This window comes from Vespula pensylvanica, chromosome 13, assembly GCF_014466175.1.
Source record: "Vespula pensylvanica isolate Volc-1 chromosome 13, ASM1446617v1, whole genome shotgun sequence".
Lineage (NCBI taxonomy): Eukaryota > Metazoa > Arthropoda > Insecta > Hymenoptera > Vespidae > Vespula > Vespula pensylvanica.
The window spans coordinates 4,114,149-4,250,032 of record NC_057697.1 but is presented as its reverse complement, the minus strand read 5'-3'; the positions used below and the strand labels follow the sequence as shown (position 1 = coordinate 4,250,032).

The 135,884-nt window shown below is 28.9% G+C and overlaps 2 protein-coding genes across 4 annotated transcripts in view; one reads left to right on the top strand and one right to left on the bottom strand.

Moving 5' to 3' along the window:
- The first annotated feature begins 23,764 nt into the window (after positions 1-23,764).
- On the top strand, positions 23,765-98,149 carry LOC122633776 (unconventional myosin-Va). 2 transcript variants are annotated; one of them, XM_043822114.1, is made up of 19 exons: positions 61,002-61,518; positions 61,664-61,871; positions 83,065-83,532; positions 86,256-86,545; positions 91,010-91,181; positions 91,302-91,474; positions 91,540-91,699; positions 91,789-91,905; positions 92,002-92,237; positions 92,356-92,545; positions 92,619-92,896; positions 93,149-93,338; positions 93,449-93,620; positions 93,709-93,920; positions 94,278-94,540; positions 94,620-94,895; positions 95,182-95,281; positions 96,140-96,394; positions 97,659-98,148. In XM_043822114.1, exons 2-18 carry the CDS (start codon positions 61,781-61,783, stop codon positions 96,295-96,297), a joined length of 3,546 nt encoding a protein of 1,181 aa, XP_043678049.1. In that variant the 5' UTR covers positions 61,002-61,518; positions 61,664-61,780; the 3' UTR covers positions 96,298-96,394; positions 97,659-98,148. The 2 variants fall into 2 exon arrangements, with proteins under 2 accessions (XP_043678048.1, XP_043678049.1); XM_043822113.1 differs by lacking the exons at positions 61,002-61,518; positions 61,664-61,871 and adding an exon at positions 23,765-24,318 and having other exon boundaries at positions 97,659-98,149.
- A 14,596-nt stretch (positions 98,150-112,745) lies between these two features.
- Positions 112,746-135,884, bottom strand: part of LOC122633907 (beta-1-syntrophin) — a 543,550-nt gene continuing 520,411 nt past the window's right edge. For both annotated transcript variants that reach the window (XM_043822372.1, XM_043822373.1), the window contains exons 6-8: positions 120,058-120,275; positions 114,096-114,313; positions 112,746-113,315 (exon numbers count right to left, since the gene is read on the bottom strand). In XM_043822372.1, coding sequence (XP_043678307.1) covers positions 113,223-113,315; positions 114,096-114,313; positions 120,058-120,275 — 529 coding nt within the window. In that variant the 3' untranslated portion in view covers positions 112,746-113,222. The remainder of the gene's footprint in view (positions 113,316-114,095; positions 114,314-120,057; positions 120,276-135,884) is intronic.

Sequence of the window (135,884 nt, the reverse complement as noted above, 5' to 3'; positions counted from 1 at the left end):
GAGAAAGAGAGAGAGAGAGAGAGAGAGAGAGAGATCGCCCTAAACGATAAGTCGAACTCGCCGATCGGAATGCAAATAGCGGCCTGCCGAAAATGGACAAATCACTGTAAGCACACCCCCGTTGGATGATAATTACTAGTCGATCGTTGGGAGTAGTACGGTGGGGTGCAATTCTGTTGTCTCGTAATCGTCGTCCCTTCGAATGCAAATGCTGTTAAGGATCTACATAAGATGAGAGATTAACCAAGGTAAAAAATAACATGCGTGTGTGTGCATCTATGTATATGGGTTTATGTATGCGTGCGTGTACATGTGTGTGCGTGGGTATACTGAGTATGGTAAAAAGGGGAAAAGAGGGTTGGAACACGGCAACTCTTATTGCCACGAGGAGCTTCGTTACTTTTAAGGTTAGCATACACCATAAGGTTTATACACCACAAGGCCGTTCGATTATTCGCCATTTAATTTACAACAAGATATTACATACGCGGCTAGTAACCAATCGGGCATTGCGTAGTTTTTTTTTTAAATTTCTTAGCTTTTTCTTTCCTTTTTTCTTCGCAAATCAGGGAAAGATCTTAATGCTAAAATTGTTAAGAACGAAGATTATAAAATTTGTCGACGGATCAAATTAGAAATGATTAAGAATTATTATTCATGTAGATATAAATAGACGTTCTTTCTTCCTCTCTTTCTCTCTATCTTTCTCTTTCTTTCACCGTCTATTTCTATGGAGATCCTTTTACTTTCTATCCTTTTCTACCGTTCTACTCTGTACTCTTTCTCTGTCTCTTTTCATTGAGAGGTCCTCCACATGCTCAAGAAAGGCAGCTCCCTGGTCTGGCAAGGAAACTCTGCGTACTGTCTATTCGTTCCAAGCTAACACGGTGCCTTAAAACGACGATGTCACGATAACGATACGTATGGCTCGCTAACCTAACGTCTAACGTGGGTAGACTTCTGCTAACACACCAAGGACTACATATATGCGCATCCTGGTGCAACGATAGCCTCGGTCGACCAACCCAACAATCTACCTTTCTCTTTCTCTTTCTCTCTCTCTTTCTTCTTCTTCTTCTTCTTCTACTCCTTGGTGCCTACTTACAAGCCCCATATTTACACGCGTACGCGATCGTACGTACTCCTGAGGCTCTCTTTACCGACTAATCTCTCATCTTAGATCGCATTCCGCCCTTCTCCTTCTCCCTCTTCTTCTTCTTCTTCTTCTTCTTCTACTTCTTCTTCTTCTTCTTCTTCTTCTACTTCTCTTTCTCTTTCTTCTCCTCCTCCACCTCCTCCTTCTTCTTCTTCTTCTTGATGTTCTTCTTGATGTTCTTCTTGATGTTCTTCTTATTCTTATTTCAAGTTGGTGTAAAAGAAGCGGGACGTGCGTGAAATTGCACCTCAACGATAAAGGAATCGGTGATAATGCAGTAAGACTCGGTGAAACGTTGCTTTTCAGATTGCAAAAAAGTGACAAGTGTTCAGTTGGAATTTCACGTAGGCTTTAAGTTAACTTAAGGTTGTCTGTTAATGTAAGCTGATTTAAGATTTTGAATTGGACACTTATTTCTTTTTATCGAAAATTTTCAGTTTTAATCAAAAAGTGAATTAAACAAAAGTGATTTATTATATACTGAGAGAATTATTATTATTGATAATTAATTAATCGACCGATAAGTGTCTTGTTACATTAAATCTGATAATTTGATAATGTCCAAGTATATATCTCGTTTCGACAATGTTACATTTTTATTTCAAACAAACATTCGAATTTAATATAATTAATCATTGCATTTTGATCGTTAAAAAAGTGACAAGTGTTTATCTGAAATTTTATATAAGCTATAAATTAACTTAGGATCGTATTATAGGATTTTAATTTAAGATTAGATATTTCATTCTCAAACATTTTCAATTCTAATTAATGAAAATAATTTATCGTAATTTTATTAATCACGATAACTAAACCTTGCTAAAGTAAATAGCTTATTTGTAATATTTATCAACCATCCCCAAATGTATATTTCGTTAATAATAAACATCTTTCTCTATTTTTATATCACAATCTATTTATAATACAAAATAAAAAAATATTTTTCGACTTAGTGAACATAACTCAACATAATTAATGATAGATGTAAATCAAAGTGGTAAGAAAGAAAAAAAGAGATAATCAGTCCCAATAAAGAGAGAGAGAGAGAGAGAGAGAGAGAGAGAGAGAGAGAGAGAGAGAGAGAGAGAGAGAGAGAGAGAGAGAGAGAGAGAGAGAGAGAGAGAGAGAGAAATGAAGAAGAATGTTTAAAGAGAGATAGATAGAGTTGAAGGGAGTATGGGAATCAAGTAACCCTTAATTCTTGTCGCCTTAACTTATCTCGCAACAGATCGTGATCACTCGAGTGTGCCTACCTGACACTATGAAACATCGGGATTTAATTAGTCTAAAGTCACGTCACACGATAGCCACGTAGTTACATTACCGGTTTCCCTTTCTCTTTCTCTCTTTCTCTCTCTCTCTCTCTCTCTCTCTCTCTCTCTCTCTCTGTTCTATATTACTTGCTGATCGATTCGATTCATTAAATCATTATATTAACTAATATTCACTTAAAGATTTTCATGATTGATAAAGATCAAATGACTCTAATGTATTTCATTAATATCGAATTTTATTAAATATTTATTCGTTGTATTAATGAAATTGTGTTGTAATTGTTTGTTTGTTTTATTCGTTATTTTATCATTATTTGCAGAATAATAAGACATACAATTGAAATTTTGGGACAGTGTTTCGTTTCTTTTTTTTTTCTTTTGAATTATAAATGATCTTTTATTAATGATAGATAAAAAAATGTTGAATAATTTTCAATCTTTGATATTCAAATTTAATTCGATTTTATCATTAATTGTATATCAGCAAAGACGATTAGACGAAGAAATGTAGTTTGAAAAATGTGTTTGATAGAATGATAACACTAATCGTGTTAAATAAACGTTAGGATAGTAAACATAACGCAATATTATTGAATGAATGTGTAAACTATGCAAACTGATTTCGAAAGATGAACTTCGTCGATTCTGAATGGCATATCCAGTTGCAGGAATAGCAAATAGGGAAAGCTGGTGTAGATTTCGTACATTGATAGATGTAATACATATGTACATATCTAAACATACATGTACGTATATGTATATTTATATATGTATATTTATATATATGCACATATGTACATATACATATAGATGTGTACGATCTTAGTACGTACGAAGTTGTGTCACACGAGACTCTGTCGACGTCGACACGCGTCTCGCTTAATGGCTATGCGATTTACGTTAGATCATGTTGTCCATCAACTTTACGTTACCTTCAATGGACTCACTCAATGGTGTCAATGCGAGCTGGAAATATGTCTTTCGTCGAGATTATGTCGTTTTATCGCCTGTTTCTACTAAGGAAAACACGAGTGGAGATTTATTTATGAACAGTCGGTCACTAAGCTGATAGATACGTTAGAATGTTAGATCGAATATAAACAAATCAAGTATCTAACACATCGATTTTATCGTTATCATTACTCGCAAAGTAATGTATCTAAAGATTAATCGTATCTAAAAATATTTCATTATTTCATTGGATCAATTATTAATAATTAATATTTTATAATAAGGTATGTAATAGGATAATGTTGACTTAATGTAATATTAAGTATAATAATTTTCTAAATAATAAAATGTAATATAAATTATATAAAGTAAGTATATGTACGTATAAATAAACAATAAACGGGAATATTGGATGTAAACATTTATTACAAATATAAAATTATTACAAATTTATTATAAATTAAAATTATTACAATATAAAAATTATTACAAATTTTTATTACAAATATAAAATTAATAAATTAATAAACAATTATACAATTATAATTTATTCGTATGATTAATAATTATGTTACTCTGTTAACAAATAATTAATAATTATTATTTAATATTAGTTTAATATAAAAAAATATTTATATTTTATAATAATTAATTATTCGTAAAACTGAAATTTTTTATTTCGTATAAAAATTAATCTATGATCGTATTAAAAAGATATAATAAATTTCACATAACAATTTCTTTTATTATCGTAAAATTATATAGTACTATATACGACGTTCATTAAATTGAAGATCGTGTATAAGAACGTGTATTATCTGAGAAATTGATATTTGTATTACGTCACGACCTTGAGTTATGAAGGTAGTGTCGCGAATGAACCATTTATTGTTATTATCCTAGACTCAAAATTGGTTACGTGACCTTTTTCAAGGTAGTCAGTCGTTCGAGAACCGTCGATAAGGATACACACTCTTTTTCCTTCAACGATTATGAATTTCAGGTATATTAGATTTTATAAATTTATATATTAGAATAATATTATAATTTTTCTTCTTAGATAATACAATTTAGTACGATGTAATCCGATTTGATTTAATCATTATAATTGATTTTATTCAATATTATTAATTTTATTTATTCGTTTTATTTATCTATTTTATATATTCGTTTCATTTATCTCATTCGATGTTATTCATTTTATTTATTCATTTCATTTATTATGTTCAATGTTATTAATATTTGTTCGTTTCGTTCATTTATTTAATACAATGATTTCATTTATTTCATAAAATATTAATCATCATTTTAAAAATCCTATAGAAAACTATTTTCCTCTTTAGAATCTTCTAATTAAAATAGAATTATCGTTTACTATTTAATTATATTTTCTTCGTCCCAACTATATCCATTCCTTTTTCACTAATTATTTTCTCCCTCTCAACTATATTCATTAATTTTTCACCAATTATTATTCATTGCTCGTTACACGATTATTTATTTAAAACTAACGTAATTATACGTAAGTACGTGTTATATTACACGCAAGTTCACAAGTATCTTTTATCGCCGACTCGTTTATGTAAAATTCTTGTAGACGAGTAGTGGTCTTGGTCGGTTGGTATGTATTTGAAAAAAAAAAATTTTCCTATCGAGGAAGGAATCGCAATGGGAAGGAAAATAAGCACTCGCGGTAAGACGTACAAAGGTTGAGATGGAAATGGGCGTAGGTAGAGAGAAAGAGACGGACAGACATATAGACATACAGATAGATAGATACAGAGAGAAAGATAGAGAGAGGGGGAGAAAAAGAGAAAGAGAGAGAGAGAGAGAGAGAGAGAAAGAGAAAATATCGTTTGTCCCTATGCACAAAGCTGGCCATAGTCAGGTGCGAATACGTTTAAATTTGAAATTCAGTTACTCCGCGGTTGCGACGCGCCGGGAGGTCCTGCGTCGTAAATCCAGCGGTAACTTATTATTTTCGCGTAGCTTCGTATGCAGTTGTAACTTCCGCGATCGTTTCTCTGGACTTCGCGACTTCGTTACGTTCAACGAGCAGACATACTCTCTTTCTCTCTCTGTCTCTCTATTTTTTTCTTTCTTTCTCTTTCTCACTCTTTCTCTCTTTCTCTTACTATATCTATATACAGTCCCAACGAAAAGTGTCCACCAGGATTATTATGAAATCTAGTGATTCATAACCTTCGATTTCTTTTTTATTTTTCTATTTCTTTTTTCTTTTTTTTTTTTTGTTATGGAAATCCTTAAAATCCGGAATATATATAACACCGAACTAGCTTCAATAGGAAAACGTCAATAGTGCATGGTCGAAGAATGCCGTCAGATTACAACTGATCTATTGGAAAATGTTCAACGTAATATTGAGGAATAGATTTTGTTTTTGAATGGAGATAGACGGTATATATTTTGAATATTAAATAGAAGAAAAATTGTTCTCAATTTGAAACTTCTAAATAGATTTTCTCGACTAAAAGATTCTAGATTAAGAAAGAAAAAATAGGGCTATTAATGTGTACAGAAAATTAAAAGATCTTATGATATGTCACTTAAATTTGCTCCCATTTAAAATGATGTCACTTAAATTTGTTCCCATTTAAGATTTTTGAGGGAATAATTGAAAAGAGGGTCAGTAAATGTATGATAAGGATCTATTCTTCTTAAAATGAGTAAATTTATGATGAGGATCTATTCTTGTGGAAAATAAAATTAACCTGTTTCAGCATTTTTCGAAAAAATTCATTAGATTTTATTAGATTTAGTAGATACTTTTTATTGAGATAGTGTATATGTATATATAGATCATCGATCATATTTATTTACCTGAGTTTATTAAAGCTATCAAAAAATAATCGTTTTGATTAATTGTTGAAATTAATGTTTTTATTAATATGTTAATAATTATTTATAAATAATTTTTATTAATAATTTATTTTTAATATATTAAATAAATTTATTTATTAAATATATATATATATTGTATATTATAAATTGTATATTGTATATTATTTGGCTATATGTTCATATAACGCAATTATGGTAATTAAGTATAAAAGTTTGCCAATTTCACTTGTAACATTATGTTAAATAATTTATATAATTAAGGATAAACATAACAGAAACATAATTTAACGTGAAATACGATTTTAAGTGGTCGATACTTGTGGATAAATCTTACTTAAGAACGTAATTTTAAATAAAATGTAGTTTTAAATGTTTGAATACATAAGTATCAATTGTACGTAATGATCCTAATCTAATTTCGAACATACAACGCATAGGTATCACGTACGTAGATAAAATTACATATACGAAGATACAATAAGGAGAAATTTTACAGTCTGTGTATATTCGTTTCGATTTTCTTCGAAATTTGTCTTTCTCTTCTTCTTTTTTTCGTTCTTGTTTTTGTTTTCCTTTTTCTTTATTATTAGTTTTTATTTTATTTTTTTATTTTTTGTTTTTTTTTTTTTTTAAAGACAAGACTGCCGAGCGAGCGTGTTTTCAGGCGTTCGGTGGAGAACAGAGTTCGAAAGGGAGGGACCTCGGCATTTGTCTGACCCTCTAATTATATGGTATACATCGTGTACATCGAGCGAAGGGAGGTCGTCGAGGTCAGGGTTCTGAGAGAACTGGTGGAGAGGGCACACAAAACGCGCCACGGTGCATCGAGATATATCGAAAAATTGGCCGTAGCCGGATATCGACGCGGCGGGTAGCCGACTACAAAATTTACCGGCCGACAAATAATAATTATTCTCGTTTCGTGCTGGCTGATCCGATGTTCGATGCGCCAAGACTGGTACATTCGATGCAAGAATTTTAACATTATCCGTTAGATTTATACAATTTTTCACTCGTCGATTAAATTTCTGAAGAATCAGTAAAACAATATATATATATATATATATATATATATATATATATATATATATATACTCTGTAGGATCAATATCTGAAGAATCAATAAGACTATATATTTATTTTTTTATTTATTTAATTATAAATATATATTGTCTTGTTGATTCTTCAAAAATTAATCAAAGTATATATATATATATATATGAATAAATAAAAATTCGAAGGATAGGCTATTGTTAGATTTACAGATTGGATTTACTCATCAATTGAATATGTTCATCAACAGAATGCCAACGTTTAAAAATTTAATTTAGAAAAAACGTGATTTTTCATGAATCAGAGAAGTAAATATTAATTTATATGATAACATAATTTTACTTAAACAATAATTGATACAAATGTAATAAAAATAATGTATAGCATAATCGTAGGATTCGTAATAAGTGTGAAACGTTAATAAAACATCTAATATGACAAATGAATTAATTATCTAAATATTTTTCTTTATATTCGAAATTTCATTCTTAAGAATTGATAACATTTTCGAGTAACTATAAGCCCAGTAGAAAATGGTAACACTTGTTGCGAAGTTGCGAATTACAAATTGTTCTCTCGCCAAGAGACAAAAGTCAAAAACTTTCGGTTATATTACTGTTCCGAGAATTCACTTTGGAGTTCTTTCTCATAGCTTATCTCGTTAGCTCATCTCGTTTGCTCATCTCATGTAAAATAATTAATGCTGGGGTTTACCTTGTGCTATATCCGTGAAAAGTCGAGGACGTTTTAAGTTCATTATGAAGTTTTCTGGTATAGCTAATGAGGAGAGTTGGTATTTCAAGAAGTTACATTAATTAATATTACATCATAATTATATTAGGATGGTTATAAGTAATAAACAGTTTAATTAACGATCACTATAAAAATTACCTTTGAATTATATTATTATATATTAAGTGATATCGTAACACTCAGTATGACGATACAACTACAAAGAAACTAATAAGATATACGTATGTGTATCTCTCTCTCGCTCTCTGTATATATGTATGTGTTTGTTGTATATAAAGATGTAATTTTAATTAGATGTTAGGGCTTGAGGATGTGTTAACTTTATGGACGCAAATACTTACGGAACTATTCGAAAATTTCGGATAATAATTTCACTCCACCATTTCTAAAGGTAACGACAAGCTAATCGAAAATTTGTAGTCACGTAGACGGCGACGTCAACGATAGTTTGAAGAATTGACTCTCTCTCTCTCTCTCTCTCTCTTTCTCTTTCTCTTTCTCTTATTCTCTCTCTCTCTCTCTCTCTCTCTCTCTCTCTAAGAAAATCTATCTCTCTTACTATATTCGTATTCTAGAACGATTCGAGAGATTTTTAAGCTACTTAGAAATTTGAATCGATCGTGCCTAGTTTTGGAAATTACTCTGCCTCTGTCGCAAAGGTTCATTTATTAAAGGACTCAATTACTTAATCTTATTAAGATCCAAGATGGCCTCGTTTTGATCTTACCAGAGATGGGAAATATGTCGATCGGAAGATATTTTTTTTTTTTATTTACAAAAATGTCTTGAAATATTATTAAATTCTGACTAAAAATTTCCATTGTTTTGTATACCTTTGAGTAATAATATTTTTCAAATAAATTGTTACATTTTTTAACGTTTACTTTCTAACCGCACAGTTTTTTTTTTTATTTTTATTTTTTTCTTAATTTAAGCAAAATTTACTTTATAGCATGTTAATAAATAACTAGGGTTTTGTTTTCTGAAACATATAGTATTGTCTTATTTTCTGAAACATACAGTAAAATTAATTTCTGATTAGATATTTCCTTGATCTCGTATGCCTTTAATTAATGTCATTTTTAAAATTTTAAATTTACGTTTCTCAACATACACTTCGTAATTATCAAATATTTTTATAATCTAATCTTAAGAAAAATTAAACTCTTAAAGAACTTTAGCAAGCAATTAAGGATTTCTTATTGAAAAAGAAAAAAAATGTACGATAAAAATTATCGATATCCTATTAGTTATTTCCTTTATCTTGTATGTCTTTAATTAATCTCATCTTCCAAATAGATTTCTACATTTCTTTACATTTACTTCGTGATTACAAAATTCTTTTTTAATCTAATCGTAAGAAAAATTAAACTCGTAAAACCTTAGCAAGCGATTAAGGATTTCTTGATTTTCGAAAAAAAAGAAAAAAGAAAAGAAAAAACCGAAAGAAATGATCAACCTCCGATTAGATATTTCCTTCGTCTCGTATCCCTTTAATTAATGTCATTTTCCAAATATACTCTAAAATGTCTCAGAATTAACTTCCTAACTAGTAACATAAGTTCTCTTTGAAATCTAAATAGAACTCAACTTGTAGCACTTTGGTAAGCTACTTTGAACGTGCTTATACACGTACCCTATTAATTAGAAATAGTCGAAGTGTATCCTTAAACGTGGAAGGTCGTTAAGATAAGGATAAAACTATGTGAAAGCTTTCATTGGACACGGTAAGTTTAACATTTCGATTTAGCGAAAATAGAAAGAAAATGAATTCTGATCTATAGGATAGAATTATTCTACCATGTAAGCATTACGAATTCTTTATTATAAAATAGAGATGACGTATGTTGTAAAATGGTGATAGAGGGCGAATTAAAAATAAAGAGGGTGCATTCTAAAGATCAGCAATAGCAGGACATTGATTAATGATCGATAGTTTCGTAGGATTTAGGAGAAACATTCTTAAAAACTTTTTGGACTTGTTCTCTCTCTTTTTTTTTTTCTCTTTGTCGAGATTTCATGGAATGTTAAGTAATAGCGATCCTTAAGATCACCATCAACAACACCGTAACGCATAGCCGCCACTTTGCTCGACGAATCGAAGCACGTGTTTTATTTTTTTCTTTTATCTCTTTTTTTTTAACTCGATTATACGCATTGCATGAATTCAGGACCTGTAATCGAGAGTTCTCTCTTTCCCTATTTTTATTTTTCGTCAATCGTTATTCTTAACTTAATTCTTGAGTTGAATTTAATATGACCGGTGTAAAGGTATATCAAAATTATGGTAGGAAACCAAAGAGTAGGGAAATTCCCGTAGGAGAAAATCGTTTTTTAGAACAAATTTTAAATTTTGCTTTTTTGAGGATCGTTTCAATTTTTGCACTCTCATTCGTTTTAATGTCGTTCATAATGAAATTATGTATAATTATTTATTCATTTTTTTTTTTAAGAGAGTAAAACAGTAATATAAGATTCGATTTGACTGATTGTTTTTTTTATCTGTTTTTGTTTCTCTTTTTCTTTCTTCAATGAAATTTACCATGAAATTCGTTAACGCTTAATCGTTCGATCAATCATGATTTTTGCTCGTAACATTTGTTTATTTATTGATTTAATTAATATTCTATTATTAATAAAAATCATCATAGTGATTCTATTGTAATTTATATCGACTTTTATTTTGTTTTTATCATTTTTTTTTTATTCATAATTTGTCAAATGTTTTTCTAGAGAAACGATGCATCTGATGACTCTTTCCATTTTAATTTGACGAACTCTTTGGAAAAAGAAAAAGAAAAAAGGAAAAATAAAGAATAGACAAATTTATTAATACTTAAAAAAAATTCGTCCTCTCTGAGAGGAGTATAAATTATCTTTTGGAATCCATCAGGCGTTTCGACAGGTCTTCATAAAATTAAAATCAGCTAGTACGCTGGAGGTTGTCCTCGGAGTAACAAAGTCGTTAAACTTTCTCGGGTTCGTCGTAGAAATAAACACGTCGGAGCGTATGATCGGTCGACCTATATCGACTTGGAGTTTGCCAGCTGACGTATAACAGCGGATGCTATAATAAGGTCTTAGCTTTGCTCGATTACGTGGACAAGGTCGTCCCGCTTCATGCGGAACTTGATTTTCTTTACCTCCATCTCGGTTCATCGTAACTTTTTCTTTTTTTTTTTAATGCACTTATGCGTTGTTTTCTATCCCTTTTTTTTAATAAAAAAGTGTAAACAAATGTTTTCTCTCTAAAATTTTATTAGAAATGCATGTAAATTGATCGATAAGTAATACTGGAATCATTAGAATTTTGTATCTAAATAAATAATATTATAACATACCATGCGATTGAGTATATATTATTATATTGTTTAAAATAAATAGTACAGAAATTTTTAGTATCGTATATACATATATATAAATAAATAATACTATATTACATAGTATAGTGTACTATAATATCTCATATTAGTTTATATCTATTAATAAAATATTAATTATTCTATTGGGTTAATCAAAAAGTAATGTCGGTATTTTTAATACTTTACATCTAGATAAACAACATTATACTGTAGTATACTATAGGATAATATTGTATATATTATGTTGTATCTACTAATAAGGTAATAATTTAATAAGGTAGTATAAATGTAAACATTTATTTATGTATTTTTAATTTTAATTTAATTAGTAATATATAATTAATAAATCAAAATTATTAATAATGTGGTTGTAAGAGGTATAATATAATGTCAGAAAAAATTAGACATTAAAATGCAAATTAATTGTCAATTTATTTAAATTTTTCCATTATAATAATTTTGAAATATATCAAATGTAATATATACACACACACATATATATACCAATACATATATTAGTAAGTTGTAATATATACTAAATCGTAATATATTTTTAGGTATATTTAAAATTAGTATTAAATGAAATATTTGAAAATAATAAAATCAATAAGAATTCAATCTTTAGTATCGAAGATAAATTAGTAGAGTCAAGATTTAAAGTTGAAAAAAATTGTAATACGATTATCGATGAAGCGTAGCATGATTAATTACGAGTTTACGAGTTATCGATGTCTCTCCTCTTTCAAGCGAATCCTGCCGAACGAGTTGTAATGGCCGATGAAAAGTTTCGAGGATCAATTGATCCTCGTCGAAGCTCGTTAATTCGCAAAGTTCAAACTTCAAAGTTCAAGATCTTATCTCACCGATCAACTTCCTCTTTATGTGGAAAATAAAAAAGGGCTTCAATATTATCATTTATTACAGATCATTTACATAAGCATATAATATAATATTTAAAAGCATTTTTTTAATAGTATTTTTTTATAATTATTATTTTTTAAATATTTATATTAATTGTTCATGGAAAAAAAGATTTGACGATATAATTGTAAAAGGTTTGAAGTGTCGCGTTTGTTTATTCTTTATGAATATTTAATTTTTTTATTTTATTAGATATTAATAATGTAATTCGTAACTTGTATTATTAATATTAAAAAAAAAATAATTTTTCCTTTGTTTTATATAATACTTCATTAATTATAATATATTTTTGTATCATTAATTTTATTTTTAATGATAAAATATTTATAAATATAATAATAAACGATAAAATGCTATTTGCTTATACAATAAAGAAAAACTTTTCTTGTATTACATTGATAAAAATTATAGATAATTTTTAACCCTTTTTCAAATTATAACACAGCAAATTTAATTACATAATTAATAAACAGAAAAATAGAAATCTAAAAGCGCACAAAAATTTAAACAAAATAATATTCAATATATTCGACAAATTAATCAACATTTAACTCACCAAGATGATCCAAACAAAGCGTTACGACTTATTCTTATTATTTAAAATCGTATCATCGAGCGTATTTTCGTTTAATAAAATAATTATTATATTAATCTTTGCAATATCATAATTATCAAAAGAAGGACTTAATATTAATTATATAAAACTAAATATTTTATAACACGTATAGATAGATATATAATTTCACATTAACAACAAAAAGTTCATACCCCATTTAAATTACGATCATAATATGACTAATGATAACATATAAATAAGAATATAATACTCTATGAAATAAAGAATATAAATATTCATCAAATAAATGGATATACATAAAAAAAAAAATGTATGGATAATGCATAACTATCTAAGAAATAAATATCTTTTGATACGTTGCCGACTAGTAATAAGAAATAATTGCTCGATATATACTATATTCACGGTACACTATAGTTCAGTTCGAACTGAGATATCTTTGAAACGATACTTACTGGATTATACCTAATGGCATAACGAATCTCCTCCGCGATTTTATATTTCTAATCCTATTAACCATAGAGCGAACCTTTAAAATCGGTTACGGTTATGAAGAGATCGGCCGACATAACGTATGTATCACCCTGTCTCCTCTTTCGGAGGATCGGATTCGTAATATTCCTCTTCGCGCCATAAGAATATTCTTCCCTCTGGTAACATGATATTTCCTCGACAAAGACGAAGATCGTTTTTTTTAAATAAAATCAAATAAAATAAAAAAATAAAAAGGAAGAAACAAAAACAAAAAGAAAACAGGGTTAACACGGGTATATATACGGATAGAAAGGAGAATTACTTTGGACGATCTTATAAAATCGTCTTTGAAGAGATGAGGAGACAGGAGACACAGGGAGAGAAGGAAAAGGAAAGGGAGAGGGGAAGAGGAAGGGGAAGGGAAAAGGCAAAGGAAAGAGAAACACGTGATCGTTAATCCTTTTTCAAGAGTGTGTAAGTACGTCTAATAAATTGGATAAACCTGAGGATATTATGTTATAGCGCGTGTAACAGTCCGTTGGAATGGATTAGTTTCGAAGAGAGAAAATAAGGGGAGTATGGAGATTGGGATAAGGGAGAGAGAGATGGAAAGAGGGCTGGCCTTGACGTAATAAAAGAATATAACGAAGATGTTGACGACGAAGAAGGGGAAATACGACCAGCGAGATACAACGATGAACGAAAATAAAACGAAACGAAAAGAAGAAACGAAAAAAAAGGAAAGAGAAAATGCAAAAAAAAAAAAGAAAAGAAAAAAATGCAAAGATCGAGGCTCGATCGTTGAAGAATCGTATGAAGGTTGAACGAAACCACCCCCAATTTAGTTGTCCGGGGGTGGGGGGTGGATCTTAAGAGCGATAGTGAAGAAGGTGAAGAAGGGAATGGTGGATAAGGGGGAGAGAGGGGGAGAATGAAAGATGATAGACGAGTCGATACGTTCCCACGCGTTCTCGCGTATGAGAACTGAGAAGCCTAAAAGCCGTTGGGTCCATTCTTCTCTCTTACTTTATCTATATATCTCTTTCTTTCTCTATCTCTCTCTCTCTCTCTCTCTCTCTCTCTCCTTCTTTCTCACCCTTTTCATAGTGGGCGGTTATAAGGCCTCAGGGGCTCAAGCGAGTCCCTAATCACAGCCTCGACTAACGCTCTCCTACGCAGTCGAAGAGAGAAAAAGCGAAAGCGAGAGAAAGGGAGAGGAAAAGAGAGAGAGAGAGTGAGAGAGAGAAAGAGAGAGAGAGAGAGAGAGAGAGAGAGAGAAGGTGAGAGGGAAAGAACACATGCGATCTTCTTAAACGCGTTCGCACTCGGTCGTGCGTTCGCGCGCACTCGCTAAAAGCCGAGTAATGCGAACGTTCTTAAATACATGCCGTTAAATCTCTTCGTTCTTTTATCTTCTTCCTTCTCGAGATATTTTACTTCGCTCTCACGCCTATCTCTCTCTCTTTCTCTATCCCTCTCTCTCTCTCTCTCTTTTTCTTTCTCTCTTTCTCTTTCTTTCACTCTCGCTCTTTCTATCTCTCTCTCTTTCTTATTTTCTCCCTCTCTTTCTATAATAACATGCGCACGCACACGAGCCGTGCAAACTCGTTTTATACAAAATTAACTCGTATACTGTAGAATACCATCCTTAAGGCATTATATTATATGTAGATTTTATATGTATATGTATAATTTAATATATATATATATATATATATATATATATATATATAAATGTATCTATGTGTATATATATATATGTGTGTATGTATATATGTACGTATGTATGTTTATACTCGTTAATAAATTTTACATTATTTTAATATACTTACATAAAAGATAGAAATACTTTTTAATTAAGTAAAATAATTTCTAATTTTTATATATATATATATGTATATATATATACAAATATATATATATATATATATACATATATATTTAAAATATAAAAGTTTTTATATAAATAAAAAATATAAAAAACAAAAAATACAACCTTCGTATAGGTATCTGAATATACTTGTATACACATTTCACATATATATGAAAATTTTACGATTACAATAAACGGCTACAAATAAGTACAAGCCGACGTAATTATCAGACAGAAAAGAAAACCAGATTCGCGTTCCCTTTTATTTCTCCTTTCTTTTTTTTTTAATTATCTATTTCGTTATACAAAATTTTTTTTTAATTCTGCAAAATTATTTCCTTTTCTTTTTCTTTTTTCATATTTCAATTAAATTTTCGTTGATATAAATAATAATAAAAAATATGAATATGATATACATATACACATACATACATACATACACACGCATACACATTCTCTTGGCATTTACTCCGATATTAAGTCACAGTTCACGTAGAGGACGAATTTAACGCGCATTAGCGCGCGATAAATTTCAAGTCGGCTGGCTGGCCGACGAGCAAGGGCAGGGCGGCACCGTGACGTGCCGTTTCTCTTTTGCACTCACAACCTCGTTATGTTCCTCCTTACGTAATCGCCAAGCCATCGCTAGTGGTAATCGATACGGAAGACATCTATCATCCGGTCTTTCCCGCGACTCCATTGGAACATACATCTCAACGTGAGTGAGAGTCTCATTTTGTGTAAATACTCGATATAAGAAGAGGAATATCGAAGGACAAAAAAAAAGAGAAAAAGAACGAGAAAGAAAGACAGAGAGAGAAAGAGAGAGAGAGAGAGAGAGAGAGAGAGAGAGAGAGAGAGAGAGAGAGAGAGAGAGTAATAACACAAAAATAGAAAAAAAAGAAAGTAAAAGAAAAAGACAATCTTGGAAAATATATCTCATACAATTTTATTGCTCTACGTACGTACGATCGTTTTAACGAAAGCGTTGAGATTATGTTAAAACGAATGAATTTATCATAATCGTTCTTTCATTCGAAAATTAGTCGATTCTCTTTCAACGAGAAAAAGACAGAAAAAGGAGAGAGAGAGAAACACAAAAAATAGAAAGAAAAGAAAAGAAAAGAAAAAGACAATCGTGGAAAATATATTTTATACAATTTTATCGTACTACATACGTATGATCATTTTAACAAACCCGTTGAGATTATGTTAAAACGAATGAATTTATCATAATCGTTCTTGCATTCGAAACTTTAGCCGATTTTCCTCCAACAAGAGAGAGAGAGAGAGAGAGAGAGAGAGAGAGAGAGAGAGAGAGAGAGAAAGATAAATGGATTTATTATAACATGGTTAGTTTTAGATAAAAGATAATAATAAAATGTAAGGATTGAGTGTTAATTATTATAAATGTAAGGATTAATGTTAATTACTGTAGTTACGTATCATTTATATAAAAGACGATTTTAGATACGAAAAAAAAAGAAAAAAAAAATTCGATGATTATAGTGATTAGAAACTTATTGATATTGAATTGGTCAGTAATTAATGTCGGTATTTTCAGTATTTTATGTTTATATAAATGATACTAATATTAGAGGAATAGTATAGTATTGGATTGAACAGTAAATAATTACGAAATTTGTAGTATTTTATATTCGAATAAAACAAACATATTTACATACATATATATATATATATATATTTACAAGTATATATTTTTTATGTAAATAAAAATAAATAAATATTTTTATTTATTACATACATGTTTACATATATATGTTTTTTTTTTAAATAAGGAATATTGGTATTACAATAATATAATATTGTTCCGGAATTAGTACTATTTTGTATCCAAATACAGATATATAGATATATAAATCAACAATAATTAAATAAATAACACTAGTATAATAAGAATAATATAAAATTGATACAATAAGTAATATGGAATTTCTAATATACTGTGTATAATGTACTGTGTATTTAAATAAACATTATAAGTAACAATATTACGCTAGCTTAAAACAATATTATATTGTTTAATTATCCATAGTCGTCGAAGTAACGTCGAAACTTATGTGTGTTTATGCAATATTTTTTATAATGCTATGCTAATCTTGCATTGACTAATAAGAAACATAGAAAAAAAATATTTAATATTTTGTATAACGTTATGTTGAACTCGGCAATTGGTCAGGATAAGCAAAACATCAAAATTCTTCAAAAAGTTTCTTATTTTTTTATTTTTTATAAACATCTTTCTAAATAAACCAGTATCTATAACAAGAATAGTGTAACATTAATAAAATTTGTAGTATATTATGTATATTAAACAAATAATACAAGTTACGATGCTATACTAATCTTCGATTGACCGATAATTAATGCATTGGAATTAACATTATTTTAATATAAAAAGGAAAAAGGAAAGAAAAGAAACATTTGAAACAAACGATCTATAACAAGAATAATATAATACGATCTTTGAACTCGATGCATAAAATCTTTTTCAAAATGCAAAAAAGAATTAAAACATACGCTAAATGAAACGTTAAAAACATTTTGCATGCATTATGAGCAATCGAAGAATTAAGAACAAAATAAGAAAGGAAATTGATCAAGAGTACAACGACGATTAGAAATTATTCATTAATTAATTTAGAACTATGAATTCGATCGGATTATTTTTTCTTGTAGATTCATTTTCAAGTTCATATCATGAATCGATAGTATAATAAAATGCTATCCGAAAATAAATACGATTAATATACGATTGATTCTTTCGATCGAAAGGAATCGTATAAATTCATGTCGATTGAAAACAGTTAATGCGTTAAAATTCATCCTCGCGTTAGCATACCACTCACGGAATCGTGCGAATCGATAAAAGTGAGGCGTTCGCGCGCGCAATAGAGTGGCATAATCGAGAGATGAATAGATCAGGAGGATGAAGGTGTACGATTTACCATACACATACATTGTACGGATATATACATATACATACACATACATATACTCGCACATATGCATACATACGCTCACATAGCTCGATATTCCTCGATTATTCCCTTCTCTCGATGGTAACTCGCATTCGAAATCGTCCTATCGTCGATCAGTGGGACCAATTTCGAACGGTACCTCGGTCCTTTGATTGCTTATCCATCATATGACGCGTAGATCGTTATGGCTTATTTATGCACATGAACTTCTTCCATTCTGTTCATCTCTTGTAAGTAAGTACTTCCCAGGAAGAACTTATTGTATGTTGCATAAGTCACTTAATCCATACATTTTCAATACAATCTATAGGTATTATGTTTATATCTGAATGATCAAATACGTGAATTCAATTATCTACTATATCTCTATATCTATTTTAATTATTACATTTTTTCTTTTGGAATTATGTATTTTATACATACACATTTTTTTATATCGAAGTTGCAATAACGTTCGATTAGATATGAAGAATGATTATTGTGGAAAATAATTGGCATATTAATTCAAATTGGATATGTTGTATTAATTCTATTTTATTAAGGCACTATTGATAATATGTCATTTGATTTATACATTTTCAATTATATATTATTACTATATAAATGGTGAAATATAAATGAGATTTTTAGTTTAATTGTAATGTTTAAATTATCAATTTTACAAAATATCGTTTTATATATATATATATATATATCTTCTAAAGTTGCAATAATTAGATATTAATGATAATTATTGTACAAAATAATTAGTGTATCAATCTAAATTGATAAAAATATAAATTAAATTTTATTAAGTGTTAATTATATTTTTATTAAAGTGCTATTAATAATAAGTTATTTAATGTATACGTTTTCAATTTTAAATTATTATTATATGGATAGTAATATATAAATTCGTATGTTATTTTAATAATTATAATTTTTAAATAATAAATTAAATGAAAAATCATTAGTGACGATTATTGTGCAAAATAGCTAATATTATAATTACAATTGAACATGTTGTATAAATTTTGTTAAATGAATTTATTCAAATCGTCATAGTAATAATTTCTATTGTTAAGAACTAAGTTGTTCAAATTAATAGTAATTTTTCTCTTTCTGTCAATAAAAAAAAAAAAGAAATATTTTCATGTCCAATAAGTAGATAATGTCGAAATTTTTATTGTTATTTTGACATATTATTGTGTTGTATTGAATTTTTTCTAATATTTATTATAGCATATTTTGAATTTTTATTATGTCTAAACATAAACAACACTAGTATTGTTTTATTAAAAATTCGAACATAGCTTATCGATCAACTCAATAACACTATAATATTGTTATATTGCTATTATTTATTTAATACATTACTATACCATTGTTATTTATATTCAGTATATTACTATTGCAATATACTAATATTAATATTAATATTGTATATATTATTTATTTGTTCGTATATAACGTATACCAATGTTCTTTTATTTTGATATAAAATGTTGAAAAATTTCGAAATTACTTATTCGTTGATCAAATATTTCTATAATCCACGATACACTTAAAGATCTAACGTAACATTTAAAGACCGCTCGTCAATGTGGTAAGAGAGAAAAACGTTGATTCCGATGCGATCGATAGATCATTCTCGGTGTTCTCGATCGGCTACTGCCCCCGAGCGAGTCGGAGTGAGGAGAGAAAGAAATAGACTGTTGTCGCACGTTGAGAATAATAATTTTCACGGGAATGTATTTCCCAAGACAAGATCTACTTTATCGATAATGGTATCGATTCAGTTCCTTCGATCTCTCTCTCTCTCTCTCTCTCTCTCTCTCTCTCTCTCTCTCTCTCTCTCTTACTCTCTATCTATCTATCTATTTCAACAACCCGGAAATTCAAGTAGAATCGATCTATCGATCGATCGATCGATCGATCAGTTGACGTGGACGGGCGTCGTTCTTTCCACGCCTGTGTAAATTGAAAAATCTCGTGCGATCGAGCGAATCAACTTTCTTGATCGTGATTCTTTGGTATCAAGGAAGAAAGATAAAGAGAGAGAGAGAAAGAGAGAGAGAGAGAGAGAGAGAGAGAGAGAAGAAAGGAAGAGATAGAGATAGAGACAGACAAAGAGAAAGAGAGAGAGAGAGAGAAATACTGGTGTCCGAGGAAGCCTGCTAGAGCATGAAAGTGCGACTTGTACGACCATCATGCGACCTTAAATTACTTTCCTCGTGATTCTGCTTAACAACGTGGAAGTCAGTTTGCCTACTTCGTTTGAGGGTAAATGAAGATTCAGAGAAAAAGAGTGAGATAAATACCGTGATAAAACAATAGGAAGAAAGAGAGAAAAAATATAGAAATAATATTCCAAAGAGAGAAATACAGAGAAAGATTGAGAAAAAATGGAGAGAGAAAGAAAGAAAGAGAGAAGGGTTAATTAAAAAAGTGAATAAATTATAGACAATTTATTTATTAATTTATATATTTATTTATTGAATAATGGTAATATTATATTTTTGATAAATATATTCATAATAATTGCAGGTATTTAATATACATTGTAGATTAGATATATAAAACGTTTTATAGTTTTAACAATGTATTAGATTAGTTAATAATTAATGGCGTAAATTTTAATATTTTATATAGAAATGAAGCAACAACATGTAAATAAAAAAAGAATATTACAATAATAGGAATATTATAATATCTTACATATAAATATAATATAATAGTAAAAATATTTTATATAAAAGTATGATGGTAATATTTTACATAAGAAATATTGATATTATTACAATAGTATAGTATCGGATTCATTATTAATTAATGATAGACATTTATATTATTTTATATCCAAATAAAACAATAACGTCTATATAAACGATAATATTATAGTAAAAATAGACGTAATAGTATAGTACTAGATTGGCTATTAACTAATATTTTATATTCAAATAAAATAAGAATGTCTAAATAAACAAGAGTAGCATAGTAGAAAAAAAGCATATTACAATATAATACAAGTATAGTACTGGATTGTATTATACTATACTAGTACTGGATTAGTAATTCATATTTATAACATTTTATATCCAAATAAAACAAGAACATCTAAATAAACTATAGTAGTATACTAGAAAAGATAAAAACATACTACAATATTATAGTCTTGGATCGATTATTAATCAATATAAGATATTTGTAATATTTTATATTCAAATAAAACAACACTATTGTAACAATACTAGTATAAAAAAATAAACATTTAACTGAATTCTACAATACTAATAAACTAGTCTTTATAATACTATTTATAATACAAGTTTTTTTTTTTTTTTAATATTATCTATAATACCAATAATGTTGTGAACAACATTGGTATCATATTTAATGAAATTTAATGCAAACAAACTCTAATAAGATTGTAAGACTGTTGTTGCAACAATTACGAACGATTATTTTTTAACGAAAAAAAGAATGAATAACAAAGACATATCCTCCGTGACTAATGTGATGACGGTTAACGTCAGAAATATGATAATTAGATAAACGTGATAAACAGGAGTAGGGTGCGATGAAAGGGTCCGTCTAATAATTTTCCCAAGATAATCTCCCATCCCACGGACGATGGTGGTGTGATGGTGGTGGTAGTGGTGGTGGTGGTGGTGGTGGTGTTGGTGTTGGTTATGGTAGGGTGAGCGTAATTTCGCGATTTGTCAGTCGATAAATCGTTTCCGCCGATCTACCGTTTCGTATTCCCATTGTCAAGTGAAAATGTAGAGTAGTAACGATGGTATTGCTAGTAATGGTGATTGTGGCGGCTGGTTATTGTGTCATTGTTGGAACCCGCACTCGAAAATGGAAATGGTCATGTCGTTAAATAGTCCTACAAAATCCCATAATCCTCGATAATCCCGAACGCTATAAACCGTACAAAACTGACCGGCATTTTAACTTTCTACCTAACGAAAACGAGAGCATTTGGTGATTAGTTGATGTATTTGTATGAGTTTTTTCCTTTCTTTTTTTTCTTTCTTTCTTTCTTTTTTACGAGAAGAGAAATGGTCGTGTAATCGATTTAAACATTTTCCAATTAACAAGTTAAAAAAGAAAAAATAGTAGCGAATTGTTCATTCGAATTTATATCAGTTAATATTCATATACATATACTATGAGTATAGGAAGTAAGCCAGGAATAAAATTTAAATAAAATGTGATAAGAGAACGTTACATTACGTAATCCAAATTTAATCGTAGAAAATATAGATAGTACCAGGTTGATGATCTTTAATTGAGAATAATAAATAAAGCAATATTTACTTTAATATCGATCGTTGTTGTCAATTCGCATCCACTATCAATCGTCTTCACGATCCTTTTAAAACGTTTATTCAAATATATCAGAATTTCGATTTGCAGAAATTGAAGAGAAATTCAAGGGAATACATTACGTAAATGGTTTGAAAATTGAGTAGTATTGATAATACTAAATCAACAATATCGATTGTTGTTGTTAAATCGTGTCGACTCTCGATCTTGTTTTCATTTTTGTTTTAAAACACAAATTCAAATATACCCAAATTTTGATTTACAGAAATTGGAGGAAATACATTTCAACAAGGTGAAAAATGATCGGACGTAGACGATATTCAGAAATTCAGAAAGGAAGATGAAAATCGGTTGGACTTTGGAAATATACCTCGTGGTTGGAATTTAAGAAGAAACGGGATAATAAAGCAAAAGAGAGCAAGAAAAAAGAAGAAGAGGAAGAAGAAGAAGAAGAAGAAGAAGAAGAAAGAAAAGAGGAAAAGAGAAAAAAAGGCAAAAAAAATAGTAAAAAGGAAAAGAAAAAGGTCTCTGGTTATCGAATCCTGTTAGCAAGAAAGAGCGTCTCTCTTTTCTTGGATCTATCGAAGAAGATGCGGATCGAGAGGATCGGTATTAGAGTCCGAGGAAACTAGATCGATTTACGATTCCGCGGTGCAGAAAAAGAAAGAAATAAGGAAAGAAAGAAAGAAAATAGTAGGAGTTTGGAATTCTTGGCACGTAGCCGCGTAGGACGCTTTTGAAATTCAAGGAGAAGCTTTCCGCTATCGTTTCAGCAGAGGAAACCGAAGAGGAGAGTCTCTATCTTCGAATTTGCTGGATGGAAAGGAAGAAGAAGAAGGAAAGACGAAGGAGAAGAAAGAGAAAGAAGATGATGGAGAACTCGAAGACTTGGTTCAATTAACGGTTCACCTAGAGAAAAAGTAGAAAAAGAAAAAAAAAGAAAGAAAAGAAGAAAAAACGAAAAAAGAATAAGAAAAGAACAAAAGAGTTGAACAAAAGAAACCAAAGAAAAAAAAAGGAAAAAAAAATTAGCAGACCAAAGTCATCGTAATAAGCGTTGATCAAATCTGAAATAGATCTGAATGATTAGATATCAGGCATAGCGAACAATTTTTTATTTCTTTTTATTTCGTTCTTTTTCTTCTTCTTTTTTCTTTTTTTTTTTGATTTTTTTTTGTTTTTGTTTTCTTATATTCATTAGTCATTCTCGTAAATTCGTTGTCTCGTCTCGTGAAATTTCGTATGGTCGTCCGACATCTTTGTTCGCGCCATTGATCGAATTTCGTTTTCATTCAAAATGGCGGACTTATCTTCCGCGATAGCAAAGTATTAGAAGAAAGCGAATGGGTATACGAGCGCGTTCCGATAATCTCGTCGAGAAGGAACGAAAAGGTGAAAGGGACGTAAACGTGCTCGCCAATTCTGCGAGAATTACTAATATGTGCTTTGGAGGCTTGCCGCGAGCCGGAAGTCGCGATTGGCCCGCCAATTTTGAACCTGGTATGGGCATGCTCTTACCAGATGAAACTTACGAGGAACGTTCCTCGTTTAACTCAATCAGCAATAATACTACCGAAGATCTTTTTGACAATATCGATGAATTCGAAGCGGCCAAGGCATTAGCCGTTTTGCAAAAGTGCGATGACTTTTTGAAGAGGCACGGTATCAGACCAGAATTCTTCTGCAGACATCGGGAGAGGTTGGCACTACAGAGTTGGCTACTTCAAAAATCGAAATTGTCTTCCGGTGAGTTAGATTTGTTTTCCTTTTATTTTTTCTTTTCTTTTTTTTTTTTTTTTAATTCTTTCTATTTTATATTTTCTTTCCTTTCTTAGCGATATTGATTAATTAATGATCTCTAATCGTTCGAATTATTTTTTCTCTATTATTTTTCTACGAATTATCTTGTACGATTTGATAAATTTTTATTTTTCTACTCTTGCTGTTTTCAATGGTACTGATCGTTGTTATCGATTATTTTCAAATCGTTCAAAATATATTTTGATTCGTTTAAATAATTTTTTGAAAATAAATTATGTCGTATAATTTTGATATCGAAATAAAGATAAAATTCGCTTTTCTTTTTCTTTTTTCTTTCTTTCATTTTTAGTTGATATAAATCGGAACACTTCTTTGAAATGATTAATTTTTATCAAAGAAATAATTTCTTTTATGTTAAATAATATTTTATGTAAAATTTCATTTACGTAGAAATTTGTGAATTTCTTTTTAAACAAAATTTTATTAGATAATATTAATTTTCTTTCGTTTTTATCAAATAATTTTTTACGAAAAAATATAATTCTTCTCGGAAAATTGATCGATTTCGATCTATTATCAATTTGTGACAAATCGATGATCGCGATGATAATATTTTTTTCTCAACTATATAACTATACTCAACATTATTTAGGAAGTATTGTGTGAATACCGGCACGTATCTCTATAATTGATTTAAATGCCAGAGCATTAAGCGAGAATATTCTCGTGCTCGGATAAACTATAAATGTAAAGCTTCATTTTGTCCGGCGCGTGCACGTTAATTGCAATGCCGTTTACCTTTGTCGCGACGATTACCTCCATTTACGTGCTCCGATGTTTATTTCCAGGGCAAACATTTTGCGTCAGGTTTGCAATTTTGTTTACTCTCTATGTTTTTCCTTTCGAATTTGTTAAAATCAAGGACGTCACGTTTCAGACGCTAATATCACCTTTTTGTACATGTTTTTTCTTTCTTTTTTTACTTTCTTCATAAAAAAACATTATCGTTTACTTATCATTGAATAGTTTCTTTTTTTTTCTTTTTCTAATGAGTTTTCCGTCAACTTCTATTTAACAATTTTTGTTTCCTTCTTTATTTCTTTTTTCATCTTTTTTGTTGGTTTAAATCTGAGAAACTGTAAAGATAATTACTTTAAGTATTTATTTGTGTTAATCTGTTTCTTTCTTTTTTTTTTATATATAAACAAAATTTTTCTTCTTTTCTTTTACATAAAAGTATATTTATTTTCAGTAAAACGTTCGGTGTTCTGTTCTTTTTTCTATTTTTACATTTATAGAATTATTAAGTAGACAGTTAAATACTCTAAGTATTACAATTTATTTTTATTATCAGTGTAAATCAAAGATCGTTATTGATCGAATTTAACACATAATTCCTAAGATTTCATATTTTAGTTAAAAAATTCTATTATTCATGATATATAACGTTCAACATTTTGAATTGATTAAATTTATATTTTTTTCCTAGTACTTTTAATTTTTATTTTTTATCAAATATATAAAATCGTGTGCAACATCCAACTAATACTGATATTGCTTTCTCACTCTTTTAAATTTAAATAGAAGCTCTTAATGAATTTTTTTGGAATTTTTGTAAAATCAGCCGAAAATATTAGCCAAGTACTATGGTTTATTACTCTCCTCGTATAGAAGGTCGATTCAATTATATTTAACACGTGATCTATGATTGTCTCTGTTTCTCTCTTTCCCTTTTTCCCTCTCTCTCTCTCTCTCTTTTTCTATTTCTACGCGTAACGAGTTATGGAACTCGAAACATCGAAATATTACATCGTGTATTTCGACGCAGCAGTTTAAGAGCAAGTGCACGCTACAACTATATCATCATCAAGAGTAGGCGAGTTAACGTAGCGAGGAACTAGTTGCTCGTATCAGCAAGAGACCAGAGCAACACCAGAGCATCCATGGTAATATTGTCTAACACGCAGGACGCGTGCACGCGAACTTTTGCAAATGTTATTGGTATATATATATATATACACATCATATAGGGTGACTCACTTTAAACGATATGGCCAAATATATTCGATCCCATTGGTTTCGTAAACAAATGTTTCAAATAAAACCATCTAAGTTTTGAGGGGAAAAATGTAACACGTATTGCAGATATTTCATGGAGGACGTTTTTGTTGTCAAGATATGGAAATCGTGACGATTTCTTTTTTTTTTCATGGAAATCGATATTTTAAGTCGAACAAAAGTTATAGAGAATATCAATACGAATACCCGGAAGGTACCTTTTCATCGATATTTCATCGAGTTACAATGTGTGTTATCGCAATGATGTTATTTATAACTGTTCATGACCACCGCTCTTCAAATAATTACTTCAAGTGTTCAAAAATATTATTTTTATATAATATAAAAATATTATTGCAACTAAGCAGTTTGTTAAACTATCTAGATATTATAACTCGATGAATTATGAATGAAAGGGTATGATGTAACTCGTTCGATTCGTATTAATATTTTTTACAACTTTTGTTAGGCTTAAAATATTGATTACGATTAAAAATAATGATTACGAGTTTTGTATCTTGATAATCAACGTCTTCTATGAAATATTTAAGATATATGTATTTTTATATTATTTAATTAAATATATAATACATTTATTCCTTGGAAAATCTAATAACTTTTATTCCAAACCTTTGTTTCGTTTTAAAGAAGAGATATTTGGATATATCGTTTGAAATGAGACATCCTATATATATATATATATATATATATATATATATATATATATATATATATGTTTACAATCGTACGTAGATCAGTAATATCGCGTGATCGTTTAAAGGATTTCTACGTTCGAACGAACTGGGAAATTATCGGGAAACTTGGTCGTTTTTCTTATCGAATTACCGACCCTTCCGGGAAAATGTTGTAGATATAAACCAGCATGTTCCGAAGATCGAAACTCATACTTGTTCTTTGAAACCCGTTTAGTCGGTTATTTCTCTGTTAATACACCAATGTTTTGAATATATTTTTTTCTTCTTCTTCTTTTTCTTCTTAATGTTTCTTTTATTTCATTTTTTTCTTTTATTCTTTCTCCTCTTTACTATATCCTACGTATTTCATAAAAATATGTTAATACGTTAATGTTTTATACGATTGTCAATAAGCATAGAGAAAATGTTTGCACCGATCTTATGCTGATAAAGTTAATGATTCGATGATAACTTTTATATGAAAGAATATTTTTATCTAATAATTAATTAAAAATAAATAATTAAATAAAATAAAGAATAATAAAAAAATAAAAAATAATTAAATAAAAGATCAAAAATAAATACATAAATAATTGAAAATTGAAAATTAACGATATTATGATATAACATCTTACATAAAATGAAAAATAAATAAATTAAATAAATTAGGTAATAAAGATTTATAGAAAGTGATTATATTATCTTATAAAAAAAAAGAAGAAAAAAATGAGAAAACATTGTCTCTGTCGTGATCTGAAATACATCAGAAAAATAACAAAGAAAGAAAAATATTTCCTTATCGTTAAAATTAACATTTTCATATATATATATATATATATATATATATATATATATATACATATACTGTTCTCTACATAAGGAATATATATATATGCAAAACAATCGCAACCCTTGAAAACCCTTGAAACAAACATTGAAGTTACATATTTTTCTTCTTTACTCGTGACATTTTCGATTTATATATATATATATATATATATATATATATATATATATATATATATATTTTAACTGATACTTATAATTCTTTTTCTCTTTACATATTTATATAATAATAATCATTTCTAATGAAAATCATGTGTAATAAAAAATTGCTATTTTACGAAATAATTGATATCTTAACGACTGACTAATAAATTTCTACTGTACTGTAATTTATATTCCATACGAGACAAATATATTATTTACAAATTATATTCTTTTATGAGTTGAAGATGAACAAATTTGTTCGATGGAATCAGCTATCAAAATATTATATAGTTCTGACGATTTGCTTTTTAAATCGTCGTACTGATAAAGAACAATATTCTTTAATACTTAATCGATTATCTTGTAAATAGGTAGCACTATATATATAGTAGCAATCTTTTATTTGAAAAATAATTTTCATTGCAAATAATCACTATTGTATAAATACGTAAAAAAAAAAAATATTATAAATATTCATGTAGACTTCTATAACTTGATCTACTAATAATACTAATAATATTTGATATATACCAATAATACTTGACTGGGTCATTAGTATTTAAAAAAAAAAAGAAATGTACATAGACTTCGTAGTTAATTGTGCAAATCTATTTTATTAAACGCATTTTTTTTTATTAATTATACGTATTATATATTTAATTAAATATATATATATATATACATTATTCTTTATCTAATAAAAATGAACGAAATATTTTGTATTATATTTACAAAGAATTATCGGATATAGGTTTTAAATTTTGGAAAAATCGTTGTAATTAGGAAATAATAATTTACGCATAATCGATTTAGTAGTAGTGAATTTCGAAGGTCCTTAATCATCGAGCAACAAGTACGATGGTATAGGTCGAGAGGGCATAACAAGAGCCGACGGGAGGCTAATCGCGTCTCTACCACACGTAGTTGTAGTCAGGCTCTATGAATCGCGAACTAAAGAGAGAGAAAAATAAGAGAGAGAGAGAGAGAGAGAGAGAGAGAGAGAGAGAGAGAGAGAGAGAGATTTAAAGCATAGGAGAAAAGTCATTGCATCCATACTGGGTATTATAGTATCGTTTCTATCCATCTTGCTGAGAAAAGGAAGATCGATTAGCCTTAATGATTATTTCAGAGAATGAACGTTCTAGATAATCGTCGAATTTTTATTTATTCTTTGTAATCTTTAATAGTTGATTCAAGAGATATCAACAATTTTTAATATATTCGTTTAAAGTCATTTTTTATTTATTTACTTTTCTATGTTTACATCTATTTTCGTTTACACTATAACATTAGGTTTTAAACAAAATTTATTCAAATAAAAATTCGTTTTTTAGAGATAAGATAAGATTTAATTTAATTTAAATTAAATATAAATTGTTTACTTCAATATAAATTATTATAAATTTAAATTAAATATTATCATTTAATTTAATTTAAATATAAATTAAATTTGTTTCCTTAAAAATAAGAAAAATAATTTTTACGTATTTGTAAGAAGATTGTATATTAATTGATATAATAATTAAATATAATTACATGGAATGAATATAATATGTTAAAAATATGATATATTAATGTAAAATTACTAAGCATAAATAATATATCGAACAAAAATAATAATAATCGTAATAATAATTTGGTATTTTCATCAAATTACAAGTACATAAAAAATATAAGAAAATATAATATCGTTGATAGTACACAAACACAAAATCGAAAATACCTATGACACGTTATAATATTTATTAACAAAAATTGTTGGTTGATATTTTTTTTTTTTATCAAAAGAAAAATTTCTTTCCTTATAATTAATTCATCATTAGTTCGGAATTTTTTCTTTCTTTTTATTTTTTTTTATTTTTAACTTTCACGAAGTTATCAAATGTATCAATAGTTGAAAGCTTTTATGGTATTGGAGTGTATCATCATAGTGACAAAAAAAAAGGAAAAAAAAAATTACAGATGAAAGTGGATATATAAGTACATTGACGCAGATTCAAAGGAGATTTGCTGTTCTGCTCGGAAACTTCTTTAAAGAGCTGGGGATTCGTTCTTTTACGTACTTCCGAAAGTCAGTATAAAGAAAAGTTTGGTTTACACTTAGGATTTCTTTCTTTGCTTCAAAAGGCTCGACTATCATTAGAAGCTCATTGAATATCTTCTTTCCTTCTTTATTTTTTTTTTTATTTTCTCAAACGCATAATAATATCTAATTTTTTACCTGAACTTTTCGTAATAATGCCAAGTATTTTCTTATTTATAGATTTAAAGATTTCGTGAAAGACAAAATAAATAATTCAGAAATTCTAATCGTTTAGCTCACGTTTGAGTTGCTTTTAAATTTGAAAAACATTAAATTTTTAATAAACTATAGTTTGAAGTAATTATATTTTATATAATTTGATCAATTAAATAATCAACCTTTTAATTAATTAATGAATTTGTTGTACAATGTTTCAGTAAATAAGCAAATTTTAAGCTAACTATCAATATGATAAATAAATAAATTTGGTATTACACTACGTACATATAGAGTATATTTCAGTAGTTTATTAATATTAAGAAATATTATACAATACTAATAAATAATATTAATATTATAGTAGCATTAAAAATGCTACAAATAATATTCGTTTTTGTTTATTAAAAATAAAAGATATTTCAAATATCAACATGTCCCAATTTAATTATAGATTGGGTCAAAAGTTCTTAGATAATTTATAAAATTCAATTATTCCTTTACGAGATTTTTTAGATCAATTTAATTTTCTTTTTTTTTTCTTTTAGATCGAAGAGAACTTTCTAGAAATGTAATATTTACAGCCTGAAAAAAGTCTCAAAAAAGATTAATCGATTTACAAAATCGCTTAAGAACTTCTGGCCCATCGGGGAAAACTTTTGACCCAATCAGTAGATTAAATTAATATTTTAAGGGGCTATTTAAAAAATTCACCATTTTTTATCCTACATATTGCTTGAATTAATTATCTTAGCATATAAATAAGATGCAGGAATAGACAAATAATCTAATTACGGAAAATGAATAAAGAAAAAAAAAAAAGAAAAGAAAAGAAAAAGATTTGATAGGTTAACGAAATAATTTCTGAAAGATTGATCTTACCGAACTTGATTTATCTCGAGCAGAATATTCAAACTAGAATTTTGGTATCTACTAGCTTACGGAAGCCTATTTTCCGTCTCTGTCTGTCTCGTAATAGTAAAGCGTACCATTCACACGAACCAGTAACGCGTGAGCGCGGCTATCTCGTGATCGTAATAAATCAACGAGAGACCTAATTAACCGAGGACCAGACCCATAATGGAAGCTTCATTATCGTTGAGTCACCGCTAATTACGCGGGTCCACGTCTGACACGATGCCAGCCTAAACGTAAGTTTACGCATTTACTATGAACGGTTTGTCAAGTAAAACGATAGATTTTTTTTTTTTAAATTTCAATATAAATCTCATGATATTTGAAAGTGTTTACTGTATCAAGTGGTTGAGTTATCAAATTATCAAGTTATCAAGTGGATAACTGTAGATCGATGATTTTCAAAATGTAAGAGATTTCGTATAAATTCTTATTCATGTAGTATATACTTACAGTATGTACATACATATATACATATACACATACAATATTTTTATAGTATTGTATAGATATATGTTATATATACTATATAGTATTGTATATGTACACACAATAAATATTGTATATGCATATTTCAATAAATAACACTATAATAATGTTATTTTCGGTGTAAAGTAGAAAGAACGAAAAGAGGAAATATTAATAAATAATATTAAATATTAAAAAATACTACATACAGTATTACATTTAACGAGTAGTTCGAGAAATGGTTCTCTCAAAGTTAAGAGTTCGTTTTTCTAATGCAATGTTGAAAGTAGCCATTTGAACAATATAAGTAATTATTTTCAATAAAAATATATTATAAATAGTATTTCTTTCGTTGGTATTAAGAAATACATACAGTATTAAATTAACGAGTAGTTCAATCAAGTAGATCGATGGTTCTTCAAAAGTTAAAAATTTCCTAAGGATTTTATGTTAATATAATGTAAAAGATATCTAAATGAATAATACTAGTAATAATAAATAAAAAGTATATAGATGATAATAGATAATAGATAATAAATAAGTATTGTACAATTCTAATAAACGACACTAGTTTTATTAATATTAAAAAATACTATACAACAGTAATAAATGTAACACTAGAATTTTACTAATATTACAAATATTGTAAAATATCACTGAAGAATATTAATATATATTTCATTAATACTGAAAGATACGGTATAATACTAATATTTTACTAATGCTAGAAAATTTACTAAATTATATTAATAATATTATTAGTAAGAAATACGAAACAACACTACGCTAAAGAGTATTTCACTACTATTATACAGATAAAATAGAAAATATTATACAGGTTGGTCTAGGAATATTAAAAGTTCCTAAATGATTTTAAAAATCGATTACTCTTTTTCGATTAGGCTTATAATTAAACTTTTAGATTTACAAAGGATAATATAATTAGGTTTTCAACTTTATAAGTTAGGCTTATAGTTTCACAATATGAACAAAATTAGCCTAAACAATTTTCAAAAAGATTATTCGATTTTTAAACTCGTCTAAGAACTTTTGTCTCTATACAACACAATTTTAACATTTTAATATATCTAAAAAAAAAAAAAACAATACTATAATTTTTTTACCCGCAAATAATCCAGTAGTATATTACTATTACTTTTTTTCTATTATTTCTTGGGATATTAAGCAGATTGAACGAATCTCTGAGAAATTTAATCTTTCTTTTCTATATTCAAAAATATTGTTTTGAATATATAGTGCTATATTTTTAATATAACTGGCCTCTGAACTTACACTTACGTGCAGGTGAATGTATATTTAACGTTTCGAGATATTATTTAAAACTGTTGGAGCTGATCCCTGTTAGAGATATTATCAGTGGTATTATATGCACTCTCTATTGTTTCTACATTCTTTGCACACGTCAGTGCAGTATACTTCTCTATTTTTTTCATAGTATTTGAGTCACATGTTATTGTCGTTATGGGTATTGAAATGTCAATAATGTCAATAATATGTTATTTCGTTTCGTTTGCATCCAGATGTACGATCCCGTCAATCATATTTCACTGTTCTGTCTGTGTATATGCGTTCAAATATAATTTGTAGTCTTCTGTTCCTATGATTATCGACTATGATTGTCGACTATTGCTTTGTTTAATATTTTAGTAGCAGTATTATATCTATTTGTGTGTATTCAATGCCTGTCATTAATTCATATCCTCCAATTATGTGGTCTATTGTTTCCCACCGTTATTTGCATTTTCTGCATTTGTCCGTTTGTACGTTTCAATTCTTTCGTCATCTATTTTTGGTGGTTTTTTATTGCTATTACTATCGGTCCTCTATTACGAATTCCTCTATTTTCAGAAATAGTTTGCTATTTTGCGACTATATGGCGTCTATTTTGTTTATGTATGTATGCATCTTTGTTTATTTTGGATTTTGTTTTATTTGAAAGACATCGATCTTAGGCATATCATAAAACAAGGATAGTGTTACCGGTAGTGTTAACTTTTTGATTTGTAGGAATTTGAATTCTCCCGCCTGGTAGTTCGGCATCCAGTCATTTCTCTATTTTATCGTACCGGTTGGCTAAGCTAGGTCAATGGGGTAAAGCCGTATCGGATTTCGGCGTTGGTGAAAATTGATTTTATTCCACGACGTAGTATCGACGCTAGACTATGCCGATCCACGTTTCCACTGCTCGTTCGCCATTTAACCACGATATCAATTTCCATAATAAATGTATCCATAAATTTCCATGATAAATAACAACGCTGTAACTACGTAGTTACGAAAAGAGAAAAAGAGAGGGGCAATGTATATGTATGTGTGTGTATTTTATGTGTATTTTGTGTGTGTTTTGTGCGTTTACGTGCGTTTATGTATGTGTTTTTCCCAAATTTTTTCATTTGATTTACACCATGGCCATTGCAATTTGGAAGAATACAGCTGTTACGTTCCACTTCATTTCATACCATATGTTACCAAAATTACTATTCTCTACTGTAGTATAATAATTATTATTGTATTATATATTTGTTGCTTATTTATATATTTAATTTTTTGGAATTGAAAATGTGAAGTTTTAACGGTAAGGAAATATTTCAAAATTCTTCTTAACAAAAACGTCGTTGATTAATTATTTCCTTAGTACGTTTATTCTTAATAGTTATTTGTTTTCGCATAACTGCTACTTAGCTTTTATAGTATTTCCTAGTAGTCTTTATAGCTATTATAGTAGTTACATATACTTCTTGTTACGAACGATATTAATATTGTTTGATTTTTCATAATATAATTATTTCAATTTTTACATATTTAATAATACTTAATTAACTATTTGATTAGTCAATAAAATTTTTACTTATATTTTAACAATATAATTATTAATTCAGTTCCATAAAATACTTCGGTTTATTTATTATAATTTATAGCTTATTCAATTTTAACGTATATTAATCAGTCTTGTAATCTATTTTACTTTGATAAAATTGAATTAACAATGTGATGGATAAAAAATATTGTTAATTCACGACAATAAATAAATTGTTAACCTAATTTCAGAAAATTTCGATCTTATTTAATTTTTAATTCATAAAAATAACAAAAAAGGTACTGAAAATTAAGATATCCTTTTTTTAATTCAAGATATCCTATTTTTATTCTAATCTCGATTTTCGATTCTTCTTTCATAAACTCATAAATTCGGATCATTAAATTCGTAAAAATGATATTTCCAATATTTGTGTAATTTACTCAATCGAATGATTGATTATTTTCTTCCGATTTTGAAATCCATAATACTTCAAATAATTTTAATAATTTTTTTCTAATTTTGATCGAACGATCGTTCTTGTTCTTAAAATTCGTAATAACAACTTTTCTAATTTTTGCGTAATTTCGATCGAACGATCGATCCTACTTTCTCGAACATAAAATCTCTAATAATGATTTTTCTAATTTCTTTCGTTTCATTTTCTAATTCGATCGAACGTTCGTCATTCTCTTTTCGTACATTGAATTCGAGAGAAAAGCGAGAATGAGAGAAAAAGAGAGAAAAAGAGAAGGTGAGAGAGGAAAAAAGATAGAGAGAAAAAGAAAAAGAGAGAGAGAGAAAGAAAGAGAAAGAAAGAGAAAGAAAGAGAGAGAGAAAGAGAAAGAAAGAGAAAGAAAGAGAGAGAGAGAGAAAGAGAAAGAAAGAGAAAGAAAGAGAGAGATACAAATAAAAGAGAGAGAGAGGGAGAGAAGGAGAAAAAAAGAGAGAGAAAGAAAGAGAGAAGGGCAAGAGACGGAGAAAAAGAGAAAGAGAGAGAGAGAGAGAGAGAGAGAGAGAGAAAAGAAAAAAGAGAAGAAATCTTGTACGACGATCGAAGGATGTCAGGTTGGGGGCGTAGCGAAGTTTTATCGGAATTTATTAGCGACGGGAAATCGACGAAGAGCTCGTAATGACCGAGGCATTACTAATGGGAAGGCGTGGAAGGGGATCTGTCGGAAGGGGTTGCAAAAAAGGGCGGAACTGGCTGCCAACGCAACAGAACGTCGATGCAGAAGCAAACAAAACGCTAAGAAAGAGAGAGAAAGAATGAATGATCGAGAGAGACAGAAAGAGAGAGAGAGAGAGAAAGAGGGGGAGAGGGAGTGAGAAAGACTGAGAGAGTGAGAGAATGAGAGAGGAAGAGCGAACAAGTAAAAGAGCGAGTGAGAGAGTGAGATAGGTGTGTGTGTGTGCTCCCATAAATCACGTCGCGTATACGCCATCTTTCTCACTCCTTCTCTCACATCCTTCTTTCATCTTTCTTATTCTTTCCTTTTTTCCTTTTGGTTTTTTTTCTTTTTCTTTTTTCTTTCATACTTCCTGTTTCTTTTATTATTAACAATGGAAAATCTTTTATCAGGCTGTATACCTTTGATATCTTTCTATCAAATTCATTTTTGTTCTTTTATTACGACTATCTCTTTTTATTGTGTCGTTATTGTTGTTGTTGTTGTCGTTGTCGTTATTATTGTTGTTGTCGTTATTATATATTTTTTTTATCTTTTAATTTCTTTTTTCGATTTGTTATCATCTTTTAACCTTATAACGAATGATTGGATAAATAACAATTAATTGAGAATCTTTCATAAATATTGAAAACGTTTTTTATTTGATTTTTCAAGAACTATTCGATAAAATTTATTATTTGTAATTTAATTTATTTATTTAATTTAGATTTATTATTTTTAATTGTTTTTTTTTTTACTTTTGTTTTTCGTTGCTCTCTTTTTGTCTTTTTTCGACGGTTAATCGAACGTTTAATAAACGTTGAAAATATGTACATATATTGATTTTATTTTTCCATTTTTCCTTCGATATTTTTAATTCTTTGATAAATAAATAAATAAACAAATAAATAAATAAATAAATAATAAAATGGAAATATTAATCAATCGAAATTTTCAATGAAGTATCGACGATCTTATTTCGTTTATTTCTTTTGTTTTTTTTCATATACATATGAAATACATATTTGAAATTAAAAAATTGTAAAACTTTTAAAATTTGTTTCGAACTATGAAGATCTAGTTTCTCTCTTTTTCTCTCAAATGTAAAAGCACGCCTAAGAGAAATATATAATAGTTCAGTTTTAATTTATCCTCTCTGTACCACGTATTTCAAAGGACCTTTTAAACAAATATTTCATATGTTATCAGAAGTCAAATTAATATCATATATCCCTACTGTCATATTACATTGTTATTAAAATTTTGTATGACTGTGTTCAGGAATAAATTTCGATGGATAATGAATTACAAAAAAGGGATAATAAATTAATAGAAAATTTATAAATCATTTAATATTATAATATTATTATTTTTATACGATAAATTGTAATATAATCATATATAACTATACAATATTAATATATAAACAATATTATATTATATATTCAGTACAGTTTATCTTTAAAAAAAAAAAGGGATGAAAAACAAACCAGTGTTTAGACTCCTTAGAAAATTTAATTTTCCTTCTTTCGAAATAGACAATTTAATGTTCACTTAAAAAAAAAAAAAAAAAAGAAAAAAAGACAGAAATGAAAAAGAAGAAAAGAAAGAAAAAATATTTCCATAATAAAATAACCCTGAACATAAATAAAAACTTAATGAACTTTCTTCAAAGTAAGATATCCTTTTATTAGGATCTTTTAATGACCACTAATATAATACATTCCATTAGTCGTTCACAAGGAATACATTTTTATTATCGATAAATAAAAAATACCGTGGAATTTTATAGCTCAAATTTTTACGACGTTTTATACTATCCCTTTTTCCATCCAAAATCTAGGTCAGAAATGATCAAAGCAGAGGTTTCAAGTCGTAAGCCAATATTTTATTAATGGTTAACCTCAACCAAACGATTTTACGACTTATTTAAAATCAACATACCGATGTTTCATATTTGAAAAGAATAAAAAATTATGTTAGGTCATAATTCTTGCTATTGCTGGTATTTTTACGGAATAGAAACGATAGTGGTATAGTGTGAGTACTCACTCCTATTGAGTTAAGTAGCGAGTTTAATCGACGTAGATAAAGGGAAGAAGTACTTTGAGAGGACTCCCTCGTACCGCGATCGAGATATTCGATCGTCGGTAAATTGACCCTTCTAGCCGAGAAACCTCTTCTATCTTTCTCTTTCTCTCTCTCTCTCTCTCTCTCTCTCTCTCTCTCTCTCTCTCTCTGTCCTTCTCTATCTCTCTCTCTCTCTTTCTCTCTCTCTTTCTGTCTCTGTCTCTCTCTGTCTCTCTCTCTTACACATACAAATACAGAAACAGACACGTACACGTATCTTCCCAAGCATGATTCTTCCGCGAAGTCCAATAGGGCCTCTAATCAATCGTACGATCGCGTGAGACGCGTACGAAGGAACTTTGGCACCGCATTAATTACTCACCTCTAACAATGGCGCAATAATTAACAATTACGCAGTCTGATAATTATATACCCGGTTTGCTGAATTATCGTCCACCTTATTCCCCTTTTCCTTCGTATTACCACTTTCCAATACATAGATACATATGTATGTAAATGTATTCTGTTCTAACGTTTCCAGAAATGTTTTTTATAATGGACTGATTGGAATGTGATAGAACCTTTTATCCAGTTTTTTTTCTCTTTCTTATTTTGACAACATCGTTGATTAACGATTAATTAAATCGATCTCATTCCTACTCACTGGTATTGAAGCTTTGTTTTAATGTTCTTTTTTTTTCTTTTCTTTCCTTTTTTTTTTTTTTAGAATTGATGGAAATTCAGCCTTTCTTTTTTTACCAATTTTGGAAATGCCGATCCGATGGTTAACAATAGCATAAATTGATTTCATTCCTCGATAGTGTCATTATGTTTCCAGAAATAGTTTATGAGAATTTGAAGTATTTTTGATTTATAATTTTAGCAACATCGATTTCATAGTTAACAAATTACATAAATCGACTCTACTCCTCGTTTATAAAAATATCGTTTGTTTTTTCTCCTTTTGTGTGAATTTGGGTAGAATTAGAAGAATTCTTTTTGTCTTTCGTCCGAATGTTGAAGAAAAATAACTAAATCTTTTCATTATAGATAAGTATTAATATAGATCTTTAAGCGGTGTGATTTAAATAAACTTTTACGAACTACTTTTATCTACATTAATACCATTTATTTGTCTTATTTATTAAATTTTTTCAACAAAATTATCTAACGCTTCATGATCATGCTTTTTCAATTTAATTAGTACTCTCAGGAGTATGTATATATATTCTTTTTCCTTTTTTTTTCGTTAATAATTTTTATGAGAAATATAAAAACGATATTATCTACTATAGATAATTACTAATTATTGGAAAAGAAGTACTATATATATATATATATATACACACACATATATATATATATATATATATACTCACTCCTATAGAAACACATACACACACATATATATATACACATATATTTGTTTTCTTTTATTACATTTATCTAATTTTTTATTAGATAAGTTAGCCTAAGGATGTAATCGTTATGTGAAGTAAATAGACGCGAAGAAACTCGCACTCAATCGAAAAAGAATTACGAAAGCTGTGAGCGTAGTTCGAAGGACTCGAAACCGGATCGGCACTTATAGGTACGATCACGACGTGCTCCGATTACAACGATCGCTAGTATCGAGCTATCTACGTTTCTTTTTTTGTATTTTTTTCCTTAGCTACCATAAAATAAAAACAAAATGAATTTACCATATCGACGTTATTGCCGATAAAGAAAATACGATATTATCATAAAAGTGGAAAAAGTTAAATTTATGAAATAGTCAAATGATTTGAATATAGTTCGATTTCGATTATTTTAAATAATATTGAGATTATTAATAAAATAATTATAAAAAACACGACAACGGTTAATGACATACGTGTATATGTGTGTTTGTATGTGTCAAGGTATTAAGGAATGTCACATTAATTTATATAATTATGTTCTTCGTTAGCTAATAAGTATTGTCGGAATTTGTAACATTTTATGTCATCGAATACTTTTATTATATTCGATTTTTCTTCTTTTTCATTTAAATAAATAAAATTCGACATAGCATAATATTACAATAAATAAATTACATTGATATATAGTAGATATTTTATGTCTAAATTAAAAAGACTTATAACACATATAAAATACTATATTACATTATATAGACAATACTAATACAGTAATTTATATTTAAATAAATAAAATTAATATTTAATATAATACTATGCTAAATAAATAATGCTAATATAGTATTTTGTAAATCTGAACAAAAACCATTAATGTAGTATAATATTATATTAAATAAATAGTACTTATTATATTTTAATACTATAATAAATAAACAGTATTAATACAATATAATACTGCACATTAAATAAACGAAAACGTATTCATTAATTCCTACTAAAAATTTCAATCTACTTATTAATCAATCTAATATTTACTAACACTTATTTTAAAACGTTTATTGCCAATTAAAAAAAAATTTTTATTATTTGCCAAGTAATAAAAATTTGCCAAGTATAAACATTACTTATCAAATAAATTACTTTAAAAAGTAACACATTTATATCCTCCCCTCCAAAGAAAAATCACCCCCAACACTCATAAAAATGAAATAGGAAAAGAAGACTTGTTAAAAGCAACGATCGGAATAATGTTCGTATCCGACGTACGATCCTTTAAAATTAATACGAAGTATCATAATTTTGTAACATCAAAAAGATCACTTTTTCTTTAGACATGGTTAATGAGGGTTCTATAGTAGAGCTTTCTGTAAATAAATTCACTGATAGACGGGGAGGTCACGATCGATCATTCGTGCTAATTAATTCATCCGTCAATTAGCGGATACGATGTGCATACTCGCTGGTTCGCTCTCTCTCTCTCTCTCTCCCTCTTTCTCTCTCTTTATCTCTCTTTATCTCTCTCTCTCTCTCTCTCTCTCTCTCTCTTTCTCTCTCTTTTTCTATCCCTATCTCCCTCTCCCTCTCTCTCTCTCTCTCTCTCTCTCTCTCTCTCTCTCTCCCTCTTTCTTTCTTTCTCTTTCTTTCTACAAGACGAGCAGTTTCTCACTTAAGAGATGAGAGACGGAAGAAGAGTAAACTCGCTCGAGAATAACAGAGACGAGGATATAGCGAGAAGATGTTACAAAAAAGGTGCCGCGAAGGGCGCAAGGCCGAAGGGCCAGCACTTCCCTGGGAATTTAATTAAAGTGCGAGATGAGGAGAGAAGAGGAGAGATGATGTAAGAAGAAGAAGAAGAAGGAGGAGGAGGAGAAGGAGGAGAAGGAGGAGAAGGAGGAGGAAGAGAAGAAGGAGAAGAAGAAGAAGAAGAAGGAGACTACAACAAGAAGCTTCCATCGAAGGCAGTCCTTTCGCTTCTCTCTAATGATTTTCTCGTACGATGGAGTACATGACGAGGAGGAGTCCAAGCTCTGTTCGTGTCTCGTTTGCAAAATGACGCTCGTTTTGCCATGGTTATATATATATATATATATGTATATGTATGTATATAAGATTATATATATAAGATTATATATATATATAATATGATCATATAATAATATAGTATATATAGTTTATATATTATGTATATATATATATATATATATATATATATATATATTTATTATAATACTAATAATATCAATATTTTGTGCTAGTTTTATATATGTATGTATTTACATATGTATGTATGTTATGTCGTTAGAAAAGATCTGGATAGTTCTATTTACATTTACGTAATTCTTGTAGATTGAAATGAAAGAAAACAAAAAGATATTAGATTTTTATACTGATATAACAATAAAATTTTCTTTTGTTATTCTTGAAATTAAACGTTTGTACTAAAAGAAATGATAACAAGAGAAAACTAGTTTTATCAGTATTGTGATGAGCTCCACAATGTTTCTTATTCTTTTATAATTATTGAATTGAACAAAATAATAATTGAACGAACGAAGGAAGATCGTTAATTAAAATATCGAGCTGATATTTACTTCCTTTATTTTTTTATTCATTTTATTTAAAATTTATATTAAAGTTTATTTACAATTCGTATTTTATTTAAAATTAATTTTTTTATTTATTTATCATTTAAGAATTATTATTACCAGCAGAAAGAATGAGTAAATCAATTTTATTTGAACAATGAGTTACATATTTTTTCTTTTTATAATTATTAAATTGCAAAAATAATAATTATGCAAACAAAAGATAACAATTAATCAAAATATTAAACTGATATTCATGTTCTTTCTTTTTTAATTAATTATTTAAAAATCATATTCTCTAACGAAAACAACGAGTGAATAAATTTTATTGGAACGATCAATATCAAATGTTTTTCTTTGGCAATTATTGACAAAATAATTATTAATAGTTTTTGAATATTATCTTTCGAAATTACTTTGAAGAATGTTAGTCTTTCGTACGAACACATCTCCTTTATATCATAGCAAATTTTACAAGCATACATAAACGAGATATGGAAATATGAAATTACAAATGATAAAACAGCTATACTAGACAAATTTATTACTCTTTACCAACACGTAGAAATCCCGATCGCGGAGAGGGATTATTTTTACATCCTATCGCATTTCGGAGTCGTTGCTTCTCTCCTTTCTATCCACCCCCACTAACTACCCTCTCCTCTCCTAAGCTTTACAAGAATTCGTGATTTTGTTCCTACGAGTATAATCGCAATAAATAGCAAAAATGTTGTTGTATGTTTGTATAATTTCTCATTGTGCATAAATGTTAGTAGTTCTTGTTAAAATTTTTATTACAAATATTCTGATAATCTCATTCTCTCTTTGTTTTTTTCTTTTTTCCCTTCTTTCGTTAGAGCATGATCTCTTTGTAGGTTTTTTTTTTTTTAATAGAATGATCTCTTCGTTCGTTTTTTATTTTTTTTTTCTTCTTTTACAGGACAAACGTGAATTCTCGCGTTAACCCGAAAAGAAACTAGACTAGAAGAATTTATCCTTTCATTCGAACTTAAAAAGATAATCCTCGGCATTGTCCGACGTTCGACTTAGCGTAACTTCTCATCTCTTTCATTTTTCTTTTTTTTGTTCCTTCTCTTTTTCTTCATCGTCTCCTTCTTCTTCTTCTTCTTCTTCTTCTTCTTCTTCTTCTTTCACTTTCTAAAGAGCAGAGAATTGTATAAGCGTAGCCATATTTCTTTTTCACACTTTATACGTGTAGCAATAAAATTCTTGTAGTTTTTATACATTGTATTTTTGAAACATTCTGTATTCAACATTTCTTATCTCTGTCTCTCTCTCCCTCTCTCTCTCTCTCTCTCTTTCTCTCTTTATGAGAATATCTTTTTCATACAATAAAATTCTATATTAATATTAACCATTGAAATTTAACTATATCCAAATAGAAATGAATTTTTATTAGGGTCATTAAAAGTTACAAAAAATTTAGATATCTTTTTATTAATTTTCGTGCGATTGTTCCTCTTTCGATTGTTATGGTTTTTATCGGAAAAATTGAAAGATTTTCGTGCGATTCCTTTTTTCGCGGATAAATTGCGTTCGTTAATAAGGTAGATATAGTTGTATGGAGAGAAAAATAACTAAAAAAAATGATAATAAAAAATATTAAAAAAAAAAAAAAAGGAAAGAGAGGAAAAAAACACATAGCCTTTGAAATTTTTCATTAAAAATCTCTACGAATTTTTACCGACGGACTCGCTGAAAGCTTTGTTAACTCGAAATACTACCGCTTTTGTTCTCGGCCGATGATCTCGATTCGACGCGTCATAACGTACGAACGAACGTTATAAAGACAACGTAACGAATAATAAATGTCCACGTTCGCGATAAACGAACGCGAATGTTTACGAATTTCCACGCATTTCCTACCTTTTATATTTTCCATTTTACGTTCGATTTATTCACTGTTAAATGTTTTTCAAATTTCTATCCCCACCCTCCAAAAAAAAAAAATGATAATCTGTAATATAGACGTTAAATATGTACAATATACTCAAAAATATGTGAATATTTCGAAGGATTTGTAATATAACATTACACGTGATATCGCTTTGATAAGTTACTACAGTTGTTTACGTACTTATACACATGTATATTCGTGTTTTTTTTTTTCTTCCTTTTTTCGTTTTAATTTAATCGTTAATAGGAATTTTAAAATCAATGTGAAGATTATAACGTAGGTGTAGTGAAAATATTCTTTTTTTCTTTTTTCTTTTTTTCAAATTTTGTATTGCGAAGTTATTTTATTAAATAAAGAAAAAATGTATTCATACATTATACATAGGTCTCATTGTTTTACGTATAAAACATCCTGTAAAATCGTTAAACCATTGAAGCAAATTACGATTATTTGAAAATTTTTTAACTGTGAAGTAAAATGAAAGGTTCGGGAAAAAAATATGTAGCATTTTTAGCAATCATTATAAAAGTTTAACACTTTTCAATACCTTTTCAATTTATTTCGAAAGTATTTATAGAATTCATATAGGAGTATATTACAATATTTACGATAATACGAAATGCGTATATCGACTTCGTTTCTAAATTTAGAAAAATTTTTACAATAAATCATCATTTACTTTTTATATTTTTGCCATATCAATTTTTGCATCTATATAAAAGGAAATAACTAAATAAAAAAAAATAAAAGAATAAAATAACAAAAATATCCACATTGCTTCATGCAATCTAATATCTTTGATATCATAATCTGATAATTTTAAATAAAAATTCTCAGATTTTCAAACGTCGACGAATAAGATCATTCACATTGCTGTAGATTTATTAAAAAAAAAAAAAAAAAATATACAAAAAAAAGAAACAAAACAGAAACTAAAATAAAAAAAGTAGTAAACATTCGTATTACTTCGTCCGACCTTAACGTCTAACTAAATGAAAATTTTTCGTTTACAAAAACGTCAAATAGTAGAGGAAATATCATTAGTATTCAAATATCCTTAATCACATTAATTATTCCGCATTAGAGAAATATTCTCGCGCGCATCCATTTAAAAATTCCAACGATATTCCATCCGATCTCTCATTCTTAGAGATCAACATCCATCTCAATTCTACAGTTTAAAATTCTTTTTCTTTATATTCGAACGGGGACGTTATCGAGTGAAGATAAAAAAAAAAAGAAAAGAAAAAAGAGAGATGAAAGAAAAGAAAGAACGAGGAAGGAAAAAAAAACCAAAATAATCTCGGCACGTAAGGATGCATATTATGACGGTAAAATGAAATGGTCTTTCGTTATACGTCAGGTTTGAATCGTCCTTGGGTTATACGTGTTCGATTTTAAGTATGTATCGTATTCGTAAGAGAGAGAGAGAGAGAGAGAGAGAGAGAGAGAGAGAGAGAGAGAGAGCCCAGCTTCTATCTCCGCTTATGCGAATCTCATTTTCTCCTATAGCCCAACCACGTAGCTTCTTCTCCTACGTTCGAGATAAGCCGGTATACAGACGGAGGATCTCTTAAGGATGCGCCCATGAACCTTTTTACCGAAGGTGTATATATCCATGTATATACGTTTAACTATAGAAAGACGCGAAGAGATAAGGACGGCTCGTTTCGCGGTTTATCCTAAAGGCACGTTCGACGAATCGAACGAGAAGTAATATTAATACCAATCCATAGATACTCCGCTTCTTTACACCATAGATATATTTTCCAATAATTTCTTTAATTCTATAGTATATATAAATACATTACGATTCTGAATACGCAGGAGAAATGATTTTGCGTTTATTACAAGAGAAAAATTTACTTTTTGTCTTTTTTCTTCTCTTCTTTTCTTTTTTTTTTTTTTTTGTTTCTTCTTTTATGACTGGGAACAGGCAGGGAGGGATTATTATATTAATAATATATAATAATATATATATATGTTATCTTGTTACGAGATACGTGTAACGTGGTTTTTTGGTCGACCGAAATTTTTCGAAAATTTTGTTCGGTAAGCTTTTTTCGGATTATCTTCTTTTCTTTTTTTTTTTGTATCGTTTCGATTAGAGAGTAAAATAAAATTGATTTAGAAGTCTGTATTATTAAAAATGTAAAAAAGAATTAAGTAGAAGATCGGAAATATCGTTTCTTTCGGATAAATTGAACGTTGATATGTAATTTATTTCAGAATTAATAATTGTTCTAGGAAAAATGTAATCTAACATGGTTAATGATTAATTTGAAATCGATGTAATATTATATGATAATCAATTAAATATAAGCCTGATAAACAAATAATTTAATGTATAACGTAGTTTCACGTGATCAGCAATTTAGCACATAAGCGTTAACGATAATGAATCGTTAGACGTAACGTAATTTAACATGACTGACAAAGTACAATATCACGAATTTATAATTGAAATTAGTCGTTTGATTAGTATCAAATTAATAAAAGCAACAATTTTTTATTAAATCAAAATATTTGTATATCGTGTATTTATTCGAATTGTCTATTTGCAAACAAATTGAAATTGGATAAAAGAATATTTCAAGCAGTGGTTATATGTTCATTTACGTAGAAAATATCGTTATTATAAGTAATTTAGATTTCTATTTAAAGAAATGAAGTTAAGCTTGAAATAACCTTGAAACCTTCCATTTAATAAAAAAATTATGAACGCTATAATATTTCCCTTCTAAAATTGGATAACACTTGTTCGAGAAATTTTTCTCATAAATCTTTCGAGATAATATAATAAATATAATAAATCCTTCCGAGATAAAAATTTGTAATGTTGTATTTTGAACACCCGATATATATTTATAAGTATGACTTATAAATAAAATATGTTTTATGATATATATATATATATATTTCTTTTTTATAAAGTATATTATAAATATATATAAATTTTAATTTGTTATATATGTATTTATGTATCGTGTATATTTATATATAACATTATACATAATACAGATTGGTCAAAAAGTTCGTAGACAAGTCAAAACTTTCTAAGTGATTATAAAAATCAATTACTCTTTTTCGAGACTTTTCGGACTTGCAGTTAGGCTTGTAAAGTTTTACAAATTTAACTACAAGTTTTACAAAGTTTCACAGAGTCTCGTAGTTTTATAAAACTGAAAAAAAAAAGAAAAATTAGCCTAAAAGGTTTCGGAAAGGAGTAATTGATTCTTAAAATCACTTAACATCTTTTAGTCCATCTGAGAATTTTTGATCCGCTCTATATTATATATCTCAACTTAAAAAATATTTATAATATACAAATATACACACACACACACACACATATATATAGATATATTTATATATATATATATATTTATATATATATAAAACGAAGATATTATAAAATATATAACGAAATTATTCGCAAAAATCAAAATGACTGTCGTAGCTGTAAAAAAATTGAGTTTCTAGATAGACACGGTTGGAAGTTCGGTGAAAACGATTCATCATTCTGCGTCACCCGTGTATCAAGGTACACGACCGAGCGGCCTGGTATAATTTGTTCGCTCGATTAGATATTGAAAAGCTGTAAACCCGCTCGGTCGGTTGGTTGGTTGGTTGGTTGATCGAAAGAAATAAGAAAGAGGATCTCATGGAATACTGTCAGGTTACTGATGGCAAGAGATCATCGAGCGTATAGAAAATCTATTAATATTATTTATATTACATCTACCGGGTGAAACACGTAATAATTTGATTAGCTTCGATTGTTTTAATATTTGATGTATTTATAAACAAAAGAAGAATTCTTTTTAATTTTAACAACAATGTTATTGTCAATTATTTAATCGTTGTTTTTTAAAAGAAGAAGTAGGTAATTGCAATCGTGATAATGTGATGGTGTATATTATTTAAATTTAATACAAATTTTTGTATTTAAGATTTATATTATAACTTTTGCAAAGTACACTGTATATAGTTATTATTAATTATCTAATATTAATTAATTATTAGAAGAAATGAATAATAATAATAATAATAATAATAATAATAATAATAATAATAATAATAATAATGTTTTAATGTTTTTATAATACTTAATGCAAAACAATATAATAACAATTAATGTTTGTACGAAATAACTATACTATAATAATTATTAATTATTTAATATTCATTAATAATTGGAAAAACATTTAATAAATAATAATAACGACGATGATTGTGACAATAATATCTAATGATAATTTTTATTTAATATTATTATTAATCATTATTATTACATAAATAATAAATTGATATATATATATACACACACAAATATATCGCAAGATATGTCATTTGATGGAATTTAAATATTATAAAAAAAGAACAGTAGAAAAATTTTGATGCGAGAAAAGATCGAGATCTTTTCCATTATATTCGACGTGTTTCTTCGTTCGTACATTTTTCAAGCATTTATGGTGTTTACTTGAGCGTGCACGATCGATAAACAGCTCACCATTCTGATATTCTCCGTTTGGAGTTAAGGTAGAAGGTTGAAGTTAGAATAAGAAGTAGATTGGAACGTCGATTAAAACTCAGATCTAAGGATAATCGATCTTGAAGAAGAAAAATAGAAAATATAGACAAGTAACTTGACTACTATGTAAGATTTATATACATAAATACATATATATTTATTAGTATAGTAAGAAACAAATTTGTATGCTGTGATTTGATATAATGTAATCGAGCAATAATCTGAAAAAAACGTTTGATTTTATCTGATCGACGATTAAGCAATATTTCAAAATCACGTCATTTTAAGTAATCAACGATCGATGAATATCTCGAAATCATGTCATTTTAAAATGGTCAAGAATTAAGCAATATTTCAAAATCATGTTAGATTGGGTGATTAGCAATCAAGCGATATTTTAAATTTACGTCATTTTTGATGACGATCAGAGATCAAGCAATACTTTATAATCATGTCACTTTAGATGAATTATGTTTCGATATCATCTTAAGATGTCATTTAAGATGTCCAGCGATTAAGCAATATTTCAAAATCATGTCAATTTGAGTGATCAGCAATGAAGGGTTATCTTAAAATTATGTCAGTTTTGGTGACTAGCTATCAGTGATTAAGAAATACTTTATAATCATGTCATCTTCGGTGAATTGTATTTCAATATTATGCCATTTTAAGATGTATAGCTATTAAGCAATATCTCAATATCATGTCAGTTCAGGTGACTAGCTATTAAGCAATATCTCAATATCATGTCATTTCAGTTGACCAGCGATTAAGCCATATCTCAAAATCACGTAATTCAACGTGACCATCTATTAATCGTAACCACATAAAGCACATAATTTTATTTAATCTTTACGAAATATATTATATCGAATTTTATATTACATAAAATTTAACTAATTCATTTCATTTTTGCAAAATAGTTTATTTTGCTATATAATTAATATTTCCAATTACATTTCTTTATTTGATTTATTGCATTATTTATTACAATAACATTATTTATTCGATTCAAATTTTTTTATATTCGATCATAGTTTAAATAATTAATTTTAGTACGAATAATTAATTTTTTCAGTATTGCATCACTCGTATATCACGTACTGATATTCTATTACAAATACTTTCAATTAATCGACATTCAGAATATAGATTAGTATCGATATTTTCCTGTTGTTTTTATCAGAATAAAAAATATTTCTTCGAGAAATAAAAATATCGATCTCCTTTTCTTTTCTTTCTAAAACGATTGTTATAAATGAACGAAAACGAAATAGGTTTTATACATTTTTTGTTTTTTAAACATTTTTTATTTTTATTTTTTACAAATTTTTTATATTGTAAAATATGAAAAAAAAAAAAAATAAGAAAGCTCGGATACAGAGGAACTGATCAGTCAGAAAATGTATCCTCGATCGTTCGATCGATCCTTTCGCCATTTTTTTTGTTTTCTTTTTTTTTCTTATTGTCAATCTCTCCCTCTTTCTTCTTCTTCTTCTTCTTCTTCTTCTTCTTATCTTCGTAACTTCTCTCTTTCTCTCTCTCTCTCTCTCTCTCTTTCTCTCTCTCTCTCTCTCTCTCTCTCTCTCTCTCTCTCTCTCTCTCTCTCCCTCTCCATTGAATTCACCCAGGTTTCGTGCGAATAAAAACCGAAAGTCGGAATAGCAGAACGTGAGCCTCGAATAACTTTGCAGTTATCCGTTTTAAAGCCGAGAGCTCGTGTCGAGAATTATTTGCCATTTCCTTCGAAGAATTGTACGATCTTAAAGCGAAAGCCGATTTAACTTTGTCTAGGGTGCAAATAAAACTTCTCTGTTCTCCAAAGAATTTTTTTTTATACAATCTTATTTATTTATTTACTTATTTATTTATTGATTCGTTTATTTATCTACAAGAATAATTTTATTATGAAACATATATAATATTAATAGTCAAAGTTGAAACGACGATAAGAAATAATTTAAAATATTCGATCCAGATCGAGAAGTTGTTTTTAATTATTATTTATTTAATTTATCGAATGAATTCTTGATTATAGAATTTAACATTTTAAATAATTCAGTCAAGCATTACAAATCAATGTCAAAATATAATATTTTTTAAATTATATAGATATATTGAAAGAACATTTTAATATAAAATCAAATTCGACACAATAGTAATCAAAATATTAAAGTCAGAATTTATTTAACGTGATCAGTAATTAATCATTAGTCGATGGAAACGTACTATTGTTTTATGTCCAAGAAATAAAAAAAAACACACACACAAATACAAACACGTACGTACGCACGGTGTTACGTGATCGGAAATTTTAAGCGTAAGCTTGAGAAAATTTTTGATTTTATGTGATCGTCAATTAATTATTTTTATTTCAGCCTACAAATATTATAATTTTACGTGACCGACATGTTAAAAAGATGAATCGTAAAACACGCGGATCAGTAATTAACTACAAGCATGTGTTACGTTCTATGACATAATTTAAGATAAGAATCCAGTTTTCGATCAGTTCGCAAGATCTTTAGGATTGACATTAAGGAAACATGAATTCGATGCTGAACGATAGAAAAAGAAGATAAAATAAAATAGATGTAGATTTGATAGATAAATAAATTAGGTATCAAAGGAAGAAGAAAACAGAGTATGAATAATAAACATTTCTGGTAGTTTATTTCTTCTACAAGTGACATAAAGATTAGAGATTGAATTTCCGCGTCTTCGATGATAAGCAAATGATATTCAATAATAATTATGAAAGAATAAAATATTTTTTCAAATTGATTCCAGATTTACCGATTTTAAGTAAACAAACTTATTAATTTATTACCGGTTTCAGTGAATGCGGCACACTGAATTATTAAATCATTACCGGTTTCGAAGAATGCGGAATATAGTGTTAGTAATCGTAGATTTGCTAACTAATTAACGATAGAATTTAATGGCAGGTATTTAATAACAGGATTTGTTATTAATGACAGACTGATTTTTTAACGATAATGATAATTTTTATAAAATAATGACTAATTAATCATTAGCTGTTAATAATTATCAGCTAACTGATTTTTTCGGATCGTGTAAGAAACTTTACGAATGTAAAATACTTTGTTCTTTCTATTGAATAAAAAAATATTAACATATACAATTCTGATTGGTTTATAATTTAATAACATTTATTTTAAAGTTTTAATTATTCGTTCAATTAATTTTATTTATTGAACTTTAAATAAAATTTAACAGGTGTAATTTCTTGTTACTAATTAGTGGTTTTTAAGTCATACGTTCTTGACCTTCAACGAGAAAGATATTAAGTGTAAAAACAAAATAAAAAAAAGAAATGAAAGAAAAAGGAACGAAAAAAAACTTAAAAAGCGGAACGTAAAGACCGATTGAAAACCGTAAATTTATCACTTAAAGCGTTATTTTAAGTGATCAACAATTAATCATTAGTCTCCCCCTTGTCGCCCCCTCCCTTCTCCCTGGCCAGGTGTATTTTCACGTGATTAATCATTAGACTTGCGAACAACGTAACTTTGCGTGATCCGTGAACACGCAATGTAATTTTAAATGATCAGCAATTAATCTTTAGCCAGCAAACAACATAATTTTACTTGAACTAAAAGCAAACAACGTAATTTTACGTGATCGGCAAGGAAACAACGTAATTTTATTTAACGATCGGCAAAGCGCATAAAACAACAACAAAAAAAAAAGAACAAAAATATAATCCAACGTTATTAGTAATTAAGCATATTCAATATTAATTATCATAATTCAATGATAATTATCGAATGAACAATCGTTCAACGAATGTGTATTATCGTTTAACGCGATATGATTGTTATATGATACGAATTTTATATTCAAGAAAATTCAGAAAATTTCGTAATGAATTATAACGCACGTTAGAGTGAGATCATTTTAAAATTGTTAAGATACAAACCAAATGTTGTATAAAGTATCACGAGAAGTATAAGAGAATGAACGTTGCCACTGAAAGAGCCGAAGAATTTCGTTCGGCGTTTCCTGTTTCTCGAAGTGCTTCGAAATCGGTGGGTCGGAAGGAAGGGCCTGTCGGAGAAGGGTCTTGGACCGAGTGGGCCCTTGAAGGATCAAGCCCATCCGTCACTCGTTGACATCAGGCCCAATGCGTTTTTGTCTTTCTACTCTTTCTCTTTCTACTTTTTCTTTTTCTTTCTCTTTTTCTCTCTCTTTCTGTATGTGTGTCTGTTTCTATCTCTTTCTCTCTCTCTCTCTCTCTCTCTCTCTCTCTCTCTCTCTCTCTGTCTCTGTCTGTCTTTCTGATCCAAACTTCTGATTCGCCGGCTTGCATCTCGCGATTGAAAATGTAGAAAGAAAGAAAGAGAAAGAGAAAGAGACAGAGAGAAAGAAATGTATATATATAAAAAAAAAATGGACAAAAAAGAAAAGAAAAGAATTTGTGAGTCCTGCTGAGTTACGAAATTTTCTCTTGGCCAATGCGATGCCGATTTACTGAAACCCTGCTGAATTAAGCAAGCTTTGTCCCTGAGGATCGTTATTTCCTTCTCTCGACAAACTCCACAAAACCGATCACGAAAGTGTATATATATATATATATATATATATATATATATATATATATATACTTATACTCCTTTACCGATCTTTCGTCTCTTCTTTTTTTTTATTTCTATTTTTTTTCATTTTTGAAGAGGGTTACCGAAAAGATAGCAGTGTTTTTATATACCTATCCGCCGGACAATGATACAATTTATACTCAATGTTTGAAATAAAAATGAAAATGATAAGGAAGGAAACTTGAAGCAAAAGTTAGAAAAAAAAAAGAAAAGAAATAAATAAATAGATGAATAAATAACTACGTATTTTCTATAGGTATATATTTCTTTTTTATATGCACATCTTTTATGTATATCTTTCATACATATCTATATGCACATATCTTCTATATATATATATATATATATATATATATATATATATGTATATTGTATAACATCTTATATGGAAAATAATTCTATAATATATTTATGGAAAATAGATTCTCTCTCTCTCTCTCCATATATATATATATATATTTATTTATATGGAAAATGATCAGTAACTGAGAAAGAGCTGTCCGCAACTAGCAAATAGCTCGGGGTTTCGATTTTGTATGTATAATGCTCATCGATACTAAGCGAAGGCATCATCGTCGTTCGCACGGAACTTGCGGTTTGTTTTCATCGTGGTGATGGCTACCGCAACTCGAAAAGTATCTCTGTTTCTCGGTGCAAATGGCTCCGCCGGCGTTTCTCAACTTATCGTCAGATAAGCGACATTGCAAACTGAGTGAGACAGAGTGAGACAGAGTGACTGAAAGTGAGAAAGAGACAGATAGAAAAATAGAAAGAGAGAGAGAAAGAAAAGGAGTAATAAAAAGGATGCGAGATAAATTCAAGAGAATTTAGTTTCGTCTCTGTTAACGAATTATTGATGATCTTCTACTATTTTTTGACTTAATTATTACATTATATTAGTCTCAATTAAGTTTTATATTAGATTATATAATAGAACCATTAATATTCGAAATAGTGTTGATTATTATTTTGGTAGAGAATTTAGTTTCGTCTCTTTTAACGGATTATTCATGGTCTTCTGATATTTTTCGACTTAATTATTAGATTATATTAGTCTCAAGTAAGTTTTATATTCGATTATACATTTTATAATAGAACCATTAATACTCGAAATAGTGTTGATCGTTATATTGATAGATAAAAAAACAATTATAAAAATCTATATTCCTATTTAAAGAAGACAACGTCGACTTTGAAATGATCATCTCGAACTATTCCATTAAATAAAGAAACAATAAATACCATAAATCTGAGATAAATCGGTAATACGAAACAAAAATTTGTAACGCTTTATTTCTTATTATAACACCCTATACATAAATTATTTTTTTGTTACTATTAATTTTTCAAAAACTCTTATAATTCTTTTAAACGTTTCAATGAGATCAGCAATCAACGCGTTAATGTCCTATCACGTTAAATTACGTTTTTTAATATTGATCTTTACATTCATAATGAAATTTTTTAAAATAAATAAAAACAAAATTAACATTTAAACATTTATGAGTCATACATTTTTTTTATCAACATTGTAACAGTTAATGGGTTTGATAAAAATGAAACGTACGATTTAAAATTAAATTAAAGATTGATGGAATAAATAACTGCTACAATATTATTTTGTATTCTTTTCTTTAAATAAGTACTTAACAATATTTAATTTATGCAATAATTTTTATCTCTTCTTATTAGTATATATATATAATGAAATAAGCAATTGGAATCGCTTTGATTACTACGTAAGTAAAAATTATTTCAATGAAAAATATTTCAGATAAAAGTTGAATGGTTCTAAGGTGTATATAATTCGACGTGATTATCTTTTTTATACTTTTTAATGAAATCATATATCTTTTTTTATTACGTCAATTTAAAAGAGTATTAACCTGTTTATATCGAAAAATTTATTTAATTATTAATTTAGAAGACATTTGAATTTCAACATTGATTAAAAAATTATATACGAATTTGTTTAAAATATAATAAGCAATAATATAGCAGTAAAGAATTATGATGGTTTCTTAGCGATATTTAAATTAAAATATCTCTTGAAATAATAAGCTTTCGAAATACACACTTTAATATTTTTCTTTTATAGAAAACGTCGAGTTAAATCGATGAATGCATTAAAAAGTATATGATTCCGTTTAAAATGAACAGGGTTAATCTTTACGTGACCTTTACGCGTCCACCTTCGGAAAAATTAATAATATAAAAATATCCCTCCCACGAAGCCATTTATTTTTTATCTGAAAAATTTTCCACTGAAATCATTACTTACGCAGTAATCGAAATGTTACAAGTTACCTGCTCTTCCCTGTGTACACACACACACACATACACACATATACGATGGCTATCATCAAAAATGGAATCGTCAATGACGTATTTTTTTTCACAACATGATATGCATCGTGATTAATATATTTTTTTTCTTCATATATTCATGTCGCTCTAGCACGTTCGCGAATTTAAAATGTTTCTCCTTTTCGACGACGAATACGAAAAGGAAATTACATCAGTAAATACAGTATGATAGTAGGACGAATTTATTTTCACGTCCGGCATGCGTCATTACGATAAAATGGATTATACGCGTTACTATTACAAAAAAGAGAGTAGAGTAAGATTAAAAGAATAAAAAAAAAACAAACAAAAAAATATGAATGTGACCTCAATATATTTTATCGATATGCGATATATCAACAATTGTTGCTTTGTTAAGAATCATCGAATTTTTTTGCGACTCCCATCATAACCCAGTTTTTATTTCGTCAAACAGTCGGAAGTAAGCATCGTATGCAACTCGAGCATCCTGCACAAATGCATACACATGCACATATATATATATATATATATATATATATATATATATGAGTTTAGTTGATCGAAAATTTATAGCGAATCGATTGGCCTATTAATAGAAGACGGCGCGAGCAGATCTCGCCAACGATAATATCGGTTTTATCGTAAAACACGATGGAATATTAACGAGCGCTTCGGATTACCTTGATGGCGTCAATTAAGGTGAGCTGTTGTTGTCCATGAAAACTGATATATATATATAGATACTTATATATATATATATATATATATATATATATATAATTTTTAATATTATACTGTTTGAATTTGTGATAATATTTTTAATTTGATCTTTTCAAAATGATTTCAATCGTTCGATATTTTTAAACTTGACGTTATAACATTTTGCAAAAGTATTATATTAATTTTTACTGTGCAAAATTATTTTTCTATCGGATGGATTTTAAAGAATGAAAAAAAAAAAATTTCTCATTTCGAGTGTTATGCGAATGTGCATATGCGAATAAAAATAGAAATAAAACGGAAGTGGAAAAGACCGAATAATCTGAAAGTTTCTAACAAGCACTTAACGAACATTAATCGATTTTAATTAGTTAGGAATAAAAGCCGACTCGAAGTTTGCATCGGCTTGAATTACTTTACCAGTTGGACATACCAAGTCGTGCTATATACTCGACTCATTACGGTAAGTCACGACTGGTTTGACTCCCTTAATCGAAGGTTAAATCGTGCTCCGTGAGTTGTTCGATGTCTGTATTTTATTGATGGTGGCTGTTAGTCGCATTTTAAAACGAGGAAGGAAGGGAAAACCGCGCTTGCTCCGATAACGGTGGTATTTCATTATCGCCTAACAGATGGACGCAAGAATGTTCACGATTTATTATAAACCCCTTTTTTTCCTTTTTTTTCACAAATCGTAATTTCAAAGTATGTGCCATACGTACTACGGAATTTATTATATAAAGAGAACGGAAGAAGGAAGAACAATAAATTATATATCAAGATCCTGTTTATTATTAAAATTATAGCACCTTACTATCAGAAAAATTAATATTAATATAACTACAATTAATATTATTAATATGTGATTCCATTAGATTGATATGCATTATATTATAGATGTTATTTATCAAAAAAAAAGAAAAGAAAAAAGAAGATAAAGTTCTTACAAAATAAAAAGATTTTTTATCGATAGAGAACTTATCGATTGTTGATAAAGTACAATAAAAATCGGTAACAATCGAATCGACCTGATAATCGGTAAAATATCGGTAAGAATATTTGTTTAGTTCGCAGACTTGTCGACAGAATGCACTGTCGGTATCGAGATAGGACCTAACTTATCCTTGTTCTGTTTTACCGACACGGAGTTAGCACAAACATGGTCTGTCGTCGGTTTCTAAGACCCAACTTGACGAGGTCGGGTCCTACCCCCACTCCTTCGCTACTATTCTCCACACATAAGTTGGTAAAACCGGTTTCGTTAGAGACGGTGGGGTGTATATTACATTGGGATATCTCTTCTCTCGAAGATTCGAATCTCGCCGCAAAGAGCGAGATCCTCTTCCTCTTTCTCGTCGCCTTCGGCTTTCTCTAGTAACCGCCGAGGCTCAACCGGGCCTAAAATCGACTCACCATCATGGGATACGTGATATTTCCTTGGTGGTAGAAGCGTAGACTTGATCGCCTTTTGCTTTGCTATGCTTCTTTTTTTTCTCTCTTTTCTTTCTTTCTTTCTTTCTTCTTTCTCTCTTTCGTTCTTTCTTTCATATTCTTTTTTTCATTTTTATTTTATTATTTTTTATTTTTTATTTTTTATTTTTTATTTTCATTTCATTTCTTTTCTTTTTTTTCTTTTCTTTCTGTTGGTATCGCGTTTGCGTGTGCGGTTTCGCGCATCGCGTGGCGATAATGCGAGCCGAATTGCGCAATGGACGAAGTATTGGCGAACTGCCAACATGAACTACATGCATCATATATGCTAGTTAGAGTAAAGTGGTAAGGGGACTCTAAATTAGGGTGCATTTTTTTGCCTTTACAAGAAGCTGCATTTTCTTTTTTCTTTCCTTTCTTTTATTCTTTTTTTCCGTTTCGTTATTACCAACTGTACAATATTTTGTAGATGTGATCGTTTATACGATTGGTACAAATTACGTTGATGTAAAGTGTCGTTACAATGTTGGGTGTCAGGGAATTAGTTCGGATATATGAAAAAATCGTGGGTGGTAGATGAGCATAGAGGAGTTAACTTTTGTTCGAAGAAAGCAGGTGCCTCTCGCGGACACGTTGGGGGGCCTGACGAACGTTCGAAATTCGAGGCCTCACACTTTCCAGGCACGCACTCGTTAATCAAGACGAGAGCGGTCCTTCGAATAATTTCTTCGCAGGTAATTGCTCGAGGAAAAAATCAAAGCCAAAAGGAGTCTCTCTAAGTGTATATACGAATGTACGTTGATGTTCAAGCGAATTGTAACGTAACTTAATTCGTCATTATCATCGTGCAATATTGACCGAACTAATAAATATGTTCGCTGTATTAAAAAAAAAAAAAAAAAAAAAAAAAAAAAATATTTTATTAATACATCATGATCTTTGAGTATTTCAGATTCGCTTTCTCATATCTCTAAATACTATGGATTTATTCCATAGTTCAAAGTTGTAAAAGTACAAATCTCTTTGCCGTTGTCCGTTCTATCGGAGAAAACGAATAACAGGGAATTTTATTTAGATATTATTTAGACTCTTAGCCTAAGGTTGATCAAGAAAAAGAAAAAAGAAGAAGAAGAAAGAAAAAAAAAAAAAGAAAGAACGTTAAAAGCGTGTAAAATAAATTCTGGTTGAAATCAAGTCGTCGCTTTAGCAACTCGGACCGAACCAAGTTAATCTCCTTGTGATCGTGGTTGCGATCGGTGGCCAGAGTTGCCTGCTGTGGCGTTGCCTGTGGCCGGAGGCTGGAGGGAGAGGTAGAGTGGTCGTCGGCCTCTCTTAGGCCTCTGCTCGTTCCTTACTCCTCCTTCTCTTCTTACCACTCCGCAACCTATCGTCGAAGGCCCGAACCAACCGAAAGAACCTGGCTCAGCGAAGGAGTAAGAGAAGCTAATATAAAAGAGAAAAAGAGAAAGGATTGCTTGGTGAAGCTAAACTCTTCTTCTGGAATAAATAGAAGGAAGAAGAGAAGATCGAAGAAAGAGAGGTTCTAGGTCCAGACGAGATGCAATGAAAAAGCTAAGAAGATTAGAATGAGATAGAGAAAGAAACGGAGACAAGGATGTTGCATTGTTTACGACACGCGCACCTCCACGAGTTAACCGCTGTCCGTAGTACCGACGACGACGGAGCAGCAGCAGCGGCACTACACCACCACCAGCAGCCATATTGGATTCCTCTCGTGACTATAGATCAAAATTATAAGGCGGAACGCGCCTCGGGATCCTCGCTCGAGAAATCCCCCACGAGGATAACGAAAAGATACCTTTTCCTCCTCTTCCATCACTTCTCCATTCCGTCCTTTGGTATCTCAGCTTTGACTTTGTTTAACCTTGTAAAAGGGTAAACGTTACAAGAGAACCAGAGGGATCATTGGGTTATCCAAAGTGGAATCAGGTGACAAAATGTATCCCATGGCTTGGTGTCTCGTTGACAAGCTGATGTTGGTTTCGAACAGGACTAACGTTATTCGATCGATATTAGTTTCTTAAATCAAAAACAAAGAATATCACGTTGTTCATAATTTGATTATTATATAATCGAATAAGAGTTACAATATTTATTTGTTATTTCGAGAATATAGGATATAGAAACTTAATTAGAAATTCTTGATAACGTACAATTAAAATATAAAGCTATATTTTTAAGGATCTAGCTTTCGGTTAGGATTTCTCGAACGATGAAAACCATTTCGGACTCTCTCTTTCTTTCTCTCTTTCTCGACGTTTTCTACCCATTAAGTTAAGTGTACTCGTTGGCCACGAGGGAACATAAATCACCTAAGAAGCGACTTTTGGAAGATAAAGATAAAGATCGCTCAACAATGATCTCCGCCTTCAGTTCTAGCCCTTTATTACAGTATGTGTACACGTGTGTTTCTTACGAGTTTGTGGGTGTATGCGTTTTAGGAAGTGTATTTTAAACTACACACGCACACACACACACACACACATACAGACGCATGAAGTTATAGTACTCAAGTTGAAGAGTACAGCCTAATAACGAGGAAAAATAAGCCCGATTAATCCTACTGCGTTAAATTAACATCAACAAAAAAATGTTTATTAACATTTCAATAATTCTCCAAAAGAATCATCCTCCATAAATGACCATTCGATACTCCAACGATCTCACAATAAATATTTACAACAATTCTTATCATTAAAATTAACCTAACATCGAAAATGTCTATATTCTAAGAGAAGACGACATCTTTCTATTTCTCATTCTTCTTCTTTTAATTCCTTTTTCTTTTTTATTAACATTCAATTCGAATATTTCTTCGGAGATGGGCAGATTTAATTGGAGTATATTTCCTACTAAACCAGTCGTCATACGCATCTCCAGAAGTAGATGTTTTCGAAGGGAGCAAAGAGGAGTTCGTTGGTTGTGAGATGATGAGGTGGAAGAGCGGTAGAACGGTCGAAGAGTCAGGGAGGGGGCGGTGGATGGCGAAGGGGGATGAGGGGTGGGAGAGACAGGTCGAGGTGAGTCTAGGGCTCCGAGAGACTTCTCTACGGTCCGGTCCCGAGGACCGGTGATACCTCCTCCTACTTCCCCCTCCTTCTTCTCCTTTTTCTCCTTCTCTTCTTCTTCTTCTTCTTCTTCTGTCTTTCATTCTTTTTTCTTTCTTTCTTTCTCTCTCTCTCTCTCTCTTTCTCTCTTCGAAGACGCCATCCTTTTCCTTCTTACTACTACCAGAGTGCCGTCTGGTGCTTTCCACCTAACTTACCTGCGAACAGCGAGCAGCCTCTCCGAGCTTGCTATCCCGCAATGCTTTGGTATAACGGCGAGTCACCTGAGTTATCTCGAAGACACTTTAGAAGAGATAGGGCCCTAACGCCGAGCAACAAGCCGGGCTCCGAGCAACAATGACGCCCAGTTGAACGCGCGGCTCCCTGTTCGCCGCTCTTCTCTGTACCGGCTTCTCCGTGCGTGTCTCGTCTAAATCTCTCGGTCGGAAAAGTTGTTGTTGTTTTTATTTCCTTTTTTTCTTTTCTCCGTTTTCTCCGTTTCTTTTTCGTTTTCTTTATCTATTCCTCTTTTTCTCATCCTTCCCCCACCCCCTTTTTCTCCCCCACCCCTTCTTCCTTTCTGTTTGTCTGTTTCTTTCTCTTTCTCTCTTTTTCTCTCTCTCTCTCTCTCTCTCTGTCTCTCTCTTTCTCTCTCTCTCTCTCTCTCTCTTTCTCTCTCTCTCTTTCTCTCTTTCTCTTCCTTCCTCCCTCGAAGTAGTTCACACAGTCGAAATATTATGGGATTATCGGTAAAAGAGAAATAAGAGAGAGAGAGGGGAAAAACGAAGAAGAAAAAAGGAAAAGGAAAGTTAAAGTACATTTTTTTTTCAACTGGTGCACGTACTTGGAGTTTCTTGGATTATTATCGTTAAGAGTGAGAAAGAAAGAGAAAGAGAGAGAGAGAGAGAAAGAGAAAGAGAGAAAGAGAAAGAGAGAGAGAGAGAGAAACTCTCTATTTCTATCTTTCTAACGATTTCTGAGAAATTCTTCGAATCGAGATGTGAGAAAATCTAAAGTAAGATCTATTAGAATCGACGTTGTCTATACGATCTCGATTTTAAATATATTAGGAAGATCGAAAATGTGCGAGTGCGGTGAGGAGTGTGCCGAGGACACGAAGAATTCACGGCTTGTGATGTTACGAGGTGATCTGTGAATCGGTATTATTTTATTGTTAATTGTTGTTGTTTTGTTGTTGTTGTTATTGTTGTTAATGTTGTTATATCGTTGTTATCGTTGTTGTTATTGTTTTTGTTTGCTGTTCATGTTCTTGGTTATTGTTGTTCCTTGGTTTATCTTTCTAAGTTAAGTGTACACGCTAGAAAGCGTGTCACTTTTTTACTTTCATCATCGTCATTCGCGTTGTCGTTGTCAACGTTGTCGGCGAAAATTCTCGGAGAAATTGTGAGCCCAACGCCTGAGATGGCCACCCTCGGCCTCTCGAAGGTCTTCATACTGGACAAGTACTTTACGGAGCTGCAGAAGTTCTGGGAGACAGAGAAGAAGCTTCAAGGTACGGCACTGAGATCGAAGGAGAAAGAGAGAGAGAGAGAGAGAGAGAGAGAGAGAGAGAGAGAGGGAGGGAGAGAGATGGAGAGAGAGAAAGAGAGAGAGAGAGAGAGAGAGAGAGTTTCTCGATTTTTTTTCCAATATTTCAATGACCTTGCGAGAGAACTGGAAGGTCGGCAATGTTTCTTCTCTCTTTCTTTCTTCTGCTTCTTTTTTTTTCTTTTTTCTCTTTTCTTTTTTCCCTCTCCCTCCCTCTCTCTCTCTCTCTCTTTCTCTATCTCTCTCTCTCTTTCTCTTTCTCTGTCTCTCTCATCGCCATTTTTTTATACTCGTTCGAACGTCGAACTTTACAGGATACACGATGACTCACAAAATGAAATTCCGAACTGCTACACGTTCGAGTTAACGAACCTGATGAAAAATTCAACGTGTATCCACAATCTGGCCTATAATTAGATTCTTATCGATCTAACTCTCTGTTTCATTGTTATATTATTAACTATGCTAACCGATGATGGGATTAGAAAAGAATGAGATCTTTGCGTTTAAAGATCGATAAGTCTGAAAGAGATATGGTGATATGGCCTTGTCAGATTGTATAGTTTGTTGTATATATATATATATACATGTACGTACGTACGTATGCATGTATAAATTTATGTATATATGTATGTATATATGTGTATATAAATTTATTTATGTATGTACGTACATATGTATCTAGCCAACGGGGAACATAAATCTCAATTTATAACGTTTAAGAGATCGTTCTATTTCGTTCGATTTTCTTTCAAATCTCAACTCGAATCTATTTTCTACTCGATATCATCTTTTACACATTTTATTTTTCTATTTTAATACGATTAAAGAATTTTATTTTTGTATTCTGTATTTTTGTGTGTCATTATTAACCTGTAATTAATTAACCATTATGTTTTTGGCATTGAAAAAAATTAGGAACTTTTTTATTATTATTATTTATTTTATTTTATTTTTTTAGGATATACTAAATTATATTTTTTGATATTATACATATATATTTTCTTAAATATATTATACATATATAATTTCTAATCTTAATCTAAACATTTTTATAAATCAATCAAAAAACTATCCTCCATTTTAATAAAAATAGAGCAATTGAAATATACGATTACTTTTTTTTAAACGTTTTCCAATTTTGTTTATCATTATTTCTTCCATAGAAATATTACGTTAATTTCCGACAAATTATCTATGCTCGCTCATTACATAATTCATCCGTCCTTTCCATTTTTATATGTACATGTGTAATCATACACATGCAAACATGTATAGAAATAAAATCGGTCATTAACCTTCGGTGATGGTAAACGCGTTCTGAGTTTCTTAATAAGAAAAATTTACATTTCTTTTCGCAAGACCTTAGTCGATAAAAATGTTAAATTCGTTTAAATACTATTAACCTTGTCACAGTTACTGAAATAAATTAATCTATCAATTTTTTATTATCACGATGAACTTCTCATTAAAAATTTTTATATTCGTACATATATTTTATTAATAGTTAATAGATTTTAATAATAAAATCGAATAAATGAAATGTGCCAAAAATCTGAGTAGTAAAAACTGAAGTAATAAAAAATAAAAAAGTAGTTTTCTTTTCTCTCCTTTTTTTTTTTTTTTAATAACATTTGCAATACCAAATAATCCAAAAATAATATATAAATGAAGAGAATGAGATCATTGAAATTCTAAAAACTATCGTTGAATTAATAAACGTTGACAAAATCGTAAGATGTTATTGAAAATATATTTAATAATAAATCTGATCAAACAAAATGGCTGCTGAGATGATTAAACGATAAAAAAATGATCGAAATATTTTTGACAGTCAAACGAATAAGGTATTAACGTGACATTTAAATAACGCTTTGATGTAACAAATACATTAAAAGAAACAAGTATCATTAAAAATTGAGATAAGAGTTTGTATGAAAGGGATTAAAAACGTGTGATGTTATTTTTGAGGTTATCGGGCTGAAAGTAAGGAGCTGATACGATGGATTCGGTGACGCATAATGATATTAACTCCTGGTCTTCCAACGTCGCGTATTACCGCTTTGATAGAGACATTAGCCGCAATACGCGCAGCTCCGATCGCGTGGATCATCGAATTACACTTTCCTTTCGCGGTTAAGCCATAGGGTTTATCACGGGACATACGATACACTGCTATTGAATTAATATAAAATCGCTTTACCGTATATTTATGGTAATAGTTGACGGCAAAAGAAAAGAAAAGGAAAATAACGAGAAAATTCTGTTTACAAAAAGATAGACTTGATTATTTAAAGAAAGAAATCAATTCAATTGTGTGAACTGAAGAATCGATTCAATTATTTGAAACAAAATAAGATGTTAATATATCGAAATAAAGAACTAATGTAATTATAAACGAAAAGACATAAGTATGTATGTGTATGTGTGTGTATATATATATATATATATATATATATATATATATATACATATAACATTTATAGTATATTCTACAAATAAAGTTAAAAAAAATGTTAAATAAATATAGATCCTCAAATGCTTTATTATAACAAAAATAGATTCATATTTAAAAACAAATATATATATGCATATATATATATATGTATATATATAATATAATATATTATAATACTATAATAATACTAAACGATATAATTCAATATATATACATATATATAATACAATTATTCAAAATAAAATAAATATATAGATGTACATATATAAATATATACAGACACACACCATGATATACACACGTATCATAACCATGATATCCCTATAATTTAAACGATCAAATTGATTTTTATTCTTTAAGTGGAAGTAAGAAAAAAATATTATATAAACAATTCGCATGCAATTTATAAAAAAAAAGGTTACAACAAAAATACAAAACCTATGATCAAAATTAGTTCGTTGTAAATATATTACAATGTAATCGTAAGTTAAAGATTCATTGTTAGAATTAATGAAAGCATTCACTGAATTGAAGCAAACTAAGCATGAAATTCGGAGAGTGATAAATTTAATCTTCCTACGATGTCATGCTCCTATTCAAAACAGGGGATGGCATTTTGAAATGGAAATATAAATCAATTTTTTTTTTTTGATAATGCAGTGTTTGATAATTTATATTTATGCAACATACACACACACACACACATATTTTTTTTAAATTATACATAAAAATATAATTAAATTATATTAAAAAATATAATTAAATTAGATTATACACAAAAAACATAATGGCGAAGTTCGATCGTTTAAACCTAAAACGCTCTGTGTATATAATCGCGATCTATATAAAAAAAATAAAAAAAAAAACAAAACGAATTTAAGTATCTGAAACGGATGTAATTAATCGAGAAAAAATAAAAAAGAAAAATAAATAAATAAAGGCAAAATTTCAAATGGCATATTGAAAATTAGGATTATCTTATATCTCTTATCTTTTCTTTCCATTTCTTTCTTTTTTTATGTTTTTCTTTTTTCATTCACACCGAAGAACAGACAGAGATTTATCCACCGGTGGCCATTATAAAATTTGCCTAAGTTTTACGGCTGAGTCGTCGTCGTCGGCCGACTTTCTCACCCTCCACACTTTATCTTTATCTTTCCAACGTTTCTTTCCGTGCTCTTTCTTCTTCCTCTTATTTCTTCGTTCTTTTCAAGCGAAAAACGAGACGGCTCGCGTTTAGGTTACAAGGTTACATGCTTCGGAAGACGTTTCAAAGTTTTCGTTTAAGTTTCAACCTCTTTTCTTATTCTTTAGTGAGAATACAAATCTTTCTGTCTATCTGTCTTTTTCTCTCCCCCCCCCTCTCTCTCTTTCTGTTTATTTGTCAATCTTATCATTCCATTTTTCTCTTATTTTTTCTTAAACATCCACATGATTATCTTTATTATCTCTATATAATTACATTTTTATAATTACATCCCATTGGGAGATCATCGACATGATCACAGAAAGTTCAGAAAAAGTTTTTAACAACTTTTTACAGAATAATTGTTATACAAAACAATTGTTATAATGTCTCTCTCTCTCTCTCTCTGTTTTTTTTCTTATTATTTTTCTTTTATTATTGTTATTATTATTTTAATAATCACTGACATTATTTTACTTATCTCTTTCTATTTTTTTTTGTATTCCTTACAATAAGCATGATCGATGTAACTCGGAATACGTGAAATGTTTCTGTATTTTAAAAAGCAGTAAAAATGTATGTATGTGTGTGTGTATCTCTCTCTCTCTCTCTCTCTTTCTCTCTCTCTCTATTTCTCTTTTTTTCAATTTATTTAACAATCCTATTATTGATTTTAATTTCTTTTTGAAAAAAGCATTTGAAAGAAATAAAAATGTCCTTTCTTCCTTCTTTTTGTTCATATACTTATCTAACCATCTTCTTTTTCTTTTTTTTTCTATTTTTATTTTAACGATGGAAATGATCAATGTAACGAAGAGAATTCAGAAAGGACTCTGAAGTCCTTCAAAAAAGAGTGAAAGTAAAAATTCATCTCTCTTTCTCGCTATATCTATTTATTACTTAATCTTATAGCTTTCCTTTCTTTTCTTTCTTTTCTTTTTCAATCGTTGTTATTTTTGTTTAGAGCCTCTCTTCTTCATATTTTTTAAATATATTTTATAACGAATATTTAGAACTTGATGAGGAAAGTTCAAGAAGGATTTCTAAGTTAAAAAAAAAAGAAATTAAAAGTACAAATGTCTCTCTCTTTCTTTTTATGTGTTTGTTATCTTACTATTCCTTTACCTTTTTCTTTTGCTCTTTTTTAAACCGATAATTTTTTGTGTCTTATCCTTTCTCCTATCTTATAAATCATTTTTAATTATGAATATCGTCGATGTAACGATATAAAGAAAGTAAACGAGAAAGATCTTTAAAAAAAAGTGAAAGTTCAAATACACACACACACACACACACACACACACATGCATGCACGCATTTTTTGTTTATTTGTTAATCTTAACATTTATTTGTTATTTTTACTATTTGCATTTCTTTTTTTAATCGCTGATGTCTTCTTCATTTTTTCTATTCGATAAATATTTTTTAATATTTGACAACGTAATGATGAAATTTTGAAGAGTATTGACAATGTAATGAAGAAAGTTCAAGAAGGTTTTCTCAATCTTCACAAATTTTAGATAAATCGATATCAAAGCCGTATAGTTAATTTTCTTTATCAAGTAACACTTACGAATTCTCTAAAGTAAAGTAGTGGGGGAAAGAAAGAGGGAGAGTGAGAGAGAGAAAGAAATAGAGAGAGAGAGAGAGAGAGAGAGAGAGAGAGAGAGAGAGAGAGAGAAAGAGAGTGAGGAGAGTTCAAGAGAGTTATTTGGAATTACGAGCTCAAGTACGATCGAACGGGATACCGAGAGAAAATTTACGAGGGTTGCTTTCGAGAATAAAGTGATTCCTTCTCTCTTCGATAAAGATAATGGCGAAAATAATGAGCGTGTTTCGTTAATGGTAGATAGAGAAAGTCCAAGTTAAGAATAAAATTCTATTGTATGATAAAAGATTTCGATCAATTCTATTTACCTATTTTTCGAACTTTTCCAATTTGAATCATTATTTTTACTTTTATATAAACAATTATTTGTCTATAAATAATTTGTAGGAAATCGTTTATTGTAAAGATAATTTGTTTTTGTGTCATTTCTTATAAAATATAAATTATAGTAATTATATTTCTTATCATCTTTTTTTTTTTATTTTTTTTTCTCAATTTAATTCTTAAGAGAGAAATTTAAAGTCCGTGAATTTTATTTAGGAGTAAGTGTATTCGAGGAAAATATGTAGTTGATATTATTATGGGAGTTTATTTAGTTTCAAAATATTAATAAATAAATACAGAGTGTTTAAAATTTCTTTTAGTATTATAATGTTAATTGTTGTAAAATAAAATATTTGACTTTCTTAATAATTTTTCGACTATTTTAGTACTTATAATATTACAATGTTAATATTTTAGATGTAATACGAAATGTAATATAATATTTACAACAAATATAATATATTTCTATAATATATATATATATATATATATATATATATATATATATATATAATTTTGCTAAAAATAAATGCTAATATAAATTTGCTAAAAATATTATATCATATTTATTTTATTTTTCTAACATTATGTATATTATATATAAAAAATGTAAGATACAAAATATGATGCACAATATAAATAAAAAATATAATATAACAAACATACACACGATATATATTCTAAAAAGTTACAGGTAATATAAGATCAATAAAAAAGGAAAAAAGGTAAAAATAAAACAATATAGTACACGATATTTCTAAAAATAAAAAAGTAATATAATAAAGTACAAGATGCATTTTTCTCGAATCTCATTTTCGTTCATAACATCCACACACACACACACACTATATATTATATATAAATATATATGTATATATACATATAAATATACACGTAAGGTACAAATCATGATTTTCAACGAGACCGAAGTTTGTCGTCTCGACGTTAACGTAGTTTTCTTAAGGAAAATGCGTCATGGCGGCGCATGCTTCGCTGGAAAACAAGGGACGATCTAACGCACGATATAACTCGATTCTTTCAAGCGTCTTTGCATAATCGTGTACGCTGCAGCTTGCATCCGCTCGAAGTTTTAACGAAGTCGTCACAAAGTAGTTATAAAGTAGTCATAAAGTCAACGTTACTTTGTCAGGAACAGTCTGCCGTTATCATCCCTCTTTCTCTCTCTTTCTTTCTCTCTTTCTCTCTCTCTCTCTCTCTCTCTCTCTCTCTCTCACTTTCTCTCCATCTTTCTTTCTTTATCTTTCTTTCTCTCTCTTTCTCTCTCTCTCTTTCTCAATACACCCTTTCACGAATATTTATGCGCCCACGTCATCCACTTCCTCGAGCATCCTTCGAGCCGAAAGGAAATAAATATCGATGATATCCGATATACCTCCATCGCCACCACTCAAGCTGGCTTGAAAAGTTTGCGAAATAAACTCTTCTTATTGCTAGTTCGATCCTCTTTACGTATATGTCTATGTTATATGCATGAATGTATGTATAATATATGTATTCAGAAAGTGAGAAAGAAAGAAAGAGAGAGAGAGAGAGAGAGTGTGAGAAAGAAGGTGTATGAGTTTTGAGTGCATAAGTTTCTGTTTAACTATATGTATATACGTATATTGTATACATATTAAGGTTGTCGTTATTTGCCCTTTAAAAGAATTTCCCTGCGACGAGAAATTGTTCTACTTGAAAGTTTAGTTTGAAAAAAAAAAGAACGATAAATATATAAATAAATATTGTATAAAAAAATCATCTTTCAAATTTCAACTCTTTATCGTGATATTAAAACTTACCAAAGTGGAAGTATTCACAAAGTACATCGTGAATCTTAGACGCGTCTCAAATTTTCTTAATTTTCGTTGTTTGCGTTTCAACAAGTGTTATCTATATTTTTGAAAAGTATTTGAAATTTCTACGTTTTATTTTAAATGTAAAAAAGAAAGTGTGTTTACTTCGTAACGATTTAATATTAAGATGGAGAGGCAAAATTTGGACAAAAAATTATTCTTTTTTCTTTTCATTTATTGCGAGCAGGACTTGGTGATGACAAGGTATACTCATCGGAATTTTTTCGAAGACCAAATAACGATTACTCTAATATATATACATATACATTCATATTATATTGGTCAATAATGTCGGAATTTGCAGTATTTTATATGTAAAGAAATAACCTAACAGTATTGTTTTTTATGAACAACCATTTTAGTATTATTTATATAATTTTGTATAGTATTTTTTTCATATACATAAAATACTAGCGTTGTTTATTGGTGTTATATAGTGTTTCAAAGTATTAGTAAAATACTAATGTTATTTATCAATGTTACACAATGTTTTTTATTATTGTTAAAATATTAGCATTGTTTATTAATGTTGTATAAGTATGCTTTAATATTAAAAAAATTGTAACGTTTATAAATTTTATATTATATTTCTCATTGTTATTAAAATATTAATATTGTATTAGTATAGTATAAGTAGTTCTTAATATTACTAAATTATTAGTTTTGTTATTTACAGTTATACAGTATTCTCAAATATTAATAAAATACAAGTGTTATTCATTAGTATTACATTACATTGTTTATTTTGAAAATGATATTAGTATTTATTTATTTAAATATATTTCACATTATAATATTTTGGAATAAATATAATCAATCTATTTGATCGAACGACTTGTTAATTAATATTGTACAGTATTTCTTATCGTGTTAGTAAGATAGATTGCTGTTGTTTCATTTAGATATTAAATGCTGAACACTCCGATTATAAGTATTGGCCAACCCTATATATACACACATACATACATACACACACACACACAAACACACATATATCTTCTTTTCTGTCTACTTGTTTATTTGTTTATTCCTGTTTATTTATATCTCTCTTTCTTCTTCTATGCTTTTCTCTCTCTATCTTCTGGAGAGTGTATAAGTGTTAGAAAGAAAAAGAGAAGAAGAGAGAGAAAGAGAGAAAGAGAGAGAAAGAGAGAGATAGTCTTTTTCTCTGGTATACAGTATCCAGCATACGATCCGTTCGGTTGGATTTATGCGGGGCAACGGCCTAAGCGAGCAAGCATTTCCACCGATCTCTAGTATGGCCTATGTCTGTTCTTCCTTCTATGTATCTTCTTATTGGTGAGCGAACGTACATGCAAGCTCGATTACGACCACCGTGATATCTACTATCTTCTCGAAGAACGATTAATATTCGTATGTGGGTGGGTATCTATAAAGGGTGTCCTTAAAAAAAGATGATCTATATTAACAGGTAGATGATCTTATCAAATATTACCAAAGAGAAAAAAGTAAAGTTTGATTTTTATACAAAATTAATTTGATCATTATTAACATTAGAATCGAGCGATTTTTAACGCAAGATTAATTAGCTTAAATCGCACGATTGGTCGATTATAATTTGATCATTGTAATTGTATTATTTTAATATCCCAATTTATTGCATTTTATGTTAGAACAAATTCAATCAATTTGATCTAAAAATACTTGCAATTATTTATATAATAATAATATTAATATCAATATGAAAAATTATTCCAATTTTTTCTTTTTTATGACTAATAACTGATAGTTTATTAAATGAGTAATTATAAACAATTTATTAAATGTAATCATTATAAACAGTTAATCGTAATGAATGAAATAAATGAAAAAAAAAAATACTATGGAAAGAACTACAAATATATATTCAATATACAAAAAAAAAAAAAATAATAATAATTTCGTTAAATCATAATCATACGTTTATAAACGTATCATTACTCGTTAATAAAACTTTCTCCAAACACGATCGACCAGGCTATTTTTACGAGAGTGATCATTTCTTTCAAGGACACACTGTATACAGGGCACATTTTGTATAGGTGTATAAATACGCGTATGTATTTTGTTAAAAGGATTCGTATGGTCTCGGACAGCAAGGAAGAGAGCTTTCGCTTCCTCCTCCACCTCCTCCTTCTCCTCCTCCTTCTTCCACCTCCACAACTTTTCTCTCCAAGCATTTACTTTCGGCGTATAATTTCGATATGCAAATGCGAAACGTTTATCGCGATGCGAGACATCGCGTAGCATCGATGTCGCATGCTCCTGTATATATATATGTATGTATGCATGCATGTATGTATGTATGTATGTATGTATGTATGTACCAGAACAGAAGAGAATACCTAGCTCGGAATATCTGGCTCTCCCTTCAAGAGAGACTCGCGTATTTTCCAATTTCTTTGTCCCTCCTCCCGTGTTATGCGGCATGCACACCGTCATCTTCTACAGACACGGTTAAACGTAGAATGAAATTCCGTTTATAGGACAGACCGAGAACAAGATTATTTCTTGTTCAATACCTTGAATTCCCCAACTCAATTTTTTTTTCATCTTATTATGTTTAGTATTATTTTACGCTCGATGTATTTTTTTTCTGTTGTTTTTCTTTTCAAATCGAATATGATAACGTGAGAATTGATATGTTTTTATATTTAGGATAATTCGAATAATTCTTTGGATTAGGATTATTTTAAGTGTGTTGATTAGTATAAAAGTATAATAATAATAATAAAAATAATTATAATAAGCATAATAATAAGCATAAGAATTGTAATAATAATGATGATGATGATGATAGCGCTTATTGAAGTATCTGGAGAAGAATATACCTTTTTTGATTTGATGATTGGTTGAGCAATAATTCAAAAAGAAAAAAAGGAAGAAACGTATGTTTAAGTGATCATTTTTTAAATGATAATTCGCAAAACAGAACGACGTATCTTTAAATTATCACTCATGAATAATTATTCAAGAATACTTACTTATACATGATCTTTAAGTATGTAATATTTTCAAGAAATGTACTTTTAAGTGATCTTTTAATAAGCAATATTGCCAAAAAGAAATATCTATATTTAAATTATTACTTAAACAATAATTTGAATCATTTTAATCAAGTTACATAATAAGAAAATAAACTTACTCGCATGTGATTATTTTTCAAGCAGTAATGAGAGAAAAAAAGAGAGAGAGAGAGAGAGAGAGAGAGAGAGAGAGAGAGAGAGAGAGAGAGAGAGAGAGAGAGAGAGACTATATCAAATTAATCATTTATTAATAATCAAAAAATAAACATGTACATAAATTAATATTAAATTGTTATTTTAATCATTTCGATTTGTTCATTTTTACTTATTACTCCGGATATGTATTGTTTTTAAATATTGTTTATGTCAAATTTTCATATCTCCACATTACCCAATACTATACTTTATTTAAAATAAAGTAACGTAATGGATTAAAAATAGCTAAAATAAGATAAGTAAGTAAAGATAAAAATTTAATAAATTCAAAATATTTCATTTGAATCGTGTTAATAGTAACAATATTTTTTTTCTTTTTTTCTTTTTTTTTTTGAAACAAACAGGATAATAGAAACAGATAGGAAACACTTGAAACAGACAGGATAACTGATAAATCTACAGAGTGATTCGTTTGAATTGATCGATGGTATAACAAAAAATTCAATTATGATCTTTCTCTAGCACGAAAACAGTTTCTTACAGAATTGAATAACTTTTATGTTGGATATGAAATAGCAATGCTATCGTAACGACCTTGCACGAGACACGTTATCAAAGCAGGAAGTACAAGCTCGAATAACGGCGACCGAATATATGCTTAAGGAAAGAGAGAGAGAGAGAAACGATACAAACGTTTCGTCGTACTGCGAGATTTCTAAACAATCTGCAGAAACGCTCATACTCCTACTAGTTCTAACTCCTACTCCAAATCCGCATTGGATAGTGTCTACCTATATAAACGCGCCCACCGGAAAGCTCATTACCATAACGCTGCATTGTAATTTCCATAATTATATCGTAGTCATCGCGATATTACGGCAAGATAAATGTCGAATTGCCATGTCTTTCGACTCTCGAATTAAAAGAATTAAAAAAAAAAAGAATAAATAGGAAAAAGGAAGAAAGGAAGAATAAAAACAAATAACAAAGCTCCTCGTAATTATGATTATTGTTGCTATAATTTCTAAGATATTTTGTTCGACTCAAGCATATTCAATTCGATCGATGGGAACATGAAGCTAATATATTTCAAGAGGATCGTGTACAAATATATTAATAAAAAATAATTAGAAAAAAGTAATTCTTTTTCTTTCGTATTATCGTTGTTAATAATCATCCTCTAAATAGGATATCTTCTAGATACATGTTTTTTTTTTTCAAATTATTGCTTAATAAGTGATCGCTTTAAAATATGTCTCTCTCTCTCTCTCTCTCTCTCTCTCTCTCTCTCTCTCTCTCTCTCTCTCTCTCTCTCTCTCTCTCTCTCTCTCTCTCTCTCTATCTATCTATCTTTCTGTCATGTATTATTGCTTGAAAAGTAGTCACGTACGAATGAATTTATTTTCTGGTTATATAACTTGATTAGAATTATTCAAATTATTTCGCAAGAGGTAATAACTTAAATGTACTTTTTTCTTTGTAATATTTCTTAATAAGAGATCATTTAAAAATACATTTCTTGAAAATATTGCATAGTTAGAAATCGTAAATAAGTGTTTTTAAATTATTATTTATGAGTGATTATTTAAAAATTCATTTCTTTTATAAATATTGCTTATCAAGAGATTATTTATACATGTTAAATTAAAATTGGACTACTTGTTAATTCTCAATTATTCTCAATTATAATACGACGAGAATTATACAAGAGCAAATTTTGTAATACTTATAACAATACTTACAACATTTGAATATTTCGAATAGCTATTATGTAAATACGAATTATTTTCGAAGGTATTTTAAATCTGAATAATTTCATGTTCGTCGTGGTATATAGAAATTTTCTTTAAAATCTTTTTAAGAGGATCAAAAATGAAAGATAAGGAATTAAACGTGTTCGTGTGCGCTCGTTGCGTTTGTGTGTAACGCTTAAAGGTATATTATACGCGGAGATCGCCGTTGGGATTAACCCGCATCTGATTAGACCTCGAGGTCGTGCCGCTTTCTGGGCCCACAGCTCCCACTCGAGTATCCCATCGTGTTTTTGCTTCTCTTCTTTACCAAAGCGATGTTCTTTGTAGCCGTGCAAATGCAGCAAAGCCAGGAGAGATGTAAAGCTGGTTTGTTTTCGCCTTTCGAAAGGTCGTGAAAAAGGAACCCATCGACGATATATCGATGCCCTGTGAATACATACACACACACACACACACACACACACACATATCGTGTATACGTATTAAGGTATATAGGGTGAAACGTATAAGTAGGTACGATCGAATATACTTTTTCCTTTTCTACTTTCTGTTTTCTTGTTCATTTAAAAATGAAATGTAAGATGTTAATTTTTTATTTATTTTCTTTCAAAGTAATAATTATCGATTAAAAGATGTATAAATTCATGTATTATGTAAATGAAGATGTACATATATTGGTGTTTTTGTTCGACTGTATCATCATATATATGTTTTTAGAAAGGAATGATTTTGAGGAATATTTTATCTTCTTTTTATTTTTCATTCATTATTATACTTATATTTGTTTCAGTTATAATCTATCATTGAGATATATTAATTTTGTAGATATATTAGTAAGAAAAGATAGATATTTTTAAGTGTTTCTGTTTATTGGTTCACCCTGTATATATTTTTAAGAGGGTTATAGGGCCCAGTTTTCCTGGACTTCTCAGAAAAAAGAACGTGTTTTAGTGTTCCTTCTTCTTTTCGATGATCACCGTGAGATAATCATGAGTTTACTGCGTAGGTCTGTTCGTCCTAATGGACTACTTTGCATTCGAATTGAATATATCTTTTTCTTTTCTTCTTCTTCTTTTTTTTTTATTTTATTCTCCCGATAGTTATATTAGCATTAAAATTCTTTTGGTTCTATTAGCTATCAAATATATTCTATATAGTCATTAAATATTAATGTTCAACAATTTGTTAATATATTTGTTAATTGAAAATAGTTTTAGTAACTTCGTTGGTCTTATAATGAAAAAATTAAAATACTTGTACAGGTTTAAATGGAAATAAAAAAACTTTCTTAGATTAGACAAATAATTCTGAATTGTTGTGTGAAAGTGAGCTTTCGTTGTACAAGATAATGAAAAATTTTTTATAAAAATTGATACAAATATATATATATATATTATATGCCTATATATATTATATTAAGTTATTTATTGATATATTTCTAACTTTCTCTCATTGCAGAACTTATCAATTTTATCACTTACCAATTTTTTATAAAAGTATTGACCTTTATTAAATACTATTAATCTAATCTAACTGTTTTTATTAGGTTTGTGAATAATTATATATATATATATATATATATATATATATATATATTGCACACACGCATAGATTCATAAACTCCACTAAAACAAGAATTTTTTACTAAAATTAATACTAATAAATAACATTTGTATAAAAAATATATATATATAAATACAAATAAATAATATTAATATAAATAAATATTAACAAGTAATACTTCACCCCCTTCCCCCTCTAGAATATATACATAAAAATAAACTCAAAATAATTTAAGCACTAAAAAATAATCTCAACGCTTCTATTAAGATATAAAATATTACAAATTGCACAATTAATTAGTTTTCGATGAAGCGAATCTAAATGTAAACGATATAATAAAAACAATTGTCCCATTATACAACAATAATAATAATAATCATAAACTTTATCATTAATATGAGTTATACCGAATTGGATATAGGCATTCAATGCCGTGAGAAAAGAATACGAAGAAGACGAGGTTTTCTTCGAATAGCATTCGAAGGTACCTGCTCACCTTAATTCCCATGTAGTAGGACCTGAACCTATACCTGTTCCAGGTTCTTTCTTCTTTCGTCTTCCTGCCCTTTCAGTTTTTTTTCTATATATCATACACACACACACACACACACTCACCACACTACACACATATTCACCCATAACACATTCACACACTCACACTCATAAATATCTCATTCCTCACACACATATTCATACTCTCCCACACAAATATACATATATTCATATACACACACACATACACACACAATATACATATATTCATATACACACACATACACACAGAGCTATGCACACGCATCGAACGCATCTACGCACATACACATAAATAAAAAAACACGAAATCCCAGAAGCATGAACTATACCAACTCATTCTCTCTCTTTTATCCCTCAAAGCTTTCGCCTGTGATCGATCATTCTCTCGTTACGAAGGATTGGAAAATGAGGGATAACTCGATAGCAGCTTTACGAGTATATACGAGTGATTAAATGTTACGTCGGCCCGATTAAACGATTTACGTAATACGTCACGCTGCTCGGACATGTCCTAATAAATTAATCGCTTTGTAATGGATAAATTGATAATGGGAAATAGAAAAACAAAAAGAGAAGGAAAATAAAGTGGGAAAAATTCAAATCCTTACATATCTGATTTTACTTATTTAAAATGGAATCATTCGAATAAGATCAATTTTGTTGAAACGTTAATCGATATTATCGTAACATAATGTACGCTATTGATTCTTACTTTCTTTCTTTTTTATTCCCTTTTTCTCTATTTTATTAATAAAATCTCGAATATTAGAATGGATAAAGTAAATGAAAATTAATTAAAATAATAATGCGAGAGTTCAGTTTCAAATGAAACGTTTAATCTTACACTATTCAAATACGAATTAACGATATCTTAATATTGTAATATTTTGATAGATAATTTTTTTTATCAATATTTTTATCAGTCCATCTTGTATATTTCGTGTCGAAATCAATCGAACAGGTATTAATTTAAATAATTATATATTGTTTAATTTGATATACATTTTTATTAGTTGGGTTCTAATTTATATTTTTTTATTTATCACCTTGAATGATAATAATAATAATAGTAATAATAACAAATATATTTGTCGCTTCTGGAATGGTAATGATAACGAAAATAATAATAATAATTTTTTATAGATGTAAACTTGTTTTGACATTAATTGCCATTAAATTAAATAATTGTTTATTGAAATTTCATTTAAAAGTAATCTTAATTGTTCGATTTTAAGTATTTTTTAATTTTATATTAGTCGTCTAGAACACTAATAGAAATAATAATTTTGTTATAATATGTTTATGAATAAAAATCACTTCGTATTAATAATGAAAATTTACAAATAATTATTTGAAAACATAACTCCTAAATCAATAAATAAATTCTATAAATAATAATGTACAACATATAGAAATAAACATATATATATATATATATATATATATATATATATATATATATATATATAGAAACAGATAAATTTACAAATCTAAATAATTCTCTTTTTTAAAATATCTATTAAAAATATGATATTGAAAGAAATTGATAATTTGTTTTTTCTATAAAAATAAGAAAAGAAAAAATGTCAACTTTAACCGATTATTTCTTTCTTCTTTCTTTTTTTTTTTTTTTTTTATTCTGAAGATTGAATTTTGTAATTATCCTGCAGTTGATAATTTATTTCAATAATAATTTATTTCTGATTTAATTCTTATATTTTTTTCGATAATGATTTTTTTATTATTTATTAGGAATTAAAAAAGTGGAATAAAAAAGATATCAATATGCATATATATGCGTATATATGCACAGGTACGCAGAGTACGTACAAACACGTTTACATAATATTATCAATGGCGATAATGTCAAGGTGTACCAAACGTTTTGAAATAAGATATAGCAGTGGTATGATGATCCTATTGACATCGTTATACATTGGACGAAACATTTTGTGGCTGTTGCAAGGGTGGCATCGGTTGGTGAGCCACCAAATCGAATCTCTGCGTATGGTCTTCCGTTTATTTGATCTGCTTGTCGATTGACATGGATCGATATACACGAAATTCAAATATTATTGGTCGAGCGTTTTCGTGGTTGTGAACTTACCAATCTATCAAAATCATTCGTATACATAGTAAATGATATAAAATAATTATAATCAATTTTCCTATATTTAAATGAATTTCTCGACTTTTTCTTTTTTCTTTTTTTCTTTCTCCTTTCTTTTTCTCAAAAAACTCACTCAACTAAGAAATTTACGTGCATTTGATAAACTGAACCACTGTATGCCTAAAATTATTTATATTATATAAATTATATATAGCTTAATATTCTTTATCACAAAAAAGAAAAAGAATATTCGCACTTTCTTCAGCATTATTTTCAAAAATATTTAAAAAAGAATGTATATACATAAATGACATACAAATTATCTACAAAAGTTTCTTAACATCGATCAGATAAAAAGAGTGGACATATTTATACTTCTTAAATATAATTTAACATTTTAAACATTTTATAATAATATATAATTTTTTTTTAACACAGTTATACGTCGTTAACTATTTACATTTAAATTTACAATTGTATCAAAGAATTATATATTAAAAAAATAATCTCTCTTTCATTATCATCTTTGGAAATATTTTTGCGAAAAAGATCTCAATAATTTTGTAATAAAGTTTCACGTTGATTTATCGAACGAGTAGATACTAAACATGTTACGTAAACTTTTATTACACTCGTAAAGTAACTCGTGGGAGAGCATACATTTAAATACGTTTTTATCATTCATAGACGTGTTTCGCAACTTCAGGCACGTATTATTATTATTATTATTATTATTATTATTATTATTATTATTATTATTATTATTATTATTACTACTACTATTATTACTATTATTGTTCTTGTTGTTGTTATTACTATTATTATTATTATTACTATTATTACTATTTTCATCATTATTATTATTACATGAATAGTGAAACGATCATACATTGAGAAAGATATGGAGCACAATGGTCGAAAAAAAGGAAAAAATGTAAATAAAATATAGCTATAGAGCAGATATCTCGCTTTTACAGTTCGGTGTTAAATAACTTATTTTCAGATCCGAGAACCGGTTATATAACTGATCTCCTATCCGGAAGTCGTAAGGTAACGAAAGCGGTTGCACGAGAAGAGAATCATTGTACAAATTATCGCGAACCAGTAGAACTTAGACATTATCACCGAGTATCGATAAAATTAGGACAAAGTTTGAGTAATATATCTTCAAATATTTTTCTCAAATTTTGGAGCTCTTTGTTTAGAAAATTAAATAATTTTTTTACATCCGTTGCATAAAAAATTATTATATCGGTACATATCGTTAAGTTTTGTATCAGTTCAATAATTACAAGATTAATTAAAAAGTTTCATGAAGACGTATCGAAGCGTTTCTGATTGCTGAAGTTCTCGGAAATTCATTGTTTAAGAAGTTAAACAATTTTTTTTTTCATTTGTTCCATAAAAAATAAAAAATTTTTTATATATGTAGTTATTAGTTATCAAATTTTATATCATTAAATTTCTTATTTTTAAAATATTTTTATTCGATACAACAAGCATAAAAAGTGTTCAATACTTATTATAATAAAAAACGAAAGATACATATTCCATAAAATATTTCAATATATCGTAAAATGTTTTACATCAAACAATCTCCATCCATATTAATTGTAACTTAAATTTAATATTATCAAAAATTTTTAATAACACACACACGAACATAGACATACACAAGACAAATCATCTTTTTATTATAATACGATACAAATCTCGTTCAATTTTTTTAATAAAAACTTTAACGATGATTAATCGACATATTCAATTAATTTAATAAATATCTCCACTTCAACTTGGTCGTATAAATATAATGATTAGAAATTCCTAATGAAATCATTTCCATTCTAATACAATACAAATTTCGATCAATGTTTTGAATACAAAATTGTAGAAACGATGAATCTTTGAATCGAATTCGTGAATAATACAATTAATTTGAACTGAATTGTATAGATCAAATCCTAATCGTTTCAGAAAAAAAAAATTGTCGATAAACGTAAACCGAAGAATATCATAAAAGAGAATGTCTTTTAAGATAAAAGATTATACTTAAGATTGACGAGAAATATTTCTCGAGTCCTTTCTAGTATCCCTTATCTTGCAAACAGGAAAGGTAGCGACGTGAGATGTTAAAGGCATTGGGATGTTGCGTGGGGTGAAGATGAATGAAAATGGCTGAACGACGTCGATGTTCGTGAATAGAGGGGTGGAAAGAAGGTAATCCAGAAGGGATGTTAGCGTAGAAAAGAAGGGATAGGAATGGTCGATAGTCGTGGACGATAGTAAATCGTGAGTTTTTTTTCTTCTTTTCCTTTTTTTTCTTTCTTTTCTCTCTTTTTTTTTTTCGCCGAGATCGAATGAGAACAATGAGAAGGACCAATCGAAGGGCGGAAATTCGAGGGATGATAATTGAACTCGATAAGGAGAAACTTGCTGATTGCTGTCTTCCTTCTCTCTTTTATTTTTTCTCTTCTTTCCTCTCTTTATTTCTCTCTTTTCTCCTTTTCTTTTTCATTGGTAGTATTTAACGATCTATTAGAATTAAATTTCAATTAATCCTTTTTTTCTTCGATATCTTCGTTTATTTTATATAAAAAAAATATATATATATTTGTTCGTATTTTTGTCGATATTATGTAAAATTAATGAAGTAAAACGAAATAAGAAATTAAAATTCACAGAAAAAGAAATTAGATGAACATTAACGAAATTACGTAAAATGAATTTTTAAAAAAATTTCACAATCAGCAACGATATTGAGTTATCAACATTTGAATTAATTCAATTTATTTATTTATCTTTCTTCTTACCAAAATAGTTCTATGAATTCTTTCTTCTTTCAGTTTCATTATTTCATCATTTTTGTGCATTACGTATCTTGAACAACTTGAATTTCTTTTCTTTTTTTTCATTGTTCTAAATTAAATTTTCATTTGTCGCTGTTGTTGGTAAAAGAAAAATTATATTTTTTACCCCTATTCTTTACACATTCTAACTATATTTTTAAAAAGATAGTTAAACCTCTGATGATAAAAACTACAATTTCTTTTTATCTTCTTCTTTCATTCTCATTCTTCTTTTATTATTCTTACCGTAAGAGCACTAAGACTGTTAACACGATAGGTGCCTCACGACCTTCCTCGAATACCGTTAATCCGAGTTACAATAGTCGATAGATCGAAGCAAAAACACGCAAGAATTACCTCATAAACTGCGATCAGATTTTTTCCTTTATTTTAAAAAAATAAAAAAAGAAAACAGAATAAAGAGAAAACAAGTTTTCATCGATTACGAACAATTCGTACTAATCTTGATCGTAATTAAGCAGAAATTTATTTTTATATTTTAATTTGTTCATATTTAACAAAGAATATTGCAATATACCTATGACATTATCTGTTACATTATCACACATGCGCTTTTGTATTCACCTATCAGCTTAAATGTAAGTTTTTTATTTCGTTTGTTAATCCCTTTTACTTGTCACACCCAATGAAATATTTACTTATCAAGATATATATTGTGCCTATTAATTCAACTATGACTTATCAAATCGAATAATTTATGTATGAAACAAAAATTAGAATTATATTTATGTTCATTCATCAGTATCTCGAACATGTATCATATCTCTGTATCCAATGTATTTTTGCTCTTTTTTCTTCTTATTTTTTTATTTCTTAATTTTTTTCTTTTCTGAAGAAAAAATAGGATTAAATGTATCTAATGAAAAGCCGTACGCTTTCAGTGTGATAACAAATATAATTTAATTTTTTTTCATTCTTTTTTCTTTCGGTTTAACTCCAGGATCAATAGATATACTCGATTTAAGTGTTTCGTAAGAACCATAAATACACACACACACACATACACACATATACATATATATATATATAAATTGACAAGTATTTTTTAGTTAATAAGTTGTCCTGTTTAACTGGTCTTACGAATATATAGGAGTAAGAAGAATGCCAACGTTCGAATACTTTCTTATGTCTACCGCGACATGGTTGTCTACACTTAGTAGACATATACAATAAATTTCTGAACGCTATTTTACAGGACGTGTTCCACGTAAACCAGTTTTCTGGTCAATACACTAACTACAGTAGAAGTACGAGAAGGAGAAGGAGAAGGAGAAAGATTTTTTACTGTCCCACTTTTCTTTCTAAAATTAATTTCTCGGATTTACGATGGACAAAAAGAAAAAAGATAGGAAAAGAAAAACAAAAAGAAAATTTATACATTACGCTCTATGTTAAAACTATGAAAGGAAATACAAACGAAAAGTGTAGTTAGTTCGAACAGAATATATTTAATCATGAAAAGAGTTATCTCTCTCTCTCTCTCTCTCTCTCTCTCTCTCTCTCTCTCTCTCTCTCTCTGATATTTTCTTAACAAGGTCACGAGTCCATAGACCTCATCCTAAAATACGAATATAAACGAAATTGATTCTGAAAAAAATAAAAAAATTAAAAAAGAAGATGAAAGAAAAAGAAAAAAGAGATTGATTTATTTTGTTTTCATTTCATTGAAGCGATCGAGATGATTAAGAATCCGTTCCTGTTTGCTTTCATTACAGATGCCTCGTCCTCGAACGAAGCTGTACACCTACAGCAACGTCTGAGGAGCCTGAGCACGGAACTGGTGACCCTGAGGAACCGGCTACACGTAAGCCAACCTCCAAACGGTGGTTCAGTGCCGTCACCAGGAACACAAGGTGCCCTGTCGAAAAGTCCAGAGAAGGGTAATTCTCTTGTTACTGGTGTTACTGCTGGTGTTGGTACTAATACCGGTAGCAGTGGTACTGGTAATGGTAATGGTACTGGTAATGGTGCACCTTCCTCACCAGCACCAGCCGTACCACCAAGGACCAGCTTACCACCTGCATCCACGGTATCCCATGGAATCGGCCATCCGACTGGTCACTCGTCCAACCATTCCACCAGTCACACGCTCACGGCATCCGCGATCGTTCATCCTCACGTCAATCACGCCTCTGCGAACACGCTCGGCCACAACTCCACTGTCGCGAATAATTTCATATCTGGTTAGTATGCTCGAACTAATCTTCTCTGATAATTCACTGCTGGACTTGGATATTATTAACGAGTTAACATACGGCCATATGAATTTACGTTATTTTCATAGAATTGAAATTATAACCATTCAGTCATATACAATCCCGTTTTTCTTTTTCTACTTTGCTCCTTTTGTTTTTCTTTTTGTTTGCTTCTTCTTTTTTTTGTATTTTGTAAAAATACAACGATTTTTGACATGATAAATATTTATTTTATCAAAAGGTTGATTATCTCATTTGGACAGATTTATATTTTGGAAACTTGAAACGATGCCTTTTGTTTGTTATTATTATACAAATTGTGACATTTTATATAAACGAAAAAATTAACGAAAGAATGTGATACGATTTGTTGATTTTTATTCGTTATATGTGTTTACGAATTATTATATTTAAATAACGCGTTAAATATTTTTAGATTAAGATTAAGATTCGTATTAATTGAAAATTTCTTTTTACGTTTTGTATTATATTTGAACGATCTTAAACTAATTCAAATATTTCATACGAACGAAAAAGAATAATTACAGGTTAGCAATATGGATTAATCTCCATTTTTATACACGTGCCGTCCCATTTTAAACGACTTGGTGAAATATTTCCGATCCTATTGATTTTATAAACAAATTAATTTCGAATAATAGTTGCTAGTTTTTTTTAAAGAGGAAATATAATATGTATTACGACTATTTCATGGAGAACGCTGTTGTTAAGATACGAAAGTCATAACAATTTTTTTTTTATTTTTCTCAAATGGAAATCAATATTTTAAGTCGAATAAAAGTTGTAGAGAATATCAATACAAATCCGATGAGTACCTATAGTGTATATTTTCATCAATATTTCATCAATTTATTGATGCTACGTTTTAACGTTTAACGAACTGTTAAATCGCAATAATGCGATCAATATTCCTGTAAACCTGGTAACCAACGAATTCATCTATCGGTTTTTTTCTTTTTCCCCATTTGTTTTTCATTTATTTATTCATTTTCGTTCATACATTTTCGAAATTGTAATTATTTGAAGCGTGATACCCTTCAGCCCATTCATAAAGAACAATATTGCGATTGTACAGTCCGTAAAAACATCATAACGCCATAATTCAATGAAATATCTGTGAAAAGCGTAGACTGTAACTTGCTTGCTCGTTGAATTCGTATTGATATTCTCTACAACTTTCTGTATTTTCTTTTTCAAAATATCGTATTGAAAAAAAAGCAAAAAAAAACGTTATGACTTCTGTATCTTGACAACTGCGTCCTTTATGAAATATATCCGCGATACGTATTATATTTTCCTGGTCGAAATTCGGTAGCTTTTTTATTTGAAACATTCATTTATAAAACCAATACGATAGATGATACTTATAATATATTATATATGTGTATATATACATATATACATATATATATATATTTATTTATAATGATGAGACATAGTGTGTGTGAAAAAAACTACTCTTTTCTTTCGCCAATGATACGTCGAAAATCTTAAAACCTTGGTACTACATGAGTCACGAATTTTTTTACTCGAAACATTCGTTTATATTTAAAAACGATACGATAGAAGATATTTATAATATATTATATATATATTTATAATACGAGACACCATGTGTGTTTGAAAAAACACATACTGCTCTTTGCTTCAGCCATGACACGTTAAAAATCTTAAAACCTTGCTACTGCATGAGTCTGGAATTTTTTTATTCTTTTTCCAATTTTTTTTTTTTTTATGGAAAGAGTCGGTAAAAAAGAAGAAAATAATCAAGTATCGATTAGCTGTAGTTTAATAAAGCGGAAGGTATCAGTTTTGCAAATATTTCAAAGTAAAGAGCCTCACGGATTGAGGCTGTATGAGGAAGTGATCGATTTTCGTCGTCATGGGTATAAGGACACGAATATATACACGCACGCGTGTTAGATAGATATACATATATCTAGTGATGGTAGAGGGGTAGGTATAGGGGTAGGAGTAGGGGCAGGAGTAGAGGTAGGGGCTAGGGTGGTAGGAAGGAGGGGTTGTGTCGCGACACGGGACGTCCATCTACTCGCTCGTCCGCGTTAACGTTAAATCCTCGTGTAACACGTAATATCCTCGTTTCTCCGTTAATATGCCTCCGCTAATGGACCATTTCCCATCGCTGTATTATCTTCGATCGTGATCGTTTTTCAAAAAGAAAGGAAAATGATGAAAAAAAAAGAAAAAAGAAAATGAAATCCAAAAAAGAAAAATAAATAAATAAATAAATAAAAGTGCAACGCACGATACGAAAACGTAACAATTACGTTCGTTCCTTTTATTCTTTTTAACAAAAATTTGTTTCGAAGTAGCATCAAGATTCGTTCAAAAATAATTCCAATGGGTCACTCTGTATGGTATTTAAAAATTTCATAAGCAATTCAATAAAATGTTACTCGGAAAGAACGTATTTAAAAATTCATATTAAAATTGTTCTGACTGAAAGTCTACTTATATAAATTTTATATGGTATATATTTTATAATGTAAATGTTATAATATGTATATACGTATATATGGAAATGATAACGATCTTTTAAATTCATATTGATCCATTCAATAGTAAAATTAATCGAAAAATATCTCGATAAGGAATCGTCGTTATCGTTTAGGATTAAAGGTATACCGATGGGTTATTGAAGATTAATGGTTACGTTGGGGGATGATTAGATTTAGATCCAACGAAGCGGCACAACGGCGTGTCGGACGATGGTATAGTATCTTGTGTGACAGCCCTTGGTTGCCTACGATCACCTCCAATCTCCAGTATTATCGCCGACGTGAAGAACGCTAAGAGTAATCAAGGCCAGCATCGATGTCTCCCGAAAGCAACCACACCAGCCAGTACTGGTCCTGCGACCTCTACGGCCTTGGACGATCTCATTCATTTACCTGGACCTCTCACGGAGGATGCGGTACTCAAATGCCTTCAAGCTCGTTTTTGTGCTAAACAGTATCACGTAAGTATTTTAATTTTTCTAATCAAATCAATATTATAATCTCGAAAAAAAAGAAGAAAAGAAATAAAAATAAAATGTTCAAATCGTAAGAATGTTTTTGATAGAACGATTTATCTATTCATTTATTTTTCTTTTTTCTTTTTTTCTAAGAAATTATTTCTAAAAATGAGTTTATTTAGATGTATAGATAAATGATTTATTAGATGTATGTTTAGATGATATTAGTTAGATATATTTTTCTTTTAATATCTATTGGGTTCGATATTAGAATGTTTATAAAAATCGTATTGATGCTATATGAAATAGTATGTATGTTTATCATCGCTGGTAAAGTGATATTTTAAAAATTAATCATTTTATTGATGGAATATTTTTGTTCTTTTATACCGAATTGAACAATATATTGTCTCAAAATTAATAAGTAAATTATATTAATCAAATATACTTTTATCTCAAAATGTAACATCTATTTTATATTTACTCAATAATTCAATAGCCAGTAGTTTATTGATAACGTCATTGATGTTGCCAATAAAAAACATCACACTGAATTTTTCTACACTGATTTCATGTTATTTTGAATAAAAATAAAAATATATGTTGACATATAAATATATATATATATAAAAGAAGAGTAAAAATGGTTGAAAAAAGAAACATATTTTTTCCTTTCACGAATGAAAGTAGTATTGGATGTAGCTAACTGAACTGATTTTTGATTGAACGTGTTTTTCTGCATGCAATATGATAGTTATCTTGATCGATTAAACTAAATAAAAAATGTAAAATATTGATTACTATATACATATCAAATATACATCTTAAAATTATTTTCGTGAAAACGTGACGTAATGAAAGGACACTAATAATGGACATAATTTAAAAAAGGAAGTTTTTTTTCAAAAATATATAAAATATATATATATATATAATATATATATATGTATACATGTTTTATAATAATATAATATATTAATATGTACAGCATATTTCAACTATCATTTGATTTTTGAGTTGGAAAATTATAATATAAAATAATTAATTAACAATTAATATTATATGTTAATATATATATATATTTTTTAGATATATTTATATATATATAACATATTATATATATATAAATATTATGTTTGTATATATACATATATATATATATATATATAAATTGATTTTTAAATTTGAAAATTATAATATAAAATAATTCATTGCTAACGCAATATAAAGTAATTAATTCATTAAAAATTAACACGATATATTAATATATATGTATCACGTTTCAATGAGATCGTCCGATTCTTGAGTTTAACAAATTACAAAGAAAAATTATTTTTATTAAAATGAAATTTATTATTAAAAAAAAATTATTTGAAACAAATTTACAAAGAAAAGAAAAACGAAACAAAAAGAGAGAAAACAATTTTCTTTTTTATAAGTCAAATCTTGAGATTGGTGTAAAAATATGTGAAAATATTGAACGAATCGTTGGAGAATAGTTAAAAAATTATAAAAAACGAGGAAAATATAAGAAAAATAAATGGATAATAAAGAGGTTCTTTTTTGGTTTGGCAAACTCAAGCCCTTAACTCGAAACACTTCGGGCTATGTTTTTACACGGTTATATGTAGGAGGAGCTTACGATTGCACATGCACGCACGAACTCCGGTGCTGTTCTTCGTTGGAATGCAAGTGGAGCAAAAGGGTGGGGAACTCAACTGGTACTCACACTACATACATACATAAACACATACGTATATACATCCATACATATATACATGGATACACATGTACACACACACAGATATATATACAAGTGTACGCACGATTTCAGAGCATGTATAAGCGTCGATAAAGCAACGTTGAGAATCCACCCTGTTCCTTCACACGTGCTGGCCCACGCACAGGTGGCATGCTCACATTCCTTTCGAACGCTTCGCCATTCACATACTCTGTTGATTCCCTTTCGAATCTTTTCCGCATTTCTTCTATTGCTTCCTGACTTTTAAAATACTTTATTTATCACTAAGATCATTTAACTAATTACGAATATTACATATGTAAGTAGAACGACCTACATTGGTTAATATATATTTTGTTTTAGTTTCTTGTTTTGTTTTTTAGTCAGTTTCTTCTTTTTCGTTTATTTTTTTTTTAATTATTAATTTTTGATTATAATTAATTATTAATTATTAATTTTTTAATTCTTAATTTTAATTATTTTTTTTTTAATTAAAAAAAATTGTTTTTAACAATTAAAATAGAAGGATATATGATGAATTGCTCTACAATATTTTGGAAAATATTGTAATCGTTATAAGATCTCTAGATTTCATTATTTAAACCGTTTTATTCGGTAAAATGACAAAATTATAATACTAAATAGTTTTTGTATTATTTGAAACTGTTGGAGAGAAAATAGATATACTTGATCCGATAGATTTACATTTAGACATAAACGATTTGATTTATTTTATTTGTTAAAATGACAGAACTGGAACAAGAGATAAATTTCTGTATTTTTTCTTTTTTTAATGTGCAAAGGTGTAAATAGATCAATTGATACTGGATAGATTTAGATTTAGATTTAAATGATAATGACTTTTTTTGTGTGTAATTTAAAATTGAAAGAACTAGGACGAGGTCACTTTCCAAAAATAGAATTTAATATTATAGAATCTCCGAGAGATCCAATTAATTCGAAACGTCTAACCGTTAAATCATCATCGAACGTAATCTCAACCGGTTTCCAAAGGAACATGAACGATCGATGTGAGATCGTTCGTGTTCGTGTGTAATACGAGAAAACCGAATGAGAGAACAGTGAGTTTCTCAATAGGTCACTCAAAGGAGAGGAAACATCGCCGAAAGGTAGACTACGCCTTTAGTTTACAAAAACTCGATAGCGTTCACCCAATTGCGAGAGAAACGGTTGTTCCCTAATTGGTGGTAACCAGTGAGGCACTCTTTCTCTTATTCTTTTCGTCATTGATCGAAAAAAAAGTTTGATCGTTCAACCGTAACGAGTATCGAAAATATCAAATCAACTATTTTATGTTTCGATCTAAGACATTAATAAAACGTGTACCATTATGATTAGAAAATAACTGGAAAATTTGTCAAATTTCTTTCATCCGAAACGTCTCTAAACGATCAAAGAAAATTTTCAAAAAAACGAAAAAATTTCTTTTTATCTCATTTTTCTTATTTTTTTTTTTTTGTATACTTGTTTTCTTTCTTTTCTTTTTTTTTCCATTTTGAGAAAACGAAAATGTTATTTGGGCAATCAGCCTAACTTACACACATGCGCATACATACGTACGTACGTGTGCACGTGTAATCTGTTTGCAGATTAACACTGTTAAGTTAGGTTTCTTTCCAATTCCCCCTTTTTTTCTCATCTCCCCACAATCTCTTTAGGATATCCGATGGACCCCGACACCAGACCGGTTCTCTCTTTCTCCTCCACGCCCAACTTTCGACCCTTTTCTTTTCTTTTCTCGTTTTTTTTTCTTCTTCTTCTTCTTCTTCTTCTTTTCTTAAACCTTCTCTTTTCTTTTCTTTTTTTTTCTTTTCTTTTCTTTGCGTGCCGCTTTACCTTCTCTAGCAGACGTCTAATAGCAATCAAGCACATCGGACCCTCTAGGTCCTGGGTCTTCATTCCCATGCTCCGCCTTCCTCTCCACCCAATTCTTTTCTCCTCACCCCGTTCCACATCTCCAATGCCTTCCAATATTTTATTTCGAACGTCTTGCCTGTCCCAATTTTTAACTACCAACCTCGTGACTTTTCGCTTTTATTACCAACCTTTGAATTATTTATGCTTGTATTCGGACATATTTTTTTGTCGATTTTTTTTTTTCCATATCATGATTAATTTCTCATTTGGTAATATTACTAAGAGTCTAAGAGAATATGTTTCGTAAGAATGATCACTAATAGATCGATGTATAATACTTAACGACTTAGTTTCTATGTCACTTTTCTACGATATTAATTCGTTGTTACTAAGACTGTTCAAACGTTATTGCATTACTTTGATTCGTCTTGTTCCGATTCTGTCATTGAGTCGAGAACAAAAATATTCTAGTTTATATAGGTGACAGAGTTATGAATGATTTATAGAAATGCATTAAAACATATGTCGAATATAAGATATACATACATATATACAAACATACATACATGCACGCACATATTTAAATTTATGCCGTGGTACTAGTTATTGAGATCTTTACTGTGTCCACATTTAATGATATCGTTACGTAAACTTCTCTTACGTTCTTACTAAATATTTTATGAAACCTTTAAGAGAGATAAGAATTACTGGTTGACTCACTCGTCGAATTTCAATTTCGAATAAAAAAGTTAAATAACAAAATATTTCGAAATATCGTTGTTCAATTAGTTTTCAAATTCTTTAACGTTCGACAATTTCCGAATCTTGAAATAAACATTGAATTGTAGACGAATGTGGGGCCTATCTTGGTCAGTATCAATCCTTACACGGATGTTGGGAATCCACTGACCTTGACGAGTACCAGGGCCGTACCATTGGCACCCCAATTGAACAGGGTCGTCCAGGAAGCTGTAAGACAACAATCAGAGACTGGTTATCCACAAGCGATTATACTTTCTGGTAAGAAACAAACATTGAAATGTTAAAAGTTTATAGTTTTTGTTGGTTATAGTTGGGAGTCAGTCATCTTTTCTTTCTTTTTTTTTTTTTTTTTTTTTTTTTTGAATGAATTTCCTTTAGGAACAAGCGGATCCGGGAAAACGTATGCCTCGATGTTATTACTTCGGCAACTTTTCGACGTAGCTGGCGGTGGCCCGGAAACAGACGCTTTTAAACATCTGGCAGCTGCATTCACGGTTCTTAGATCTTTGGGATCTGCTAAAACTGCCACGAACTCGGAAAGTTCAAGAATAGTAAGTTATTAATGCGATCACAAGAAGAAAGTTGAACGAGTTTAACGTGACATTACTTTTCCCAGGGTCACTTCATCGAGGTACAAGTTACCGACGGAGCTTTGTACAGAACAAAAATTCATTGTTATTTCTTGGATCAAACGAGAGTGATCCGACCATTACCAGATGAGAAAAATTATCATATATTCTATCAGATGTTAGCTGGTTTGTCTCATGAGGAGAGAGGTTTTTATCCTGTTTCTAAAACAATCATTTAGATCTTATTTAAAGTTTTTTTTTTTTTTTAATCAACGACCTTGTCATTCGTTTGACAGTGAAACTCAATTTGGAAGGATATAATCTGAAAAATTTGAGGTACCTACAAAATGGCGATACTAGACAGGACGAGGCAGAAGATGCGATAAGATTTCAAGCTTGGAAAGCTTGTTTGGGTAAGTGTTTGTAAGAAAGAATGATTCTTCAAAAGATACGAACGAAGTATCTATCTCTCTCTCTCTCTCTCTCTCTCTCTCTCTCTATCATTTTAGGTGTTCTCGGTATACCTTTCCTCGACGTTGTAAGAGTATTAGCTGCTGTTTTGATTCTTGGTAACGTAGGATTCACGGATGGGCCTGGTGTTGAGGTTGGTGTAATCGGAGAAAATGAACTCGCTTCGGTGGCCGCACTTTTGGGGGTTCCGCCACCTGCACTTCTCAGAGGTCTTACATCGAGGACCCACAATGCCCGAGGACAATTGGTTAAGTCGGTCTGCGATGCAAACATGGTACAGTTATATCATTTTATTCATCTTTTTTCAAACACGTTTATTTGTCCGACAAACAGTAGTGTTCACATATAATATATATACATACATACATACATCAATTTATTTTTTAACATAGTCCAACATGACGAGAGATTCCTTGGCCAAAGCTCTTTATTGTCGTACCGTAGCAACTATAGTCAGAAGAGCTAACAGTTTAAAAAGATTAGGATCGACGCTTGGAACTCTTTCGTCTGATTCCAACGAGTCTGTTCATAATCAAGCTGAAGTCACCAGTCAACATGCTTCTACTATTGGCAGTTCTGCAGGTAATACGATGTTATCAAATTATGTTATCATCGAATAATGAATTTTTAACGTAAACATACGTATTGTTTCTAGGTGGTACTGGTTCAAGGAGCATGACAGCTTTGAACAATGCCGTGAGACATGCGACAGATGGTTTTATAGGAATCTTAGACATGTTTGGATTCGAAGATCCGAAACCGAGTCAATTGGAACACCTCTGTATAAATTTGTGTGCTGAGACTATGCAACATTTTTATAACACGCACATTTTTAAGAGTTCCATCGAAAGTTGCCGTGACGAAGGTATAAGGTGTGACGTTGAGGTGGATTATGTTGACAATGTACCTTGTATCGATCTCATTTCTTCTTTGGTAAGTACGAAAATTCGAATTAGAAATCGTGACACTTAATAATTTCTAATGTAATTATATATTTTTAAACAAATATCGATGAAAAATTATATCGTTAATAATTTGATTTTAGATATAAAAGTAGAATTAGATTTTTTATTAGATCTTTATTCAATAGAAAATTTACAATTGACATTATAAGGATCAATTATATTTAAATATCTCAAATTCAGTAAAATTTCCTTTTTCTTATAAATTTATCGATGCTCTCAGCGTACCGGTTTACTCAGCATGTTGGACGTCGAATGTTCGATACGTGGTACTGCGGAGAGTTACGTAGCTAAGGTGAAAGTTCAGCACAAACAAAATCTTCGACTATTCGAACCTAGACCAGTAGATTGCAGATCTTTCGGTATTCAACATTTTGCTGGCAGAGTCACGTACGATGCATCAGATTTTTTGGGTAGGCAAAAATGTTGTTTCCTTTCTTTCTTCTTTTTTCTTTTTTTTTTTTATAAAACTCCTACCCTTCCGTACATCAAATTAAATTATTATTATCATGTATTTTTAAAGACACCAACAAAGATGTTGTGCCTGATGATTTGGTGGCTGTCTTTTATAAACACACTTGCAGCTTTGGTTTCGCTACCCATTTGTTTGGCAGTGAATTAAAAGCTTTGTACGCAAACGATACTGTTCCAAGAGGTGTTAGCTTTAGGATATCACCGACTTCTCATACGGATCTGTAAGACAATTTTTTTCTTTTTTTTTTTTTTGCTCATCTTAGTTATTTAAATATATGTATATTAAAATGTATGCATATCCGAGTTCAGTTTAAACGGCGATGAACCGATCTCAACGCTAACGCAAGACTTTCATACGAGATTGGACAATCTGTTAAGAACTCTGGTCCATGCTAGGCCACATTTTGTTAGATGCATCAGAAGCAATGGAACTGAAACTCCTATGCATTTGGATCGAGGTGTTGCGATGAGGCAAATACGTTCCCTGCAGGTTTTAGAGACTGTTAATTTAATGGCTGGCGGTACGTAGATTATCATGAAAACTTAGTTTATTAATCCTGTAATACCATAACTTCGTTATTAATTTAATGATTATCGGTATGTAAAGAAATATCAATTATGGAGTTTCCGAAGTCTCAAAGGAGACTTTCCTTATTTTCTAATATCGTATAATTCAATTTTGTACAATTTTGTTATTTTTGTGGTTTTAAATATCAATTTGTACAGTCAATGATCTCACACGATAGAAATCCCATTTGAAAGGATATTAATCGATAATTCAATGTATCAATATATCATCCTTGTATCTTGAATCGAACCTTTAGGGATTTAGAAAGAATAAATAGAATTAAGGAATGATCCTCGTTTCTATTGATCAGGTTACCCGCATAGGATGCGATTCAAGGCGTTTAATGCGAGGTATAGATTGATCGCACCTTTCAAACAATTACGACGAGCTGAGGAACAAGCTGTCGAGGATACAAAACTTATTTTACAAAATGCACAACAATTGAAAAATAAATTTGGAGCTAGTACGAGTTGGGCACTTGGAAAGAGACACATTTTCCTTAGCGAGGGCATTCGTCAACAGTTAGAATGTTTGCGTTCGGAGACAAGAAGGAAAGCTGCCACTGTGATACAGGTAATGTTCAAACAAATTTTCTTTTCCTTTTTTCTTCTTTCTTACACAATATTCAAGGACATTTATTTTATTGATTTAGGCTACGTGGAGGGGATGGAGAGTTCGAAGGAGATGGCCATTAAGAAGAACGACGATGTGTGTATCAACGGTTATTGGTCAGAAGAAACTACAACAGACGACGACAACTGGTAATACTGGAACTGTTCAAAGAAATGTTACAACGGGAACAGGAACCGGAACTGGTACTCGTCCTAGACCACAACCAATCGCTGGTACACCACCACCAGATCCTTCGGAAAAATGTGCCGATCAAAAAATGATTCAACAAACTTGTACATTATTTGGCCTTGATCTGGTACATACCATTCATAATACTACAACACTTCTAAAATCTATATCTCTATGATTGAACATTTTTCATCTAATAATTAAATTCGAATTATTACGAAATGAATATCATCGAATCGAACAATTCGCATCTTTCAATCTGTAGTTCACATAATCTTGTTGATACAATTATCGATATTGATTATTTCTTTTTTCCTGCTACATCGTACGATTTAAAATCCGATCGAAATTATTACTTAAATACTTTAACTCATCTTAACATAACGCAATTTCATTTTCTCAATTTTATCAAGGAACGTCCACCACCGGTACCACCAAGTAGATCATACACCGTAACAGGTAATACGAAATTAGGATATCCGCAAACAAGGATCATGAAGATGCCTTTTCCAGGTAAGAAAAATATATACGTATATATATATATAAGGTGTCCCGATTCTCGTAATCAATCATTGAGGCTAACGAAAGATGCTACAATTTTTAAACGACAATTACTTCGTTACTTTTCTCTACTATCATTATTGTTTCATTATTCACTTTAATTTAATCATTAACTCGATCAAAATCTCTCGTACATATTTCAATGCATCATTATATCTGATCATAGTGATCGAATGATCGAATGACAAGAGGAATACACGAAATCAAATCAAAGGACATCACTCATTGTTGCCTTTGAGATAGATTATGGTCGAATCTTGCGAACAACCGACAGCTCATTAGCCGGTTATTCCTTCACCGCTATATCCTTCGAGCCAGGATATCTTCCTTTGTTCTCTAGTCTCCGATATTTCAAGACCCTTCCCTCAACCTCCTCGTCCTCGAAGATATTTACCTTAAAGGTGTTAGATGATTTTCATTCAGTAATATTTAAGGTAATATTCAATCGCATAAATCCTTGCAAACACGAGCAATGTAGATTTCTCTACTGCAAATCAATTTTTCGAACTTTCGAATTAATTATTAAATTGATCAACGAATATCAGCGATAATGAGAACGAATCAACGATTAATAAGAAGAGTAACAAATTTAACGATAATTATTAATGAGAAAATGAGAAGAGAGTGTTAATTATTAATGAGAGAATGAACGATTAATGAGAAAAGTAACAGAGTCCGATAATTGTTACAACGTCTTTCATCTTCTCAAAGGTCGATTATTTATATTTTGGGATATATAACATAAAGATATACAAACGAATGACGAACTAGTCTTTATATTGTCGTTATCGATTTGTAAACAAATTTCAGAAGAAGGGGAAGGAGAAGTAGTATTATTGAAAGGTGAAACAGTGTTAGTCATTGGAGCATCTCCGAGGCGAGGACATCTCTTAGTAGAACACAACAATACTACGTTACATGTGCCTTATCAATTCATGGAGCTTAAACCTTGCAACATTAACGTATAATAATTTATTGCGTTTATAATTTTCAACACCGACTATATATATATATTTTTCTAAACTAATATTTGAACAATTCGTATGGAGCTGAAACCTTGCTACAGTAAGTGTTTAATAATTTATTACGTTTATGATTTTCAATCGCGAACAGTACACGTATACATATATATATTTATATACGGTATATATACATATATATAGTATATTAAAAAATGAGAAAATTAGTTAAGATTTCTTATTAGATATTATCAACTGTCTTGAATTCGATGAAAATTTATACTTTTAATTATTAGTTTATCTTATTCATTTATTATCCAAAATTATTAATAACATTATTCGGATATCTCGTACGAATAAGTGATTGAAAAGAAAAAGAGAAAAAGAAAGAATAAAAGGGATAGTATCGTATTGAAATCCTCACTGATTGTAAGATGGGATTGGTACGGTGGGAGGGAGAAAAGAGGCCGGAGGACAATGAACGTCTAATTAATTTCATTGAGCGAGTTTGAAGTCATTGAAACAGTGCTTATCGCTTGTTTAAGACAAAAGTTACTGATTAGTTTGCAACATAAGTACACTTCCATATTGCCTCGAAACCACGTTTGTCTTCCATGTAGATAAGTACATGTCACAGTATAATACACAGAAATGCATGTGCAAATGTATGTTTGTATGTACGTGTGTCTGTGAATACGTGTATTTTTTAATATTACGTTTTTTAGTTGCGTTAAGTAATTTAATTATTAATGCTTTGTTTTATATATATATATATATATATATATATATATATATAAAAGAAATTGATAAAAATGATCAGAATATTACATACCTATTATACAGGGTGTCCCATTTAATTCCGCACTCATCAAATATCTGTTTTTAATGATAAAACAAAGCTTTTTTTAGGACGAAATTTGTTAATTTTCAGTCGTCGCACAGTGATTTTAGAGATTTCAAGGTCATCGATTATCTTTTAAAAAGAATCATATAATCTTACGATCATCGTGCAATAGTCTACGTTTAGATCAGTGCAATGAATATGATACTACGATCTTCGTACGACTTTGAGTGGAAAAGAAAAGAATACAGATCGATGACCTTGAAATAATAATATATTTCTTTTCTCTTTTTTTTCGTATCGTAATATGTAAACTGTAATAAAGATATTTCAAGTGTTCGAGTTATATAGGACATCATATATATATATATATATATATATATATATATATATGTGTGTGTGTATATATATATATATATATATTATACATATATCTACGTTCGTTCGAATTTGAATATCGTCGATATATCGTAATTTTTAAGTCACATTCGCCAACAGTATTTCTTCCTGACTATTCTTGAATTCTTAGTGCCAACAACTAGAAAAAATAGAAGAAAGGAAAAAACAGAAGAAAATAAGAAAAACAGAAAAAAAATACACAGAAAGAAAGAAAATTCAATCGTAATAATATATCACTATGCCCTGTACATGTACCATATTCGATTAAGGCCTCTTTCGGATTACTATAGAATATATTACATACGATTAGTGCCACTTGATTAGACTTTAATCGACTTTTAGTTTTTATTATCGATATTAGCTCCTAAGTAATAAGATATCTTAGCTTTGTATATTAGCTTATACACTGATTCATCAAAGATTCTAATAAAAAAGTTTTAATAATTAATAAAGCCGTTAGAAACGTATGAAGAAAATTGTATGTAAATACTATAAAGAGATTATTTGTGATCGGTGTGTGTTACTTACGTATGATTTACGAATGAAGGATATACGTATTCATAGCTTGTGTAATTACTTATAACGAGATAATAAAAACTAATGAAAAATATAATTAACCTCTTTTAATTATTGCAATATTTCGAATAGATATCTACCTACATCGTTTATTCGAACCATCAATATGCTATTAAATTTATTAATAAACAATTTGATCGATAGATTATTAATTCTAATAAAATATTTATAGTTCAATTGTTGATCGTACGCAGTTTTGCAAGATTTTATATTAACGAAATTATCGTTGAATTATATTAATCGGTTTCGTTAGTTTAGTTTTGTAATTAGTTTAGAAGGAAAGTTAATCAATGTGTTTTGAACTAGGTATATATATCTATTGGCATTATAGAGTACACGTGTCTTTGTCGGTGAAATATGGACAGACGATTCAAAAGGAAGAACTTTGACATGAAATCGTTTTCACGTTGCTTACAAACGTTGATGGTTATGAGAAGATTCAAACTCGTGTTTCCATCTTTACCGAAGTCATCGGAGAGTGAACATCTCGCTAATGTTTGACTTTGGACTCTCCCGAAGTTTGGTTTGATCATTGGAGTGAGATTCTCGAACGTATTGCTCATCTAAAGTTAGGATTTTACATATATAGACATACACACATAAACACACACACATATGTGTGCATACAGACACAAATATAACATTTAGACGGTGTTTAAAAAAAGTGAAAAACTTGATATAAACAAAAACATATTTAAACATCGTCTAAATATTAAATATGTTTTATATAATAATATAAAAAAAAGCAACGTAAAAATACCCTTTAAAAAAAATGAAAAATTTGATACAAACAAAAACATATTTTAAGGATATTTTTACGTTCCTTTTTTTTTACATTATTTTTCGATAGTCTTATCGTAATTGAACTGATATTTGATAGTTATCTTGTATTGCATATAAATATGTATTTGATAGACTCTTTTGAAATTTGGTTTCGATGGCTCAAATGAAATTCTACAAAGTGTTACTCATTCGAAGTTTGAATTACGTATCGACGGTCTTTAATAATGACATTTTCTTTTTTTTTCTTTTTTTTTTATTAATTTCTCCTGAATTTTCGTAATTTTGTAAGATCCTTTTTTTTAGATTATCCGCACTACGTAACTGCTATTATTATATTATTATTAATTTTATATTTTATCTGTTTCTTTTTTTCTTTTTTTGCATTATAAATATTAAACATCTTTTTAGGACGTTTCTCTAATAAAATAATTATGAATATTACACAGTGTACACTATTTCACGTTTATTAATTTTATATTTCAATTTAAATCGATTCGTTGTCTTATTATTATTATTATTATTATTATTATTATTATTATTATTATTATTATTATCATTAATATTACATTTGCTTATTTGTTATTTTATTGAATTTTTATTAAGTTTTCTATTAATCGTACCAATTTCATAGTTATTTTACTTTGAATTTATTTATATATTCCATTAGAAACAAACTGTAATACTATTCTCTTTCTTTGCTTGTTATTACATTTGTCATAAGATAAGAATCTTGGTTGAATCTTTGAAGAGTAAAGAAGATACTTCACATATCCTTTTGTCTGTAATGGAGTTAAGGAGAATAACGGAAACGATGAAATTATTTGCTTCTAGAGAAAGAGAATATTCTCATACTAGCTATATTTACTATAGTTATATTTATATAAGTATCTATATACATGTGTACGTTTATATGAGTACGTGAGATTCTTTCACTTACATCTTTATTCTCTTTCTTTTCTCTCTCTCTCTCTCTCTCTCTCTCTCTCTCTCTCTCTCTCTCTCTCTCTTTCTTTCTTTCTTTCTCTCTCAAGACCATTATCTGTCACCGTGGGAACTCCGGAATGCGTAATAACTCAACTTATTGTTGGAAGTTATAACTTTATACGGTTGAAACCTTGGTTGGAGAAGCATGCTGACGACAAGACAAGGAAGACAGTACCTTCTTTACTGTTATACTACTTCGCAAAGAATTCCTTAAAATTAAAAGGAATTTCTCATTGGTCGTATCTTTCCTTTTAGATCAAACGCATAAACAAATTTTATCAACTACTAATCAGTTTAAACAGGAACGTTTATTTATTTCGTTTGTAAAATTTTTAGGGTCGAACAATTTTATTTTTTTTTAACTAACTTTTACGATCATCCTGCAAATTTGATCGATATAGGATTTTTTTGTTCGTTTGTTTAACTTCGAAGAAAATATCTGCCATGTGAATTTTTCATGGAACAATTATTACTTATTATTCTTGTTATTATTATAATAATTAATAATAATAGCTTACTATTATCGTTACTACAGTTATCATCAAGATCACCATTATTATTATTATTATTATTATTATTATTATTATTATTCGAATTTTTCCTTTTTTTTTATTTTTATTAACTTCTTATTGTTATTTATATTAAATAATTAATTAATTGACATATTGTTACATCATTATTTGATTGACATATTATTACCTCATCGTAAGAAATTTGATATCATTTTGTAAACAAATATTATATATGAAGATATTTATATCAATATTTTCTCAAAAGAAAAAAGAAAGAGAAATAAAAAAAAAACGAATACAAAAAAGATATTCAATAGGTTCTGAATTTATAATCAATTTTTACATCTAATTGCAAGTTTAATATTCAGGATGTTTTGAGTTTATATATACTTTGAAAATTTTCATAACTTGAATAATTCAAAAATGTATTAAATTAATAGTAATTTTATAATGATCGTTAGACTTGTAAGTTTATATTTTTCATGATTTTTTATGTTATTTTTTTTCAACGTTCTATATATATATATATATATATATATATATATATATATATACATACACACACACGCATACACACATACGTAATATATTGTATGTACGTAGATTCTATGGACTCTGATGTATATGGGCGTTGTAGAGTAGCCGACTGTTTTGATTCTCATGTCAGAAAGTTGGACGTTTTCCAATTTCTCATCCCTTTTACCTATCGCTTAAGGCGAGAATGTGAATTTTGAAATACGATTTTAAAGCTCCGAATATTGCTCGCTCGATTTGAGAAAAATATTCCTCTTTTTATAACTTCATTTGACGTTAACGAAATATATCAAAAGAAAAAAAGAGAAACGAAAAAATGAAGAAGAAAAAGCAAAATATAAATGACTTTAAATATCATAATGAAATGAAATTTAATTAGATCGAGTTCGTTTCTAACTCTTGAATATTTCTTATTTTCGAAAAAAATTAATTTTTTTACTACATTAATATTTCAATCGAATTATTCTTAAACGTCGAATTAAATAAATGTACTTGATTGTACGATCTGATATATATATATATATATATATATATATATATATATATATATATATATATTAGGATGATAGTTAGAATCAATATTTTTCAACTAAATCGATAAAAATTCGATTTACCTTAATAATTGTTTATTAGAGAATTCCTCGATATCTTTTGTGTCGGTCGATTTTGTCATGTAATCGTTAGTAGCCAACAACCGGTGGGAATAGACGTATCCAATCCTGCCTTTGATAGGAAACTTGGAAGCTTGTCGCGAATTTCTAACATCGCTACAACTTGGATAGTGTCATCGTAGTCTCAAGATCAAACAAAGGATCTTGCAACGGTCCTATATATATATATATATATATATATATATATATATATATATCCTGCTCTCTCTCTCTCTCTCTCTTTCTTGAACGTTCATGAAATCTCATTCGATAATGGCTCAGGATATTCATCGACCTACAAAGCAACACGAGAGTGTCGACTACACTATACTAGTATACTAAAACTACCACTATAAGGTAGGAAACTATCGGATGAGAGAGAACGATGTCACGTATATTAAATTTCTTCTCTATGTCACCATCCTTTTCTTAGTTATCTTATTTACGAGTTACAAGTTTTTGAGAGCATACTATCAAATATTTTCTATTTTCAATATATAACTTGATCGGGTAGAAATATTTTGCAAAATTGGAGATTGAATTTATAAACAACGAATGAACGTCGTAAAATATTATCTATCTCATGTTTATACACAGAAATCAGAATTAGTTAGAAATCAGAATTCTTAATATTTACTTATAGTTGCTTTTATTTTAATTCTTGTTGTTTTTTTTTTTTTCGTTGTTAGAATCTTTTATTTTTTTATTTTGTTTATTTTGTTTATTTTTCAACCAAATATTATACCAATATTTTCTTTTTTATCTTTTCCTTTTTTTGTAGAAATATCTGTACCATTTCACATACGACAAAAATTCAAGACATTATTGTTAGATAGATTGGTAGTCGGTGAAAATAGTATGCAAATTTTTATATGAGTCACCCTGTATACGAAGTGAAATCATAAAATTGGGACGGTTCATATATTTTGTTTCGTAGTAGACGGAAAAAATTTATAGGGGAGAAAATTGAATGATATAAAAATGTTCATTTTTCTCTGGACTTATCTTTTTTCTTTTTCTCTCTGTTTTTTTTTTTCGTTTTTTTTTCTATTTTCATTTTTCTATTTCGTAAATGCAACGACACATTTGAAAAATGTAATTGAATTTTCTTTCAGATTAGATCAACGTGTTTCTTTTTGTTCAAATTAATTTTCCTATGTGTTCCGTGTATTTAGAAAAAAAAAGAAAAAATAAAAAATATATCGGGAGGTTACGTTTCCGAAAAAAATGGGTTATTCACGAGATATTTCGAATTTTAATACTTCTAAAAAAAAAAAAAGGAAAAATAAAAGAGAGAAAGAAAAAAAATCATATAACAAGTTTTGAAGGAAGAGAGAGAGAGAGGGAGAGGGAATGAGTGAGAAATGTACGAGATTTTTTTGTTAAAAGGTATAAACGAAATAAAATTTTTGTTTGCACAGGATTTTACGAGGAAGAGATATTTCCTAGTTTTACTAGAGCGTTTCCCGAGGGAGTAAAAGGGAACGATCGAAACGAATCGAGTCAAATGTGTACATCGAAATAATCTCAGTTTGCTCGATGATTTACATTTCAATCGATTCACCTATCATTTTTCAGTTGACCACACTGGAGTCTTTTCCATTTTTACTGAAATGAAAAAAAAAAGAAAAAGAAAAAATAAATAAATAAAAAAAAATAAAAAGCAGTTAGACATATACGTGACCTGACAATTAGTATCTCTCCCGTGGAGTTCAGAGTTAGAATGTAGTAAATTGTTCCCTAGGGAAAACAGTGTCCATTGAGTTTTATAGGATAGGATGGATTTGTCGAGTTCGGTCGATTTAATCTTTCTTGTTTTTTTTTCGTTATTTCTCTCTTTTTTTGTTTTTTTTTTTTTTTGTTTAATTTTTCTTCTATCTGCGATTTTTCTTTTTTTATAAACAATATTTACTCTTATTTTGCAATCATATTGATTCGATCATAGGCAAAATCGTAAGAAAACTATTGCATTAGAAAAATAATGAAAACGCAATTTTAGTTCTTAGATTTATTCGAGAAACATATTTTTAAATTGTTTATTAAGATTATTTAACATATTCAATTTTTATCTTTTATTAAATGATTATAAATATTTCATAAATTTTATTAGTATTTCTAGGATTAAAAATCTTTTTATTCCCTTTTTTTTTATTCTTTCTAACTAAAATGAAATAAATTTTTTCACCATTATATTTATATGAATGAGATATATTACGCCTGCATTTAGGCAACATCTTTTACATGTCGGTAATGTAGTTTGCAAGTATCATTTACCAATAAGGATTCTCATATTTTCGAGAGCAGACAACTTCATATCATGCATGATAAAATATAGCCTATATTTAGGCGCTATGCAATTTTTATTTATAAATCATATATATACATACACTTTTTAACATAAAATTTATTTCGAAAACAATGTGTCAATAGGATCAATAATATTAATAATAAATATTCACGTTTAATACTTACCAATATTCTCAATGTTATTTGAACATCCAATACATACATACATACATACATACATACATACATACATACATACATATATATATATATATATATATATATAAATTTTAGTTTGTTCATTTGATAATTTTGTTATTATTGATATATTAACAAAGCAAACAAAAACTATTCAATGTTCAAACTAATTCAATCGAATAAAACGGTCAATGATATTTCTTGTTTCTGACCATTTTACACACGAACACAATACACATACATATCCATAAAAAAATACATTTAGTTTTATTTTTATCTCTCGAAATTTCTTCATTTTAATTAATACTCTCGACATCAAAAATCGATAATAGCTGCAAGGAAAAATTCGATCGATCGGTAAGGTTGAACCAACTCATTTAAATTTCAATGGACTTTCAACCTTTTTACGAATTCTCTCTTTCTCTCTCTTTCTCACACATACACACACATGCATATATACACGTAATCACCCTTGCGAAATAAAATTTGTTGATGCTAATTAGGAAGCTTTGGGAATATGGCGGGATGTGGAAATTTTTTTTCGAATATTACCCCTTACCATATAGACGAAAGTACCTACGTATTCTCTATGTTTTACGTTGAAGAAAATAAAAGGAAAAAAAGGCAGAAATTCCAAGAGTTCGGTTAAGTTCAACGAGAGGTTAACGAAATCCAATTGAGAAAATACGGATTACGCGGATCAACTTTCTTTCGATGCGAATAAAATCTGCGAAAAAGTGGTTTTATTTTGAAAATAAAAGGAAAAAAGAAAAATAAACTTCTTTTCTTAATATTGAAGTTCAAATAGAAATAAAAAAAAAATATATATATATATATATAACAATAAAAAAAAAAAAACGGGGAAAACAAATTATTCTCATATGAATTTATTTATTTCTTCTTTTTATATTTTTATTTTTATTTTTATACAAAATTATATATATATATATATATATATATATATAAAATAAATAAAATTTATTTATATGGGAATAGAGACAGTATATATCTATATATATCTATAAAGCTTGAAACTCAGTATGAAAATGAATTATCAAGTGAAGTTATTGAAAATAGTGAAAAATAATAATAAAATAAAACCTAGTATTGTATAGGAAAAGAGAGAGAGAGAGAGAGAGAAAGAGAGAAATAAAAAAACAGAGATAGAGATAGATAAATGGAAAACAAAAAAAGAGAGAAATTGAACGATCAATTGATAGAAAATTCGATTCTTTTGCGTAATGCATCGGACGATCAAAATGAAATAAACCGTGCTGGCCTCGGCGTATTGCATGTTATTCTTTCATTACAAATTGCATTTGAAGTGAAAGCAAGCAAATAGAATAGAAATGTTTCTCACGTTTTTGTTTTCCTTTTAGAGTTTACCATAAACATTAATCAAAAAACGTTAACAATGATGATGATGATGATGATGATGATGATGATGATGATAAAGTCCGTACTACATACATACATACATACATACATACATACATACATATATATTTGTATATATGTATTTGTTGTTTGTGATGCTTTTTATAAATTATTAATGGATGTAATTTTTCCATCGATCTTTTCGAAAACAAAATATACACAATTTGTAGGAAATATAAAAAAATGAAGAAAGAAAAAAGAAAACTTAAAACTCTTCAAATTTTGTTTCGTGACTTACCTTGCTCTCTGACCGTTAGTGATTCACGTGCTAGAAATCGTAAGATTCCTACGAGTTATTTCTACTTCTTTTATCCTTTGCCTATACGATAGACAAATCGGAAAAGTTTCTTCAGGCAATCGGCGTTGGGTGATAAAAATGACGAACTTCCGAAGTTTTTTCAGATCTTTTTTTCATTTTTTTTTTTTCATTTTTCTTTCTTCTTTTCCTTTCTTGATTTTTTTCTTTCTGCATTGTAAAATCCTCGCTAGCTGATATCTATTCGTTTATTCGTTTACTTACTTTAAAAACTTGACGATCCGCTTGAAATTGTTTTCTCGATATCCCATGAATCGGAGCACAGTTTTTTTTTCTTTCTTTTTTTTTTTTGAGAATAATCGAGATAGAACTATATATAAAAATTCGATCATAGGAAAGAATAAAAAAATAGATACCTTGTCACTTTAATTTCAATTTCTTCGCACATTACGCAATATAAAAATATAACATAGTCATATAAATGTCCGCTGCAATTAAAAATTTCCTCTTATTTTTAAATATTCATTCTTTTAAATAACGATATAGGAAGGTAACAAAATTAAAATAAAATGAAGAACACAATACACGTATACAATGTGAAAATCGAGAAAAAAAAAAGTTCCTATGAAAATCGTAATTGTCATTTATTTCATTACCAAAACTATTGAAATTGATTTCTTTTCTCATGGTTCTTTTTGACTTAATTATTTATTTATTTATTTATTTATTTATTTTCTTAAGGGTTAGGTATAAAAAGAAAAATGAGAGACGAAGAAACTCTAACCGTTCTCGTTTATTTGGTAACTCATAGATACATGTTAACGTCCGATAAACCTAGGACAAAGTAAAGCGGAATAGAACACTGCTGGAAATAACGCCGATAAATGGCAATACTTAAATATCCGATAGGCTATCTCGGACATTACGAATTACCTCGGCGTTTGAAAATCATTAGAAAAATACAAGAGTTTGCGCGCGCATTGTTCGTTCAACCGAATCCCCGTCGACGACTTGTTTCACACAACTTATTATCTGTTATTTTAATAAGATATTCACGTGTACCATTGCGTTTATTTCCGTTTCTTTTCTTTCGTTTGTTTATTTATTTATTTATTTATTTATTTATTTACTTACTCATTTATTTATTTACTTACTCATTTACTTATCTTTTGTTTTTTTTTGTTTTTTCATTTTTTCCTTTTTTTATTTTTTTACCTTTACTTCATTCCAACCCTATATTATTCCTGCTTTCGTTCGTTTGTTCGTTCGTTCGTTCATTCATTTATTTATTCATTTAAATTAATCACGTCTACGTTGTCCAGTATTCTCACGTTGTTCGTCGAAATTATTCGTCGTACCTATCTCTTCTTTTTCTTTCCCTTTTTTTTTCTTATTCAACTTTACGTTCCCTCTCTCTCTCTCTCTCTCTCTCTCTCTCTCTCTCTCTCTCTCTCTCTACCGGTTATTTTTTTCTGCCCCGAAAAATTTTTTCTGGCGAAAAAAAGAATTAAGAAAGAAACGCGCACGATGAATCCATTTATTTATTTTGTTTTCGTCTTCTTCTTTTCTCTTCATACATTTTATTGATTTTATTCTTTCCTTTTCATTCATTCGTTATTATTAATAATAATTCATCGTGCGAACGATCTATGTACATATCAACGGTAAAAGCGATTTTTTGTTCCGTACGAAACGGTCGTCGTTCGATCATATCTTATTACTTTTTTTTTTGTTGCTTTTTTTTTTCAGTATCGACGTATCTGAACTCGCGAGAGATCTTTTTTCTCCTTTTTTTTTTCTTTTCCTATATTACGATTATTATTATTATTATTATTATTATTAGTATTATTATTAATATTATTATTAATATTATTATTAATATTATTATTAATATTATTATTAGTATTATTAGCGTTATTATTATTATTATTATTATTATTATTTTCATTTTCTATTCTGGAAGATGACATACGGGCACGATATATGTATGTATCGATAATGACATATTGTGGCTTCTCTTCTTTCCCAATCGGTTCTTATTTTCTTTTTTTTTTCTTCTTATTTTCTGTTCATTATTTTTTTCGTTGATATGTCTACTTAAATCTCAAAATTTTATATTATATCGTAGACATACACACACATACATACATACATAATCCAGACATAAGTACATACATACATATATGCACACATACATATTCGTTTTATTCTTTCATACAAGCATACTCATACATTTGCATACTCGTGTAACAATCTTCCATGAAAGAGGAACCACTTCTATGTGTGTATCCTTTCTTTCTGTCTTTTCTTTTTTTTTTTTTTTTTTTAATTTATACAATAAAATTAAAACTACAACATTGATAATATTAAATTATAATCTAATAATAATAATATTAATAATAACAATAATAATAATTATAATAATAATTATAATTACAATTATAATAATAGCAGTTGTAATAATAATAATAATAATAATAATAATAATAATAATAATAATAATAATAATAATAGTAGTAGTAGTAGTAGTAGTAATAATTATATCATTATTATAATATTTTCGACATTCATTTATTACCGTATCGCAGAATAAAATGAAACAAAAAAGAAAAGAAAAAAAAGAAGAAATAAAACAACAAGAAGGACAAAGACAAAAATGGAAGAAATAAATTAAAAAAATAGAAAAGTTCCATCTTTATATTAATCTAGTTTTCATTCGTTAATTAATTAACTAATTAATTAATTAATTAATTAATTAATTCGTCTACTAATTATCAGACTCACTTGTACCGTAAGAAATACGACTGATTTTTCTCTCGATCGAGTCAATCTCTTACTTTTCTTCGATGATCGATTTTCTTTTTTCAATTTTCCTTTTTTCTTTTTTATTAGTCAAAGTGGTTCCTAGGTTTTAATTGATAATTATTGGAAGAAGAGGAGAAAGGTGGCGGGATAGGGGGCGGGAAGAGGAGAAGGGGGTACACGACGAAAGGAAAAGAAGAGATCGCTCACGAGAGGAGGCGTTTTTGCTACTAATGCACACCGATCTTCTCTTGGCATCTTAAATTTAACTGCGTTTTTAATTAAATACGAATCGTACAAAACAGCTACGAAGACGTGCCGGCTTAGTCTCATCTTTTTTCTCTTTCTTTTTCTTTGTTCTTTTTTCTTTTCTCTCTCTCTTTTTTTTTCTCTTTTCTTTCTTTTCTCTTCATTTTTTCCCCCTTGTTACACGCTTCGTTTGTAATTATTTGTTCTTCGTTTTCCTTACCCTTTATCTTTTTCTTTTTCTTTCTTCTCGAGATTGAAAATCGGAGCAGAAATTGATCGTGTATATCATAGAAAAAAGAAAAGAAAAAAAAGAAACAGTTGGCTGGTCGATAAAAAGAGATTTGTTTCGTTTTACATTTATTTAATTTGGAAATAAAGAAGAAGATAATATTACAGAAACGCGAATTGAAATTTCGTTTAATAATTATGACGTTAATAATTGATAGAATATGATTGTGATATTGATAATTTGATAATTTTAGAATTGATTTGCAAAATAATTGATTATTTACTTAACAAAGTTGAAATGATTTACGAGCGATAATCATATTTATTCGTATTAATACAAATGTTATCTAATTTTTAATCCTACGCTATTCTTTTATTGCTTGAAAAGAAAAAAAAAAGGAAAAGAAACGAAAACGTAAAATATTGTATAGACGTATTTTTTTCATAATTTAATAATTGTATAATTATATTAAATTACTTGATTATAATTTAATATTTATTAATATCATTATTTCATTGAAATTCGATTATTAATTTTATACGATTGATTTTACGATTGAAATATAATTATATCATTATCAAATAATAATAATAATAATATTATTATTATTATTAATATATTTCTTTTCTTTTCTTTTCTTTTCATTTCATTTCTGAAACGAAAATTTTAATAAATATGTGTATGTTCACTAAAATGTGTGTGTGTGTATAGACATATATATACACATATATACGCATAACAATAAATTTGAATGTAAGGCAAACGGTTGATATGATCCAAAATGGTGGCTGGAGAATTTAGATATAAAGGGAAGAAGAAACCGAAAACGTTATCGTTTTGAAAAGATAAAACTTTTGGATCGTATGTTCTCATATAAATATCGTTTTACCGAAACGGAACACGTTATCTCGAAGGAGAAAAAGTTTTTGTCTCGACGTCCTTCTACCCACGTGAAAGGAGATCAACGAAGAAGTAAACTCTTTAAATCCTCCCCAGATGTTTGAGAACTTCTTGTACACACAATTCTTGAACTTTCTCCTTCCACGAGGAATCAAGACTCGTCTTTTCGTATTCCCCAACAATTTTTTCTTTTTTTCTTTTATTATGTCGTTCCTTTATTCGATATATGTGTGTGTATGTGTGTATGTGTGTGTACATATGTTTATATGTATATAATATATTCAATATAATCGATAACAGATAAGTATGTATAAATATGAGTCAATGAAAATTAACTATGACTTTATATCAAAATAATTCATTCAAATTGTGGAATATAATAATTTTCCTTTTTTATGGAAGGATTTGTTTTCAACAACAACAAAAAAATGGGAAAAAAGAATTGTTAATTATTTTATAATATCGATTTGATCAATGATTCTGAATTAATTATAGGATGTTGTAGAATAAATTATTCTTTGTTTTTTTCTCTTTTCTTTTTCATTTTTTTTTTTTATTTCTTTTAGGAAGTTTCGTTTTTAAAATTGAAATTGACATATCCCATATATCACGAGATTTAGATCATTTTATAACGATTTATAATTGTTACAACCAATCGTGTTTCTGTTGCATTATGATTGAAAAATGCAGGATGAATAATATATAGGATTAATCCGTTTAAAAAAAAAGAAAGGAAAAGAATAAAAATAAAATTATTAATTGTTAAATATTGTCATATTTTATTAAAAAAAATAATAATGTTATCGTTACACATATACACACACATATATATATATTACATTATATTATATGTAAATTATAGCTCATATTCGTTTAACGTTTCATTAAGAAGTATTTTATTTTATAAAAAAGAAAAAAGTAATTCATTAAAATAGTGAACAAATTTTTTTTTAAAAAGTGTATATAAAAGTTAATCATTAATACTTGCCACCAACAATATTATTTATTAATTATACGAAAAATTGAATATATATATATATGCACACACATTTTATTTTTAAATTAAATCATATGGAATTAATAAAATATAATCCGACATATTTAATAAATAAATATGAACGTGTAAGTAACTTCTATTGATATCAAAAAGCAGGATACTAATTAAAATCGAATTTTCTTAAAAAATAAATCGCCTGCAAAAAAAGAAGATCTAATTCCAAATTTCGATTAACCGTTTCACGTATGAATCATCATTTACCTGATTGCGATTTTACATACAGGTCACCATATATATATATATACACATATATCATCTCGAGAAGAATAAAATTCGTATTTGAATTTGGAAATCAATAAAAAAGAAAAATCGGAGATCGATGGATTAGCCGACACGTTTTTTTTTTTTTCTTTCGAAACGACAATTAACCCCTTCGTCGATTAAGTCACGATTTCGATTTTAATGATTCTAACTTGACAAGATCAATTAATTATCTGTTTGTTTATGTGTTTGTGTGTGTGTGTGTCCGTGTATGAGGGAGAGGGAGAGAGAAAGAGAAAGAGAAAGAGAAAGAGAGAGAGAGAGAGAGAGAATCTTATCTCTTCGATTAACTTCCCCCACCATCTCTATTTTCATCACTTCGTTACGATGATCTCGAATCCGAGAAAAAAGAAAAAAATGAAAATAAAAAGTAAAGATAACAAAATCGACGAAGGTGTTAAAATTTTCTAAAATCGTTTCACTAAAATCTGTATCCAGGTTATCATTCGTTATTCCTTATCTTTATCTCGAAAACGAGAGAACGCTATTAACAAAAGTGCACCACGCACGACGAGAACGTTTACGATAATAATCGTCTCGACTTTTTTTTTTCTTTTTTTTTCTCTTTTTTCTTTTTTTTTTCTTTTCTTTTCTTTAAATTACAAAAATCGAGAACGAAAAATCCATTCATTATCAGCACGGATAAGATTCGCGTCTTAAAATAACACGAGACAAATGGGATTTCGTCGATTAATATCATCGTTATCATTATCGTTATTATTATTAATATCGTTACTATTATTATTTATTCATTTTTTATTTATTATAATTTTCTCTCCCTCTCTCTCTCTCTCTCTCTCTTTCTCCTTCTCTCTTTCTTTCTTTCTCTGTCTCTGTTTCTGTTTCTGTCGGTGTATATTTTATTTTTCTCTCTAACGAACTAAACTCGCGTGTCTAAAGCGAGTTTCATTTTGATGTTTTCTTTATTTCTTTATCGTTTTATCTTCTTTTCTTTTTCTTTTTTTTTTTTTTCTTTAAGACGTTCTTCTTTCTATCTCTCTCTCTCTCTCTCTCTCTCTCTCTCTCTCTCTCTCTCTCTCTCTCTCTCTCTCTCTCTCTCTCTCTCTCTCTCTCTCTCTCTCTCTCTCTCTCTCCACCTCTCACTCATTTCTTTTCTTTTTTTCTTCTATTTTTTCTTAATATCCTCGTTACAATCGTCAATTTTAGTTATCTTACTTCTTATCGTTAGGTAGATAGGTTATTTAGTTAATTAGGCGCGTTTAGAGGCGACTGAAGACAAGAACATTTCCTTTTTTTCTCTGTTCTCTTTTTCTAGAACATTAAAAAATTCATCGTCAATGTCCTCAATCATCGTCTTCTTTTTCTTTCCTTCATCCTATTTTTTCTTTTCTGTTTTTTTTTTTAATCTGTCTGTGTCTCTCATCTTTCATTCCTTCTTTTATTTCCTTTCTTTCTCCTTATTTCGTGCTCCTGGATCACCTACCACCATCACCACCACCATCACCATCACCATCAATAACAACAACAATAACAACAACGACATCTTTGTTATTTTTCTCATCGATATGATCTTCATCGTTATATTTTCATCCTTCGTTTTTACGATCGCGTGGATGATTTCTAATCGATTATCTTCCTCGCTCTCTCGTATTGTATCGAGGACAGAACGAAGCGAAAGAATTTTTCTTTTCTTTTGTTCATCTTCAATTTATAAATATTGTTTCTTTTTTAATTTGTAAATATTAATTAATAAATATTCTCATATACTTTGCAAAGTATCTCAAATTTTGACGGTTGAAATTAGTTCTTTTTTTTTATTTTTTGGTTTCTTTGAATTTCTTTCGTAACTTCGTTCTCTCTCTCTCTCTCTCTCTCTCTCTCTCTCTCTCTCTCTCTCTCTCTCTCTCTCTCTGTCTGTCTTTCGTATATTTTGATCGTTCAATGAAGAAATACACTAGTAACGGATCTGGTGGTGTGCGGCGGCAGGTCGGGGGCCTCAGCCGGGGCCCCCTCGTACCCCTATGCGCTCAGGCCCATTCGGTGGATCTTCGCCGATAGAAAATTGTGAAGAACGAAGACAATCGGTTTCGGACAACTTTCTAAATCCAATTCCTGTGAAAATGAAGATTTTTGTTAATTTTCTTTTCTCTCTCTCTCTCTCTCTCTCTCTCTCTCTCTCCCTTTTTCTCATTTGTTCTTTATTCCGTATTCTTTTTTTTTTCTTTCCTCTTCTTTTCGTAAAATGATGTTCCATCGTTTATTATAACATAGTTATTTAGTGTAAGAGAATATAATGTTTTCTTTACATACATACGTAATATTACTACATACGCAATCAATATTCTTTTCTCTTTTTTCTATAATTGAATAACGAAATCGTAAGATTGAAATGTATAATAGAATTTTTCAAAAACGTTACTGTAACAACATTTTATTACGGTTCAAAATTTCTTTTTTCCTTTTTGAAAGCTTTCGTTAAAGTCAATCTTTCTTAAAGTCCAATTCTCTTTCTTTTTTTAATCATTTCTTATAATATCGAATAAGAATGAAGAATTGAATCGTTGAATTTTTAACGTTGCGTAAAAAAGAAGAAAAAAGAAAACAAAAGAAAAGAAATCAGCGACGTCGAGAAACGACTGCGCATCTAATTCGAATAAAATCCATGATATTTTCGTTTAATTAATAAAATAACTTCGAAAATTTTACTTGTTTCGCGTCAATTATAACTTTTTTAATAGAAACTAAGAAAAAGAAAAAGAAAAAGAAAAAGTTTTAATAAAAAAACAATTGAAAATATTAAACAAAGGGTAGAACGACAAGGGGGGGGGGGTAAGGGCCGCGACAAGTTTTTTAGTGGTTAGAAATTTTGATTGATTAGAAAAAAATACTCACAAATTCTCCATCCTCGCCGCCAAAATCGAGCCAGAGTAAACGTGCGCCATCGTCGGCAGACATTTTCAGTTTGTCGAAGGATCTCTTCCAAAGGGGAGTCGGTGGTGATCCAGGACTAACGCCATTTCCAACGACGCCCCTTGTCCCTGTAGCGTACAGCGAGAATCCCTCTTCGTGATTGACGACCAACTGGCAGGCTTTACCCTGCCACGTGCATCCTGCAAAACAAAAAGAAAAGAGGAAAAAGATGAGAGAGAGACATGGGAGGGGGGGGAGAAGAGAAAAAAAAACGGAATTCATCCAGGTTCGAGCAGGTTTGCGTGATTTAAAGGATTCCCAATATTTTTCGATCACTTCGGAACAAATCGTTGAAATTGTTAAAAAAATTGAGAAAAATGAGAAAAAGAAAAAAAAGAATAAAAATCGTTCGTAGATTCGTCCTATTAATTACTTGTATCATATAATTCGTTGGTGTAACGTTTATCGACGAGAAATTCATTTTTAATTATTTTCATCTTTGTCCTTGATATATTTTTGTTTTCGTTTCTTCTTCGTTCTTTTTTCTTTTTTTATCGTTAGAATTTTAGAAGTTATATTTTTGAAAGATACGCAGTGTATTCATCTATTTAGAGAAATTGATATTGTGATTGTTTTTATTCGAGCATCAGATTCTTTTAATTGTATATTATATATCGATTATTTATATTTCGTTAGGATTTACAAACTGTTTTCTAATGCGTTGTATTCATTTATTTATGAAAATTAATTCGTTTTTTTTTTTTTTACTTATTTCCGTTCCAATTGCTGATATTTCTAATTATATTTTGATTATCTTTAGTTGCGTTAAAATTTACAATCGCGTTTTTAACGAACTGTGTTAATTAATTTGTAAATATTCGTTTATTAATTATATCCATTTTAATTCCAAATATATTTCTTATTATTTTTCTTCATTATCTCTATTTCCGTTGAACAAATTTCTAATAAAATAAACTAATTAAGGAACATATTTAATCGTAAATTAATGTGATCATATGTTGTAAATCTAAAAGGAAGAAAATAAATAAATTAAACGTACAAAAACAAACGATAAAATAAAATGAATATTAATGAAAACGTAAATCATAATGAATACGTTATGTAGTAAACGAAAAGAAAAAAAAAGAAAGGTCTTATGGAAAAAAAAAAGAAAATAAAAGTAAGTTTATATTTAAAGCACCATGCTCTTATTCTGACGATTATATCATGCGAACAAGACTTGTCATTTTCACTCAAGGGATTAAGAGACTATATAGCTGGAATGGGTATTCATGTTATTCGTATAAACATATATATATATATATATATATATATATATATATGTCTATGTTTGTTAGCAATTTGAAAAGAGGAAATCTCAGTTTCAGGGAAATCTCAGTTTCAGGCAAACTCAATTTCAGGACGTTGAACATAATAGTTTGAATATATGTATCTATCTTAGAAAATATAGTTTGTATATTAACATCCTTTCAATCCATTATTGATCTGAAAATTTATTTCTATATCTGTTATATTTTTCTTAATTTCGGAATAATAAAAATATGCAAAGAACGAAACCAGTTTTTAATTTGTTTCTTTTGTTTTTTTAATAATTATTATTGTAATAATTATTAAAGAAATAATCAGAAATTCGCCATTTTTTAAATATCACTTTTTAAATCCATTTTTAATTCTGGTTTTACCATTTTTTTGTATTTAATCCATCGTAATTATATATAAAATTAACAAAATTAACTTTTCAGTTTTAATTTAATCTAACATTTTTAGTATTTTTGAAAACTATTAATGCAGTAATTATTCGAGAAAAGATTTAAAGTCTGCCATATTTATGATTCTTACGACTGAACAGTTAAATAATTCTAAATAGATTAGTAGTATCATAATAAGTAACTGAATGAAATGTATTTAAAATAAAATAAAATAAAATATATAAAATGTTTATTTAAACTAAAAATTAATAAGCTAATCGCTATATAGACTATTAGTATTATTATAATTGATATCCATGTATCTTCATTTAAAATAAAAAATAAAAAATTAAAATTAATTAAATCAATTATTAAAATTCAAATTAAAAATGAATATAACTCAATAACTATATAGACATACTAGCACTATTATAATTAATATCGAAATTCCTGTCTATTTAAAATAAAAATGAATATATTCAATCACTATATAAACCATTAAGTCTACCACAATCGATCGATTATTTAAAATAAAAATGAATACAATCCAATCGCTATATAGACTATCAAAACTACCATAATTGATAAATTTTCTAATATGTTTCATTCATTTATTTATAAAAATTAATTCCTTTTTTTTTTTACTTACTTCCATTCCAATTTCTAATATTTCTAATTATATTTGAATTATTTTTAGTTGCGGAACACGTCTATCTAAAATAAAAATTAGTGTACTCGATCGTTATACAGACTGTTAACATTAACACAATCCATAATTAATATCAAAGTCGTTGTTTATTCAAAATAAGATGTTATTCAAAATTGTTAGTTCACTCAATCACCATATACATAAACCATTAACCTTATCATAATTAGTATCGAAATCGTTGCCCATTGAAAATATAAAAATACTCTAATTAATCACTACCCCCACTGTTTAGCTAATAACCACAACAAGTACCGTATTACACATTTCTTTTCTTTTTCGTTTGTCCGTTCGTTCTAAAATATAATATGTACAATGGAATCGATGGTGGAGTGGAAAATCCATGGAAAAGTTTTCCCTGCAATAACATGCATGTACGTACACAACCTCAACGATTTTACGACTCTTTATCGTCCTCTTTCCCTCTTTCTCTCTCTCTCTCTCTCTCTCTCTCTTCTTCTTCTACTTCTCTTCACAACATCCCTCAATCCCTCGACCCCCAATCCCCTTTCCCTTTATTTTTTTCTTTCTCTTTTTACTCTCACGGGAGTAGAGTTTATGATCGATGGATTCGACGAGTGGCGAACAAAAAGGCTCCTGCGAAACGGGCATCCATCTCGATTTATTATTGCCGTTCATCGTCGAACGAAAAGAAATTAAAATTCATCGAAGCGAACGGCTTCGAATCGTCGAGGACATCTCCTAAAGAACGATTCTTTCCCAAAGAGGACAGAGAGCGTGATAAGCGCGACGAATAAATAAATAAATAAATAAATAAAAAAAAAAAGGAATAAATAAAAAAAAAAGAGAGAGAGAGAGAAACAAAATGAGAAAGAGAAAGAATGGATTGACTTCATCGTTTCGTCCTTTCTATTCATTTTTTCTTTCTTTCTTTCTTTCTTTCATTCTTTTTTCTTTTAACTCTTTCTCTCGTTTTGTTTCACCCCTTTCTACTCTTTTTTATTGGATTTATTTACAGGTTTCCGAGTCTCTACTTCGATTTATTTGTTTCGATCTATCGTACTACGGATATCCGACTACATTTGCATAGTTTTATCATTCGTTCGTTTCTTTTTGTCATTGAATTGTGTATCCTTAGAGAAAGAGAGGTATTAACTTACTCTCTTCTTCTTTCTTTCTTTTTTTTTTTTTTTTTTTATACGCTTTTATACGCTTTTCTGTCCCTCAACTCTCGCTCCTAAAAATAAAGAAAAGAAGAAAAAAAAAATAAACGAAGCATCGATCGAATGTTTGATAATTAAGAGTTCGACCGGAAAGAATATACTCGTATGTTTGCAAAAGATATGTGAAAATGAGCACGTCATATCGTATTTATTTCGAACGAATTTTTGTTTGCGCATGCATATACAATCTGTGAATAAACTGTAATAATGATTGAAAAGTTGGAGAAGTTGATATTATTATTACACGAAAAAAAAAAAAGAGAAAAAAGAAAAGACAGAAACGTACGAACGAACAAAAATAAAAAGGAAAAGTATTTTTAATTCTTAGAATGTTTTGTGAAATAAATATTAATTTCAATTGATTATAAGTTATATAAATTATTTATAAATCTTGTTTATGTATATATTAAACATTTTTTTTCTTAATTTAAACCTTTTCAATGTTTACAAAATTTACTACCATCTATTTCTGTATTATATATGCAATGAGTCATGATTCTAATTAAAAATTATTGCTTGATTCTCTCTTTCTCTTCTTTAGACTATAATAGATATATAATAAATTATATATAATATAATATATATGTATATATATATATATATTCTATACTCAATAATAGATACATATTATAATTATATGTATATAATATGTATATATAATATTATATACATATAATTTATGTAAATTATATATGTATATATCTTTTTTTAAATTAATTTTGAAAATTTGAGTGATACATATACATAAAATGTAATGTAATTAAAATAATATATATTAAATTATGATATATATATATATATATAATTATTAAATTATATGTAATCATATCTAATGAAAATGAAAACGATATATATACTTACGTATAGATAAGTTTTATTTCGAATAGATAAATATGTATGTATTTATGTAGACCGTTCACGAATAATACATATCGTAATTTATAAGAATTATTTATAGAGACAAATTTACGTATGTGCGCTATCTATGAAAAATTTCATTATCGTTCGATAAAACTTATTTAATCGTAACGATAGAACGAACGCTTTCATTTCTCTCTGTTTTATTGTTCATCTCGTTCAACGAGGCAAATTCGATTAAGTGCAACGATCGACCATTTTGTGCGATGCGTTAATTGTTCCCACGGAATCTTGTATTTCGTGCAGGTACATGCACGAGATAATAATGCATTAATCCTTCATATCCGATTAAGATTTCGAAACGCTCGCGAAATGTTCAAGTACTACATAAATTGATGTATTAAGTTCATTAAAGTCGACAATCATTTGATCCAAGTAAATACAATATCGGGACGTTCGAAATAAAATGTTAGATATTTTTATCTCTGAAATTGAAATTTGCAAAGAGAATTATTTGAGCTATTCCATATAGAAGTGAAAATATTATGATATTCATTTATTTTTATTAAGTAATGCGATATTTGTATTATTAATAAAACATTTATATCGCTATAAATAATTTTAATTTACTCATTAATTAATTAATTAATTAAGTACTTTAATTAATTATTTATTAATAAATAGAATTTGATACTGAGTGATACAATATCGTTTTTTATCCTACTTCAATTTAGACGTTTAATTTTCGAGCTTTAGTTTATAGTAACGTCAATCGATCGAAAATTTCTTAGCTTTGGTTTATTTACGAGTTCTAATATTTACGTTCACACTAAACTTGTATACACATTCGCATGAGTAGCGGTAGGTATAATAAACACGTTAATTAAACACTTCGTGTTTCCTACGATACAGAATATAGTACGCATATATTTCGCAAAATTAAATTTATTAAATCAAAAGAAACATTTTTTATCTTTGATACTTTTCTTCGTAGAAATTTATTTGTTTTTCTTTCTTTCTTTTACATACAATACATATTGTATGATAAAAATATATTATATACTTGATAAAGAATGTTTGAAAAGAAAACAAAAAAGAAAGAGAGATTTGACCTCGAAATCTTTAAATCAAATAAAAAACGCAATGTTTATGGCAAAAACGCCATAAAAATATTTCTCTCCTTGAAATAACTCTTGTGTAATTCTTGTATGAATAATTTCTCTCGAAAACATCGTATGTTGCGAGATAAACATTCGTAATGCATTAGCTCGAATACCCGATACAAACATATGCATATAACTATATCAGATATTTAATAATAACGAAAAGAAAAGAATATTTATATGGATATGATTATTTTATATTGTTATAAATTTTCGAAAATACGTAATAACATTAATCAAAATAAAATCCTATTTAATTATTGTATTGACATGAAGATAAATTATAAAAATTTCAGATAACGTAATTGAGTAAGTGTTACTTACGAACGGTATATTCACGCAACGATGCGGCTGCGGCATGACATCCCTGAACGATCGCCCTTGCCCAAGCTGCCAGATCCCTTCGTGTTTCAGCTCGCAGATGATGCGTTACGACGCCGTCGATCGTACCAACGCGAACCGCGAACGTGGCACCGTGCTGTGTCAATCCACCGCTACTACTCGCCGCTGCCTCATTTTGTCTTGTCGGTGATGAAACCAATCTGTCAAATTATGTACGGTAATCAAAAGTTAAACGAGCTTCTTTAGACGAACCTGTCTAACGTACATTATTTCAAAATTATATGAACCTAAATTCTTTAATTAACTCTAAAAATTATCCAAAAAAATATATATATATATTTAATTATTTATCTCTTTATATATATATTTTAATATTGTTTTAAAAAATATATATGTGTGTGTGTATGTATATATATACATATAGATACGCACGCACGTTCGCCTTATCAAATACATTTATCCCTTGATATATATACATACATACATATAATATGTATGTGTATATATATATGTGTATATATATATATATATATATGTATATATATCGAGAGAAATATAATATCGCGTTAAAATTTAATTATTTGAAAAAAGGAAATCAATTTATCATATACTTTAGATAATATTTACTTTTGTAGTTTTCAATGAATTTATAATTAAATATGCAATTGTAATTAAATCTAAACTAAAAATGCAACGACGTTTGAAAAATGATTGAATTTGTTTTTGATTCGTTATAACATTCTATACGATCTCAAAAAAGTTAAATTTTTGAGATAAAAAATCATTCATCATAGGTTGTTAAAAATTTTTTAATGAATTTTGTTTTTGTACAATTATGTATCTATAGAATTACGGATTATGATGTGTTCTTAATTTCACTATTAAATAAATATATTAATGTATTAAATATTTGTATTACAAAATGTCTAATTGCATAACAACAAATTTACACTTACATTTTTCATTACATTATCAAAGCTTAAGAAAGAACAATTTTTCTAAAAAAAAAAAAAAAAACTCGCTTTACAAACGAGAGTGAACTTTGATTTGCAAAAGATTGAATTTAAAGTGTTTTTATAGAAACAATAAGCGACAGGAATTCGACAAAAACATTATTTCGTCGTTAGATCGTCAAATTATTGATAAATAATGTTTATTTACTCACTTATTTGTTTTTTTTTTCTTTTTTATCATCATTTCACTTATCAGCATTACATTATTTCGCGTTCAAGTAAGCGCAGATTACCAGTAAAAAAAAAAAGAAAAAAAAAAAAAAGAGAAAAGATCAAGAGAAACTAAAAAAATATGAAGAAGAAGAGAAACGTTCGCAACTATTACAAATGCGTAGGACAAGTCGATAAAAAATTTGGATTCTTTTTTCTCCCGTGAAAGACGACCGACAACATGGACGACGACGACGACGACTATGACGAGGACGAGGACGAGGAGGAATAGAACCACAACATAGAGAAGCATGAATTACGAGGATGATATCGAATGTGCTTGAAGGAACCAGCCGCGAGTAAATATTTCAAGTTAGAGCAGCCTCCTCGAGTGAGTCGTTCTTTAAGCAGACAAGCGAAAAAGAACGCGAAAGTTGTCCCCTGGAGGCCGTCAGAAGTGAATGGAAACGAAGATTGAAGATTCCACGGAGACATTGGGCCACGACGAATACATACATACATACATACACATATATATATGTGTATACAAACATACACACAAACAAATATATATGTATATATAAAATGTACGTAGATACGTCGACGCGACGGACATTGAAAACTTTCAAAAACGTTGCCACCGTTTATCGCCCTACAAACTCAACCACCCTCAACCCCTCACCCCGTTCGACTTCTCACCAACCTTCCCCCCTTCTATTTTCCCTCTTTCCTTCGAACGTGGCACCTTCCCGAACGTTGAATCTTTCTCACGATTTACGCTGACGATTCTTTTTCCGATTCTAGTTCAACGCTGCTAAATCGTTCCTTCTGTTCTTCGATCGTAAAATCCTTGAGATTTTATTACGTCCAGGATGGATTCTCGATTGGCAAGAGAAGATTTCTCTATATATTTCCTTCTTCCTCCTCCTCCTCCTGTCTTCCTTTTTTTTCTTTTTCTTTTTTTTCCCCCCAATCGTAGGAACGTATAAAGTAAGACTTATATTATTCGAAATATATTTATTTCGAATTTATTTGACTTGTACCATGACCTACATGACCTATCGATTTTTGTTATATTGTATTTAATATTTTATTGTTTATATTGTCTCACGCGATATTCATCATTATCGGAATAATTAATAACGATAAAACGAGATATTTCGTATTATTTAAAATAAAAACGATTCATAAATTATAAATATAAATAAATATATATATATATATGTCTATTATTAAATAATAAAAAAGGAAGGACCGAGTTCTCGTAAAAAATATATTAACCTTTTACTTTACGATTTATTTTAAATCGTTATAAAAAATCGTAAAATGTAAGTACAAGAACCTATCTACCGAATATTATTGCTAATAAACCGTAACATCTTTTAATAATTGACATTAAGTAGATAATTCATTTGTATGACTCGATAGAAACTTATATTTTTAAAAAAAGGAGAAATATGCTGATTAAACAGTATAAATATTTAATCAGTTAACAGGTCAAAGTCGATTTTGTGTGTACAGAGAATTCATACTCGTCATTTCCATTCAATGCATTTGGAAGGGAAGGTAGTATTAATATGTGATTATACTAACAAATTAATAAGTAATTTAGTAGAAATCATATTAAGTAGTAAAATCTACATCAAAGTCAAAGTTTCATCTTAAAATCGATTAAAAGGACTCCTAGAGAGAGAGAGAGAGAGAGAGAGAGAGAGAGAGAGAGAGAGAGAGAGAGAGAGATCCAAAGTATATGAGAAAGTACATACATACATACATTCATATATACATATGTGTAAGTATCAAAATGCCACAACCGTGCTGTTCGAAACATTCGAGGAAATGCTTCCGACGTTTCCATGCCTCGACATTCTAGAATTCGGTAACATTTAAGCAACCCTGTCGGAGAATGTTCTTCGACGAGCCTCTTTCCACCACCTTCACTACCCTCCCCACCACTATCACCATTCCAGACGCCATCCCTCTTTTTCATCACTCGTTTCAAGCCAAAGAGTAGATTGAGGAGGATTCGGTAACGTCTTCTGTGTAATGCAGCAAAGGAGAAATTGGCGGAGAGGGGGAATGAGATTGGGGTGAAGGTGGGGTTGATGGTGGGGGTTGAGTAGGAGGAAGGGATCGGACTGATGTGCGAGCATGAGTTGAATTAAAGTGCGATATTCGATCAACGTGATTGATAGCTACATTATACGGATACATCGCAGCTTCGTCGTTCGATAAAACCGACCGACACGTGATATTTCCTGTGACGCTTAAATGCCTAAAATCCGAAACGATAGCTTCGCTCTCGAGATTTTAATCAAGCATTTCCGCGATCGGACAATTTTGACCATCCTGTTATAACGAAACGATTATAGTATATAAATGTTCGAGGGAGAGAGAAGGAATCGGAACTGGATTTGAAAATTTTTCGAAATATTAAACTGATGTCGATACGTTGATCGGTCGATGTTAAAAACGATACTATGTGCTTCAATCGAATAATCCGTGCGAAAGTTTGAATCGTTTATTACAAATTTTTATACTGTCAGAGATGACGAATATATAAAAATAAATATATGAAAATGTATTGAAATATATATATATATATATATATATATATATATATATTAAATATAGACATGTAGATACAGAGAAGACGATCAATTGAATAGTTATTTTTATTTCGTTTCATTTTTTTTTTTTTCTTTTAATAAAATGATTGGACTAATTAAATATTCAGTTCAATGATTTATATTTATCAAGTTATTGTATTTTCGAGTAATAGAAAGTCGTATAAATTAATTAACTTTTGTTATTGCAATGTGTAAGAGACAACGTAAATACTTATTACGCATGTTCGAAAAAAGTCGTCCATTCTCAGGATCTCAATTAGACGCCATGTTTGATTTTTAGACGCATCATAATTAATAATTCACTATGAATTAATACATTTTTTGCCGATATAAACCTAGTTTTGATATAAAAAAAAAAAAAGAAAATGTTCAATACGCAAGAAATTATGAAGATATCTTGCATTTTGTATATTAATAATTTTTATATTCTCATTATTGCCAAATTTGTAAGTTCTTCAACGGAATATTCTTCGAACAACGAAATGAATATGAACTCTATCATAGGAAACAAATTTTTACCTGGGAAGAAAATTTTTCTTCTCTCTCTTTCTCTCTCTCTCTCTCTTTTCCTCTTTCTACACGATAATCGATAGTCGACGGAAAGGTGCGCGATACTATCGAAAAAGAAAAAGAACACCGGAGAAAGAGAAAGAGAGACGAACACAGACACAGAAACATACATACACGCGCGCGCGCACGCACGCAGGCAGACAAGAAAAAAAGTAGTAAAGATAAAAAGGAACGAAAGAGATTGGAGGAAAAACGAAGGGGAAAAAAACGAAAGAAAATAAAAAAAAAAAAGAAAAAAAAGGAAGAAAAAAGTTGAAAAGGGAAAAAAAAAAAGAGAAAAAGACCTCTCAGTCCCAACTTTCCCGAAATGCCGAGCGAGAGCAGCAGCGTCGCGTCGGTCGGAGGAGACACGGATTTATAGGGATTTCGGTGAGTCGTGACAAGGGAAAGGGGCCAACGAAAAAAAAAAAAAAGAAATCGAAAGAAAACAAAAGAAAAAAAAAGCGGAAAAAAGAGAAAAAAAAGGAAAAATAAAAAGAACACGTACGCAGAGAAAGAGAGAGAGAGAGAGAGAGAGAGAGAGAGAGAGAGAGAGAGAGAGAGGTAAAAAAAAATCAAGAACAAAAAATTAAAAAAAAAGATAGGGTAGAAAAAAGAAGATGGGAGGGGACAGACGGGGTAAAAGAGTAAGGATAAGTAGATGATCGAGAAACGGGAAGGAAAGAAGAAGATATTTACAACATTTGCAATTTGCAAGGATGAAATGAACAAAATCTTGAACGAGATTAGTGGTAGGTTATAGAGAGGGGGAGGAAGGGGAGGAAAAATACAGGGGATAGTCGTCGAGTTCTATTCGTTCTAACGATCGCATTGGGCTTCGATCTGGCATCTACAAAACCCTACAAAACTCCCCCATCTCTTGTTCACCGTGCCCCTGTAGTTCTCCATAACACAACTCACCCTTCGGACCAGCCCCGAAACCAACGACAGAGAGCATCGAAGCAACCCCCAGCCATTTTTCGCGTATGAATATCCGCGCGAGTTTTACGTCACGTAGCTGACGTACGAGCTCCTCCGGGTACGATCGGGTTTCGAGCTAGCTCCCTCTGGATCCTAACCAATAAAGCCGTTATTCGTTCTCTTTCACCCCTTCAACTCATCCCCCACCACCCACCTTCCACCTTCCTACCCTTCACTTCCTATCCACTACCCTACGACCTCTACACCTCTACCGCTTACTCCTACCACCTACTATCCAACAACTACCATCTACCTCCACCTCCACCTCCACCTCCTCCTCCTCCTCTTCTATCTTTTTTTATTACTCTCTGTCTCCCTTTTTGCGATTCTTGCCACGAGAGTTGCGAGCATTCGTACAAAGCGTTCTTCCGTTTCGAACTTTTTCGAATCGGGGATAGGGTAGGGTAAAATAGGGGAGGGAAGGATATGGGTTTGCAGAGAACTGAGAAAAGGGATAAAAAGAAAGAGAGGTAGATAGAGAGAGAGAGAGAGAGAGAGAGAGAGGTAAAAGTGCGTGAAAAGTGGGAATCTCTTTCGGTAAGTTTCACTGGGGTTGTAAATATCTCTCATATTTTCAGCAACGATTTGCTAATACGGTGCTTCTTTTTGAAATAAATTTGTAGGTTGATATTTATTGTATATAAATATTGTATATAAATATTGTATATAAATGTAAATTATTGATGAATGTAGATTAGACATGTGGATTATGTATATATAATATTATATATAACAGGTATATATTATATATAGAAAGATTTTTGTTTTGAATGAGTATTAAGAGAGAAAGAAAGAGAAATATAAGGAGAAATGCATCTTTGTTAATGTCCTATTATAAAATGTTATATAGAGAGAATATATAATATGAGTTAATTAAAAGAGTCTCTTATTTTTCAATTTAAACAAGTACTGTCATAGAGATAGAAAGAATGAACTAATTATGTGTATGTTAGATTCCAATTAAGACAATTTGTCAATTTGATAGATATGTACTTAAAAAAAAAAAAAAAAACAAAAAGGATTATAATATTAGAAATAATTGTAATATTAAAATTATAATTAGAGAATAATTAGTAATAATAATAATGATCATGCCAAAAAGGACAAGAACAAAATTGCGTTCAATGAGTAAAGTTAAGCATTATTACAAAAAAAAAAATAAAAACAGTACAAAAAAAAACATTGGATAATTGTGATTAAAATAATAATGAGGAAATAAAAGTGATTCGAAAAGTAATAGTAATAATAATTTTTGTTCGATAAATAATTTCCAATATTAATTAATTATAATCACAATCGTATAGTCAAACAATAGTTATTAGAAAAATACCATTTTGTGATATAAAGAATACTATAAATTACGATTAAGATTTTTTTATTATTGTAGTATTATAAATTAATTTCTAACAGATAAGAGCGCAACTCCTCAGAAATATTACAATACTACTTTTTTCACAAATCAAAAAATAGAAAAAATTATATCACGATCTTTATTTCTTTTATTACCGAACATAAGAACAAGTATTAAAAACAATGTTAAAAAATAAAGAACTACAAAAAAAAAAAAACAAAAATAGAAGAAACGAAATATTTACGATATTCTAAATCAATGTCACTGTCTTATCACTATAATTATCTTCACAATGTCCAATATTTCGATTTTCTTTAATTATAAAATAAATTACTCTGGTACCAGTGCAAGTCTTCCTATTTCAAAAATTTCATTAAATAAAACATTTTTTTATAAATCAATTGAAATTCTAAGACATTTATTTATAAATACGTATATACATACAAACATACGCGCGTGTGTGTGTGTGTGTGTGTGTGTAAAAGATTATTTTTACATATAAAAAATTTTTTCTAATTTAACAAAAAATAAACCACCATTAGAAATATCCCCCAACATTTTCCATTCAACACTTCCTTCGATTACATTTCAAGTAAAAAGAAATGCAACAAAAAAAAAAAAAAAAAGAAAGAAGAAAAAAAGATCGATCAAAAAAGATCGAATATAAATATACATTACGTGTATCCGCCATATTGATTTCTTTATTCCCCAAAGAGCGTATAAAATCCGCTCGTAGAATCTTATCCCTTTTCGTTCGCTAATTTTTCACCAAGTGTCGATACGAAGCGTCGTGCTATCGAATGGACGACGACTTCGAGTACGAAAGAAAATAAAGAAAAGGAAAGGAAAGGAAGCAAGAGAGGTAATAAAAACAAAAAAAGGAGAAAAAAAACAAAAAAAAAAGAGGAAGAGGAAGGAATAAGAAGAAGAAGAAGAAGAAGAAGAAGAAGAATTCCGGTCGGTAAATAAAGACGTTAAACGAGAATGGATGCTCCTCCGTAAGCATAAGCCGAGACTTCAGGTGGCTTTGGCGGTTTGGTAGTGGTAGAAGAAGAGAGAGGGAGAGTGAGAAGAGGGGGTGAGGAGTGGTCGAGAGAGTTTAAGGGGGGTTATGGTATGGTATGGTACCAAGGTTGCTTGTGTACGAGAGAAACTTTTTCTTCAGAGTATCTTCTCTTTTCTCTGAGGCCGAAGAAGGAAGGAAGGAAGGAAGGAAGGAAGGAAGGAAGGAAACGTTTCACTAGAGATGGCCGTATCACTTCCGGTTTGTCTCCTAGTCAAACTTTTACGAAACTCAAGCTTTTTCGTAGTTTTTCGTAGAAAGGGTATATAGGGCCCTTTACGGACCCCTTCGACCGGAAATATCATCTACTTCACTTTTGATACACTTTTTTAAGCTCCTTCTCCTTCTTCTTCTCCTCCTCCCCCTTTTTCCACCTTTCTTCATGATTTTCATTCTATTACTTATATTTGATATTACTCTTTTATATATATATATATATATATATATATATATATATATATGTATTATATATATATTTTTTTTCAATTTCATGAGATTCGAAGGAAGGAACTGGAAATCGAATTTACTTTAATTTTTATTTTGATTTTTTCAATCGTTACATTGTAAGTTGAAATTATTTAGTTGAAATATTAATTATGTTAAGACCGATTAAATAAGGGTTTGTGCATCGTTAATGTTGAAAAGTGTTTTGATAAATTTAAAATAATTTTGATTTTTTAGACAAGTTCGCATAAATTTCTCTTATTTTCTCTCAGATAGGGATATTATTAATTTATATAATAGATATATTATTGTGTGTATATGTGTGTATTATAAATAAAAAGAAATTGTAAAATCGTAAAAATCAATTATCATTAATGACATATTAATGTAATAATTAAACACATTTTTCGATTTTGTTTAGATTTTAACGAATATATTTATTATATGCGTGTGTATGTAATATAGAAATATTAATCTTTGTTTTTTTTTTAAATAGATAAGTTTATATTTTGTTTTTTTTTCGTTTTTTCTTCTTCTTTTTTTTTTTTTTGTTTAATCGGCATTTTATTGTAGCTAGAAAAAAATATAAAGGGTGTTCATTATAGAGGATAGGGAGAGAAGATAAATTACGTCACGTTTCGTAGATCTTTCTTAAAATTTAAAATTAAAATAGACTTAAGCCCGGTAAAACCGCGATCAATCAACTCTCGTGACTACTTGAGACCTCGTTTACAAGGTTGATTTGAAATTTGTTACTTTCCGTTGGCATATCGTACGTGATTCATCCAAGCATGGAGAAATTTTTAACGATAATTCTTAACGAATGATTAATCATTTAACCCGTTCGGTGTCATTTCATTATTTATCATTTTTATATTTAGATAATTACGATGAGAAAAAAAAAAAAAAAACCGAAGAAAAGAAAATATGTAATATAGTATACATTAGTACATTTCATGTACGAAATATAATAATAACATATTGTATATTTAATATTTTAGAATTAATTAATCTAAAAATTTCTACCTGACTGAACAGTAATTTTCTTTATTCATTCTTTTAACTCTCTAAAATATTTTAACGTTAACAATATTTTTGTTTTTATCATATATGCGAATTTTTTTTCTTTTTTTCTTTTTTTTGATTAAACATTATAAAAACGAGATATTTTAAATTATAATTTACTACTGTTCCTTTAATTTCTGCTTTTTCAAGAAAAATGAATAAACAAATAAACTTAATAATCCGAAAGTTGTTCGAATAATAAATGAATAAACAAATAAATAATTACGTTGTAAGATAATAATATAAGAAGAAAAGAAAACAGATAAATAAAGAAATATCTGATTATAATTATCTAACTAAAAATTTGTTCCAGCTGAAAGAAATATAGTTAAAAGTCGATAAATACGTACAGCCATATTATTTTCACCTTGTACTATTTCGAAACTGCATGGAAAAAATTTCTTAGAGATCTCCGAGGTTGAAATTGGAGATTCGAGCATGGTATTACCACTCGCGTGTTATATTCCGTGTAGCGAACGCGTAAGCGAGTAAATATCGTGATAGAAGATAAAGCTGAGAGGAGAACTGAGAAAATCCGAAAACTCGTCAGGAAAATCTCATCTCTAAAGCACGTACGAATAGGAAACTGTCCACGACAACCTTCGATAATAATTAATACCAGATACCTATGAGAACTTTAATTGGTTCGGTTTTATAGTTCGATTATCGAAACTTCATTCTTTCACATCGTTTCTATCACCTCTTTTTTATTTTCTCATGTTGGAATCCTCGTTGAAATTATATTTCTAAATTTTAGAAAATTTCTTTTATCATTTCTAATTACTAGGAAAAGAATTAGAATAAAAAGAAAAAAGAAATAAATAAATAAAATAATAGATAGATACTCTTAAAAAACGTGTGAAAATAAATAAATCAACGATACTTACAATAGAAACGATAAATAAATAATGAGACAAAATAAAAAAGCAGAAAGAGATCAAAATGATGATATAAACTTTATTAATAATATATTTAATAAATTTAAATGTAAAGAAAGAAAACGTGGAAGGTGAAGAAAAAGGAAAAGAAAAGTGAACACGATACGCACGAGATGGTATAAAAATTATAATAATACGTATAAAAATGAACAGAGAAATGAAAATGAAGTTAATGATATAAAAATGATGATATGATAATAATGAGAAATAGAAAAATAGAACAGAAATAAAAGTAAAAGATAAATATAAAAATAAAAATAGAAACGTCTGATAATAATAATTAAAAAAAAAAAGGATACATGATTCACTGGTAATTTAATAACTCAACATCAATTTCTAATTCGAATCCTTTGATATTAAAGATGGGCAAACGAAATAATCCACCCTCTTTCATTCTCTCTCTCTCTCTCTCTCTCTCTCTCTCTCTCTCTCTTTTGATAACAAAGCAACTTCAGTACACTTTTTCTCCCTTGTACTTCTCCCATTGCCGCCACAAAATCTTACACAAGATAAAAAAAAAAAAGAAAAATGAAAAAAAGGAATTAAACAACTAGAAGAGCGAAAGAAATAGGATGGTAGAAGTAATAATAAAATAAAAGAAGAGAGAAAAATAAGAAGAGAAAGAGAGACGGAGAAAGATCCTAGAAGCTCTAACGTTATTTCCTACGATCGTTCGTCTTCCTTTTGATACCTTTCTTTATCCTTCTTTTTTCTTCTCGCAAAAGAGTACTACGATACCTTCCTCCCTCACCTCAAAAAAAATAAAAAAATAAAAAAAGAAGAAGAAATAAAATAAAATAAAATAAAAGGAACAAAGGAAAGGAAACACAACGAAAGAAATAAAAATCGATAGCATCGTTCGCATACAAACTCGTTTGGACATTTTTTTTATCTATAATCCGAGAGTTTCAATCATGTATGTGTCTGTGTGGGAGTATGTGTGTGCGTGTGTAAAAAGTGGAGGTTAATATTGTAACGATAACGATTATCGATTATTCCAAGGATTAGTACGAAAGCTTCGCGAGTGTTTAAACTCTATCTCGCAAAGAAAAAAAAAAGAAAAAAAGAGTATGTATATATATATGTGTGTGTGTGTGTGTGTAGGTATCTCCGAAAGAAGAAAAAGAAAAAAACTTGTATAACGAGTTAAAATCACTAGAACGGACTCGAATAAAATCTGAAATAAAATTAATCAATCGTGTTGGATTAAAACGCTGCACAGTGAAAATTTTATTAAAAACTTCTTTTTTCTAAATCTTACAAATGGATTTTGCTTTTGTCCGACTTTTTTCTTTTTAATTTAACCACTCCATATATTTCATTTGTCATTAGAAACATTATATACTTTATATACATGACAATATATAATTATATTATTTTTATATTTATCATGTATATAAGTTTATATTATATATAGGATGGAACAAAAGCTTTTAAATAATTTTCAAAACCAATTATACTTTGTTGAGGTTTTTCAGACCAAGATTTCTCTTTTTAAAATTGTTAAAAGTTCTCTAGACTTATAATTGTACAATCTAAAAAAAAAAGGAAAAATTAAGTTAAAAAGACTAGTTAAAAAGACTCGAAGAAGAATAAACGATTTTCAAAATTATTTATTCCAAATTATTTAGAAACTTTTAACTCATCCTATATGTATATTTTGTTTTAATCCATTATATACCATTATCATAATTAATGTAATACAATTTTTGATTATTATAATTGTTAATTTTATTATATTAAAACTTTCATGTACTTCGATATGTTCATCAAACTTTTAATTATATTATAACAAAACAGTATTTATAAAATTATAATGAGATAGAATGGATTAAAAGAGAGAAAATAAATGTACGGTAATATTTATAAAAAAAAAAAAAAAAAAGAAAAAAAAGATAAATAAATAAATAAACGAAGAAAGTGAAAAAGAGATACAACGCAAAGTAAATCTCATTTATTTGTTGTTATCTAATTTTAAATGGACAGAAAGTGATACTCTTTCAGCCGCATTAATCTCCAAATTTCACGTTCGAGGTGGTCGAAAAATGGCCAGTCAATCGATATAACTTCCAAGTGGACAAATTTTGCGAACGAGTCGCAATCGTTCGTTCGTTCGTTCGTACGTTTCACGTTGAATTCGAACTCGTTCGTTCATTCGTTCGTTCGTTCGTTCGTTCGTTCGTTCGTTCGTTCGTTCGTTCGTTGGTTCGTTCGTCCGTTCGTTCATTCCTTTTCTCTTTTTTCCACCCTCATTGGATTTTCCGTGCCAGCGAAGATTCGATAAATTATGACTGCCGTTGAAAAATATTTCTTCCCTCTTTTCCTCGAGCCACCTTTTCTTACACGATCTTTGAGTTTCCTCTAAGACGAATAAAAAAAGAAAACAAAAAAAGAAAATAAAAAAAAATATATTGTCGACGATGGTAAAATATTCTTCTTTTTCTTCTTCTTCTTCTTCTTCTTCTTCTTCTTCTTCTTCTTCTTCTTCTTCTTCAACAAAGAGAGAGAGAGAGAGAGAGAGAGAAAACTCTCATATGAGACGAGAACCCTTTGCTTCCATTTTTTATTCCCTTTTCCCTCCCCCTTCGTCATCTTGTTTTATTCGACAACTCGATGCTTTTCTTTTCTGAGATTAAAAAAAGAATTGAAAAAGAAAAATACATTTCTAGATGATGTAAACTTTTTTTGTTATATGTAATAATGTTATATGTAATAATTATCCTTCCTAAGAATAATCTTGCATGTTTCTTGTTTTTCTATTCAGAAGAAAAATTTTTATTATTGTCAATGAGAATGATATAATAATAATAATGAATTTCTTTATTTCTTATATAATATACGTTATATATATTTATTTATTTATATATTGTTTTTTACGTATTGTATAAGAACAAAAATGAGATTAATAAAAGAATTATATTTCTCAATATAATTTTGCATCTCAAAATTGTTATTTAATGTGAAAATTATATTCAAAGTTATAAATTATGAAATTATAAATTATATTTTAAATTGTTATTGAATCGTATAATTTAATTATTATTAAATTGCTATATAGAGGAAAAAATTGAAATTAATAAAAATAACATTTGTTTTTGAGAAATGTTTCTTGATGTATCTATGTACGTACATATATATGTAAGTACGCAAGTACGTAAAATAATGATTAATATAATCATCATTAAATTGTTAACAAATTAGTATCGAATTTCCTAATTCACTTATTATTCAATTTTTATATAGAGAATATTAATATATTCTATATCATACGAGAATAAATATAAAATTAATATCTATTATATGATATTACACTATTATATTATATTGTACTATTATATCAATTATTATTTACTATAATACGATAGTAATTGTTTTCAAGATTAAATAATTAATCGAAATATTAATTAAATATATTATTCTTGTTATTATTATGATTATTAATAATAATATATTATTATTATTATCATCATCATCATCATTATCATTATCATCATCATCATCATCATCATCATCATTATTATTATTATTACTTATATTTTTCTTTTTATTGTTATTCAATATTAAATAATTAATTCGTCAGTTGATCGTCAATGATTGTAAATCATCGCAAGAAATTCGATATGACTCCATAGATATTACATAAAAAAAAGGGGGGGAAAGAAAAAAAGATTATTTGAAAGAAACCTCTTAATCACAGAGAATAAAAAATATCGATCTAAATCTTGTTATATTTTTCGAGATCGTTGAGTATCCTAATTAGAGAAAGTGCGAATCACTTTCTAAAGAGCCAAAATGATCTGAAAATTATTCACGTGAAACTATCGTTTACCGTAAGATATTATGTTAATCGTTGTCTGCGGACGAGCTGCCAAGGAAAACTTTCTAAGGTAATTGATTTTCAGAGAGTGACTGGGTAGTCTAATTGAATCATCTAACTGGCAATTAGCCTCCTGCTTGATATATACAAAAAAAAAAGAAAAAGAAAAGAAAGTATGCTTTCGTTATACGATGATCTTTTTGTCAATTAACTTCGTTATACCCAAAAATCTTAAAAACCATACTTTACGTGTGAATACTTCTAATAGGCTTCAAATTTCTGAGAGAATTAGAGAAGAAACAGTCTTTCGCAAATATTTCATTCAAAAATTTTGTTTTCAAACTACGATAAATGTTGAATATATATATTTTTATTTTTTAATTCACTAACACAATTATTACAATAAAACTATATTATTACAATAAATTTTTTGTCATTTTATTATTATTATTATTATTATTATTTACGAAAATAATGAATTATTAGAATATCGCTGATTCCATTCGTCAATTTTCTAACAATTATTTCATTATCATAACAATCTCTATATAATTATTTTCTTTTTTTAATTATCTATGAAAACATTGTCCATTATTAAAATATTCCATATATTATATTATAAATTTTGATAACAATCGAATATAATGTTATAATAATAACGATCTCTTTGTTTGTTTGTTTGTTTATCATTTTGTGGTCGATTCTTTTCATATTGAGTTATTTATTCGTAGGTGAAATAAACAATTTATTTCACGATAAAACTACATGAGTTATATACTTAACTTTTCTCTTTCTCTTTCTCTCTCTCTCTCTCTCTCTCTCTCTCACACACACACACATACACAACTTCTCGTATGATCCTTCAACCCCACTTCCATCTCTTTTCTTCGCATTCGTTTTTATCGCGTGTCGTTGTGGATTTATCGCTTAGCACCGAGAACGGCCACGTTTGTAAATCTATAACAATCGAGCAAATGGCGACAGTGGTTTGAAAGCTCGCACTGAGCGGCGCGTTAATCCAAATTGATGGCCCCGTGAACGTTCGACGCTGATAATACAAAAAAATATACGTTACAAAACGAAACGAGCGGGGCAAAAAAGAAAGGGAAGAAAAGAAAATGAAAAAAGAAAAGGAAATCGTCAGAAGGAAATCCTAATAAAACGTTTCGAAATAATTCTCAATTTTTTTTTCGTAAGAACTTCAATTATTTTCTCTTCTCTATATCACATATAAAGAATAAAATTTGATAATAGCTACAGATACATGCGTATACAAGTATATATGCGTTTACAATTCTGTAGATACAAAATACATATTTGTCAAATATGTATATATAATTTAGCGATGATTATAAATTTATAAAAAAAAAAAAAAAAAATGTAGAGAGTGTATTAATTGTTGATTTGTTTTTTTTTTCTTTTTTTTTTAATAATAGGAAAGAACGCGTACGTCTGAAATAATTTTTATCGATGTGCGTGATCGACTAAAAAAAATGGAAAAGGAAACGAAAAGAATATATACCGACATTAGAAATAATCTCGATGATTTTACGCGTAATGATCGAAATGATGTACGTAAATCATTAATGAAAATCAATTAGGAAATGTAGCATAAATTTTAAGCTTCCTCGATAGGATGAATTTACGAATATTAATTTAACAAGGCTTTATTTATTAGTCCAGTTATATAATAGATGATGACAACAATGACAGATTGGTGATAATTAATACATGATAATTAACGATACTACGAATGAACAATAAGCTATCTCTCTCTCTCTCTCTCTCTCTCTCTCTCTCTCTCTCTC

What these genes read in the sequence shown, in the direction of transcription:
- LOC122633776 (XM_043822113.1), top strand. Translation starts at nt 23,916, where the DNA reads ATGGGTATACGAGCGCGTTCCGATAATCTCGTCGAGAAGGAACGAAAA. An exon ending in AGCTTGGAAAGCTTGTTTGG is followed by an intron (nt 91,906 to 92,001) that starts GTAAGTGTTTGT and finishes CTATCATTTTAG; the next exon opens with GTGTTCTCGGTATACCTTTC. An exon ending in TGTTAATTTAATGGCTGGCG is followed by an intron (nt 93,921 to 94,277) that starts GTACGTAGATTA and finishes TCTATTGATCAG; the next exon opens with GTTACCCGCATAGGATGCGA.